The sequence below is a fragment of the Monodon monoceros genome, unplaced genomic scaffold, assembly GCF_005190385.1.
Source record: "Monodon monoceros isolate NGI ecotype Baffin Bay Population unplaced genomic scaffold, NGI_Narwhal_1 Super_Scaffold_21, whole genome shotgun sequence".
Taxonomy (NCBI): domain Eukaryota; kingdom Metazoa; phylum Chordata; class Mammalia; order Artiodactyla; family Monodontidae; genus Monodon; species Monodon monoceros.
In genome coordinates this window covers 162,099,172-162,213,747 of record NW_021703778.1, presented here as the reverse complement: position 1 = coordinate 162,213,747, position 114,576 = coordinate 162,099,172, and the positions used below count along the sequence as shown (strand labels likewise).

Below are 114,576 nucleotides of genomic sequence, written 5' to 3'. Positions count from 1 at the left end.
TATATATATATATATATATATATATATATATATATATAGTTTTTAACGTCTTTATTGGAGTATAATTGCTTTACAATGTTGTGTTAGTTTCTTCTGTATAACAAAGTGAATCAGCTATACGTATACATATATCCCCATAAGCGTCTCCGAGAACCAATATTTTTAAAGGTCATTATATGTTTAACATAAGCATGACAATGAAGGCAGAAACCTTGAAGGATGGGATTAAGTCATCTAAATACATAAAAATGAAAACTGTGTGTTTCCAAAAATGTTGTGAACAAAATTAAAAGGCAAAAGACAAACTGAGGAAACTATTTGCAACATAAATGGCAATGGAGAAATATCCTCACTATGGAAATAAAGATGGGAAAAGAAAGAGAAATTGAGCATGAAATTGATGCTCCTAAGGGTTCTAGCAGAGGTTGCTGCTTGTCCTCTGATGTCCATTCTCTGCTTTCAGAGTAAGTGAACTCCAGATTTTTAGGTAAGTAGGTTCATGATCTCTCAGAACATAGACTACATCTCCCAGCATCCCTTGCAGCTAGGTGTAGCTGTCAATTTCTGTCCTGCCTCCTGAATTGTGGGTGTGGTTGTGGTGTGCCATTTTGGACTAGGTAGAGGAAGGTCTAGAGACTGCCAAGCAACAAGATGGAAGGAGCTTGAATCTCTGGTACCTTAAAGAGACAGCTGCCATACTAGTTAGCCCTAACCACCAACCAACAGAACGTAGTGTGAGAACATATATCATTTCGCCATCAAACATAACTGTTGAGCTATTACTATTAAAAGAAGAAACCACAAACCACCACTCTTCAAAACCCCAAACCAAAAACCACATGAAAAAGAAAGGCTGGCTCTAACTTTGGGGGACTCTGGTTATCAGGGAGGAAGAGAAACAGTGGGGGTTCGGGGAGGGGCTGGAGAAAATGTAGTCAGACACATGGGGAAAAACAAGGTAACAGTCATGGACACAAGAGAGAAGATGAGTCATCAATGGGCAAACACTTCAAAGAGACAAAGGAACAGTTAGAATGGAGTAAAGGGCATTGTATTTGGCCATGAGATCACTAGGAAACTTAGGGAGCACCATCTTGGGTGACTGGTGGGGACATCGTGAGATTTCAGAGGGTTAAAGCGGGACTAGGTGGTAACTGACACATACTCACTGAGAGACCTGATGGAGGGAGGAGGACAGTGGAAGCCGCTAGGGCATCAGGACAACAATTTCCCGCCTTCTAGGGTGGGAGGACCTGTGGAGTGGAGCTTCTGCCTGATACCGTTCTTCGGCGTTGGCTGCCATTTTAGTTTTCGGATTGCTTTGGGCCAAGTTTGGACAATATAAGAAGTGAAAAGCTTTATTAGTACTGAGGAAGTAGAAAGAGAAGGTAATGATGGAAGGGCCCAGGGAGTTCTGGAGTGTTCCTGAGGAACTAAGACGAAGGGCGGGAACCAGCCTTGTAAATCAGGCGTAGCAAGGCTTGGCCAGCTGGAGGCAATGAGGGCTCCAGAACCAGATAGGCTCGGTTTGGGCTTCAATCTGGACTGTTTATTGTCGGTGTGGCTCTGATCTCTCTGGGTCTGTTTCTCTCTGCCAAATGGAGAGTTTCCTCTTTGACAGAGTTATTGTGGGGGGTCAAAGGAGAGAGTGTGTGTAGACACCAGCACAACCGTAGACAGTTCATAGTCCCCTTTCGCGTTTTGCATTCACTCCTAGAAAGGCACTACAATGTAGTTATTTTTGGACAGTGAAAAAATTTAATATTAATCGTCAAAAATTTATTTAATATTAATCGTCAAAATCTATCATTAAAGGTCGAATTTTGTGAATTTTCCCATCAATTTGAAGCATTACCTTTTTTAAAAAAAATAGCCCATCTGTCTTCCAACCCACGGCATTGTGAGCAAACTGAGTTTCATTGGAGCCAGGAAAGTCCCATTCAGCCGGTGATAACCTCTTACGTTTATATTGCAATTTCGCTTTGCACAGTGGCAGTATCATAGCCAACGAGGTTTATCGGAGGCGCGATTACTGCTGATTGAAAACTTTTCCCTCTACTACAGTTTACACGTCATAAGTCGTTCTTTAGTTGTGTTGTATTTGATTCTGATGCTGGGAGAAGAGGCAGAGGTTGGGATCCTTATTTTGCAACTAAAAACCAAAAAACAAACAAAAAACACTTAGGAAGGGAAGTGCTGAGAAACTAACCAGACTCACTTGGTAGTTCATGCTCACAAATCGCATTTTCTTTTTTAAAACAGAGTTGCTAAATCGGGAATGCGATTAAAACGTGCATTTTGATGTTAGGACAGTTGACAAAGCCTCTCACCCAGTCTTTGTGGAGAAGTTGGGGAAATGTGATCTGAGTGGAGTGGGTGGCACCCTGAATTAGACAATCAGCAGTGGCCCCAAAATGTTGAAGAAAGAAGTGGATCAGTGCCAACCTGGACCAAGTGCTTCACTCCAGCGCCTGTCCAAGTAAATTTTTTATTGATAACTCTGATAAAGTCACAGAAGTCAAGGTCAACATACCTGTAGTTGTTAAAGCTGGGAGTGATACTTAATACTTTAGATTGGAGAATTCATCTTGAAAAAGATCTTGTGCAATGAACAAAAATTTAATAGGGATGCATGCAAAACCTGTTCTCCCTTCAAAAGAATTTGCAACCCAACCGTGGGATGGAGGAGATGGTGTTAAGCAGCCTGTGGACTCCAAGTTGCTTCATTGGTGCAAGTTCAGTGCAAACCAAGAACTGATGCAGCCCAGGGAGGAGGAGACAGACCAGGCTGCCACAGGGTCACGAGACACAAGGGTCACGTGACACCGGCGGGGCAGGGTTGGGGTTTGCGTTGTTCAACCTGGGGAAGAGGATACCAGCCGGGTCAAGGGGTAGAACTGTTTTCACGAAAAGGCAGTTGGTTGCGTAGAAGAGGGACTAGCCCGTGGCTGCTGAGGGGAGAATTAGAATCCATGGAAGGTAGTTCCACATAGGGAAGCAGGTTTGGATTCAATACATGACAGAACTTTTCCAGCAATTTGACCTGCTCAACAGTGAGTGGGGCTGTTTCGTCCGTGGAAGTGGATCATTTACCAGTTATTAAAGATATTTGGGACAGGAGTGTGTAGGGGTGGGAATTCAGACACAGTGACAATCACGAGGATAACTAACTTTTATTTCATTCCCACAGCTACCCTGAGAGGTAAATAGCATCTCCATTTTGCAGGTGAGGAAACTGAGATGCCTAGAGGTTAAGTGACTTGTCCAAGGTCACCCAACAGGTAAGTGGCAAAATCAAGACTCAGAATTTTATTGGAACTCTTATTCTCTCCCCTCTTCCAACCCTACAGTTTTAAGGTGGGAGCAATCTCTGGTCTAAGATGGGTCTCTGGACAGTTTTGCTTTCAAGGCTCTCCATTTGCTCATGTAGAGAACAGTCATACTGATTTCCTCTCCCTCCTTATCCTTCAGAAGGGTTGATAGTATAAGTGAAGTAATGGACTAAGTCATTTAAAACTCTTCCTAGGGACTTCCCTGATGGCACAGTAGTTAAGACTGTGCTCCCAATGCAGGGGGCCTGGGTTCGATCCCCAGTTGGGGAACTAGATCCCACATGCATGCCACAACTAAGAGTGCCCATGCTACAACTAAGGAGCCCACGAGCTGCAACTAAGACCCGGCACAACCAAATAAATAATAAATAAATATTTTTTTAAAACAACAAAAAAAAACCCTCTTCTTTACCCCACCAAAGAGCTCTACAAAAATAGAGTATATTATTAAATTAAATTAACCTCATATTTTGAATAGATACAAAATATGGTACATGGTACACAATTCAAATTATAGTAAAAGGTGAGCAGGGAAGGGCTAATTCTCCTCTCACATCTCTTCCCCAGCCGCCTACCCAATTTCCTTCCTAGGAGGCAAACAATGCTAACAGCTTCTCCTGTATCCTTCTGGAGAGGTCTTCTCTATACACATGCAAGCAAGAACTTGTGTATATACATTATTCTCAAACGGTGGCATGCTTTACACACAGTTCTACAACTTACTGTTACACTTATTAATGTACTAGTTTGATCGATGTGAAATTGCCGATATTCTACAATTTTGACCTACAAAATTTATTGCAAGTCTTTCAATACCAGCCCATAAGGAACTCCTTCAGTCTTTTTCTTTTTTAAAATAAAGTGTAACATACATAAGACTTCACAAATCTTAAGTGTACACACCCCTGTGGAACCAGCATCCAGATGAATAATTAGAATATTACCAGCACCCAGAAGGTCCTTTGTGCCCCCTCCCAGTCACTACCTCATTTTGACTTCTATATCAAAGGTGTCATCCAGTATGTACTCTTATACGTCCACTGTTTTGTATTGGTTGCACAATAGTCTATTTTTGGAAGTCCCTTACTTTAACCCTATCGATGCCTAATTGATGGATGATAAGGCTCTTTATACTCTTTTTGCTATTCCAAGCAATGGGAGCAAGCAATAACCTTGTAAATATAATATATTTTTAAAGTATTTTTTATGGGAAATGTACAACACATATAAAGTAAATAGAATAGTATAATGGACACTCAGCTTCAACAACTATCAACAGTTTGCCTTTCTCGTTGAATGTATTTTCATAAGTAGGATTCCGTTTACTTACCAAAAAAAAAATGCCCTTTAAGAAGGCTAAATATGCAGACTTTGGAGGCTCAGCAGAATCAGTGAATAGCTGTGTGACCATGGGGAAGTTACCTAACCTCTCTTAACCCCCTCCAATACAATTGAGGTAATAATTCCTACTGCACAGAGTTATCATGAGGAGAAAGGACCTCACCAGTGCTTTCCCAGCTGGAGGTAGGGCTGTGTTGTGGAGCCCAAGGGAAGGTGCAGGTGGGGAAGCAGGGGCCTGGACTACTGCCAATCCATTTTCATCTTTTAAAGAATAGTGTCTTTGGTAAGCTTTCATTTGATAAAAAGGGATCTAATGCTTTAAAAAAAGGAAAAGAAAGAAAGAAAAAGAAATAGTGTGAAACCACCAATACAACAAATATAAAGGACTTACCAAAGAGCTTTTGTTATTATTATTTATCCATCATTCTGGTTTCCCTGACTGTCCTTTTGTCTTTTCAAATCACCTTGTTACTTGTTAAAATCACTTTCAAGCCAAGGGACATTTTTTTTTTCAATTAAAAATGTTTGTCCAGCTTTATTGAGATATCATTGACATATAACATTGTGTAAGTTTAAGGTGTACAACATGTTGATTCGGTCCATGGACAATTCTTAAAGCAAGAACAGGCCCCCGAGAATCAGGGCCTGAGGGCGGGCCTGGGAGAGTGTCCTCCCCAAGGTTTGCATTGCACAAGCTGACGTCCTGAATAAGTGTCAGCCAATTTCCATCCTCCTCCTCTTTCCCATCCCCTCAGGCTCCCCACCCCTTCTTCTGGAAAATCGTGAGTCTCCTGCCGCTTACCCCAAGCCTCTGCTTCATTGGGTCTGGTTTCCCAATAAATCAAAAGACTCTAGTCCCTGTCGCTGTGTTTGTCATGAGTTCAAGTTCTTCCTCTCCCAGAGGGGAATAACTTTCATGGGTGTCCCAATGCCACGACCAAGTGCAGATGCTCTGGATCCCCACCCCCGCCTCAGCCACGACCGCCCAGCCTGGGGACCTCCTCCCCGGGTGGGAAGTAAAGGGTCAACAGGTCCTCCCAGCCGCCCCACCCCCCCACCCCACCCTCCTGCACTTGCCCGCCAATCGCCTCCCGTAGAGATGCTGGGAGCCCGAGTGTGGCCGCGCTGCCGCCCGGGAAAGGGCTCTCCTCCCAGCACTGAGCACTTAGTCCTGGCAGACGCCCCAAGATTGTCGTGAGGCGTCTAGCCAGTTGGTGAGTGCTGTAATCTGAACCAGCTGTGTCCAGACTGAGGCCCCATTTGCATTGTTTAACATACTTAGAAAATGAAGTGTTCATTTTTAACATTCCTCCTCCAATTGGTTTAATGCTGAATTACTGAAGAGGGCTAAGCAAAACCAGGTGCTTTCTCTGTCAGCTCTCCAGTGGCTCGGAGGACCCAGGCTCTCCCCTTGTCCTCTCCTCGCCTCGCTCGTCCCCCCTGGAATAAAAGTATCGGCGAGCCCCACAGGCCCAGAGGAGGCCGAAGTTCAGGAACTGCTCCGAGGGTCCCGCGCTGAGAGCTCTCCATCTTTTCCCCCTTGCTTCTCCTGCCCACGCATCTTGGACATGCCAGGATTTAAAAGGTACGTTCTCTGCTCCGGACTTTTTCCTCCAGGGTCTGGAAACCTTACTGAAAACCCGATGGGTGGAAAATGGCTATGGCCGTGATTCAGGCTGTGTCAGGATGTTGGAAAAGGCATTAGCTAGTGATGCAATGATATTGTTAATTGTAAAAAGCTGCGCCTCTGTAATTTCCATCTTGAAGCCTTCTTTTGGGAGTGGGTATTTTATAAGACAGTTTCAGAAGCCAGCATCCGACAGAGGTCGACAAAAATCTCAGAGCCTGATTCTTTCTTTCTTTTCTGAAAGGGCAGCAAATTTGTGTGCCGTTTAAATTATTTTTTAAGTTGTTTTTTTTTTTAATTTGAGAGATCAATTACTAGTTCACTAGCAATTATTTTGCTGCATCGGCTGTTGGACAAGCGAACGGGCTAGCTGCACATCCCGGGGCTGGATTTGCTCTATGTCTGTGTGGGATTCTCAAAGGGCATGCGACCCAGAAGTCTCGAGCCAATGAAAAGTGGGGACTGCAGACAGAAATGCATGTAAGCAAACATTTTGATATTCCTTAAGGAAATTGAAGTTCCAGTCAAGTGATCGTTAAAGCTTAAAGAATTTTATCTAGATTACATCTGCAGTTTTTATCCAGCGCACTCTTGAAAACGTAGCTGCTTTAGACAAAGTGTGTGTGTGTGCGTGCGTGCGTGTGTGTGTGTGTGTGTGTGTGTGTGTGCTGAAAACGAAGCTGTAATCCTGTCATCCTGGATCGGGGACCAGCACTTCTTGAACAGACAGCCCTGAGATTCAGTTGGTCCCCCACCTCCATCCCCACGTCCACCCCCGCCCAGCTTTCCTCCCCTTGAGGATGGAGCCCAAAATAGGTGGACCCACCTGCTTTTGAAAGTTCCTGGGACCAGTTATGAACATCAAAGGATCCCCAAAATTCTTATAGTTAATTAATTTTGGAGTTTTCTAGAGTTTTTCATGACAAAGTGCAGCTATGGGTGACGCTGTGAGAGCAGCAATGCTTGGATGTTATGTCATTTTTGGGAAACCGTCTCAGTTAAGCCTGGAGCTTACTTGGCCCCCAGGCCCCAGCTGTGGCCCTTGCAGGAGGCCGGGCTTGAGATGGGCTTTCTCAGGGGAGACCTGTCCCTAGCCAAAGAGGATTGCCCTCTAGCCAAAGGGAGTAGGGGAGGTGGGGTAGGGGGAGAAATGGGTTAGCATGCCTTTTCCACTAGGTCTTGAAGTCCACTGCGTTGTCAGCCTGTCCTGTCTCCAACAAAAACGAGACAGGGTTTTATAACCAACCGAAAGGAAACTTCATGTGAAGAAACAGGAAAACGTTGAAATTCATAATATACAGCCTGGAAAATAAATTTGTTATTGTTCTTTCATTCCTTCCAGATATAAATCTGGCTGTTGTGAATATCAAAAAGCCCTGGGATTTGGCTCTGCACTTTATAAGGTCAGAGCTGTCTCCAGTGTTCTAGAATCTGGCTCACACAGGCACTCAGATGAAAGGAAAACTTGTGGGCTTCCAGGGTCTTTATTCTTTGGATTGAGGACTAGATGAAGGAAGTGGGCTTGCCTCTCCCAACACCACATTAGAGTCCTGTTTCCTCTGGATGTCACCTTAATTCTGGGGCCCTCCAAGTACCCCAGCGTCGCTGATTCATATGAGCCTTCTGTCATGGATTGAGTGAGTTTTGCAGTCTATTGAACGCTCTTTTTCTGAAGGGAGGGATTGTCAAGTGAAGGTATACATTGACAGTAACAGGTCACTAAATCCAACCAGGTGCCAGGTCCACTGAATTACTGAAGAAGCCTTTGAGATCACCTCCTCCAGGAAGCCTTCCCTGACCTTCCATTCCCTACCCACAGCCTGGCTCTCCTGGCACTCAGTGGGCATTTCTATCAGTGCCCTAACCGAAGGGTATAGACATTGTTGGTTCACGTGGCTCCCCCACCAGCTCTCCAGGGCAGCATCTGGGTCATAGTTTTGTAGTATTTTCTGCCTACCTAGGGTCCCTGCTCACAGCTAGTAACTACTCAGATAAACCCCTGTTGAACTCAATAATAACAGCACCAAATAAAGCTCTGTATTTGCATAGATTTTTTAACCACCTTAACAATTTTCAAGTGTCCAGTTCGTAGGGTTAAGTACATTCACAATGTTGCTCAGTCAACCTCCAGAACTCTTTTCATCTTGAAAAATTGAAATCCTATACCCATAAACACCTCCCTAATCCCTCCTCCTCCTGCCCCTGACACCCACCATTCTGCTTTCTGTCTATAATTTTGATTGCTGTCAGTCCTTCATATAAGTGGAATCAAACAGTATCTGTCTTTTTGTGGCTGGCTTATTTCACTTAGCATAATGTCCTCAGGGTTCATCCATGTTGTAGCACTTGTCAGAGTTGCTTTCCTTTTTAAGGCTGAATAGTATTCCATTGCATGTATATAACACATTGTTTATTCATTTGTTGATGGACACTTGGGTTGCTTCCACCCTTTGGCTATTGTGAATAATGCTGCTATGAGCATGGGTGTACAAATATCTCTTTGAGACCTTGTTTTCAATTCTTTTGTATATATACCTAGAAGTGGGATTGCTGGATCATATAGTAGTTCCATTTTTAATTTTTTGAGGAACCTCCAGACTGTTTTCCATAGTGGCTGCACCAACGTACATTCCCACCAACAGTGCACAAGGGTTCCAGTTTCTCCACACCCTCACCAGCTTTTGGCTTTTTTGGTTGTAGCCATCCTGTTGGATGTGAGGTGGTATTGATTTTTTATCTTTAAAGCTAATTGGCGACCACGATTTTGTTGGATAGCAGCTTGTGAATGATGAAGAGTAGAAATCGCAGGTTCAGGGCTTGGTGGCTTATGCAGAAACACAGTTTATTGACACCTCCTCCTAAGTGTCAGCTGTGCTCCTTCTTGGGGCTGCCCAGGTCCCCGCGTCCTCTCCTCCATCAGGGTCTGTGTGAGGTGCACTCTGGGAGCACGTGCGTTCCTTCCCCCTGACACCTCTGTTCCGTGGAGCTCACGTGCTTCACGTTTGTACTTTCCTTTCCTCTCATCATCCGAGGGCACGACGGCTTCTTCACACTGTGGTCATTTCAGAATGAAGACATTCAAAACTCAGGCGGGTCCCCTGTGTCAGGAGTAAAGGCCAAGCAGCTGGTGAATACATTGTTAATACCATGGCGGTGGGCGTTAGATTTGTTCTTTGGAGCAGCAAGACCCTTTATTTATAAAAATGCCACCGAACCCATTATCCCAACATATGAAACCAGTGGAGGGGGCACGGTTCTGTTTGGGGTGGTTGGGGCATCTGGAGTTTCCCTGGCCTCTCTGGAGCATCGCCCCCCATCCCCCTGCCCAAAGACAAGCACAAGGTGAAGTCATCATTGTAAACACACAGGCAGCGTGAGAGGCACGTGTTACCCCAGACCTGGGTCCTGGGAGCATCCTGAGCATTTATATTGACTTCTTGCTCCTCCACAGGATACTCACTGTGACCATTCTGGCTCTCTGTCTTCCAAGTCCTGGGAATGCACAGGTAAGACTTTTATTTTGTTACTTATCAGGAAGTGTGTTAAAAACCAGGGCGAGGGTGTCCAGCCACGCAGTGTGTTGTTTACCTAAACCGAGCTCTTCATTGTACAGAGATTAAAGCTGGGGCTCAGGGAAGTTGAGACTTGCCCCCCGTGACATAGTATATAAGTGGCAGGGCTGGACCTCGGTGTCCTGGTTCTCAATCCAAGACTCTTATAATCAGATCATGCTGCCTCATTTGGTGGGGCTGGGGGCCTTGACTTAGTGTAAGTGTTAAAAAGTCAAGCGTGTTCTAGTGTTTCTGGGCAGTGGTGCCCCTTGGGTGCCTGCGTGTGGCCCACGTGGGTGTGTGTGGCCGACATGCAGTTGTGAGTCATCTCAGCGCCCAACCCGTGAGGACCCACCTCTGGCCCGGACCCCTGGGAGGAGTGTGTAGGGGGAGCTTGGGCTCCTGGGTGGCTGTGCAGAGAAGCCTGCACCATCCCTGACTTTACAAAGTGACAGTTGTGTCAGCCCTTGAGAAATGTGGACAGATCCTTCCTGAGGAGCTCAGGGCAGCCCCTCTGCATCTCTAGCTCAGAAATGAGAGAAGCCCCACCTCTGAGCAGGGCTGAGGGGCCATGTAGTCAAATGGAAATGCACTCATTTGCATGAACATATAGAAGACATTACAAAGTCACCAACGCAGCCTCTCTAACAGTGGGTTACAGCTCAACAGTTCAGAGCCCTGAAATGGAACCAACAAAAATCTCACTAAGTAGACTGATGGTCTCCCAGACTTTCAGGGTATAGGAGGGAAATCTTAGAATTTCAATTCATATTTATTTTGATCACACCCTTTAAATGTTTTTTCCCTTCATATTAAGAATTTTGAAATATATTTCATTGGAGGTGGAAAGAATCTTGGGAAGAGCACCAAAGACTTTTAGACCTTGGAAGGACCTTGGCGTCCTCTGATCTAGCTCTGTGGTGACAGTTAACATCTAGATCCAGAGACGGCGCGGGTTATGGTATAGCGTTTATTGCACTATAGGCACTTTACATGCACTAACAATTTAATCCTTACAACCACTCAGAAGTAAGTAGTATCCTCTCCATTTTACAGATGAGGAAACTGAGGCGTAGAAAAGTTATGCAGTGAATAGGGGCTAGAGTGAGAATTTGAAGCCAGGCAGTGGGCTTGAACCCACACCTGCACTTAGTTGGTGAGCCAGGGCTGCAACTCGAGTCTCTTGGTTTCCTGAACTTTATGGCACCACCTCCTGGCTCATCCGCTCCATTTCTTTGGCCCCAAGGCCCTAAGGTGCCTGAACCCACTCCCAGGAATGCAGGCTAAATCTATCATCTCTACAAACCAGCGCATAGCTCAGGGAAGTTGAACCCCATAAACCGTAGGGAAGGCCAGGGAAGGGACCCCCATGGGCAAAACCACACCTCCTTGACTTATTCCTATAACATGTCAGCTCTAGGGGTGATTGTTGATCCCATGATATTTTTCTAAATGCATGAAGTTGTAACTCAAGTTGTAAGTGAAGCCTGCAGCCCTCAGGGACTTTTGAGACCTGGCGGTCTCTGGAAGCATCTCATCTTTGTGTAATTGTCTTCCTGAGGTTAAAATGGAAGAACTTCCCCAATTCTATTTTTCTTAAAAAACTGACTACATCACTGTGCGGATTTATTTTACACACAGACCTCGTAATCGGGTCGAGGATTTCGTAGGGGGCGCTGCAAAGGGGTTAAATAGCACCCAAGGAAGGAGAGTGGTTGCCCTTAAAAGCAGTCCTATCCTCTCTCAGAAAGGGCTGAGCACAGGGCAAGCCTCACTGGGCAGATCAGATGCGATTAGTATTGCTCTTCATGACCAGAGCAGGGAGAAGTCCCCATAACCATCTGCTAAAAATGGGCGTTCTGAAGCAATGATGCAGGGGCTTAAAAAGTAATGCTAAAGTGTAAAATGATTGTAAGAAAATACCCAAAAAAGGGACAAATAGAGGTTATAACACAGATGTTGGTATTATAAATGCCTTGTTTCTTTACCCATTTTCCATACCTCCTGTGATGCAGTTAGAATACTTTTATAGTGAAAGAAAAAAAAAAAAAAAGGTAAGTAAGCAGAATGACCTCTCCTGTTTCTCTCTCTCCCTTCCTGCAGCAACAATGCACTAACGGCTTTGACCTGGACCGCTCATCAGGACAGTGTTTAGGTAGGAGGCCACTGAAGATCCTTCTCTGGGTGGGGTGCAGGGACAGCCCAATCACAGGGCCATTTCTGTCTCAGCCGTCACTCAGTATTGTCAAATCTGTATCAGCCTTGCCCATGGAAGAAAACAGTGCCACGGGATGGTTGAAATCAACGACACCCTTCCATTGATCACCTTCTTTGTGCCTGGCACTGGGTAAGCCCTGCGACAGGGCAAAGATGAGGAAGAATTTATCCCCAGCCTCAAGGAGCTCTCCATCTGTATCAGTTTCCTAGGGCTGCCTTTACAAATGGCCACAAGCCTTAGTGGCTTAAACAACACAAATATATGATCTCACAGGTGCACAGGTCAAAAGCCCGATGGGAGTTCTACCAGGCTAACACTGAGGTGATGGCAGGGCGGTGTTCTTTTCTGGAGGCTTGAGGGAAGAATCCACTTTCTTGCTCATGCATATTGTTGGCAGAATTCAGTTTCTGTTTTTTAAAAATTGAGATGTAATTGACATACAACATTGTGTAAGTTTAAGGTGTGCAATGTGTTGACTTGATACACTTGTATATTACAATGTGATGACCACCGTAGCTTAGCTCACACCTCCCTCACATCACATAATTACCATTTCTTTTTTGTGATGAGAACATTCAGGATTTACTCTCTTAGCATTTTTCAAGTGTGCAATACAGTGTTGTTCATTATAATCGCAATACTGTGCATTATTTCCTTCCAGTTAGAAGTTAGCTTCTAACTGGAAGTTTGTACCCTTACATCTCCCCCATTTCCCCCACCCCCCAGCCCCTGAATACCACCATTCTATTCTCTATTTCTGTAAGTTTGGCTTTTTGGATTCCACACATAAGTGACATCATGTAGCATTTGTCTTTCTCTGTCTGCCTTACTTCATGTAGCATAATGCCCTCAAGGTCCTTCCATGTTGCTGCAAATGGCAGGTTTTCCTTCTTTCTCATGGCTGAGTAATATTCATATGATTACTATTATTATATCACTCATATGATGATAATATTAATAATATCACATCTATCTATCTATTATCTATCTATCCATCCATCCCAAATCTTTATCCACTGATGCACATTTAGGTTGTTTCCATATTTTGGCTGTTGTGAATAGTGCTTCAATCAGCATGGCAGTACAGATATCCCTTCAAGATTCTGTTTTCATTTCCTTTGGATATATACCCAGAAGTGGAATTGCTGGATCATATGGTATTTCTAGATTTAATTTTTGGAGGGACCTCCACACTGTCTTGCATAGTGGCTGCATGGATTTACATTCCCACAGAATTCAGTTTCTTGTGGTTGTAGGACTGAGGCCCCTGGTTCCTTGCTGGCTGTCGGCTGAAGGCCTTTCGCAGTTTCTAGAGGCCACCCTCTTCCTTGGCTCGTGGCCCCCTCCTCCGTCTTCAAAGCCAGCAAGTTAAGTCCCTCACATGTTTCTGTTGCCTCATTTCTCTGGCCAGTCCTTCTGCCTCTTCTTCTACTTCTAAGGATTTGTGTGATTTCACTGGGCCCACTCAGATAATCCTAGAGAATTCCCCCATCTCAAGCTCTTCTTTTTTTTTTTTTAAGATTATTATTTTTAAGAGAACCCTTTTTTAAAAAATTTTATTTATATTTGGCTGTGTTGGGTCTTTGTTGCAGCCCACCAGCTTTCTCTAGTTGTGGCTACTCTTTGTTGCAGTGCACGGGCTTCTCACTGCTGTGGCTTCTCGTTGTGGAGCACGGGCTCTAGGCGCGCGGGCTTCAGTAGATGTGGCATGCAGGCTCATAGTGTGGCTCACGGGCTCTAGAGCACAGGCTCTGTAGTTGTGGCGCACGGGCTTAGTTGCTCCATGGCAGGTGGGATCTTCCCAGACCAGGGCTCGAACCCGTGCCCCCTGCATTGGCAGGCGGATTCTTAACCACTGTGCCACCAGGGAAGTCCCCATCTCAAGGTCTTCTGATTAGCAACTTTAATTCCATTCCATCCATACCTAATCCCCCTTTGCCATGTAACCTAATGTAGCCACAGGTTCCAAGGAAGAGGACAGACATTTTGGGGCTGTTCTCCTAGCGCTCCATCTAGTGGGAGAGGTAGGTCTAGATGGAGTAAACTGTACAGGGTAGAATAAAGTCACTGTCAAGATGAGGTAAAAGCAATCAGTCCTGCAGAAGTAGGGGAGAGAGTGATGCCTTACGTCTGAGGTCAATAAAGAAAGCCTTCACGGGGCTTCCCTGGTGGCGCAGTGGTTGAGAGTCGGCCTGCCGATGCAGGGGACGCGGGTTCGTGCCCCGGTCCTGGAGGATCCCGCGTGCCGCGTGGGCCGTGGCCGCTGGGCCTGTGCGTCCGAAGCCTGTGCTCCACAGCGGGAGAGGCCACAGCAGTGAGAGGCCCACGTATCGCACAAAAAAAAAAAAAAAAAAAGAAAGCCTTCACGGAGGTCACATTTGAATTGGGTATTGAAGGATGAATAGGATCCTGAGAAATAACATCCCAGGTAGTAGGAACAGCATAAGCAAAGACCAGGGCATTGAAAAGACATTCAGAGTATAGACTAGTTTGTTGTGGATGGAGCATAGAGTATAGAAAAGGAATAAGGCTCTCCTCTCGGGGATATATTTACCTTTTTAATGATATTTGATTTAGGCCAAATCATTTGTAGTCTCTGAGCTTAGTTAGCGTTGAAAAGAATGATGGGTGGTGGGGAAGAAGTCTTGCCTTGGAAGCTCTAGGCTCATACTTTGACTTAAGGTGAAGGGAGTTGAGAATGTGCCAAGGGATGCAGAGAGGGACGGCAGCCGTCTTTTGTGGCCCTCCAGTTTTAATGACACTTTCAGGCTTACAATTAGAAAATGGGACTCCACGCTTCCCTTTCCCGAGGCGGGAGTTGGCACAAGTCTCTCAGATGAGGTGGCTGGAGTGAGCGGTCAGGGTTCAGGCCTCTCTCTCCCAGACTCCAGCCCCACATGGAGCAGACCCCAAGGCTGGTGGGAAGCCCCGGTGCGGGGGGTCAGGGCAGCTGCTCATGCTGGCGCCTCAGTTCAGGCCTCCCCTGTCCCTGGCCCCGCAAGGCTGATTTTCTAGAGAACCTACCCCCCTGCCACTCCCACACCCCGCTCTAGACACAACAAGCAGAGCATCAGCCTGGCTGGAAACGGGCCCTGTTTGTTGGCACGGTGTGAGCCGAGTCTCAAGTAAGTCTCTGCTTTCCTAATAAGAAACTAGCTCTCGGCCAAGCCTTGTCTTTCTGGATGCAGTGGACTCTTTCTCCCCGCCCAGCTGTTATTTGGAGTAGAAGTGGGTACAATTATTAGGTCCATCCCAGGGTTTCCCGAGTGTCATATGGACACAAAAGAATACCTGAGATGTTTTTAGGTGGTACATCCACAGGTAAACAATCTTTATTTTAATAGTTATATATTTATTTTTACTTACCTTCTATTTTTGATCATTGATAGAGTTTTTTTTCATTTGCTGTCGTGCCGTAAGATGAAAAAAATATGTTTACTTGGGTTTTCTTTTTCTTTCTTTTTTTTTTTTTTATGTGGTCCATTTTTAAAGTCTTTATTGAATTTGTTACAATATTGCTTCTGTTTTATGTTTTGGTTTTTGGGCCCCAAGGCCTGTGGGATCTTAGCTCCCTGACCAGGGATGCAAACCCACACCCCCTGCATTGGAAGACGATGTCTTAACCACCGGACCGTCAGGGAAGTCCCCACTTGGGGTTTCAATGTGGGTTCATTTAAGAGAAAAGTATTAAGCATGTGACGGTACAGGTTTTGGTAGCTGTGACCCAGGCATCCTGATGACGGTATTTGATGGCTGACGTTTGGGTGACACTTGTCAGTTTGATTCAATTCAGCCGATATTGGGGCAGTAGCTGCCAGGCCCAGCCCTACGTGTTCGGGAGCAGGTGCTGGTGAAGAATGTCCTGGGGTCCTTTGCGGCGTTCCTGGTACAGAGCTCTGCTGTGGCTCAGCGTGGCCGAGGGGCCACTAACGCCTGTGCTTTCTGTGGCCCTTGCAGATATCGACGAGTGCCGGACCATCCCCGAGGCCTGCCGAGGAGACATGATGTGTGTTAACCAAAACGGCGGGTACTTATGCATCCCCCGAACAAACCCAGTGTATCGAGGGCCCTACTCCAACCCCTACTCCAACCCCTACTCAGGTCCGTACCCAGCAGCTGCACCCCCGCTGTCAGCTCCAAACTACCCCACGATTTCGAGGCCTCTCATGTGTCGCCTTGGATACCAGATGGATGAAGGCAACCAGTGTGTAGGTGAGTAGCCCGGCGTCCTAGGCTTCCTCTCCATTGGTGAAGGCATCGTCCTAGTCTAGCAGGTCAACCCCAAGTGGGAAGTCAGTTCCCATGCAATGAACCAGTGAAACAACCTACGTGGTACACGGTTCTTTCACTCTTAGCAGCCTGTGTCTCTGGGTACCCTCCCACCTAGGGAGGAGTTTAGTGTGCTGTCTTATTGATAGTCCCCCAGAAAGCCAATTTGTTTTTTCTTTATTTTCATCTATCATCTATGTATCTATCTATCTATCTATCGATCTATCTACCTATCATCTATCATCAATCTGTCATCTATTTCTATCTATGTCTATCTGTCTGTCAATCATTCATCTATGTATCTGTCTGTCTGCCTTTAGATCATATCTATCATCTATCTGTTTGGAGACCAAGGTCATGTTTTCTCTCCTCGATAACAAATATGTCTGGTCAGATGCAGTAAGTGAATCCCAGAGAGAAGATCTAGAAACGACCAGCTTTCTAGGGTCTTCAGCATTACTCACCCTCGAATGGAACGTTTGCTCCTGAAACAAAAGAAGCCTTGAGGGCCAAGGCCAACTGTTCTGGAAAGAAAGTGGGGTCCTTGGGTGGGGACCAGGGTTCTTTTGACCAAAAGGAGCCTCGCTGATGGGAGCTCATAGCAAGAGTGGACCTTGGGGAGGAAGGAGACGCCATATGCCATGATGTCCCCAGGCTGTTGGCAAGTGGTATGACAGGTGCCCTGGTATGCACTGGTGCTCTGTTGGCCAGTGTGGCCTTGGTGGAGGTTTACCTGGGATCCTCCCTTGTTGCTTCAGCTTTGGTTGGACCAAAACTTTGCAACTGTCTCCAGCTTTGGGAGATGGTCTAGAGTGACGATGGCTCCAAAGTTTTTTGATCATGCACCCCATCTGCAAAATCTTTCCGAGCCTGGACCCTTACTACATGCATGTTTATAAATTACATGCATATCCAGTTATTCTAATATGGTTGGAGGAGTGTAAAGTATATGTAAGAAATAGAAAAATTTAAAGGATGCGATCAAAATAAACCTGAATTGAAATTCTGATATTTCCTTCCTATACCCTGAAAGTTTGGTAGACCATCAGTCTACTTAGTGAGATTTTTGTTGGTCCCATTTCAGGGCTCTGAAGTGTTGAGCTGTAACCCACTGTTAGAAAGGCTGTGTTGGTGATTTTGTAATGTCTTCTATATGTTCATGCAAATGAGTGCATTTCCATTTGACTACATGGAAATAATATGCAAACAAGTGTCTTTCAGAGCTAAAAGGGAAAATTGGATACACCTTAACTAAACTTCTCTATTCTTCCTGGTCTCAAGGGGTGTGTGTGTGTGTATGTGGGGGGGGGCGGGGAGCTGGCCGAGGGTCACTTTGAACATAGATAAGTGTTCACAGGAAAGAGCAGACTGAATCAAGCCGTGGACTGAAGCACTGGTGGGGAAGATAGTAACATACTTCCTTAGAACCAGTAGAACAATAGGCCGCTGTAACTGGCAGGGACTTTAACAGTCTTTAACTGCAGCCTCTTCCTTTTATAAAAAAGGGAGTGTGGACTCCACCAAGTTAGGTAATTACGGGAGTCCAGCTCTCCTGACAACCAGCCTACGTTTTCCTAACTCGCCCATGTGACCTCTCTCGTTCGGTAGAAGAGAAATGATCCCGAAGCAAATGCAGAGAAAGAGAGGTTGGGGGTGGGGTGATGCTCTTCCACGATGTCCTGTGGGGCTGGATAAGCTGAGTGACCATGTGCACGTCTTGAAGTGAGGAAGCGGGTGGAGTGACCCGCCGAGTCACTCCAGGGTTTCGGGAGGGGCTTCCGGTGGCTGTAGGGCTCCCTGATGTCTTGGGCAGTCCTGCAGGCCCCTTTTGGGGAACGGCCTGGAATGGCCACAGGGCTCTCTGAAGCACCCCCCTCCCTCCCACAGCCCTCTTTCCAGGATCCCAGTGCCCTCGAGAATAAGACGCGGCTGGGAACACTGTTTATCTCCTGGTCCCTGTGACGTCATGCACTTTTTTACAGGCCCCCAACCTGTCACACGGGAGATGTGGAGTCTTCATAATGGCCCTTTTGTAAGGAGAATACGATCCAGGAACCCTAGGAGGACTGGCACCCGGCCCGTCCACTTCCAGAAAGTTCAGCCTTATGCATTCATAAGTCCCGGGTTCCTTCCAACCTCCCTTCACCCCACCCTGCCTTTTCTGGTTTACACAGGTCCTTCTGGGCATTATGAGAGGGGAAGTCATGGGGAGGGGGCCCCAGAAGGACGGGAACAGGGATGAGAGAGGCGGGCCTGGGAACAGGCCACAGGGAAGCAGGACTCAGAGACGGGGGGAGAGGGGGGAGGAACCAAAGGAACCGAGAGGGGGACATTGTTGAAAGGAGAAGCAGGTGATTTGGGTCATCACTGCCAGAGAAGGAGTGTCCCTGTTTCCCAGAGTGTAGGTCTGATCCTGGGGAGGAAGCTGGAGTAAGCAGCTCCAGTGTGATGGGGAGAATTGGGAAACGCTTCTAAAACTTCGGTGTTCTGCGAGGGGAGGACCACATCTCCAGAGGGCCTTCTTCTCCTCTTCCTCTTTAATGTAGAAAATAATCAACGACAGTGATGATGGCAGTAGTAGGAATAAAACCAAACATGTAGTGCTGCGTGCCAGGATCTTTACCTGAATGAACATGTTGAATCCTCACCACAACCCCTGCGGTAGGACTATTGTTGTTCCTGTTGGCCCTGAAGCACAGAGAGGTTAAGAATCTGTCCAAAGTCACACAGCAAATGAGGGCCGAGCCAGGACTTGAACCCATTCGGGCTCTGGATGAGGAAACTGAGGCTCAGCGAGGTAAAAGTTTGTTCAAGCCTCTCAAGAGTCAGTCCTGGAGCCATGATGAAAAACTAGGGCCTTCTCTTACCTTGTTTTTTTTGTAAATAAATTTTTGTTCTGTAAAACTTTGAACCTAGATAAAAGCAGAGAGATCATTATGAACACTTGTCTACTTTTCACCCAGTTTGGTCATTCTCAACACAGACCCACTCTCATTTCTTCTTTACTCTGACCCAGTGGATCAATTTAAAGCAAATCTCAGGCATCAAATCATTTTATCCTTAAATACTTCAGAATGTATCTCTAAGAGATAAAGCTTCTTTAAAAAATCATAGTCACAGTACCATTATCAAACCTACAAAATCAACAATAATTCCTTTTTATCATTAAATATCTGGGTGGGATTCAACTTTCCTTGGTCATTTCGTAAATGTCCCCTTTCTATTGTTTTCTTTTAGAATCAGATCCAAACAAGGTCTACAGATTGCATTTGGTTAACTATCTCTTAATCTTCTTTGTCTCCCTTACCACGTATTTGTTGAAGAGGCTGAGTCGTTTGTCCTGTAGAATTTCCTACATTTGGGATGTTGCTGCTTGTGTTGTCGGGCTGGTATTTAACGTATTCCTTCAACCCCTCTATTTTTCCATAAACTGGTAATAGTTAAATCTAGAGACTGATCCACTTGAAGTTTAAAGTTGGGGGCCAACTGTTTCCTACGTAGTGCCCTTGCTCTTTCGTCCTTTCCATGCCCTGGTTTCTTCCCATAAACTGTAAGTAAGTCTGCCTTAAAAAAGCAAGCGGACACTTTTCACTGAGGCTTTACTCTTTCTGGGTTTTGGACCCACTTTCAAGGCAGCAAATTCCTGCCTTGTCCCCTGCCTCTGCAGGCTGGGCCGGGCCAGGCTCAGAGCCCGGGTCCCTTGAAGCCCTGAGCTTCCTTGTTGACCTCTCTGTTTGGTGTTCCACTTGGGAGGTGACTAGACCCTGCTCTTTCTGTAACAAAATTTGGCCTCAGATTTGAGTCCACAAGCCCCAAGATGTAAATCTGGATCACTCAGGACCTTTGCAGGCAGAGTGATGCAGGCAGTAATCCAAGAATTACAGTTCAGGAACCAAGAAAGTTTTTGTCATCAAGAAAACTGGCATCTTGGCTTGTGGGTGCTCAGCACCAGGGCAACTTCCATGAGGGTGGTGGACTCATGGCTGGTTAGACTGTGTCCCCCAGATGCTGGCCCCTTGGGAGATCCGGTGGTCAGCATCTCAGAGGACGGAGAGCCAGATAGACATGGTTACTGGCAAAGAGGAAAGGGCTGTTGCAGGAAAGGCAGGGTGCTGTGGAGTTAACAGTGTTGGTGCTGAAGACTCAGGGAGGGGTGAGCTGAGCGATTGGGCCCCTGGTATTTGAACCCCCATTAAGGAACCTTTCTATCATCATACTGCCTCTGAGAATAGGACCTTTGGCTAGGGTCCCTGAATGTTGATGCCACTTGTTTACGCGTATTTGTCCCGTTTGGGGCTCAACTCGTCACCACTCTGGGTGGACATTCTTTGTTCTGGCTTTGCAAATCAGCTTGGCTCAGTGTCAAATCTAGGGACTCCACCAATAACTGATGCTCGTGAAATGTTTCACAACTGAGAAAGCAGTCTTTTACTAGAGCCGCGCTACCCCAGGGACTGAAGGAATTCCTCTGGTCATTTGTGAAGTTACAAGCAATATCTTTATACTCCCTCCTGGCCTGGGGTTTTCTCATTGATCAAAGCGCCTGAGCGGGCAGAGAGGAACACAAATGGATCCTTTTGGAAGATGAATGGCATTGGCCTGAGGCTTTCTCTTGAGTTATTTTTCCTGAAAGCCAGCCAATGTGTATTCAGTCACTGTTTATAGAGCACCTCTTTGGTGCCAGGCTCTGGCTTAGGCACGGAGGGGGCAGGGAGTCTGGGCGCAGCCGTGGGGCTGTCTTCAGAGCTTACCATCAAGGAAGGGAGATTAGTCACGGAACAAGCAGCTGAACTACCAGGTGGCCTCTGATTGATTCCTGAGAAGTTCGAAGAAAAGGCAGAGATGGGAAGGCTGTGTGTGCTGGAGTGGAGAGGGCTGGAACTGGGAAGCCAGCCAGGCCTTGATTCTCACCTTGGTTTGGCCACTTCCTGGCTGTGAGACTGGAGCCTCAGTTTCCTCATCTGTAAAATGGGTACAACGATGCCTACCTCACAGATAACTTGTGAAAATATCTTGCCCGGTGTCTGCACGGAGTATCACGTGGTAAGTGTTAATTGAGAAAGATCCTAGGGTCTTGAGATAACCTGTAGAGAGTCATCGAGTCTGAAAATGTATTGAGGGCCTAGTTCTTGAAAACTTTTAAAATGACCTAAAACCGAGCGTGGTACTCACCCACCTTGCAGACCTTGCTGGGCTTTGCCCAGTTCAGTGCTTAATGAGACTTCAGTCAGATGCTTCGAGATGCCGGCAAAGGCTAGGTTTATTTAATTGTGGAACAAAACAATTAACCACCCAGCAGGTAAGACAAAGGGCAAGAGTGCTTGGATGGGGCAGCCGCCTGCAGGCTTTTCTTCTTACTTTTTTAACACAGGTTTGAAACCAAGTCCTCTGGATGAGACCGGAAAGAGAGCACAGGAAGCAGAAACCACTCGGTTCTTTAGCTGCTAAAGGCATCAGGACCAGGCAGGCCTGGTGAGGAGGGGGACCCAGGATTGAGGTGGGACACAGTCAGGTTTGCTCAGATGTCCTTGTGAACTGGGCCTCAGCAAGCCTGTTCACATGCGGCCCCCCCACTCAGGTTGTCCCATCTTGCTTCAGGTCTCTCCCGCTCATTGGCTGGGACGGTGAGCAAGCAGCTCAGCCTCTCTGAACCTCAGTTTTTCCATCTGTAAATAGGGATGACAGCATTAACTATTAGTGTAGGATATTTGGGAGAATTCAATGAGATAGTGCATGTGCCTGGTCTAGTATGGAGGCTGGCTCTCAGTAAGGGTTAATAACAGTTAGTTGTTACAATGTTATTTTTACTGTGTCAGATCTCATCATTCCGTGATGAATTCTCCTACTCCAAACCCCTAGTCCTGTTATTCTGTTATTGTTTATTCTTTCCTCTGGGAATCAGACTTAAGAATGCAAGGCTTTTAGGGGGTTGAGGGTTGAATTCTCGCCACTTTCAGTGTCAGGGGTTGGGGTTACTTGTGCTTCCAAGGAGAATGCAGCAGAGAAGGGGCTCCAGGAGGTTGTTCACAGCAGCTCTTCTTAGACATGAATGTGCCCCTGAGTCACCTGGGGAAATGCAGAATCTGACTCTGCAGGTCTGGTCTGGGGCCCGAGGTTCTGCCTTTTGCAGAAGCTCCTGGATGATGTGATCCTGCTGGTCCAGGAAGGCTCTTGTCCATCTGTCTACTCTTAGATAGGCCTGCATTTAAAGAAAGGTAGAAACTTTATTTTTTAAATGAAATTCCCATATTATATGAATCTGTTAGAAGAATGTATTACTTTTGTTTAAAAACAAAAACAAAAAATCCAAAAGAAATGTTTTTAAAGCCTAAATTGAAGCAGAATGCTGTAGTGGTAAAGACAGGACATCAGTAAGAGCTGAACTCTGATCCCAGAGCAGCTGTGTGCCATTAAGAAAGTCACTTGGCTTCTCTGGCCTACGGTTTATTATCTGTAAAAAGAAGGGATTAGGGGTCTTAATATGGGGTCTGTGGATGGAATTTAGGGGATCCATTCTCATCTTTTTTCTCTACTAACTTCTAATGAAATTTAGTATTATTTTTCTTTATAGAGGCAGTAAGCCACAGGACTCTTAGCAATACCTGTGGCAGTATTAACAAGAGAAACACAGATATTTATACATCACATTACAACTGTACCAGTTATTCTGACATATTTTGAAGTTTTTGATGTATTTTGAAATATTATTTTGAAGTATTCTCACTTACCGTTACTTGAAAATTGTAGGAGATATTAGACCTGCTGTCCAGTCTTGTCATTTCTAATTTTTGTCACTGATAAAGAAGCGTGTATATTACTATACATATTACACATATGTTTAAAAAATATTTTGATAACTGTCTTTCAGTGTAATTGGGTTCTTTCATAATCCTGTGAATTTAATGTATGCAATTAAAAACATTATTCTGAGAAAGGGTCCATGGCTTCATCAGTCTGCAAAACGCATTCCCTGGACCAGATGATTTCTTCAATTCCCAGTCCTTAGGAAAGATAATGTTTGTGTCCAGACAGCCTGGGTTTTCTGTTAACTCGCTCTCACCTGGATCACTCGTGATGTGGTCCTTCTCTACTCGTGTGTTCCAACCAGCCCACACACTTGGTGACATCTTCTACTAGGACCGTGTCAGTCCTCCATTTATGAGGAAGCCCGAACCACCCACAGTTGGAGCCACCCACGGGGACTGGCCCCGGCCTGCGGTGAGGTCCAGGGCACTGGCCAGCCTCCGCGCTGTGTGGAAACCCACTGTGGGGCACGCCCGGCCCTGGGTGCCTTTGTGTGTGGAATAGGCGCTTCCCCACTGCCTAGCGTGGCAGTTTTCTCAATGAACCACAACTTTTTCTTGGCTCTCACCTTATGTTCCTTGGTCTGGTCGTGTTCCTTTTCAATATGTTCCATTCTGGGATTAGCCAGTTGTATGTGAAGAGCAAGTGTGGGGATCGCAGGAGGATGGAGAAGCGGGAACTTTGAGCAGCAGCACGATCCAGCTTTGCTTTGGATGGTCCCAGTGAAAGCGGGTGTTAAGGCCAGATCTCCAGAGAGCCCCTGCTGGAGGGCCATTGCAGCCCGTTCAGCCGCGTGTGCTTGAAATTAGCGGGAGGTGCATGTTTCTCAAAGAGGCGCAGTGATTCTGAGTGTGTGGGAAGGTGTCTGTACCCCCTCCTTTGTCGTCAATACTGGTTGTAGATTTCTTTTCAAAGATCCTTTTGACCAAGGCGGGTGAGCACACCACTGGAAAACTTGAGAGCAGAACTGCTCGCGTAGGTTCTGCGCCCGCCTTGGCAGCTTCTGCGGGAGCTCTGCGTGGCTCTGCTCTGCGTGTGTGCATGGCGTCTGCGGCTCCTGCCCCCACCCCAGCGTGATGCAAGAAACAGTGATTTGGGAGCTCTCTGTGCTATTAGGAAAGGATTAAATGAAATAAAGAAGTACAAATACCATATGAAAGCAAAGTGTTAGTGTTGTGGAGAGTGTGTGCATGCGTACTGATCGAAAACCATATGAAACTGATCGGTATGGTCAGTTTCAAAATCAGTATGAAACTGATTAAAACCATAAATTAGGAATCGTATTTAATGTTGCCAACAACAGCCTCAAGCAAATATCATCTGGGAGGCCCAAGTTATATCTGCTGTTACCCAAAGAAAGGGGATCTTTTATTCTCAAAGGCCTGGAAGGAGTCGGTGACTAGGCCAGGGAGTGGTGGACGGCAGTTGGATGCGTGGGGAGAGTGTGGGCTCTCGATTCAGAGATGCTGGGGTTCGAGCCCCACCCCCGCACAGGTGCCTGGCTCCGAGCGGTAAACCCTTTGAGTGGCCTATCTACCAGATGGGATGATAGTACTTGCTTTTAGCAAAGGATGTGCTGAGTGTCTGACAGTCCTGTCTGCAACCGCTAGGCAATAGCTGCTGTCACTCTCCCTACCCCTTCCCGGAGGGGCAGCAACTCTGTTGCGTCATATCTTGCCAATCCCTGCCCAGCCACGGGGGCAGACGGGGCAGGTGCTTGCTGGCAGCTTATCCCAGGTGGGGAGGTTTGAGGAGGGAGAGGGAAAGGGGAGGAATTCCCTGGCGGTCCAGTGGTTAGGACTCTGTCCTGCCACTGCAGGGGGCACGGGTTCGATCCCTGGTCAGGGAACTAAGATTCCGCATGCCAAGCAGTGTGGCCAAAAAAAAAAAAAAAGAAGGCGAGGGAAAGTCACCGCCTTTGGGTTTGCGACCACATGCTGATTCTTCTCCCAGGCTCCACTCAGCCAGAGGGCCTGCCTTTGAGCTGTTCTCTGGGGCCCTCTTACCCCTGGGGGTGCCTAGGAGGCAGATGGGTACATTCATTCTCTTCCTTTGGCTGCCAGCCTCTCTGGACACATGGACACGCAGACAGACAGAAAGACAGACTCCAGGCCACGCTGGCCGAGCAGGCAGTGACTGGGAAGTGCTGGTGGCCTCGTCTGACCCGTCATCAGAGACACCCCTGAGTCAGATGACCCCCGAGCAGTCTGGCTGGTCTCCCACTTGGAGGCAGAAAGGCCGCGGCTTCCTGGCATCCCCCAGGTGTGTGACAGTGGGCAGGCAGGTGCCCACGTGCTCTCACCAGGGCGTGGGTGTTGGGAGTTGGGACTGTGGCGGGAGGGTTCCTTGGACGCAGCCACTGCGCCAGCATCCACTGTTTATCCTCAGCATCTGGCAGCGTGAATTCTCAGTAAGCTATTGACAACTAATGAATGAATGAGTGAAGGGATGAATGGAAGGAGAGTGTGGGCACCGTTCAACTCAGGCGAGTGGGGGTACCTTCACTCACTTCCATACTCGGTCTCTCATCACCCCTCAAAGCCCACCCCCCGACCGGCCCCCACTGTGCTGGGTGCCGAGGGAGGACCAAGATAACCAAGCTTGTCTCTGTTCCTTGAACGCCAGGGCCGTGGTTACTGTGTGTGCCCCCGCACCCGGCATGCTTCCTTGGACCACCGGCACTCAGTGGGCGTTGAACTGAATTGAATTTACGCTGTAGCTGAGGGGCTGATGGGAAAAGATGCTTGTGAACAACCATCTGTTCAGACTGATTTACAAAGAGACCTACCTCCACCATCCTTTCCGCTTTGGGCTGTGCCACAGGGGAAATCTGTGGAAGGCTGTGTTCTTTCCACCTTGGACCTGGGACTTTTGTTTCTCTGCCATGGGAGGGATTGGCTCTCAGGGATCCGCCTCCAGCCAGGGTCAGCTCCTCGCAAAACTCCAAGGGGCTCCATTCAATTGTATGACATGCTGTTGGCATCCCCTGGAGCCCAGCAAGCAGCAGGAGGCTCCTGTTTGTCTTGGAAACAGAGGTGCATGCTTGGGGAAGGGTCCCCGGGCCATCTCCTTGGGGGCTGGCAGGGAAAGGACATTCACAGGATTCCTTCCCTCCAGAGGGACTCAGACATCAGACTGGATGTTAAGGACTGACCTCCCATTCCCCTCGGCTTGTCGGAGCCGGGCCAGAGGGGAGATGGGGACAGCCAGCCCTGGGCCCTGCCCCAGGCAGCCAACATCCACAGGCTCCAGGGGACGCGGGCGGGTCGGGGCTGGGAGGCGATGAGGCGTGGGGGACTTGTCAGTGTGAACTGACTTTCCTTCAAGCTAAAACATTTGCAGAAACCCAGCCAGAGTTGATTTATGAGCCCCACATATTTCACAGGTCTTAACGCATCCCCCAGGAATCAATGAGGTCAGACAGAACAGACTTTGCATCCGGAATCAGTATGAAATTGGCATCTTCAACAGTTCCCATGGGAAGCAAGGGATAATAATTTAAGGGAGATTATATTAAATATTGCAAAGACACAAAAAACCTGGACTCTGCTTCATTCCCGTTGGGGAGAAAGACAAGTCATCTGTTTTCTGCATCTGAGCTGGGTGAGGGGTGGCCGTTTCTGCTGAAGCCACTGTGACCAAAATGAAACATGATGGGAGGGGGGCGCTAGGGCGGGCGATGAACTCAGAGCCAACTTAGCAGTGACCACAGCATCCTGTACTGTGTCCTCTGCTACGTGCTCTGTAACAGTGATAAATAGACATTTGTGATTATTTATTTAATGTCTCTCTGTCCAGCAGGAACTTTCTGTCTCGTTCACTGTTGTATTTTTAGCACCTGATAAGCATTTGTTGAACAAGCAGAAAAGCGGCATGCGGTGAACTGTATGTAGTGTGTAAATGAGTGAGAGAAGCAGCTTGCACCTCAGGTACAGTTGTCCACACTGCTTAATCTATTATCATTAATGGACTTCATTCGTTTATCATTTCCATGCTGGGGTCTGTGCTGTTCACACAAAGATAAATCAGGCATCATCACTACCTTCGGGAATTCACAGTCTCTTGCCAGGAGTTGAGGTAGGTTGGTAGGACGTAGGGAGCCCAACACATACATAGTTATAGCCCAAGGTCATGGGACAGCAGCCAAAGCAGGTACGAGGCTCTCTGTTGGCCCTGGCTGGAGTGATCACAGAATCCTTCCATAAGGACAGGTGTTACACATCTGTGCATCCATTTGATTATACACGTATTCACTGAGCACGTCTCTGTGTCAGACACTGCCAAGTGCTGGGAGGGGATCTAAAGATGAATAAGAGTTGGTCCCTGCCTTCAGGATCTCACAGCTGAGCAGATGTGAGTGGGAGTTGGGGAAGGGTGGGTGCCCGTAACTCATCAGTGTCTTTACATGAGCCGGAGTGTGAGGGGTGGTGAGAGCAGTATGGCTGGGTGCTGTAGGGGTGCCCGCAAGGGATAGGGATTCTGCTCTGGCAATGGATATGATGGCCTCTAAGTCGATGTTTGGAGGCTTGAGTAGAATTTTCATGTGGGAGATGGTGAAGGGCTTTCTGGGTTGAGGGAACAGCCTGGGCAAAGACATGGAGGCCAGAAGCTTCACGGCACATTGAGGACTGCTGGTGAGGACCAGCCTTGGTCGTGAGCCCATTGGTCACCTGCCCATTTACGACAGCCAGTGTACGGCTGCAGCATGGACATGGGGTGGGGTCGGGGCAGCCATAGAGTGAGAGATGAGGCTAAGGAACTTGGCAGGAGCTTGGCATGGCCTTGAATGCCATGCCAATCTCTTGGACTCTGTTCTGTAAACACTGGTTTTTAAGTGGTATCTTGACATCTGTTTGAAGAAGATTCCTGGTTTAGGAGCCCAGGAATTAAATCACAACTGGGGTCATGATTTAATCTCATCACTGCAACAAACTCAGTGGGGGGGTCGCGGCTCCTTTTCCCTCTCTTTCGGGGCTCCATTTCCCCATCTATACAAGAGGGGCCGAACCACAGTCTCCAAGGCTCCCTGCAGCCCTGACCACTCAGGATGTGGACATGCTTGTGACTACTAGGTGAGGGTACATTCCGGAGGCAGGTAGATTCTAGAGATAGTATCTTTTCACTGGAGGCAGTGATTTTGCATTAAGTCTAAACTAATGATTGGGCCGCCTCTAAGGATATCGCCTCCATGCTCTGTAAGAGTCCTGCTTGGAGCCTTCTTTTAAGCTTGAGGCAGAGATGAGCCCTTTTTTGAGTCCCTCCAGGAAAGGGGCATCAGTGGATGGTGATGAAATTAGCTCTGACTGTGATGATAGCACATGGCCTGGTCCTGTAAGAAATCTGGCGTTGCCTTTATAACACCTGGAGAGAATTTGCAAGCAGCCGGAGCAAAACACAAATTCCTTGCAAAGCCAAGAATCTTCTTAGATTGACCAATGGGCTAAGAATGTAAGAGTTCCACAATCAGACCTTTCTGGGAAATCCCGCACCTCAGACCTTCTAAAAAGACCCTTTTTAAAGGATCGTCTCAATCTCATTTAGCTCTAGAGAGCAGAAGCTGGCCCAGGACCAGGTGGTGCTGGCCTGTGGTCTGATGGCTACTCACTGTGGGAAGCTGGATCCTATAGCTACATCCTTAAGGGACTCCCTTAATTATAATAATTCCCACTTGAACATTGCCTCTCGCTTTTCCAAATGCTTTCGCATCTACTGAATTCTCAGACAGCCCAATAGGCAGGCTCAGGATCGTTTTCCCCATTTTAGAGAATACTTGGAAGGGCTCTGTGACTGTCCCAATATCCCACAGTTTATCCGTGGGAGAGGTCGACCAGAGTGTAAACTTGCTGACTTTCAGACCCTCCTCCTCCCGTAAGATGGGCCAGATGCTCTTTACTGATCACAGGCTACACTGGCCTCCTTTGTCTTCTCAAACAGAGCATCCCCACCCCAGGGCCTTTGCACTTTCAAGTCCCTCTGTTTGGAACTCTCTCTGGTTCATTCTCCTCTTTCAGGCTTCAGCTCAGTAGATGATACCTTCTTAAAGAGCCTGTCCCTGACCAACCTGTCCAAAGTCACCCTGCAATCATTCTCCGTCACAGCTCGTATCATTATTACTTGTCCCAAACTTGAGAGTGTGTAAAATCATCTGGAGGGCTTCAAACACAGATTGCTGGCTCCCACCCGCAGAATTTCTGATTCAGTAGGTCTGGGGTGAGGCCTGGGCTTTCAAGTGATGCTAATCCTTCTGGTCTGGGACCTTACTTTGAGAACCACTGATTGATGGCTATCTTTTTTTTTTTTTTTTTTTTTTTGTGGTATGCGGGCCTCTCACTGTTGTGGCCTCTCCCGTTGCGGAGCACAGCCTCCGGATGCATAGGCTCAGCGGCCATGGCTCACGGGCCCAGCCACTCCGCGGCATGTGGGATCCTTCCAGACCGGAGCACGAATCCGTGTCCCCCGCCTCGGCAGGCGGACTCTCAACCACTGCGCCACCAGGGAAGCCCAATGACTTTTAATTAAATAGTTTTATTGAGGCATAATTGACATGTAACATTATATTAGTTTCAGGTGTACAGTATAATGATTCAATGTATATGTCGTATCCCCACAATAAGTCTAGTTAACATCCATCACCATACATAGTTAAAAAAAATTTTTTCTTGTGATGAGAACTTTTAAGATCTACTCTCAACAACCTTCAAACATGAAATACAGTATTATTAACTACAGTCACCATGAGGTATGTTACATCCCTATGACTTATTTATTTTATAACTGGGTATTGGTACCTTTTGACTCACTTCACCCATTTTGTCCACCCCTACCCCCTGCCTCTGGCAACCACCAATCTGTTCTCTGTATCTATGAGCTTTTTTTCCCTTAAGAGTCCACATATAAGTGAGGTCTGAGGAACTGGTCTTTCTCTGACTTATTTCATTTAGCATAATGCCCTCAAGGTCCATCCACGTTGTAGCAAATAGAAAGATTCCCCCCCCCCCGCTTTTTTAAAATTTTATTTATTTGTTTTATTTATTTATTTTTGGCTGCGTTGGGTCCTCGTTGCTGGGCACGGGCTTTCTTTTAGTTGCGGCGAGCGGGGGCTACTCTTCATTGAAGTGCGCAGGCTTCTCATTGCGGTGGCTTCTCTTGTTGCGGAGCATGGGCTCTAGGCGTGGGGGCTTCAGTAACTGTGGCACGTGAGCTCAGTAGTCGTGGCTCACGGGTCTAGAGAGCAGGCTTAGTAGTTGTGGCACACGGACTTCGTTGCTCCGCGGAATGTGGGATCTTCCTGAACCAGGGCTCAAACCCGTGTCCCCTGCACTGGCAGGTGGATTCTTAGCCACTGGGGAAGCCCAAGATTTCCCTTTTTTATGGCTGAATAATATTCTATATTATGTATACGCCACCTTTTCTTTATCCATTCATCCACAGGTGGACATGTGGGTTGTTTCCATATCTTGGCTGTACTTATTTGTTTATTGTCTATTCCACCTCCTATCTTGTTTCTGCTCTATCCCTAGTGCCTGGTCCATCATTTGTATTTGTCAAATGAGTATTGACTGAAGACTCAGTCGGACTCCTTGCTTTATAGTCATCCCACACCTAAGAAGGAAGGTCAAACATTGACAGAAACCCTGGGAGCTATCTGGTCTGATCTCTCCTCCCCGTTACCTTTTTCTTTAACTTTTTTCACACTCAAGTTTTTTCTAAGGGTCATTATTTTTTTTTTTTGAAGTATAGTTGATGTGCAAAATTACATGTTACAGGCGTACAGCACAGTGATTCCCAACTTTAAAGGTTTACTCCATTTATAATTATTATAAAATATTGGCTATATTCCCTGTGTTGTACAATATATTTTTATAGTTTATTTTATACTTAATAGTTTGTACCCCTTGATCCCCTATCCCTATCTTGCCCTCGCCCTTCCCTCTCCCCACTGGTAACCACTAGTTTACTCTTTATCTCTGTGTGTCTGTTTCTCTTTTTGTTATGTTCACTAGTTTGTTGTTCTAAGGGTCATTATTAAATTTATGTATAGATTTCATGGACGATTTTTATAAAATTCCAATGAATTGCGCTGTCTGGGTTCAAGGAGGGTTGTCCAAAATCCAACCAAGCCATAGGGCATCCGGCCAAGTGTGGCTCCCTGAGTCTGCCATGTCTCTGTGTTGTACTTAAACCTTGATACTCACCTCCCCTGTCAGCAGGTGGGGAAGAGCCCACACATCCTCACTCTTCCCCCTTTGACAAATTACAGGCGAGCTAGCTGCGATTGGGGTGGGAGGGAGAATATAGGTTGGGACTATGACTCAGGGTTTTCCCTTTGTGACGAGCAGATTGGCACTAAGGGAAGAAACCTTGATCTTGGGCTTGTCAGCACTTTGTTCAAACAAACTGCAACCCAGCCCAGATGCCACAGCTGTAAACCTCTTGGGAACTTTCTGGGTAAATGAATTAGAATTTTATGACTGGCTTGCGTAGAACGCTTCTCCTAACTCCCAAAGTGGTGCTTTCAGAACCCTCAAGTGTCTGACGCCTCTCCTATCCTGAGGTTTCAAAGAACAAAATTGAGATTTTGCCAGACTGGAATTGGGGTTTTTTTTTTTCCACTAGTGCATTTTATTTTATTTTATTTTTAACATCTTTATTGGAGTCTAATTGCTTTACAATGGTGTGTTAGTTTCTGCTTTACAACAAAGTGAATCAGCTATACGTATACATATATCCCCGTATCCCCTCCCTCTTGCGTCTCCCTCCCACCCTCCCTACCCCACCCCTCTAGGTGGTCACAAAGCACCGAGCTGAGCTCCCTGTGCTATGCGGCTGCTTCCCACTAGCTATCTATGTTACATTTGGAATTGGGTTTTAAATGTAAAATTTGATCTTCCCTGTCTAAGGAGAGTTGAAGATGAGGTCTGAGGTGTTTATGGATCCTCCCAAGGTAGCACTGTGGCTGGGGGAGTGCTGAGGGTGGGCTAGGGCCAGCTTCGTCCTTTAGTTGGGGGCAGGGCTCCTTTGAGGACCCAAGGGAAATGGAGTGTGTGTGTGTGTGTGTGTGTGTGTGTGTGTGTGTGTGTATCCCCGGGATGGAGGGTTGCCAACTCTTTTGGAGACCACCACATGGCTGCCCTGGAATAAGTATTGTGGGGACAACTAACTCTGCCCAAGAGAGTCAAGGAAGTCTACCCAGAGACGACACGGTCATAGTTGAGTTGGGAATCTGGAGACCAGGGATGGGAAATAATCTGTCCAGTGTCACCTTGCCTGTCATTTGCAGAGCTGGGATAAAGCCCAAAGTCACAGGACTCCTAATCCCAGGAAACTGTGTTGTGCTGTGGAAAGAGACTGCATTTGGAAGCTGAGTGCCCTTGAACAGGTCCCTTCTTCTCCGTGGGCCTCACAGAGGAGCATGATCTGTAGGATTAGTTAGGTGCACTCACTCATTGTGGGGATAACAAATGAACAACACAGGATCTCAGGCAGACAATGGCGGGAGCTCTGATTCTGGTGCCCGCGTTAACTTTTATATTCTAAGCAGTATGGTCAGGCTAGTGTTTGTCGGGATAAGGTGAGTCAGGGCATTAAATTGAACTGTCTTTCTAAAGTAGGCTCATTGCATCGGCCTCAGTTCCTTTCACTAGAGTTTGGTTTCACAAGAATTCTGCCCCAACCCAGCTGCATGGGCAGGCCAAGCCAAATCTACTTTGTAAGTCATACAGCTCTGTTCTTTCCACGTTCAAGCTCCATAAAGAGTTGTAAATGGAACAAATGTGGCTGTTAGCATGATCTCCCTCTGAAGGTGAAAAAATAATTAAAAGGAGACAGGAGACCCTGGTGGACGAATCACAGAAGGGTTAATAAAATAGAAAGCAATTAAGACAGTAGGAGATAGTGTGACTTGGCTTTTAGCTCTCGTGAGGAGGACAGGATCGCCAGGATCGCGTTCCAGGGCAGCCTTCTGACCATGAGGAAGAATGTGTGTGGTTCCAGAGTTGAGCCCAGCGAGCCACAGCCACGCTAAGAACCCTGAGACCAGGTGGGGGAGGGAGGAGGGCAAGCCGGTGACGTCCCTCTGGGAGGCTGGGGACAGTCTCCAGGGTGGGAGGTGTTCAGGGCCAGGGCGAAGCACACAGAAAGTCCGAGTGTACTCGGGTTGCCATAACAAGTACCACAGACTAGGGAGCTAGGACAACAGACATCTATTTTCTCACAGTTCCAAAGACTGGAAGTCCAAGATCAAGGTGTAGGCAGAGTTGGATCCTGCTGAGGGCCTCAAGGGAGGGGTCTGTTCTAGGCTTCTCTCCTTGGCTTATAAAAAGTCACCTTCATATCGTCTTCCTTCTATGTGTATCTCTGTGTCCAAACTCCCCCATCTTATGAGGATGCCAGTCACATTGGGTTAAGATCCACCCTAATGACTTCAGTTTAACTTAATCACTTTTAAAGGCCCTATCTTCAAAGGCAGTCACATTCTGAGGTACTGGGGGTTAAAACGTCAACATATGAATTTTAAGGGACACAATCTGACTTCAACATATGAATTTTGGGGGGACACAATTCAGCCCAAAACACAAGACACAGTCCCTTTTCCTCCGGGAGGGGGACCCATGTGACATGAGAAGCCACTGGGAATGCCATTTTTTGCTCTTATCCTTAATGACCCAGGCCTTAGGTGATTTCCCCTAGGAAGCCTTCTTAGATCTTTACCACCCCGCCCAAGCCCATTGGACTCCCTCCCCACCTCCCCTTGAGTTCTCCAAACACTTAGCTGGTACCTCTATTGGGGCATTTATCATCATCTACCTTAGACTTAATGAGAAATGTGTCTATGCTCCTGACTTATTGAAGCCACATGTCTTAGGCATCTTTGTGTCTCTCTCATATCCCCTGCCTCCTGTCTTGCATATAGAGCAGGTTTGATAATATTTGTTGGCTTGTTGACGGGCCGGCTGTCCAAGAAAGTTGGGTAATAAGTGCTGGATAAACAGGAAGATGCAGCTATTAATAAAACAGCAACGTGCCTTTCCTTAGAGTCTTGGCACTCGCAAAGTCGAGCTCCTGGATTTATAAAGAAAAGAAGCTCCTTCCACCCTTCTAACCTTGTTTGACCTAAAGGGTCAACGGAAGACTCTGCCAACTGGGTGCTCAGTGTTCTTAAACCCCCAGAGTTCAAAGACGATGACTTCTCTGGCCAGTCTTGAAGAAACTCTTCAATCATTTCTTGAATAATGGCATTCTTTTGGCCCGGCTCTATGGATACTCCGCCTTCCACCCCCAGTCCAGTGACCTTCTGTCCCCTTGTTTCTTGGCTGAACGTCTGGGTCTGCTGTAGAGAGCAGAAGCAGTTTCATCAGAGCGAGGGTCCTTCCCACGAATGCAGAGCCACACAGCCCAGAAAGCCTGACTGTGCGGAAACAGCTGGGTTTTGGCAGGCTGATTTTGAAGAACAATGCTAATAATTGAAAATCACTTTGTTTCAGAATGGTGTATGCAGGATGAGGAATGTACTGTTAGATAAGGCAGGTCACCCATCTTGTTAAGAGAAGACTTATTTGAGGATTTGCTCTGAAATCCCTACCTTTACTTTCCCTCACCTCCTACCTTTACTTTCTTCTAGTAGAGCTTCCCACCTGGTCCCTGGGAGGTAGGTGTGCCTGGGGATTGGTCCCTTCAGCTCTTGGGATGGTTGGCAAGGGCTTGGGATGCTTGAGTCCTTGGGCCAGTTGCCTTTGCTTTCTCCATTGTGCCTTACACACTTCTAGAATTTTCTGTGTGTGCCCCCAAATGGAAAAGGTTGGGGAGGACTGCTTTAGACTGATGTATTCTGCAGAGATTTCTAGGATCACAGAGCAGGTTTCTCAATATTTACCTTTTAAAAGGAAACACATTCACTTATTACTCTTGGTGCTCTGGCTTTGGACAAAATGAATGCCAATATTAGGACTCTGTGGTTCAGTAAAGTTGTAGGGAAATTTGATTACATTCAATGTATTAATCATCTGGACTCTCGTGGTTGCAAGTAACAGAAACCCAGCTCAGAGTTGCTTAAGCAAAAAAATAAATAAAACAACAACAACACAAACCCAACTGCATGACCACATAATTTATTTTTTCATAACTGAGAAGTCCACGAGTAGAATGAGCCCTGGATGACTGGATCATATCATACGGACTTGGTTTTGTTCTCTCTCCGTCTCCTGTCTCCAATACAAAGGCTTCTTCATTCTCAGGGCAGGCTCTCTCAAGAGGTAGCCCCTGGCAGCTGCAGGCTTTTCTCTGACCAGGTTAGCAACACAGAGAGATTGCCTCAATCTTTAGAGCTCTTTTAAAAGGATAAAGTCAGACTCTGTTAGCTAGTTTGGGTCACATGCCCATTCCTAAACTCATCACTGTGACCAGAAACATGTGGGGTTTTGATTTACCAAACCTGCATCACAGGTCCAATGCCGGAGCCAGTAGTGGATGTAAAGCTATCTGGAACACACTTTCCACACTAAAGGTGAGGAAAGATGGTTTCTCAAAGGAAAATCGGAATGCTATTACCTCCTGAAGGGAGTTTGGATGTTGAGTGGGCAAGAGCTATACCTGGCATTCCGGCTTCCACGTGGAAACAGAGGAAATGGAAGGACTCTAGTTTGTTCTGAGCCAACAGTGACAGATAATGGAGAATGTGCTCTCCAGCTGATTCAGTGTCCTTCATACATGCAGTCTTCTGGGGCACTGGGGGATGGTCACCAGTAAAGAAGGCAGGGGCCCGGAACTGTTATTTATGCTACCCATCTGTCCTCATGTAGGCAGCTATCCACACTGTCCCTCAGAGACAGCGAACTCTCTTGTTCATTAAAAATTGTCAGGGAGATAATACCATGAAGCCTCTTTATAGAAATATCAGGCTGTTATAATTCTTTGAGTCAAGAAGAAATGCCTAGTACCTCACTTGAATCACTTGTGCTATTGTCTTTCTTATCCTGCCCTTAGGAAAAACAAAAAATAAAAAAAAACAAAGAATGGTAGATTAGTACTGTGTATAGCCATCATCGTCATCGTCATCTTCACCATCCCACCTCAAAGCACCTGTGTGTCTCTGATTCCATTTTTATTTTAATGGCGGTGATACGTTAATTGGTCATGTACGGTAACTGCCAACACTCACATGTGCAGAGCTGTTGGTCATTCTTTTATCTCCTGGCCCCTTATCATAGTAAATCTTGGCAATGGCCTTGGTTTTCTTATCTATAAAATGAGGATAATACCTATCTCATAAGTTTTTCCGTGAGGATTAAAAGAATATATATAAAGCACGTGATGTTAAAATAAGTAAGTTGCATAGCTATATGTAGCCATATGTTCCCTAAGACATGCTTCATGACAGTAATTACCTTCTGCCCTTAAAGAAAAGCCCCCACTGGTCACTTACAAAGTGCGGAGAGCTTCTAAGAACTTTTGAACTGGAATGATGGCCCAGGGATGCACCACTGCTCCATGACCAAGAAAGAAAATCTGAAGAAATTGAATAATGCTTTTCTGGAAAAGGACCATAGTTATGCTCGGGGCATAGTACTGAGATGTCAGAAATAGACTAGAATATTCCCTCCGAGTGTTTAATGGAGAAGCATCCATAGGAAGACCTCAGGGCCAGGGCCAGGATATCTGGACATGATTCCAGTTCTGCCCTTCACTAGCTGTGTGACCTTGAATATGTGTCTTAAACTCTCTGAATCTCAGTTTTCTCTTCTGTAAAATGGGGATAACAATTCCTGACCTGCCTACCTCACAGCATTATTAGTGATGCAGTACAGCCTTTAATACCTATAAAATCTGCAGAATTGTTTCCAGAGCATTAAAATAACTTGCTCCATTATATTTATCAGAATGCAGTGTACTTGTTGTCATGCTGTCTCAGTAAACCGTGAACTAAACTGGGAAAGGACTTATGCAATATTTTATATACACACAAAATTATATGTAACATATGTAAGCCAGATGTTTATTAACTATGCATATGGGAGAACCTAGCACCCAACCTAAGAACCTGTGGGCTTCTCCACCATCACACCTTGTATCTCCTTTCAAGGTCTTCTGAGACTTGCTTACTTCATTCAATGTTATATTTCTAAGATTCCCATCCATGTTGTTGTGTGTAGCTGCAGTTTATTTTTTGCTTCTGTATACTTTTCCACAATGAGACTCTACTGTATCACAGTTTATTAATTAATTCTTTCATTAGAAGACATTTGGGTTGTTCTTAGTTTTCTGTTATTACAAAGGATGATACTATGAACATTCTTCTGAGCGCTATACACCTGTGCTGTAAGGTATGGAAATTTCAACTTTACAAACCAATGCTTTGTTGTTTCCCAAAATAGTTATACTGGTTTACACACTAAGCAGTGATTAAGATTTTCTCTTGCTCTTCAGTCTCACCAACACTTGGTATTGATAGACTTCTTAATTTTTTGCCAATCCAGTAGTTGTAAAATGGTAGTTTTTGTGTTCTTAATTGCATTTCCCAGGTTACTAATGAGGATAATCATATTTTAATATATTTATTGGCCACGTGTGTTTCCTCTTTTGTGAAATTGTCTGATCGTATCTTTTGCCTGTTTTCCTATTGAATTTTCTTTCCTTTTTGTACTTGTGATTTGTAGAAATTTCTTTATATATCTAGATACTAATCCTTTTCAATTGTATGGGTTGCAAATATCTTCTCCCAATTTATGGCTTATCTTTTCAATATCTTCATGGTGTTTTTTGAGCTACAGACATTCCCAATTTTAATGTAGTTGAATGTTTTTGTGGAGGCTTGCTTGAAAAATCCTTCGCTACCCTAAGATCATAAATATGTTTTCTTATATTGTCTTTTAAAAGTTTTAAGACTTTGCTTTTCACATATAACTCTTGAATCTATTTGGAATTTATTAGTGTATATGGTGAAAAGTATAGATCCAGTTTCACTTTTCTCCATATGGATAATCACCTACCCTAACACCCTTTATTGAGTAGCTCCTCCCCTTCCCATTGCTCTGTAATGTCCCCTCATTTACTTATCAAGTGTCTACACCTGTGTTGTATCTGTGTTCTTGCTACTCTCTTCCATTGTTAGTTTTTGCACCAATACTACTCAGTGTTTATTATTATAGCTCATTAATAAGTCTTCCTATCTAATAAGACAGACTCCTTTTACTTTCTTTTTCAGGAGTGTCTTGGCTATTCTTGGGCCAAGTGCCTTAAAAAAAAAATTGTTGAAGCCTCATTCTATTGAAAATGGGCACTGTTGTTCATGGGGCCTATAAATTGTTAATGTGGCTACACTGAGAACACAGGTTTTGCTTCCATCACTGTAATATTATTGCAATGGTGACAGTGAGACATGTAACTTTTTTTTTTTTTAAAGAAAAAACTTGTTGAAATTTTGGTTGCAATTCAGTGAGGTTTTAGATAAATTTGAAGAGAACCGACATCTTCATTTTATTGAATCTTTTTATCCATGGACATTAAATCTCTTCCCTTTTTACACATCTTTGTCTAGATTCATTCCTAGGAAGTGTGTATATATGTGTGTATATATATATATATTTTTTGCTATCTTTATGATATCTTTAAAAATTCAGTGTTTCTTTTGTTGCTAGTATATAGAAACACAACTTATTTTAATACATTGAGCTTATATCTAGATAGCTTGTGAAATTCTCATATTCTTTCCAATACTTTGTAGAGTCTTTTGGGTGATTCTGACAAACACACTGTCTGTGAATAATGAGAATTTTGTTTCTTTTCTTCTCTAATTTTTATACCTTTTAGTTATTTTTCATGTCTTATAGCACTGGCTGGTACCTTTAGAAATATGTTGAATATAGGTGTTGACAGTGGAATCCTTGTCTCTTTCCTGGTGGTAAAAATACTGTGTCTAGTGTTTCCTCACTAAGAATGAGTTTTGCTGAGTTTTCTTTTTTTTTTTAATAATTAATGGGTATTGAATTTTATCAAATGCTTTTTTACAACTATGAGATAATTATAGGCTTTAAAATCTGCTTTTTTGGGGAATTACAATGATGGATTTTCTTATTAAACCACCTTTCATTCATTCCTAGTATAACCGACTTAGTCATGATATAGTATAATTTGTTTAAAGTAAACTGCTGGATTTGTTTGGCTCATATTTTGTTTAAGATTTTTTTCATCACTGTCTATATATTAAAATGACATGTCACTTTTCTTTTTTAAAATTACTCTTGCTGGGTTTGGTATCAACATATTAGCTTGATACAGTGAGATATTCTTCCTTTTCTATTCTCTGGAAGGCTAGAATTATCTATTTCATGGAAAGTTTATTGTAATCTTTCTGTAAGATCATTGAGGTCTGATTTTGTGTGTGTGTGTGTGTGTGTGTGTGTGTGTGTGTGTGTGTGAGAGAGAGAGAGAGAGAGACAGACAGAGAGAGAGAGAGAAGATTTTTAGCTACTGATATAATTTCTTTAACAGTTATGGACTGTTAGGACTTTTTACTCCTTCTTAAGTCAGTTTTGCAAAGTTATATTTTTCTTGGAATTTGTCCATTTAAGTTTTCAAATTAATTTGCATGAGCTTTTTCATAGCATTCTTTGCATTATCTTTTAAATCTCTACTGAATCTGTAGTTCTATTGCTATTCTCATTCCTAATATTTTTGTGCCCTTTAAAAATATGCTAAAGTCATATCTATTTTATTAGTCATTTCGAAGAACCAGTTTTTGGCTTTGTTGATCTATATTTTTTTTACTTTTTGCTTTTTATTTCATTAATTTCTGCTCTTATCTTTATTACCTTCTTTCTAATTTTGTTTTCCTTTGGATTTCTTTGTTCCTTTTCTAATTTCTTATGCTGGATGCTTAGCTCATTAATTTTAAACCTTTCTTCTTTCCTAATATTTAAGACTATATATTTTTCTTTGTGTTTTGCAAATTTGGATATGTAGTGTTTTCATTGCTATTAAGTTCTAAGGATTTTCTGATTTATTGTGACCACTTCTTGTGGTCCATGATTTATTTAGTGATGAGTTTTTAAATTTTACATATTTATGGCGGTTTATCTTTTTTGTTGTTGTTGATTTCTACTTAATTGCATTGTCGTCAGGGAATATGATTTGTGTGTTACTGATTCTGTGAAATTTGTCTGGAACATGATTTATTCACTTTGTATCCACAATACCTAGCATAATGCCAAGAATGTGGAAGTTGTTTGGTAAATGCCGATCTAATGAATGACAGATGAATCAATGTCTAGTGACCAGGCATTAGAGGAATTATCTCTTTATCCTCAGCCAAGATGTCCAATCCTGCCAGCTACATCTTATTCCAAAATACGCTTGCAAATGCACACTAGGAATATAATGGCCCGCCAAAATTGTCTTCTATCCTGCTCACACCCTTCCTCCTTTGGCCTCAGAAGCAGACACTGAGTGGCTGGGTGAGAGGTTGCTTGCAAAACTGATAGTGTGAGACTATCAGACCCAGTCTTAAGTGTAATAGAATTAGATAATTGCTTTGCACGTATTTCTGGAGAAAAGCATTTCTTCTATAATGGTAATAGTTTAAAATATGTGTAAGGTGGCATTTCCTCCAAAGGAAACTCCTATCTCATTGAGTCCCTGAAAGTAGTTAGGCATGATACCCCCATTTAAAAAAAAGGGAAAACTGACATAAACCTAGTTAGTGGTGAAGCTGGCATATGAAGGAGAAAATAATTAATTAATAGCTTCTCTGTCTTTTCCTAAGCCCCTGAGAAAGGCCTTTTGAAGATGCCTATTCAACAGGTCTTGAAAGAGGTCCGAAGGGAAATATGAGAACATCCTTATTTCAGGGTAAATCTCAGGAAAGATGGCAATGTTTATACATTACACGAGCATTCGTATATTGTAACAATATTTGCATCATATTATGATAATGTTCATATGCTCTAACAATAGTCATGCATGATAATAATGTTTATATATTGTAATAGACACTTGACATGGGGCCAAACAGAAAGTAGAAGATATAACTCAGTTGTGCTCACCAAGAGCATCAGATAAGAAGCCCTTCCCCATTCAGGCTACTCTCTTACCCTACGTTTTCTCCCTACTTTGTAATAGTCTGTTCTACAAGGTCATGTCCTCATTTTGTATGCTGAGTCAAATTGTGAGCAGCTCCTGGCCACGTTTATGTCTTTTCCTCTTGCGTCCTCCAGAGGGCCTCTGCAGCCCTGCATAGGTAAGAGGTATAGACAGTGAGTGATGAGAGTAGGAAACTCGTCTGGAGCAGAGAGGACCCAGATTTATCAACCTTTCCAGATGGAGGGGACCTCAGACCTTGTTTTTCAGAGGAGGAAACAGGCTGAGAAGAACTTGCCTTGGGGCCATCATTGAGCTAGTGGGAAGTTCTGGACTGGGACCTGGCTTTGAATTCCTAGTTTTTTCTCTTCTTTTAGGAGGTGGGCTTCCTTCCTTCTCCCATCCCTCTCCTCCCCTTCTTCTTCCTCCTACTTTCTGACATGAAGCTGGAGCAATCAACCTTGACTGAGGGCCATTTCTGTGTCGGGCACTGATTTACAGGTTTAACTTACATAGGAGCCTCACAAAACCCCTTGAGTAATGTACCATCACTAGATCCTTTTACAAATGAGGAAACCAAGGCTTTTAGGGGCTAACAAATAAACAAAAAACAAGAAAAAGACTTGTTTAAAATCACACAGCTACAGGGAGATCAGCTCGGTGGTTTGTGACCACCTAGAGAGGTGGGATAGGGAGGGTGGGAGGGTGGGAGGGTGGGAGGGAGGGAGACGCAAGAGGGAAGAGATATGGGAACATATGTATATGTATAACTGATTCACTTTGTTATAAAGCAGAAACTAGCACACCATTGTAAAGCAATTATACTCCAATAAAGATGTTAAAAAAAAAAATCACACAGCTAAAAAACTGGGGGTGGCAGGATTTGAAACAGGTCTGACTCCAAAGCCCATATTCTCACCAACCTCTGTTGTCCTTTGCACCTAGTTCACAGAAGTATGAGATGCCCCGCATCGTAGTCCAGACCTCTTTATTCCTGCTTCCCTACTTCCCTCCCCATCTCTCTATGCCTTCATCTTTCTCCCCCTCCATGCTTGTTCTCCTGATTCTCTACTCCCATCCAGGGACACTCAAGTCTTAATTCCGTTGTGGAGAAGGGAGCTGCAAAGGGGATGCGAGCTGTTTGGGCAGAGGGTTAAGCTCCTCAGAAGCACAGGGTGCTGCCACATGCGTATTCTCTGGGATTTTATTTCAGATCACAGGTCAAGTGTGTCTTCAGGTAGGAAAAATTGATAAAATTTAGAACGGAATTCAATGAATATGCTTTGATTTACAGATATTACCTTTATTGGGGTAAAAATACATAACATGAAATTCACCATCTTAACCATTTTTAAGTGTATAGTTGAATGGTGTTAAGTATATTCATATTGTTGTGAAACAGAACGCCAGAACTTTTTCATCTTGCAAATCTAGAACTCTATACCCATTAAACACTAACTCCCTTTTTCCCGCTCCCCTCAACCCCTGGTAACCACCATTCTGCCTTCTGTTATCTATGAATTAGACTACATTTAGATACTTCATATAAGTGGAATCATCAATAGGTGTGTTTTCGTGACTGGCTTATTTCACTTAGTATGTCTTCAAGGGTCTTTCATGTTGTGGCACGTGTCAGAACTTCTTTCCTTTTAAATGCTGAATAATATTCCATTGTATGTGTAGACTACATTTTGTTTATTCATTCATCCATCAATGGACAGTAGGGTTGCTTCCACTTCTTGGATACTATGAATAATGCTGTAACCACCCACCCATAATGACTACCCATAATGTGTCCTGACCCACCCATACTGACTACCAGGATACACTTAGGGAAGACCCCAAACCAGGGGAGAGTGGGATTATGGAAGCCTAATGAAGAAAGTCTTTAAAGAAGAAGGGAGAGGGTGACTGCACCAAATGCTGCTGAGAAGTAACAAAGGATAAAGACTAAACCATTGGATTTGACCTTGTGGAAATCATTGGTGACCTTGACCAGAGAGGCTTTAGTAAAATCAAAAGGATGGAAGTCTGATTGGAGCAGGTTAAAGAGAGAGTGGGAGGTCTGGAGGCAGAGCAGCGACTGTAGACAACTACTTCCAGGAAGTCTGTGGCAGAGGGACCCAGAAAAATGCGGCGGTTATGGGGAGAGTTACATTGGGCCATTTGTTTTCATTATTTTTTGTTAGCACTTCCTCCACTACTGCTACTAACTCTTATCAAAAAACCTGATTAAGACTGCAGTTGAAGAAAACCCACAGAACGGGAGAAAATATTTGCAAACAAAGTGACCAACAGGGGTTAATCTCCAAAATATACAAACATCTCATGCAGCTCAATATCCAAAAAACAAACAACGCAATCAAAAAATGGGCAGAAGATCTAAATAGACATTTCTCCAAAGAAGACATACAGATGGCTGAGAGGCACATAAAAAGATGCTCAACATCACTAATTATTAGAGAAATTCAAATCAAAACTACAGTGAGGTATCACCTCACAGAAGTTAGAATGACCATCATCAAAAAATCTACAAACAATAAATGCTGGAGACGGCATGGAGAAAAGGGAACCCTCCTACACTGTTGGTGGGAATGTAAATTGGTACAGCCACTATGGAGAAAGTATGGAGGTTCCTTAAAAAACTAAAAATAAAGCTACCATATGATCCAGGAATCCCACTCCTGGGCATATATCAGGAAAAACCATAATTTGAAAGGATATATGCACCCTGATGTTAATTGCAGCAGTATTTATAATAGCCAGGACATGGAAACAACCTAAATGTCTATCAATGGAGGAATGGATAAAGAAGATGTGGTACATGTGTACAATGGAATATTACTCAGCTGTAAAAAAGAATGAAATAATGCAGCGACATGGATGGACCTAAGATTGTCATACTGAGTGAAGGAAGTCAGACAAAGACAAATATCATATGATATTGTTTATATGTGGAATCTTAAAAAAATGGTACAAATGAACCTACTTACAAAACAGAAATTGAGTCACAGATGTAGAAAACAAATGTATGGTTACTAAGGGGGAAAGTTGGCGGGAGGGATAAACTGGGAGATTGGGATTGACATAGACACACTACTATATATAAAATAGATAACTAATAAGAACCTACTATATAGCACAGGGAAGTCTACTCAATACTCTGTAATGGCCTATATGGGAAAAGAATCTATAAAAGAGAGGAGATATATATATATATGTATAACTCATTCACTTTGCTGTACAGTGGAAACTAACAACATTGTAAATCAACTATATTCCAATTTAAAAAAAAAAAAAAAAAGAACCCAACTGAGCAGACTCTTGACCCAACAATTTAGCATCAGAAATTAAATTTTTTTTGGCGGGCGGTGGGGGGGCTTAGCTTATTGTGGCTTTAAAAAAAATATGTACATTAAAATTTTCTGATCAAAGCTAACTCAGCTCATCAAGACATAAAACTTGATGCTAATTGCTGCAGAACTGCAAAGGGCTAGGACTTTTGTGGGGGTTGACTAAGAACCAATACAAGTTCCCACATGCAGGAGAGGATGACTGGATTTATCTTTCCCTCTCTCCTCCTTTGCCGTCCTCATCATCTCTTCATTTTTTTCTTTTCTTTTCCCCTTTCCTGTTCTTTCTGCTCCCCTTCTCTTCTTCTTCCTCCAGCATCCTTAGTTTGGCACATGATCCTTTTACAAATGGGCTCCTATTCCTCCTTCCCTCCCCTTCACTCACCCACATATGTCTGCTTGTGTTAACTGCTGTTGGGTCCCTGAATGTGCTATGCCTCTCATGCCTCAGTGCCTTTGCACATGCCATTCCCAACCTACTTGTTTTGGCTAACTCCTACTCATTTGTATTAGGGTGCAAGCTAAGCTACTATAGCAAAGAGACCTTCAACACACTGGTTTAGATAGGAGAGAATTAAAATTCTCTCTCATGGTACAGTCCAGAGGCAGGTGGTTCAGGGATGGTAGGGTGGCTAGACCAAACTCAATGTGTGGCTTTCACCTCTGGATCCAAGATAGCTGCTCCAGCTCTCACCATCACACCTACATCCCAGCCAGAGGGAGGAGAGAAGTGACAAGGGAACCACACAGTCATTCTTTTAAAGCATGACCCAGAAGTTGTAACACATTATTTTTACTTACATCCCACTGGCCAGAATTTAGTCACGTAGCCAGCCACACTTCACTGTAAGGGAAGCTGAAAAATTCACTCTTTCGTTGGGAGAATGGATATTGGAGGGCAATTTCCAATTGTGGCAGCTCTGCCACATCATCTGTCTAGATTCACCCAAATATCTTCTATTCCAGAAAGCCTCTTCTTCCTGGAAGTGCCCTCATTCTTTTCTCCGGGTCTGGTCCCTTATCTGTTGCCTGCTAGACTGTAAACAAACATGGCCCATATGTCATTTATCTTTGAATCCCTAATACCTACCGCAGTGTTGACTCCCAGTGAATGGGCGTGGTGTAAATGAATCCTGAATAGCTGTGTTATTTGGCCCTGGGATTTGGGCGCTGTGCTCTTCATGGTGGGAGGGAGAGCTAGATTGGTCGGTAGGTCAGCTAGTTGGCGGGCCCCGCATGTAGCTCCTTCACCTCCCTGCCGTCTGACCTAGAGAAATCCAGATGTCTGCTAGTGACCACAGGGTGGGGGATGGAAGAGGGCAGCCCCTACTCCATCAGCTAGATGAACTTGCAATCCTGAAAAGTGTTTGATCAGTTCAAATATTTATTTTAGGTTTAAGTGATACAATCCAACTCTCACCAAGTCCAAAGAGTGGTGGGGAGCATGTGTGGCTCTTTCAGTCCTGTGCCGTTTGGGGTGGGGCCCTCACTTCCAGACTCTCAGGACATGTGGCCCCCTCAGCCAGCAGACAGTATCCCTCAGACTCTCTCTCTCTCTGGCATCCTCTCCCCTACCTTCAGGGTCCCTACCTGCTTTTCCCCTCTTCCTCCCATCCCCTGGAGTTTCACCTCCTCTTCAGTTGTAGCCTCAGCAGTTATTCTCTGATGTGCTGAGGCCATCGGCTAGTGATGAGGAGCAGGGAGCTTTGGACCATAGAGGGTGGGGGGGCAGGAGAGGAGACCAGCAGAGGGGGCTGGTCTCAGGATGCAGTATCTATATTCTTTTTTTTTTTTTGACCATTTTATTTTATTTTTAACATCTTTATTGGAGTATAATTGGTTTACAATGTTGTGTTAGTTTCTGCTGTATAAGAAGGTGAATCAGCTATATGTATACATATATGCCAATATCTCCTCCCTCTTATGTCGGCCTCCCACCCCTCTAGGTGGTCACAAAGCACCGAGCTGATCTCCCTGTGCTATGCGGCTGCTTCCCACTAGCTATCGATTTTACATTTGGTAGTGTATATATGTCCATGCCACTCTCTCACTTTGTCCCAGCTTACACTTCCCCCTCCCTGTGTCCTCAAGTCCATTCTCTACGTCTGTGTCTTTATTCCTGTCCTGCCCCTAGGTTCTTCAGAACCATTTTTTTTTGTTTTTAGATTCCATATATATGTGTTAGCATATGGTATCTGTGTTTCTCTTTCTGACTTCCTTCACTCCTCTGTATGACAGACTATATTCCATTGACAGTAATATTCCATTGCATATATGTGCCACATCTTCTTTATCCATTCATCTGTCGATGGACACTTAGGTTGCTTCCATGTTCTGGCTATTGTAAATAGAGCTGCAGTGAACATTGTGGTACATGACTCTTTTTGAATTATGGTTTTCTCAGGGTATATGCCCAGTAGTGGGATTGCTGGGTCATGTGGTAATTCTATTTTTAGTTTTTTAAGGAACCTCCATACTTTTCTCCATAGTGACTGTATGAATTTACATTCCCACCAACAGTGCAAGAGGGTTCCCTTTTCTCCACACCCTCTCCAGCATTTATTGTTTGTAGATTTTTTGATGATGGCCATTCTGACCTGTGTGAGGTGATACCTCATTGTAGTTTTGATTTGTATTTCTCTAATGATTAGTGATGCTGAGCATCCTTTCATGTGTTTGTTGGCAATCTGTGTATCTTCTTTGGAAAAATGTCGATTTAGATCTTCTGCCCATTTTTGGATTGGGTTGTTTGTTTTCTGGATATTGAGCTGCTTATATATTTTGGAGATTAATCCTTTGTCAGTTGCTTCATTTGCAAATATTTTCTCCCATTCTGAGGGCTGTCTTTTTGTCTTGTTTATGGTTTCCTTTGCTGGGCAAAAGCTTTGGAGTTTCATTAGGTCCCATTTGTTTGTTTTTGTTTTTATTTCCATTTCTCTAGGAGGTGGGTCAAAAGGATCTTGCTGTGATTTATGCCATAGAGTGTTCTGCCTATGTTTTCCTCTAAGAATTTTATAGTGTCTCGTCTTACATTTAGGGCTTTAATCCATTTTGGGTTTATTTTTGTGTATGGTGTTAGGAAGTGTTCTAATTTCATTCTTTCATATGTAGCTGTCCAGTTTTCCCAGCACCACTTATTGAAGAGGCTGTCTTTTCTCTATTGTATATTCTTGCCTCCTTTATAAAAAATAAAGTGACCATATGTGCGTGGGTTTATCTCTGGGCTTTCTATCCTGTTCCATTGATCTATATTTCTGTTTTTGTGCCAGACCCATACTGTCTTGATTACTGTAGCTTTGTAGTATAGTCTGAAGTCCGGGAGCCTGATTCCTCCAGATCCATTTTTCTTTCTCAAGATTGCTTTGGATATTCGGGGCCGTTTGTATTTCCACACAAATTGTGAAATTTTTTGTTCTAGTTCTGTGAAAAACGCCATTTGTAGTTTGATAGGGATTGCATTGAATCTGTAGATTGCTTTGGGTAGTATAGTCATTGTCACAATGTTGATTCTTCCAATCCAAGAACATGGTATATCTCTCCACCTATTTATATCATCTTTAATTTCTTTCATCAGTGTCTTACAGTTTTCTGCATATAGGTCTGTTGTCTCCTTAGGTAGGTTTATTCCTAGGTATTTTATTCTTTTTGTTGCAGTGGTAAATGGAAGTGTTTCCTAATTTCTCTTTCAGATTTTTCATCATTAGTGTAGAGGAATGCAAGAGATTTCTGTGCATTAATTTTGTATCCTGCTACTTTACCAAAACCATTGATTAGCTGTAGTAGTTTTCTGGTAGCATTTTTAGGATTCTCTATGTACAGTATCATGTCATCTGCAAATGGTGACAGCTTTACTTCTTCTTTTCTGATTTGGATTCCTTTTATTTCGTTTTCTTCTCTTATTGCTGTGGCTAAAACTTCCAAAACTGTGTTGAATAATAGTGGTGAGAGTGGACAACCTTGTCTTGTTCCTGATCTTAGAGGAAATGGTTTCAGTTTTTTTTAAAAAAATAAATTTATTTATTTACTTTTGGGTGTGTTGGGTCTTCGTTTCTGTGCGAGGGCTTTCTCCAGTTGCAGCGAGGGGGGGCCACTCTTCATCATGGTGTGCGGGCCTCTCACTGTCGTGGCCTCTCTTGTTGTGGAGCACAGGCTCCAGACACACAGGCGCCGTAGTTGTGGCTCATGGGCCTAGTTGCTCCATGGCATGTGGGATCTTCCCAAACCAGGGCCTGAACCTGTGTCCCCCGCGCTGGCAGGCAGACTCTCAACCACTGCGCCACCAGGGAAGCCCTGGTTTCAGTTTTTCACCATTGAGAACAATGTTGGCTGTGGGCTTGTCATATATGGCCTTTATTATGTTGAGGTAAGTTCCCTCTATGCATACTTTCTGGAGGGTTTTTTTTTTATCATAAATAGGTGTTGAATTTTGTCTAAAGCTTCTTCTGCATCTATTGAGATGATCATATGGTTTTTCTCTTTCAATTTGTTAATATGGTCTATCACATTGATTGATTTGCATATATTGAAGAATCCTTGCATTCCTGGGATAAACCCCACTTGATCATGGTGTATGATCCTTTTAATGTGTTGTTGGATTCTGTTTGCTAGTATTTTGTTGAGGATTTTTGCATCTATGTTCATCAGTGATATTGGCCTGTATTCTTTGTGACATCTTTGTCTGGTTTTGGTATCAGGGTGGTGGTGGCCTCACAGAATGAGTTTGGGAGTGTTCCTCCCTCTGCTATATTTTGGAAGAGTTTGAGAAGGATAGCTGTTAGCTCTTTTCTAAATATTTGATAGAATTCACCTGTGAAGCCATCTGGTCCTGGGCTTTTGTTTGTTGGAAGATTTTTAATCACAGTTTCAATTTTGATGCTTGTGATTGGTCTGTTTATATTTTCTGTTTCTTCCTGGTTCAGTCTCGGAAGGTTGTGCTTTTCTAAGAATTTGTCCATTTCTTCCAGGTTGTCCATTTTATTGGCATAGAGTTGCTTGTAGTAATCTCTAATGATCCTTCGTATTTCTGCAGTGCCAGTTACTACTTCCCCTTTTTCATTTCTAATTCTATTGATTTGAGCCTTCTCCCTCTTTTTCTTGATGAGTCTAGCTAATGGTTTATCAATTTTGTTTATCTTCTCAAAGAACCAGCTTTTAGTTTTATTGATCTTTGCTCTTCTTTCCTTCATTTCTTTTTCATTTATTTTTCATCTGATCTTTATGATTTCTTTCCTTCTGCTAACTTTGGGGGGTTTTTTGTTCTTCTTTCTCTAATTGCTTTAGGTGTCAGGCTAGGTTGTTTATCTGAGATGCTTCTGTTTCTTGAAGTAGGATTGTATTGCTATAAAATTCCCTCTTAGAACTGCTTTTGCTGCATCCCATAGGTTTTGGTTCGTCATGTTTGCATTGGCATTTGTTTCTAGGTATTTTTTGATTTCCTCTTTGACTTCTTAAGTGATCTCTTGGTTCTTTAGTAGTGTATTGTTTAGCCTCCATGTATATGTGTTTTTTACAGATTTTTTCCTGTAATTGATATCTAGTCTCATAGTGTTGTGGTTGGAAAAGATACTTGATACAATTCAATTTTCTTAAATTTACCAAGGCTTGATTTGTGACCCAAGATATGATCTATCCTGGAGAATGTTCCATGAGCACTTGACACGAAAGTGTATTCTGTTGTTTTTGGATGGAATGTCCTATAAATATCAATTTTGTCCATCATGTTTAATATGTCATTTATAGCTTGTGTTTCCTTATTTATTTTCATTTTGGATGATCTGCCCATTGGTGAAAGTGGGGTGTTAAAGTCCCCTACTATGACTGTGTTACTGTTGATTTTCCCCTTTAATGGCTGTTAGCATTTGCCTTATGTATTGAGGTGCTCCTATGTTGGGTGCATAAATATTTACAATTGTTATATCTTCTTCTTGGGTTGATCCCTTGATCATTATGTAGTGTCCTTCTTTGTCTCTTGTAATAGTCTTTATTTTAAAGTCTATTTTGTCTGATGTGAGAATTGCTGCTCCATCTTTCTTTTGATTTCCATTTGCATGGAGTATCTTTTTCCATCCCCTCACTTTCAGTCTGTATCTGTCTCTAGGTCTGAAGTGGGTCTCTTGTAGGCAGCATATATATGGGTCTTGTTTTTGTATCCATTCAGCCAGTCTATGTCTTCTGGTTGGGACATTTAATCCGTTTACATTTAAGGTAATTATCGATATGTATGTTCCTATTACCATTTTCTTAATTGTTTTGGGTTGGTTATTGTAGGTCTTTTCCTTCTCTTGTGTATCCTGCCTAGAGAATTTCTTTTAGCATTTGTTGTAAAGCTGGTTTGGTGGTGCTGAATTCTCTCAGCTTTTGCTTGTCTGTAAAGGTTTTAATTTCTCTGTTGAATCTGAATGAGATCCTTGCTGGGTAGAGTAATCTTGGTTGTAGGTTTTTCCCTTTCATCACTTTAAATATTTCCTGCCACTCCCTTCTGGCTTGCAGAGTTTTTGCTGAGAGATCAATTGTTAACCTTATGGGAATTCCCTTGTATGCTATTTGTTGTTTTTCCCTTGCTGCTTTTAATATTTTTTCTTTGTATTTAATTTTTGATAGTTTGATTAATATGTGTCTTGGCGTGTTTCTCCTTGGATTTATCCTGTATGGGACTTTCTGTGCTTCCTGGACTTGATTAGCTATTTTGTTTCCCATATTAGGGAAATTTTCAACTATAATCTCTTCAAATATTTTCTCGGGTCCTTTCTCTCTCTCTTCTCCTTCTCTGACCCCTATAATTCGAATTTTGGTGCATTTAATGTTGTCCCAGAGGTCTCTAAGACTGTCCTCAATTCTTTTCATTCTTTTTTCTTTAATCTGCTCTGCGGTAGTTATTGCCACTATTTTATCTTCCAGGTCACTTATCCGTTCTTCTGCCTCAGTTATTCTGCTATTGATTTCTTCTAGAGAATTTTTAATTTCATTTATTGTGTTGTTCATCATTGTTTGCTCTTTAATTCTTCTAGGTCCTTGTTAAACATTTCTTGTGTTTTCTCCATTCTATTTCCAAGATTTTGATTCATCTTTACTATCATTACTCTGTATTATTTTTCATGTAGACTGCCCATTTCCTCTTCATTTGTTTGGTCTGGTGGGTTTTTACCTTGCTCCTTCATCTGCTGTGTCTTTCTCTGTCTTCTCATTTTGCTTAACTTACTGTGTTTGGAATCTCCTTTTTGCAGGCTGTATGTTTGTAGTTCCCATTGTTTTTGGTGTCTTCCCCCAGTGGGTAAGGTTGGTTCAGTGGGTTGTGTAGGCTTCCTGGTGGAGGGGGCTGGTGCCTGTATTCTGGTGGATGAGGCTGGATCTTGTCTTTCTGGTAGGCAGGACCATGTCCAGTGGTGTGTTTGGGGTGTGTGTGACCTAATTATGATTTTAGGCAGCTTCTCTGCTAATGGGTGGGGCTGTGTTTCTCTCTTGCTACTTGTTTGGCATAGGGTGTCTAGCACTACAGCTTGCTGGTCATTGAGTGGAGATGGGTCTTAGCGTTTAGACGGAGATCTCTGGGATAGCTTTTGCTGTTTGATATTACATGGAGCTGGGAGGTCTCTGGTGGACCAATGTCCTGAACTTGGCTCTCCCACCTCAGAGGCACAGGCCTGACACCCAGCCAGATCACCAAGGCTCTGCCCGCCACACGGCTCAGAAGAAAAGGGAGAATAAAAGAAAGAAAGAAGGAAAAAATAAAGAAATAAAAATAAAATGCAGTTATTAAAATAAAATATTCAAAACTATTAAAAATAAAAATAATTAAGAAGTAATTTAAAAAAGAAAATTAAAAAAAGAAAGAAGAGAGCAACCAAACCAAAAAACAAATCCACTGATGATAACAAGTGGTAAAAACTATAGTAAAAACAAAAACAAATTAAGAAACGGACAGACAGAACCCTAGGAAAACTGGTAAAGCACAGCTATACAGCTTCACACAAAGAAGCATACACATACGCGCTCACAAAAAGAGAAGAAGGAAAAAATATATATATATCTATACATAAAATGAAGAGAGCAACCAAATCAATAAACAAATCTACCAATGATAATAAACTCTAAATACTAAACTAAAATAAACATAAAACCAGAAACAAATTAGGTGCAGAAAGCAAACCCCAAGTCTACAGTTGCTCCCAAAGGGCACCTCCTCAATTTGGGATGATTCGTTGTCTATTCATGTATTCCACAGATGCAGGGTACATCAAGTTGACTATGGAGATTTAATCTGCTGGTCCTGAGGCTGCTGGGAGAGATTTCCCGTTGTCTTCTTTTTTCACACAGCTCCTGGGGTTCAGTTTTGGATTTGGACCCCCCGCTGCGTGTAGGTTGCCTGAGGGCATCTGTTCTGGCTCAGACAGGACGGAGTTAAAGGAGCCACTGATTCGGGGGCTCTGGCTCACTCAGGCCGGGGGGAGGGAGGGGTACAGATGCGGGGCGAGCCTGCGGCGGCAGACGCCGGCAGGACATTGCACCAGTCTGAGGCGCGCCGTGCGTTCTCCCCGGGGAAGTTGTCCCTGGATCCCAGGACCCTGGCAGTGGCAGGCTGCACAGACTCCCGGGAGGGGAGGTGTGGACAGTGACCTGTGCTCGCACACAGGCTTCCTGGTGGCGGCAGCAGCAGCTTTAGCATCTCATGCCCGTCCGCGCTGATAGCCGCGGCTTGTGCCCGTCTCTGGAGCTCGTTTAGGCGGTGCTCTGAATCCCCTCTCCTCGCGCACTCTGAAGAAATGGCCTCTTGTCTCTTCGGCAGCTCCAGACTTTTTCCCAGACTCCCTCCCAGCTAACTGTGGCGCACTAACCCTTTCAGGCTGTGTTCACGCAGCCAACCCCAGTCCTCTCCCTAGGATCTGACCTCCGAAGCCCAAGCCTTGGCTTCCAGCCCCCGCCCGCCCCAGCGGGTGAGCAGACAAGCCTCTTGGGCTGGTGAGTGCAGGTCGGCACCGATCCTCTGTGTGGGAATCTCTCCACTTTTCCCTCCGCACCCCCGTGGCTGCGCTCTCCTCCGCGGCTCTAAAGCTTCCCCACATCCCACCCCTCCCCTGTCTCCGCCCGTGAAGGGGCTTCCTCATGTGTGGAAACCTTTCCTCCTTTACAGCTCCCTCCCACTGGTGCAGGTCCCGTCCCTATTCTTTTGTCTCTGTTTTTTCTTTTCTCTTTTCCCTACCCAGGTACGTGGGGAGTTTCTTGCCTTTTGGGAAGTCTGAGGTCTTCTGCCAGCGTTCAGTAGGTGTTCTGTAGGAGTTGCTCCACATGTAGATGTATTTCTGATGTATTTGTGGGGAGGAAGGTGATCTCCATGTCTTATTCCTCCGCCACCTTGAAGTCCTCTCGAAATATTTATATTCTTAATCACCTGCTTGCCTGCTGCTTGTAACTTGTTATGTTGAAAGAGCCATCTGTCACTCCCCTCCCTTGTCCTAGGGTTCCAGGAATGGGTGTATGTGAAGGAAGTGTTCCCCTATGTCACTGTCCACGGTCAAGACCTGGCCTCACCTCCCAGATGTGGGACACTCGCTGTTATGTGTTCCCATAGCCCTCTGCAGTGCTCTCCACACTGGTTTCTGTTCACCGCCTGCCTTCCCCACTAGCCTGCAAGTCCTAGGAGGGCAGGTGATGGTGGCCCCATTTCAGAGGCAGGGAAGCAAATGCAGGCCAGTGACATATACATGGGTGCCCTGGTTAGTTAGTGATGGAGTCAGAAGTGGTAGCAGGGTCTCTGACCCCGGTGTGGGGAGGAGAACACGTGCAGATTCCATTCTCGTGCTCTGAGAGGGACTGGCAGGGAGTGTTTGCTGCTGACGACAGGCTGATTGATTCCTTGGGGTGAATTTGCATACCCTGGTAATCTCACAGCCTGCACCAGGCCAAGGGTTTGGTCCTGAGCCTGCAAAATGGATTGGTCTGGTTGTGCCCTAAGGGGTCCTGCTGGTGCCCATTTTCAGGCCAGGAAAAGGTGTGTCTTTTCTTTCCTCTGATGTTCCTCCCTCCTGTGATTGTTGAGAATAAACTTCTTCCTCGTCTGAGTCGTACGGCTCTTTATGAGGAAGGAGGAAACATAACTCACTCCATCAGGCCAAGCACATGGCGTGTCAAAGCCTCTGGAGGTTGAGGACACTCTCAAATCAACCCTGGGCGAAGACCGGGACAGGGATGAGGCCCCGGGCACTAGAGGTGGGGGCCTGGGGCTCTGCTGGGCAGGCACTGTTCCCAGATATCCTCCAACCCATGGCGTGAGACATGGGGCCACCGAAGAGGTGGTTGGCCCAACTGGCTTCCTCTCCTGTCCTGTGGTGTAACTGACTTCCCCCTCTTGCCTTCAGAAAAGTCCAAGGACAAAGTATCTTCATTTCCAGTATCATTCACGTCCATGCTCTCCATCACACCAGGCGCTATGTTACGTGCTTAGGACACAAATGTGAATGAGACCCATTTCTCGTTTTCCGGGAACTCGCGGTTTGGTGGAGGGAAATGGAGCCCTGCACAGCTAATTCTGTCATACAGTGTGAAATGCTATAAAACAAGATGTGTTTAATTAGCACATGTGTGAGTATAAAAGTAGGCTTGACGTGCTCTGTTGCCGAGGTGTAAAAAGAAAGCTGTGTGGTTTCTAAGGAGGGGAGTGAAGTGTTGAGCAGTGGGGCCCCATGATCGTTTCCATGTCTTGGATCATTCTGGAGGTTGTGTTTCACTTGCTTCCAGCGGGAGAGGCTGGAGGCCGGCAGACTAGTACAGAGTTATTCCAACCGTTTAGAGAAAAGACAGCAAGGCCTTGGAATATTGGGGGGTAAGGGATGGAAAGAAAGAATTTGCAAAATTTCCAGGAGGTGAATTGTGTGAGAGTAGGGTTTGCGGGGAAGGACTTAAGGATGGCTGAGCTTTCTAGCCCCAGGTTCAGGACAACGGTGACACCGTGAACTGTGACAGCATCAGGAGAGAAGGGTATGGGGGAGGAATATGCTCAGAGGGAATGGGGAGCCAGAGCCTATGGGGAGATGCGGTGGAGATGACGCGATTTAAGAGCTATAGTATTTATAGACTGCGTTCCTGAACAAGGGATGGTCTGTATTGAAGGAAAAACGTTGCCTTTGCTCCTAATTGGAATCTTTTGCACTTTTTGTCATCACTTTGGGGGCCAGTATTGCCAAGAACTTAGTTAAGATTCAGGGAACTGAGTTAACTCTTAGGCAATCGAAACACCACCAGCAAACTGAAAGGAGGAGAAACTTCTGAAGGTACACAGTGCTCTGGGCCCAGCCACTGCAGGTGGACATGAGTAATGGCTGAGTCTGTGGCCCCAGGAAAGCATTTTTTAGACTGTGGTTTAGGCTGTGCTGAGAACTTCTTGAATAAGACTCTAAAAATCACAATACTATTGTAACCAGCAGGTTTGATCTTAGAGAATAATCTGGTTAGGGATTGCCAGCTTGATTTTTGAACACTTAATTCCCTCCTAGACTCTCCTGAACAGCTTCTTAAACTCTGAGTAAGTTGCAAGGATACAGAGCCAAACATCGCCCACAATAATCCAGCACCTTGCCTCTCGAAGTGTGGTTCCTGGGCCAGCAGACTTGGAACTTAGAAATGCAGAATTGACCAAATTAGTGCCTGCATTTCAACAAGATCCCCACTGATTCATATGCACATTAAAGTTTAAGAAGTACTGGTCTGGCACAGCAAGTTCCAGATATGGTTTTACATTGGAATCATTTAGGTAACTTTAAACAGCTTTCCAAGCCTCCACCCTAGACTTTCTGATTTAGCCCAGTGATTCTCTTGTGTAGCTAGGTTTGGGAACCACTGACTTGTATAGTTTCAAAAATCCTTCTCTGTTGATGGGCAAACGGCAGGACTTTTGGTAAATGACAGTCTAGTTTGAGCTCCATGTTTGTCTGGTTTATAATCACAGTAATGGCTAAAGCCTCATGCCCTTTAAAAAAATACCATGTCGGGCTTCCCTGGTGGTGCAGTGGTTGAGAGTCCTCCTGCCGATGCAGGGGACACGGGTTCGTGACACGGGTTCGTGCCCCGGTCCGGGAGGATCCCACATGCCGCGCAGCGGCTGGGCCCGTGAGCCAGGGCCACTGAGCCTGCGCGTCCGGAGCCTGTGCTCCGCAACGGGAGAGGCCACAGCAGTGAGAGGCCTGCGTACCGCAAAAAAAAAAAAAAAAAAAAATACCATGTCTACACTGGCAATAAGCAGCCTTGTCCCCTTACTCTCAGGACAATTTGATGCATGATGCTCAAGAAGGAACACATATGTCACTAACCCCTCGCTCCCACCTCACCCCTGGAACTGCAGTAACAATTCATACGTTGTCAAAAGTTGAATGAGCAAAAACCTTTAAAAAAAAAAAAAATGTTGAATGAGCTTAGCCAATTCCCTGCCCAGTTTGAAATCAGCTAAAGCCAGCTGATGTTTACCAAGCACTCCGGATGAAAATAATTACCCAAGAACCAAACAATGTGACCCCCATTAGCTTCATGCTTTGTTTCTGTAGAAGGCACGGCTAGAAGGGCCTTTCAGAGCTCTCCTCCAAGTTCTCGCTTTATGGATAGAAAAATAGAACCCATGCAGAGGTTGGAAGCTACAGTCCAGCTGGTTTCATCCAGAAGGAGAGGATTTTTAGTTGTTTGGAAAATGGATCACATATTTGTTGCCTAATTAGAGGCACAAAACGAGCAAGCTTTGTATTCTAAGCTTGATATCAAGGATTGGGAAAAATGCTGTAAACACAGAAAAATCTGGCTCCTAATGACTGCCCAGGACCTATAAGACACATGGAATGCAGATGTCCTGGGAATTCAACAAGCAAGTTCTCAAATGCTGAGCTCTTTAATTAAGCAGGTGTTTGGGAAGTCTGTCCTGTCTGTGTAGCTTCCAGCCTTCACTGAGGTCGTCTTGATGAAAATTGGCCCCCATCCAGCCCAGCAGCAGGCCTAAAACTGGCTTCAATTGGAGGCGTTGGAATGTGCCTTGTTATTTTCTTCTTTCTTATCAAGCCCCATTAGCTTGAGCGAGGAAGGAACAAAAACGGGCTGGGAAAACATGTTGTTTCACTGGGTAAAAATTTACTACCAAGGAAGTGATTCGGCGGTGTCCAAAAAAGGACTCGCGGAGGACTTTGGAAAGGTTCAGTCTTCCGAACGTTTTTCGACAGTTTCTCCCCGTGTCACCCAATGAGAATATTTCCCTTTGGCTGATGGCCGTCCTCACTCAAGAACGGAGACATTCAGCCGAGGGTGTGTACACAGGCTCACAAAGTCAGCCCTGCCTTATTGACAGTATTGGAGAAGAGAAGATACAGGAGGAGGGAAGAATCGTGGTGTTAAGGTTGATCGCGTTTGGCTGTGGAATTCAGGAAGACACACGTACGCTTAGGCTTTCGGACGTCTACAGTTACAGAATCATAGCTGGATTTATAGATGCCAAAGTGCGTAGGTGGAGCCTGAGACCCCACAAAGGAATGTACTCTCCTCTTTTCACCTCTTGTCTCAATCTCCGGTCACATGTCCTGGGCTCTGGGGGGAGAAGGCTCTAACTGTGTTGGAACCGTAGAACTAACCATGTCTCACAGCCCACTGAGTGCTGTCATCATGGTGTCTTCTGAATCCCAGGACAAAGCCTGCAGCAGGCAGAAACCAAGCTTCCCCTATCTTTCTCAGCTGTTAGAAACAGCACCTCACTGGGGAAGGGAACTATAATTTCCTGGGCACCTCCTATGCGCCAGGCAATGGTGATGGGACCTGCGAACATGCTGATTTGTGAACTCTCATGGCAGCCTAGGAGGCAGGCTGCTGCAGCTCTATTTTGCAGAGCATCTGAGCATCCCTGAGATCAATCAACTTGTCAGTAATATTCAGTTATTAAGTGCAGGAGCCTGGATTCACACCCAGCTCTGCCTGCCTCTCAAAGTTCTTATTTTTTTTTACCCAGTAGCCCTTTCTGGGGAAGTCGCAGCCCTTTGGTCTTTTTTTCTCTTAAGCTTTAGTGCTGGCAGAATGGCTTAGGAAATGTTCTCCTTGTGGGCATGGGGGAACCATTAGTTTTTGTTTTGTTTTGCTTTGTTTTACCGTTTTTAAAGGATATTTATTTCAATGAGAATTTGTGTTATGAAAACAGTTTAACTATTTTCCCTTGAACTTTTAGGAATGCTGAAATGTAAGTGCGTGTAGGTATATAATATGTACATTCAAATATGATAAGTAGCTGGCATACATATGCATATTATTTGTATTCCAACATATTCATGCATATTTATAGCAGTATGTTGTCCATTATACCTGCCAGTAGAGATTTTTATACAACAACCTGTGAGATGACCCTAAGACCATACGTGGAGCCATTAGTTTTACGGGGGACAGAAAAATGGGCTGTGTGCTGAGAGCTAACCCACCCCCGAGGAAGGACATATAATAGGCATGAACCAATAGCACGATAGTCACGATGCCCTGTGAGAACTCCGTCTGATAAGAGAGAGGGGGGACCTGCCAATCACCACTTGCCTCCATCACAGAACTCCTGCTCCAAGGGCTAAACCTTCTAGCAGATTTGTAGGCTGTGGCCTTTTCTCATGCTGTCCCTTAAGTCAGCCTGGAAAGTGGCAGTAGGGGTGGGGGGAGTGGTGGTGGTGGTGGTATGAGTTGGGAGATTGGGATGGACATGTATACACTAATATGTATAAAATAGATAACTAATAAGAACCTGCTGTATAAAAAAATAAATAAAATTTAAAAATTTTTAAAAGATTGTAATTTTATTTGTTTTTTACTGTAGTTGATTTACAATGTTGTGTCCATCTCTGCTGTACAGCAAAGTGACTCAGTTATACACATATAGACATTCCTTTTTTAAAATTTTCTTTTCCGTTATGGTTTATCACAGGATGTTGAATATAGTTCCCAGTGCTATGCAGTAGGACCTTGTTGTTTATCCATCCTATATATACTAGTCTGCATCTGCTAACCCCACACTCCTGGTCCTTCCCTCCCCCACCCCCCTTCCCCTTGGCAACCACAAGTCTGTTCTCTATGTCTGTGAGTCTGTTTCTGTTTTGTAGGTAGGTTCATTAGTGCCATAGTTTAGATTTCACATATAAGTGACACCATATGGTATTTGTCTTTCTCTTTCTGACTTCACTTAGTATGATAATCTGTAGTTGCATCCCTGTTGCTGCAAATGGCATTATTTCATTCTTTTTTATGGCTGAGTAGTATTCCATTGTATACATGTACCACAGCTTTACCCATTCATCTGTCGATGGACATTTAGGTTGTTTCCATGTTTTAGCTATTGTGAATAGTGCTGCTATGAACATAGGGGTGCATGTGTCTTTTTGAATTATAGTTTGGTCTGGGTATATGCCCAGGAGTGGGATTGCTGGGTCATATGCTAATTCTATTTTTAGTTTTCTGAGGAACATCCACACTGTTCTCCATAGTGGCTGCACCAACTTACCTTGCCATCAACAGTGCAGGAGGGTTCCCTTTTCTCCACACCCTCTCCAGCATTTGTTATTTGTAGACTTTTTAATGATGGCCATTCTGATCCCTGTGAGGTGGTACCATATTGTAGTTTTGATTTGCATTTCTCTAATAATTAGTGATGTTGAGCATCTTTTCATGTGCCTACTGGCCATCTGTATGTCTTCTTTGGAGAAATGTCTATTAAGGTCTCAGCCTGGAAGATTCTGTTCCTTTTGTTGTTCCAGTTTGTTGGGCAGGTGTATTCTGAAGTCTGAACCCAGTTCCTCCATCTGGCACCTCTGTGAGATCTTGACTGGACTGGAAGGCTGTTCTTCACTCACACTGCCTTAGCACACCTGCTGGGGACATGGGACACAGCTATCGGTATGACATCCTAAATGAATATCCCTGCCGTACAGGCTGCTGTCCCAAGGCCGGAAGCTCACTTCTGCCTTCTGGAAGGGCGTCAAGGAAATGAGGTTGACTGCTTTGAGGACTTTCCTACGAGAGCAGTTGTTGTTTGAGATTGAGAGTGTAATTGAAGGCCACCCTGGGGATGTCTGAAGGAAGGGGTGACAGCTCAGAGCTGCGTGGGGCAGCAGAGCTGTGCTGCTCAACATGGAGGAGGATTTTTTCCTGGGTAGGCACAGTGCTGGGCTTTGATCTGGTTTTGGAGATGTCAGTGAGCACTTTCCTTCAGTTGCCAGGGTGCTGGTCGCCTGGACGGTGGGGGGATGTTGTCCCAGCTGGGGAGAGATGAGCCATGGCTGCTGTGCTGGAATCCTCGAAGGGCCCAGGCAGCTGCCCAGGGCCACAGCCCCCTGGAGGGACCCTCTGCTTCCGCGAACCATACAGCTAGAGGGACTGCACTCGACACCAGCTCTCCCAGTGGCCTAGAAATTTAGGAGGACACACACGCACACACAGTAGAACATAAAGAATTAATAAGTGAATGAGTACATGAATGATTGAATGAACCCAGCATTCTTTTCTCTTAAGGGACGTTTCCTAAACATCCCACAGAAAAGGAAAGGAGCAACAGGCATGGTTTGCGTCCAAGGATAATGACACTTACTCAGGTTGCCGTAACTTGTACTTTTCCACTGATGCAGAAAAGGCCCCTTTGCCAAAGAATGTCCTTGGAGTGTTCGACGTACTTTTCCTTCTGTTATTTAAGTCAAATGTATTTAATGTAAGCAATTTAGCTGTGAGCTGGAATGTGTGATGAGTCTTTTAGCCTCGTGTGGAACCCACAGCATGAACTTCCCCAGTTTCAGCCCCACAGGTGTGCAAGCTGATGGGGGTTTTCTGTGGGGTGGTGGTTTTCAAAGTCCAGGCACTTGTCAGCAAGTTGGCTGGGAAAAGCTTGTCTGGGGGCTCAGAGGCCTTAAAGTTTGTTGCCCATGTGTTCATTCATTCATTCATTCACCAAATAGTTATTAAACATTTACTATGGACCCAGGTTAAACCAGGTTTGTTTTTAATTTTTAATTTTTGTCTGTGTTGGGTCTTTGTTGCTGCGCGTGGGGGAGCACGCTAGTTTTTGTTGCTGCTAGTTGTGGCGAGCGGGGACTACTCTTCGTTGCGGTGCGCGGGCTTCTCATTGCAGTGACTTCTCGTTGCAGAGCATGGGCTCTAGGCGCACGGACTTCAGTAGTTGTGGCACGCGGGCTTCAGTAGTTGCAGCTCACGGGCTCTAGAGCACAGGCTCAGTAGTTGTGGCTCGTGGGCTTAGCTGCTCCGCGGCATGTGGGATCTTCCCAGACCAGGGCTTGAACTCGTGTCCCCTGCATTGGCAGGAGGATTCTTAACGACTGCGCCACCAGGGAAGCCCCAGGTATGTTTTGAGGCTATAAAGATGGGACATACATCCACCAAAGACTCCAAACTTATTGAGTTCTCAAAATATATTTATGTTGACAATCCAGTGTCAGTTGATTGATTCAACCCATTCAATCATTCAATCAATCAATTCAAGGAGTTTTTTGAATGTACATCAACAGAAATGTGGTATAACCGAGTTAATTCTTTAACTCAGTAAAAGTGGTGGAGTTTTGTTGTTGTTGTTTTTTTAAACTTTAGAGATTTTGTTTCTGGATTTGAATAGTTTGCACGTGCCTGTGTGTGCACATGTGCACACACATTTAGACCTCACATGCCCTTCTGAGCCCAGTCTAGTCCCCTCCTGAGCGTTTGGTTCCTCTGTGCAGGGCTTTGGGGGCACGTTGTGTGCACCCAGTTTACACAAGCACAGAGCCTCGGGAACTTGCTATCACCAAGTCTCTCTAACAGCTCTGTTGCCCCTTAAGTCTCCCTCACCCTGCGTTCCACTTGAAGCAGGAAAAAGAGCACAAATTCCTAAGGCAATGTTGTCCCCAGGGTACAATTGCCATCTATCACTTCCCGCTGAAAAAATGTAAATATGTGCTGGCCAATAGTGGTGTTGTTTATTATCACAGGCTTCGATATGGATTTGAGTAGGAGCGGCTGCTGGCCGAGCATTATTGGCCGGTTCCCCTGGGAGGCTTTGCTGGGTGGGCAGACCTGGGGCTGGAAGCGAGGCCCAGGGCAAAGGCAGGAGCTCTTGCAGCTGAGAACGGCGGCGGGTCTTTGCCACCGAGGCTGCACGTCGTCACGTGTCAGGGTGGAGCTGCTGCCACCCTGGAAGCGGGTTCTTGGAGGTGGTCCATGTTTCGCGGGCTGGAGCCTGGTTCCACACGATGCCCAGACACCTGGTCATTGAGGGTGGGATGGGAACGGACCAGTGTCATTGGTGTTGACCAGTGATGCAGATGGTGGTGGATTGTGGTGGTGTCGGTTGGAGCCTGGAGACCATCGCTTACCTGGCTGAACGTCTCACTGGACCAGCTGTGCTTGCTTCCTGAGTGCACACCTGTGCTACCCAAGGAGCTTACACTTTGGAATCCTAGGTGCCCCCCAAGCCCCACCACAGTCTGCCATCTGTGAGGTCAAGAGGCAGACAATTTTCCAGGTGGGGCAGGAAAAGGTAGCAAAAGCTCAGCCCTCTCTCCTCTGCTTGACCTGCCTGGGCCACGCAGTGTGACCTCTGTCACTCCTGCACAGAGGGGATTGGGAGGCAGGCAGGTGGGGAAGCCTGGACTTGGCTCTGGCCTTGGTGATTCAGCATGTTCAGCTCCGTTTTCCCATCTGTAAGTGGGGGTCACCAGCTCACCGCATGGAGCGATTGTGAGAAAAAATGAGGAGCCGGGCACACTGCGCAGGCTCAGTGAAGTGCAGTTTTAAAGTTATTTCCGATGGTCCGTTCTGGAGAGGCGGGGAGAAGGGGTAGATGAGCAAACCCTGCCTGTAGTGAGGAGGGGGCAAAAGGCAGGAGCCCTAAAGTGCAGGCAGGTGAGGGCAGGAGTGATGAGGAGAGGTGGGGCCTGGCCAGGCGGATCCAGGGCCCTGGGTGAATCCCTTCATAGCCAAAGGTCTAGGGGGTCTTGTCCTTTAGGTCAAAGTAAGAGCATGGTGTCAGGAGGACCGCTTATAGGGTTGAGCACTCTTTCTAGAGTGCAGTGTGGGGAGAAAGGGAAGAAGGATTCGTTTCAGGTGAAACAGTTCTGAGTGCTGTGTACAACAGATGAGAAATGTGGCCATGTAAACAACTTGGTCTCTGTGCTCTGAGCTCCCAGTTAAGGAAACGGGACCGACTGGCTTGGACATAAGTACCTGCACACTGGCAGACAGATGGGGACGCAGCAGCTTGGAGAAACCCAATGTAAGCAGAGGGCAGCAAGAGATCAGCCCTCGGAGCTCTGGCGTGGAAGGAAGACTGGAGGGCTCTGGGAAGCTTCATGAAGGAACAGGAGCTCTACGTTGAAAGATTTTTGGGCATGGATGCAATCAAGTGACTTGACTACAAGATTCCGCTGGCGAGGGACGTTTCTTTTTCTGTTATGTTCTCAGTGGTGTTTATCATAGCTCTTTGCACACAGCAGGTACACAACAGACCGGTTTAATATGTGAATGGGTGAGCCTAATACAAAATGCCTTTCTAAACCAAGTAATGGTTGAACTTGCTTTCAGAGAATGATGGGCTAGGATGGCAGAAAAGTGCTTAAGGATGTGTGTTCTCTTTTTGGCCATTTCCCTTGTGGATTTCCAGGGAGCAGATTAGCTCTGCCCCCTCCGAAAAGGTCAGGGTCTCCTAGTGGTACCTGTTAGGGAGGTGCTTCCGTCTCCTTAGATATAACCCAGGGACATTATCAACTGCCTCCCAGCCAGACAAGCAAGCAGCTGGCACCTCTAGTGGCTGCAGGGCTTTAAACATGTAAGTGACATTCTTTGGAATATGTCTGTGTTACAGATGTGGACGAGTGTGCAACGGATTCCCATCAGTGCAACCCTACCCAGATTTGCATCAACACAGAAGGAGGGTATACCTGCTCCTGCACTGACGGCTATTGGCTGCTCGAAGGCCAGTGCTTAGGTAACAGCTCTGTGGGCTACACAGAAACTCTTGAGAGTTAATGCTTGCGTCGGGTATCGTGAAATGTGGGCATGGCTGGTGGTCTAAGGGCAGCGGGCTTTTCTTTGGGGGTGGGGGAGGCAGAAGGCTGTTGAGCTTACGCATAGTCCCACCCTTTAAAATCAGTTGCCACCATCACCGCATCACTGCATGTCGTCATCAGAGTTTTTGAATGTAGTTTTTAAGGGTTCACGTTTGATTCTACCTAGACCTTCTTTCTGCCTTTAGGAAGTTGATAACCAAGGCAGGAAGTGATAGAGGTGAGGGTTGTTCTGTCCCAATTAGAAATCATACCAAGAGAAGGGAATTCTTGCTTAGTCACAGAAATGTCCCAAGTCTCAAATGTGGATCAGTGGATTCTGGTCTAATATCATCTCCTCCTAATACCCCATCACAGCCCCTACCCCTCGCCCACCCCACTAGCTGTGGTCTTTTTTTAAGGAGTCAGTCAGCACCAATTGAGAATTTTGTCCCTTGCGGTTGGCATCAGCTATATGATCTCTCTGTTTATTTTTACTGGAGGGCTGTTTTCCTTTCTTCTCCTCTAGTTTTTGGTTTAGCCAAGTGAATGAATTCATAGCAATCTCTGGCTGTCACTTCAGTTTCTCTTTGTAGGGTGAGATTTCTTTGCTGTTTTCTTGGAAAAGCCCTACTAGTTTAAATCCTCTACGACACTATTCTGTCTCCCAGAAGTCAGTCCTGGAGGAGCTGAGAAACAAATCCAAACAACATCGTGGAAACAAACAAACAACAAGGTTCTTCTTTCCAGGTCCTTCTTGATTGAGACTGAGCTGAGGTCTCCTCTAGAGCCCTGTGCAAAGCATTCTGGGGTCTGACAAGCCAGCCTAGGCTTGACTCGGTTCCCCTTTCCAGGCACCAAACAGCTGGCTGCTCATGGGCATGTGTAAATATGATGATTGCTTTGCATTTTAACCAACCTCAGCTATTATGGAAAATTTGATGCCACTGACTTGAGCATAAGCAGACCCGTGTGAGTTATTTGTATGGGAAGTCAGTATGTATAATTTCAGAGCTGGAAGGGGTGTTAGATGTTATGTCATGCAACTTCTATAGAGTTGGAAACTGAGACTCAAAGAAGAGCAACGTGTTGGACAAAGTTTAGAGTGAGTTGGTCTAAAATCTGTCTCCTGTTTCTCAGTACAGTTTTTTCCACCACAAGAAGGTGCTAGAGAGAACCAGGTGACCAGGACATACAGGCCAGATTACAGAGACCTTGGGGCCAGGAAACCTCTCCCCATCTGAGTGGGGGCAGTAATTGGGACATTCCTCTACCGGGGTGGGGGGGTTGTTCTCTTCCACAGAGCATGAAGCTTTGGGAGGGATGCTCCTGGAGGCCTGACGTGGTGCCGCATGCATGGCCTGCTTACACTTTACATCCGAAGTGAAGACCTTTCCTCAATATGGGCTAAACTCATGCCTTCTCTCAGCCAAACTCTTCTTTCTCTTTCAAAATGCAAATTCCATAGGCGTCCACCACACCCTCTGTGCGACTTTGGAGGCATTGCTTTTGTAGAAAAATAAGGGGCTGGGAATCGCCTTTCTTCCAAGGTACCCCTAGGCAGAAGATGCCCTCTTTTCCCCCTGCTGCCTCCCTGGCTTGGGGACGTGCCCAACTGCACCCACATAGGAGGTCAGGATCAGCAACTGCACAAGTCAATGTGCTTTATAAGCAGGAGCTGCATGGCACTTGGTGGGCAGTGGGGTGAGCCAGGTTAGAAGTAGCTGTGACTCAGAGATGAAACAGAATGACAAGGGCAGGGCATGGTTCCTGAGGAGGGCTGAACAATGAGTAAGGTGGAGATGGGGTCCTTTTTGGCAGTAGGTGGTAGAAACCAGGCTCAGAGACAAGTTCTGAGCTGGCCTTCGGAGCCCTTGGTGGACCCTGGTTCCAAAGGAAGTGGTGTACCAGAGGGGGAACGTTTAGGGGGAGGTGAGGATGAAATAAGGACCAGTTATAGCTATAGTCAGGTGAGACTCGGTCCCCACCTGGAGGCTTCATTCGAAACACCCTATCCTGCAGGAGTGAATTCTCCAGCTGTCAGCCCGTCAGCCCATCAGCTTGGGGTATTAAGAAGTGCTTTCCCAATGACGTCAGCCTCCCTGTTGACTGGTACATGTCAGCCTGGCTCTGCTAAAAGGAACCATTCACCCACATAGCTGCTTGCTCAGGAAAGGCCAATCATGGCTTGCAAGAGGTGTGTTTATCCAGAGTTTTATGTCCACTCTGCTACAAGGAGGAGATCCAAGGCCAACTCCGGCATCCTGTGTTCCTGGATTCATAGGTCTCAAGACCACAGTGCTACCCAGCTTGACCTGGCCTACACTCACTCTTGTTCCTGACAGCTGGACATATTCATCATTAGTGGAGCTGGCAAAGAGCCTACAGGAGCCAGGCTATGGATACCCCTTACACTTTAAGCCAACTTGTCCCTTTCCAGGGCAATGACACGTTTAAGTAGGATCTTAGGGTGACTCTTGGTGTTGGATAAACCTTAGCGTTAAATCTTAGATTTGCTTAAAATCTTAGAGGCCATCTTGACCAATGTTCCACTAAGCAGAAATTTCTTCTACAACTTTCAATATAGGTTCAGGTGTTCATAGCACTGAGATGGGTCAGGGAGGATGGTAGAGAGATTGAGCCCGGAATCCAGAGGGTGTCACCATCCCTGACACTTCGTAGGTGCTGTTGTTGTGTTAGTTCCGCTGTGCTTCCCTTTGTGATGCTGATCCAGAAGAGACAGGCAGTAATGATGCTGGGGTGGCATCGGTGATTGAGAAGAAAACATATCTTACCTTGCTTGCAATTCTGTTTCCAGACATTGATGAATGTCGCTACGGCTACTGCCAGCAGCTGTGTGCGAATGTTCCTGGATCTTATTCCTGTACGTGCAACCCTGGTTTCACCCTCAACGAGGATGGAAGGTCTTGCCAAGGTATGTGATGTGAATGACAACTTGAACACAATGTGAAACCCTAGATGCTGTCTTCTTCAGAGTCTGGCAGTTTATGTTGGTGGGAAACACTGTTGTTAAAGTGTATTTCCACTCATTGTCACTGCCTGCCCATCCCATTGTTTACGGAAACCTGAGATCCTAACTGAGGTTGTGTGAAACATGTCAGAATGTCCTCTGAGTACTGCTGAAATTAGAACCACAGTCATCCACCAGCTGGGAGCTTATGATTTCATGGATTTGCTTCTCTCTATGTATCTGCTATCCACAAGTAGCCTTGCCAGCTTTTTTGGCCAACCTGAAATGTTCTCACATGTCCTATAGCCTGAGTTCAATTCCTGAGGCCCAAAGAGAGATGAGGAAAGAGGGCTTCTGATTCTGGATGAATTGTGAAATATTCAGGTACGCTCTATGCGGGGTTTTCACGGGCGACTTTGATGCCTCTCCGTACAGTTTCCCCTCACCCGTGTTAGGAGGGCCTGTTATTTAGCAGAGCGTCCGGAGGTGGTGGTCACTTCCCCTACAACCCAGCATTCCCCGCAGTAACAGAATGAAAGAAACAAAGGCATTTTCTGACTTTCACATGATCGCTTCAAATACTGATAAGTAAGAAAAACAAGTTCCAGGCCTATTGCCTCCATCTGAAGGCTTCTTCTGCTCAGGAAGTGAGTGGGGGACTTAAGACCCAAGAATTAGTGCAAGTCCTGCCTGGCCTCAAGCTCCCCGCCCCCAGCCCGCTGCCCAGGCCTCCAGGCCCTGGCAGCTGCCCCATCCAGGGTGGAGGCAGCGCCAGAGACTCAGAATGAGGTCTTTGTTTGGAGCCTGTCACCAGGTTTTGCAGGATCCATTTCCTTGTCACACCATTCGAGGTCTGGCTGGCAGGCTCCTGGCCAGCTACTTGGAGGATATTATGTCTCCATTAGTTTAATCGTATCTAAATCATTGGGTAAACAGGAAGGCATCAGCGTTAAAGAGTTGGATCCTGGATTCTTTCTAAGTCTCTCTTCCAAAGTTGGTTCTGATGCTTGTTCCAAGAAGTCTCGACTGTGTTCCTCTCGCCAGGAGAACTCATTTTCTTTTGAGAGCAGAGCCTGGGCTGGGAGGTTGAGGGAGCTGATAGAGCAGGGAGCAGGCGCCTGGCTCCTTTGCTGCTGTGATAAGCGGCTTAGAGCAGATGCAGGCTTCTCTGTGCCAGGGCTGGATGCTCGAGTTGCCAGCCCAGGTTTTCCCCCAGCGCCCACTAAGGAACAGCCACGCACAGAAGAGCCAAAAGGCCCATGTGTCCTTCAGGGACCGGCCTTTGACGAGGAACAGTTAACATACCTCGCAGTGCCAAGTCCAGCAGTGGGATTAAGCAGCAGGCCCGGCATCCAGGCCTGGACACTGGGCACTTGGCCACTGGGATATTGCATCAGCAGGGCCCGCGGCAACACAGGATGTTACATACTCTGGCGAGCTTTTGTATTCCTAACACCTCAAGCAAGGAAGAGTGCTTTGCCCTCCCTCTTCAAAGCATTGTCACGTTTGTTCATTTCACTGAACTCCAACAATAACCTTATGAGGTAGGCAGGGAAGATGAGGAAATCGAGGATCAGAAAGGTTAAGCAACTTGGCCAGAGTCACATAGCTCTGAGATGAGTGTAGAACCAAGGATCCAGCTTTCCTGTCCAGCAAGTCGGAGTGGGATGCGGTCTTCTCCCAAAGGACTCCAAAGGGCATTTGGGCATGTGTGCATGCCAGGGCTGGCAGGAGAGGGCAGCCAGGGCCCCAGGGGGCAGAAGCGCAAGCAGCTGAGAGCTGTGAGAGGGTGGGCCGTAAGCTCATTCACCTTGCATGGCCAGCATCCGGCCGGAAGCCGAGGACTGCAGCCCTTAATGCTCATTAGTGCTGTTCTGCCTGAACTTGCACTCGACAGCGTGCTACCACGACAGTTTCCTGGCCTCCTGGGTGGACAGCCTCTAGACTCCCATTGGGCACCAGTGGAGACTGGTATCTCACTGGACCCTCCATGCATGGCCATCTGTTTTTTCTTTCCGCTCTGAAAGTTTCAAAGATGCCAGGAAGCAGGAGCTGTGTGGGCATGGGATTGCCCTCTTCTTTAAGAAAAACTTCTCAAGCCACTTACCTTTTAGCTCTGAAAGCCCTCAAATCTCTGTTAAGAGTCTCCAGAGGTTAACCTGGACTTTGAAGGGGATAGAAATTCTCTCAGCTGGAACTTTGGTCATTGCCCTATGGAGCGTGGCAGCAGGACGGGGGAGCTCAGAACGGGTCAGCTGATGCCATTGTACACAGGGGCTCCCTCCTTCCCTCCCCCTTCTCCGAGCTGTGCGGAATGAATCTTGGGCATTGTGGAAAGACCCCTGACTTATGTCCCAGCTTCAACTGTGCCCTTGTTAGCTTGGGGACTTGGGCACATCTCTCAACCTCAAAACAGAGGTAAACATCTTTGTTGACGTATAATTGACGTAAAATGAACTGCACTATTAAAGGTACATGATTTCATGCACTTTGACTTATGTATACCCCCACGAAACTATCACCACCTCAAGATAATGAATAATTCCATCACTCCTTAAAGTTTCCTTGTGCACCTTTTTGGTCTTCTCCTTATTCTACTGAACTTGTAACATGGGGTGATGGTCCTGAAACAGGGCTGTAAGTACCCTGTGAGTGTGAGATCCTTTCGTAATAATCAGTGACATTATTTCTGTCTAACTGTCTTAGTCAGCTCAGGCTGCCATGACAAAATACCATAAACTGGGTGGCTTAAACAACAGAAATTTATTTTCTCACGAGGAGGAGGCTGAAAGTCCAAGGGTAAGGTGCCAGCATGGTTGGGTGCTTGTGAGGCTTCTCTTCCTGGCTTGTAGGTGGCCGCCTTCTCCCTATGTCTCACATGGCAGAAAGAACAAGAGCAAGCTCTCTGGTGCTTCTTTTTTAGAAGGGCACTAATCCCATCATGAGGGCCCCACCCTATGAGTTCATTTAACCTAAATTACCTCCTAAAGGTCCCATCTCCAAATATCATCACATTTGGGGGTGAGGGTTTCAGCATATGAATTTTGGAGGGGACACAATTCAGTCCACAGCAATAATGAATAGAGTTATTATTTAAATTGTCATGATTATTTACCTCTTTACCTGAAACTTCAAAGTCAATGGAGGTGAGGGAAGAGCTAATTGGAGATGAATTCAGTTGGTGATGGGAAACAGCAGATGTTGCCTAGAAATTCCCGTTGGTGAGCCTTGGAGAGTGGACTTCCTAGGAGGTGTATACGTGTACATGTGTATACATGTATATGATATGTATACATGCCATTTCCACCCTTCCCAGCTTGCAACCCCAGAAGGGACGTATGAATGGAGGCCCTGGTTCTTCAGTGAACACTTTGGGGTCTGAGCTCTCCATCTGATTGGTCCTAGATGGAGATCCTTGGTGCCTGTGGATCTGGTCTCCTAGTGGTAGTAATTTTGTTGCTGGTGCATTTTACTGCCTAGTTAGTACAAATGTTCTGTTGTGGGAATGGTCAGTGATGTGCTTTGGTTTTCCACAGATGTGAACGAGTGTGCAACTGAGAACCCCTGCGTGCAAACCTGCGTCAACACCTATGGCTCTTTCATCTGCCGTTGCGACCCGGGATATGAACTTGAGGATGATGGAGTTCATTGCAGTGGTAATGGGCTTGGCGTTAGAGACTTCCACCTGTACTAGGGGCACAGGGGCGGGGGCTTTCTTCACAGGTGTTTCCTCTCATTTCCCAGACACATCTCCAGTTTGGGACATTTTCCAGTGCAGTGGGTCACAACCACACAAAACAGAGATGAGTCACTTCCCGAAAGGTGGAGTGCAGTCCCATGTCCTTGTCATTTGACCCTTAGTGCAAAAATCAGTGGAGCTACTTTTTAGGGTCTGACATGACGTTGAAGAGGAAAAGGAGTTGCCTAATATTGCATGTTGGGTTGAGTTATCTGTCCTCACCCAGCACTGAGTCAAGTCTTGGGGATCGTGCAGATACTACTAATAGAATCATAGCAGAAATAAGAGCAAGTCTCACAGGGTAGGGTTGGGAGGGGGAGTGTTGAATGAATGAGACTGTGTATGTAAACTATTAAAATCTCTACAATCAGTGCCTAGCTCCAGGCCTGGCACACTGCGAGCATGCAATAACTAGTTTGCAAATCAACTAATGAACGATTGGACGTTGAATGAGCAAAATCTTAATTTGTTGTGAAAACATAGATGGCTCAGTTGACCTCTCGCAAATTCCTTCCAAGCCCAAGAAGCTATGACTCTGCCCAAGCTAGCGTATGGACACTATTATAACTTTCTTAGAAACGTGTAAACTCTTGTAAACTCCTTGAGAATAGAGACAGCATCTTACTCATACTTGTTCCTGTAGCATCCTGCACAGAGCCATATACAGCTCATCTTTTGCTTAATGTTTCCTTCTTTTCTTTCTTGCCCTATTTTTTTGTAAGTGTTGAATTAAACTCTATTCCATCCACTTTTAGTATCATCAGCAATTGTAAATGAGCACAGTACAAATTAATGATGCTTCCCTGTATTTTTCACAATGAGTGGGCCATACCCGAGGGTGTGAAAATCTTTTTGTCCTCCAGAGTGGAAAGTTTCCTAATCCTGGGTTTCATGAATGGGGCTTGTGTAATAGCTTCACTTAGGACTGGAGTGTTCTAGGGACAGAATTCTCTGAAACAAATGAACACTTCTCCCCAGGGCCAGGAAAGCCAGAGCTTCAAGTAGGCAGTTACAGAGAGCCTTAGTCGATTAAATGTCAGTCCCAGAAACAGCCATAAAATACCCTCAGTCATGAAAAGCTACTTTCTTCCTAGATTTCACCGCCCGCCCCCTTCCTCCTGCCATGGCACTCCTTTGGGGAATCTGGGCCAAGGAACTAAAAGGTGGAAAGTTTAGCATTATGAGATGGGAATATTCGTTTTTGGAGAATTGTCTGCCCATCCACAGATGGTTATTGGGCACCTGCGCAGGAGGTATGGGAGAGCGACTGTGGAGTCAGACGGAGCCAAGTTCAAAGTCTGGTTCTCCTGTTTAGTACTTTCCTGGCCAAGTCACTTCCTGAGCCTCAGTTTCCCCATTTGTTACAAAACAAACCAACAAACAAACACCTTCACAGGGTGCTCATAAAGATTAAATGAGCTGTAGTAACTAAGTGTCATTATGTGTTAACTTACTTTCTCTAAGTGTAGGTGTAAGGGACTTTACGCTTTTCAAGAAGCCATCCGTGGTGGTCTGGCAAAGATTTTCAGTTGACTCACTTTAACCAAAATGGCCATCTTCTGCACGTTCACCACGATGCCCACTTTCTTGTCCACTGCGGCCTTTAGGGCTGGCCCAAGAGTAGGCAGGGATGTTTTCAGGGAGTTTGCTGTCTGTCCCCTCCTACTTACTGCCTTTCTGTGCTGCTTGTTTCGCCCCTAGGAACTGTTACCTTCACTGTGTTATCCCAGCTGGTGGGGCCCCTCCATGCAGCCCCAGACCCTTCCTAGCCGTGTCCCTTAGAGATTTACTAAGTGAGCTGACCCTGGAAACCATGGTGGGTTCTCATGTGATTGCGTGAAAATGGCCTCATGTGGGCTCCCTGCCAGAACCAGCCTTGTATTTCAGCTTTTGTATTTCAAGTGGAGGATGGAGCCACAGCCCTTAGTAAAGTCTGGGGATTTTGACCGAGATAAACTGAGCGGGTCTGTTAGGTGGAGGTGGGTGCTACCCTCTCCATCTGCACTGGGGCTAGCCCCGCTCAGGGGATTTCCCAACCCTAGGACTCCCCAGATCCACCAGTTTCAAGTCCTGAGCATGATTTACATTTAGGGAGACATTATGGCACTGTGCTGACGAGTGTAAGATCTGGAGGGCCGCTGGCTGGGTTCAAATCCCAGCTTTCCTGCTTACTCAGTATCAGGAAATTTAGTTAAGTTACCTAACTTCTGTGAGTCTCCATTTTCTCTCTGTAAGGTGTGGTTAGTAATTGCACCTCCTTCTAGGACCGAGGTGAGGATTAAATAAAATGAGGCATGTAAAGCATCTAAGCCAGGGCTTGGTACATAGCGAGCTCTCAGGAAATGACAGCTTTTACCACTGCTTCTACTAAAGGTATGAATGGAATCTACAAGTTTAAGGGAAATAAGCAGGACACTCTGTTAGGTTGTCTGGGACCAAGACCAGACTCTCTGAGGCTCCCGGGGAGCTGGAGGCGGGCAGGACAGAGCAGATCTGACTCACTGAGTGTGAGTTTGTTTTTTTTTTACCATCTTTATTGGAGTATAATTGCTTTACAATGTTGTGTTAGTTTCTGCTTTATAACAAAGTGAATCAGCTATACATATATCCCCATATCTCTTCCCTCTTGCGTCTCCCTCCCACCCTCCCTATCATTTAAATTTTCAAATCAGCCTCCTGATTCTGCTGGCTCATAACCTGTCGCCCAAAGGCCCCTGGGAGAAAAGGGAAGGAGTTTTTCCCTCTCGAATGTGAGAGACGTCAGGCACGTAACACCTGGAATTATCAGATGGTGGAGAAGGAGCCTCACAGTGCGCTGACACCCTCTCTGGGTGATTCCAGAGAGCAATCCGAGGACACATCACATGGGGAAAACAGAGAAAGCAAGTTTTCGGGAAACAACAAATGAAAGAAAAACATGTTTTCTTTGGCGTACTTATCGCATGAGGCTCAAATGGGGGCTCTGTTGCCAAACGCTGTGTGTGATGAAGAGTTGGCTTTTCTGGAACGCCTGCTTCTGCATCAGCGGCCACAGTGTAAAAGTTCTATGGCTCCCCCTTCACGTCCCCACCTCTGCGGCTGGAGAGTTGGCCCAGCGCCAGGTCCCACGTCCCAGGGATCACCTGAGGCAGGAGGGCCACTCCATGCCCCTGCAGTTTTCTCTTTCAAGGAGGTTTTTGGACACAATGAAGTTGTTTTTGTTTGGTTGGTTTTTTGTTTGCTTGTTTTTTAAATGTAATTTCTTTTTTTTTTTTAACCCCGCATTTGTTTATTTATTTATTTTTGCCTGTGTTCGGTCTTCGTTTCTGTGCGAGGGCTTTCTATAGTTGTGGCAAGTGGGGGCCACTCTTCATCGCGGTGCGTGGTCCTCTCACTATCCCGGCCTCTCTTGTTGCGGAGCACAGGCTCCAGACGCGCAGGCTCAGCAGTTGTGGCGCACGGACCTAGTTGTTCCGCGACATGTGGGATCTTCCCAGACCAGGGCTTGAACCCGTGTCCCCTGCATTGGCAGGCAGATTCTCAACCACTGCGCCACCAGGGAAGCCCTGCTTGCTTTTTCTAAAAGACTTTTTTGATGTGGACCATTTCTAAAGTCTTTATTGAATTTGTTACAATATTGCTTCTGTTTTATGTTTTGGTTTTTTGGCCGGGAGGCATGTGGGATCTTAGCTCCCCGACCAGGGATCAAACCCTTACCCCCTGCATTGGAAGGTGAAGTCTTAACCACTGGACCACCAGGGAAGTCCCTGGAGTTTTAACATAATTCACACCCCCTGGCCTTCTGGAGATGTCCCTTTTAGTTGCGATTTTAGGACTAATATTGTTTCTCAACTTGCAGGAAATTAGAGGGGAGTTAGCTCTGGTAAAGTTGCCCTTTCAGAAGACTGGGACCAGTGAATGTTTTTAGGTCTGGGGGAAGAGCTCTGCACCCAGAAAACTCCAGCAGGCAAACAAATCTCCCCTCCAGAGGTGGAGGGTGGATTCACCTGTACAGCAAAAATGAGCCAGTGATGAGTAGATGACGTAGCTGAGCCAGAGGCAAAGGGTGTTAGAAGCTTGATGGAGACAGATTTCAGCTCCATGTAGGAGAGAATTTTCTAACAATTAGAGCTGTCCAGATATCAATGGGCAGCCTTGATAGGTAGTGAGCTCCCCGTCACCAGAAGTGTTCAAGAAGTGAATTAGCAACTTCTTGGCAGTAAAGCTATCCTATGTGCCAGGAGAGTGTGGAAGCTGGAATAAATAAAGCTGAAATAGCACTAAGCTCTCATCCCTGGTTAGTCTGTGATTATAAATAGCAGGTGTAACTTGTCTCTCCCAGATATGGACGAGTGCAGCTTCTCTGAGTTCCTCTGCCAACATGAGTGTGTGAACCAGCCTGGCACGTACTTCTGCTCCTGCCCAGCTGGCTACATCCTGCTGGATGACAACCGAAGCTGCCAGGGTAAGGCTGTTCAAAGGGACCTGGCTGTTCAGAGGGGAGGTGTGAGGTGGGGCTGGCTCAGGGGGGTCACCTGGATGTCTTCACCTGAGGAAGGTGGCAGAGGTGAGGGTGTGAGTGGGTGCTGGTGACTCCCAGAGTGGCAGGCTCTGGGCAGGATGCCAGGGTTGGTGCCTTCCTGCCCTGCAATCCATCCTTTGGCCTCGGAAAGGACAAGGCCACTCTCGCTTCTGGAATGAACTCTGGAGATACAGGTGGCTGGTCGTGCCTTCCCAGGCAGATCTCTGCGGCCCCTCTGGGGACTGCTCCAGACCCGACCAGGACATCTTATGGCCTGGCCCTGGTCCATGAGCAGGTTTTCTCATGGCCCCTGCAGGGAAGCCTGGTCAGCTTTTCTCTACTGACTTCCTAGAGAATGGATGCTGGGGATACCTCTCACCTCTAACTGCTGTGTCCCTCCAAGGGTCAGGACCCCAGGCTGTGAAAGGGGTGGGTCTCCTCCAGATTGGCTGTTTGAGATGATTTCCCTGCCATGCTCCACTCACTGGGGCAAGTGGAGAAGGCTGGTAGCTGAGCAACAGACTCATTTTCAGCTCCTTGAACCTGCCTAACCCAAACACTAAGCAAGAATTCTCCACACAGCAGTGCCGGGCAGTAGAAATATACTGTGAGCTACAAATGTGAGCCACATATGTAATTTAAAATGTCCCAGTAACATGTCCTAGTCACATTAAAGCAGTAAAAAGAAACAGGTAAGATTAATTTTAAGAACATATTTTATTTATGCAATATATCCAAAATATTACCATTCCACTATGTACTCAATATAAAAATTATTGATAAGATATTTTACATTCTTTGGTTTTACTAAGTCGTCGAAATCTGGTATATAGTTTCCACTCAACAGCACATCTCGGTTTGGACTAGCCACATTTCAAGGGCTCAGTGACCACGTGTGGCCAGTGGCTGCCTTATTGGCTAGCATAGCTCAATAGAAAGACCCAGGCAGCCCCCCCTCCCCATTCCCACCCATCTGGCCTGTGACCATCCTCTTGTCTACCGTGCATTTCAGACATCAATGAGTGTGAGCACAGAAACCACACGTGCATCCTGCAGCAGACTTGCTACAATTTGCAAGGGGGCTTCAAGTGCATTGACCCCATCCGCTGCGAGGAGCCTTATCTGCGGATCAGTGATAAGTAAGTCATGGCTTCCCCTGGGAAATGGGAACATGGTGAGGGGCCTGGTTCAGAAGGCTGCCAGTGTGGTGTAAAGGAGAGTGTACCTCCAGGTCATTGGGAGACCTGGCCTACTGCCTACTACACAACACACACACACACACACACACACACACACACACTGTTCTCTACCACTCCCCCACTCATGCCAGAGCTATATGAAGATTTTCTAGAAAGCTAACCAAAAGGAGGGGCAGGGTTCATGAACCTCCTTTTCTCTTTAGTGACTTTGTTCTGGATACACAGAGTCTTTTGGAGCTGGACTTCTCAAAGGTCACGTGCATAAGAACCACCCAGGATCTTGTTAGCAGGCAGATTCTGATTCTGTGGGCCTGGGGTGATGCGAGACTCAGCCTTGCAGACAAGCCCCCAGGTGAAATGGATGCTTCCAGTCTCCCTGGACCTTGCTGGGAGTAGTGAGGGGTTAGAGAGGTCACTAGAGAGTTCTCAATAACCGAGGGTACCTAGCTTGCTCTAATCAAGTTTTTGATGTCACAATAGTGATTTTTTAAATTAATTTATTTATTTTTGGTTGAGATGGGTTTTTGTTGCTGCGCGCGGGCTTTCTCCAGTGGCAGTGTGCGGACTTCTCATTGCGGTGGCTTCTCTTGTTGCAGAGCACGGGCTCTAGGCATGTGGGCTTCAGTAGTTGCAGCACACAAGCTCAGTAGCTGTGGCACGTGGGCTCAGTAGTTGTGGCTTGCAGGCTCTAGAACGCAGGCTCAGTAGTTGTGGCACAGGGGCTTAGTTGCTCCGCGGCCTGTGGGATCTTCCTGGACCAGGGATCAAACCTGCATTGGCAGGCGGATTCTTAACCACTGCACCACCAGGGAAGTCCCACAATAGTGATTTTACAAAGTCACCAGATGGCAAATATTAGAGTTGAGGAGAGAACTAAATTGAAGACAACCTCTACAAGGTGAATGCCCTAGGACAGTGTTTTTCTGCCCCTGGTGTATTAGGAATGCCTTTTCCTTCTCTTTAGCTCCTATTTAACCATCTGAGTTCCTCCTCAGCCCACGTGTGTGAGTGTGCACACACACACACACACACTCACATGCACACATGCAGAGATGTCTTCTGCCCTTCTCTCTTCCAGTCAAATGCCCTGAGCATCGCCCAGCCCTCCCACTGGAGATAAAGGGATGAATGGACATGCCTATCATTCATGCCCTCTAGGGATGCAGTTTCTAAGAGAAATCCACAGCTTACCAGTGTGCTTCCTGCTCTGATCAAAAGCTGGACAGAAGAGGACAAAGCAGGGACAGGCTGGTCCCTTAGAGACGTCTTCACTTGTTGCTAAGAGCTGTGCTTCTAAGTAGCCTTTAGAATAGGGTTCTTTGATTTCTGGTTCCAGGGCACTTTGCAGCAGAGCAGAGCTTCAGGCTGCCCTCAGCTCCCATTCCTGGTTCTCCCTGGGTTTCTCCAGGCCACTGTTGTCTGTGGTGGGGACCTGACCCGCAGTTTGCAGCACTGAGCTGGTGTTACTGGCGAGGTCCCCAACTAGCCACTGAGAACGCTGGGAGACTCCCTGTCTCCAGGCCCCATTCCAGTTTCACTCCAGCCACCCCCATCCAGTTCATTTCCTCGTTCAGGTGTCCTGCACTCCCGCCAACCTGAACAGGACCAGCTCTCACCTTCACCCATGCCGCAGAGTGTCCAGCCTTCTGGCTTCCATGCCCACATTTTCTGTCATATGCAAGGCATTCCTGCCATTGCCACACGGACAGATTTGCCCCATCTTTCAGATCTGAGCTCCAGTGTCACCCCTCCCAGCTGTCTGTGATCCTCTTCAGCTAGGAGCCATCTCTCCCTCCTTCAAGCTTCTTCTAGGAAACAGCTCTTTTCTGTGTGACACGTGACATTTTAATGCGACCATTTTGGCACCCGGGACATTTTGGCTTGGATATTTTGATGGAGCCTTAAAAAACAAAACTTTAAAAATTCTTTTTATACATTCACTTATGAAAGGTTAGTTGAGCGCCTGTTCTGTGCCACATCTGCTCCCAGGTGCTGTGGTGTTTGCTCTTATGCTAGTGGAGGAGAAGACAGTAAACAAATGGTCATATAATGAATCCATGATCATAGATGGTAACAGGGGCTGTGAATAGGAAGAACAGAAATTTACAAAATGAAAGAGTAGGCTGGACCTGGTCTAGCCTGGATAATCCGAAAGCCCCTCTGAGGAAATGACCCTTGGGCTGGAATGGAAAGGGGAGTCGATGTTAACAGAGGGTGGATGAGCAAAGGGAACAGTGTGCGCAAAGACTATGAGACAAGAGTGACCTTGATGTCTTCAGGGACTGGAAGAAACGGCAGCCTCATGAACGACATGGACAGTGACCCAAGAGGAGGTTAGAGAAACTGACAGAGACCAGACCCCACGGGGTTTTAGAGGCTAAAATGGGTGTTTCGTTTTTGTCCAAGTTGCGATGGGTGCCACTGTAGAACCTTGAAGCAGGATAGAGACGTTATTTGACTTACGTTCCACAAGGGGCACTCTGCCTGTGGCGTTATAGATTGGAGTGGGAGTACCCTCTACTCCATCACAGGAGGCTGTCACAGAGGTCCAGGTGAGACAGTGAGTGAGACAGTGCACTGATTGTGGAGATGGAGTGGTTGGATTTGGACTACATTTTAGAAGTAGAACTGATAGGTTTCGAAGATAGATTGGAAGTTAGGGAAAGTGACAGAAGCACAGCAAGGCTTACTCCCGGTTTTGGCCACCAAGGCATAGATCAACAGATGTTCTCATCTTGTTCTGCACTCTGACCCCCTAGGGAGAGTCTCAGGGATGAGGTGAGAGATGAGGGTGCTTAGGGATAAATCAAGGGGTGTCTATAACAGGCATACCTTGGTAATGACTCAACTTCATACTATGATAATGCTATTACTAGTGTTTCAAATTAGATGCTTTGTATTAGAAGTATTTGTGTCTGTGATTTATTTCACCTGTTAGAGAGTGAATTTAAGATCAGGATCTTATTTATTGTTGCAATAATGTCCTAACATCTTAAAGTCATGTCCTAATGCTGTATCTTATACACAGTGAGTTCTGAGTGCTTGTTTAGAGAAAGAAAATACTGAATTATATTCCACACAGACTGGGGTAAGTGCAATAGAAAATGTAGAGTGACCACTCAAGACGTGTCAGTCTAATGTACTTTCTCACTTTTAAAATTTCTCAATGAGTATGGATGGCTGGGGAAGTGAAAGGCTGTGCAGTACATTTTTCTGACTAAATATGTGACAAATGTGAAGTGCGTCAGAGGATGTCCCCAGTGTTCTGAAAACCAGACATCTCAGGTTTATGCTCTAGTAGCAAGAATAGCTGAGTGGCCAGAACAGGCCATTCTCTAGGAAACAGGGAGCTCACCTACATGCTGGAGAGCTTTTAGACCGGAGCCGGGAGTAGAGAGCCTCTACAGTTACAGCATTTGGATGGTGAAAATGGGGTGGCCTCCTTTTCAGTGTTTTAAGCGAGGAAGTAGGCACATCCAGCATCTGAAAAGGATTTCCTGAGTTCTCACATGATTTCCCTTTCCGACAGCCGCTGTATGTGTCCCGCTGAGAATCCTGGGTGCAGAGACCAGCCCTTCACCATCTTGTACCGGGATATGGACGTGGTGTCTGGACGCTCTGTTCCTGCTGACATCTTCCAAATGCAAGCAACGACCCGCTACCCTGGGGCTTATTACATTTTCCAGATCAAGTCTGGGAATGAGGGCAGAGAATTCTATATGCGGGTAAGAGGGGGTGCTGAGTATCACCATCTTCAACAAGGTGTTCTGTTGTCTAGCCTGGAACATGCTTCTAGAAATAGGCCAGAGCGCAGCCAGGAGGGGCAGGTGTAAAGGCAGGAGAGGGAAGTGGATGTGAGTCAGACTCCAATGTCCTGGCTCCTCTCACTTTCTGTGTGGTCTTGCGAAAGTTGCTTCTCCTCTGTGAGCCTCAGAACCCTCAACTGCCGTGAGAAATCAGGCCAAGATGCAATTGTAGGTCTCTTTCCTCCTGCAATTCTTCTTTTTTCTTTTTTTTAACCATTAAAAAAAAAATTGTAGTATAGTTAATTTACAATGTCGTGTTAGTTTCAGGTGTACAGCAAAGTGATTCAGTTATATTTATATAGCTATATCTGTATCTGTATCTATCTACATATGTATATTCTTCTTCAGATTCCTCCTGCAATCCTGTGGGAGAGGAATTCACATATCCATTTTTTCCATCCACTCATTTGACAAGTACTCATCAAGTACCTACTATGGCCTTCTAGAAACTAGAAGGACTTCTAGTGAACAAAACAGTCCTGAATCCCTGCCCTCGTGGCACATACATGGCAGTGAACTTAAAGGCATTCCTCACAGAAGTGGGCTGTAACCTGCGTTGTCCAACACAGTGGCCGCGTGGCTCTTTAAATTTAAACTAATGAAAATGAAGTAAAGTTAAAAATTAGGTTCTTCTGTTGCACTATCCACATTTCAAGGGCTCAGTAGCCACATGTGGCTGCTGTATTAACTCAGATATAGAATAATTCTGTCATCATAGAAAGTTCGATGGGACAGCACCAGATTATCCATATTGGGAAAAAAATTTAGAGCACACACCCTAAAATATATTTGCTTCTTTGTAAATTACATACACCCAATACTGTACCATTTCGATTATTGAGCTTCATCTCCTGCAACCTCTGGGGTGATCACTTGTCTTTACAGCCCCCTGGCTTAGAGCGATGTTTTTCACATTTCAGTGTGAATTTGGGTACTTGTTGAAAAAAGGAATTCCAGAGCGTCCTCTCTAGAGAATCTATTTCAGAAGATGGTGGCTAAGGCCTAGTGTATCAGTTTCCAGTGGCTGCTGTAACAGATTGCCATTAACTTGGTGGCTTAAGACAACAGAAATTTATTCTGGAAGCCAAAAGTCTGAAGTCATTTTCACTGCCCTGAAATCAAGATGTCAGCAGGGCCATGCTCCCTCTGGAGACTCCAGGGGAGAATCCATTCCTTATCTCTTCCAGTTTCTGGAGACTGCCAGCATTTCTTGGCTCGTGACCACATCACTCCAATCTCTGCATCCCTTGTCACATTGTGACAGAGCCTCCTCCTCTTCCGTGTGTATCAAATCTCCCTCTGTCTCTTAGAATTGACAGTGACTGGGTTGAGAGCCTATCCGGGTAATCCAGGATAATCTCCCCGTGACCAGATCCTTAACTTCATCATGTCTGCAAAGATCCCTTTTCCTTATAACATTTACAGGTTCCAGGGATTAAGACCTCATACTTTGGGGGGCCATGATTCAGCCTAGGAATCTGCATTACTAACGAATACAGTATGTGGTCTTCCAGGGTCCCTGTGGGGCGCTAGACTCAGAAGTTTACACACTTTCATGGGACACAGCCCACTGGCCTGTGAGGGAACCACATATCTGAGATCTTTCCCTGTCCTCTCCCCAGCCCCGGGGCAGAATCTTCCAGTCCTTGCCTCTGGTGCTGGGACTGTCGGAAAACAGAGAGGTCTCAGAAGCAGGATTAAAACAGATTAGAGAAGGCCCCAGGAGCTGGTATTGTGCCTGTTTCCTCACTAATACGTTTTTGGCAAGACCCTAACAGGGCTGGGTCATGTGTGATAACATACCTGCGGACCCAGCCTCTGTAGATCAGTGTAGTGAGGTCAAGGGCTTTGGAAGAAGATGGAATGAGTTGAGGATAGAGGAACTTCTCAAGATGAAAAAGATGAGCTGCGCCTCTGTCAGTCCTTTCTCCAAACCCGTAAGCCATAGCCACCCAGCACAGCCCACCTGCCTGAGCCTCTGGGGGCTTTCCACCCCCCCACCCCCCCCCCCCCCCCCCCCCCCGCCCCGGAGCATAAGCCTAGCCCACCAGGATTCTCTAATCTGGCCTCTGTCATTTGTACAGACACAGTGGGTCCCAATCACAGGGCACAGAGATGCCCCTCTTGGGGATTTAAAATACCATCACCCACATTACCTGCTTCCGGTTACCCTTCCACCCCCCCCTCCACCCCCCAGCAGAATAGAAGATCTGCAGGAAGTGGCCTTGTCTTGGCAAGATTTCACTCCCAGGTCACCACCTCCTAAAATTCCCTAGACCCCAATGTTCCCTGTGAGGCTGACTTGTAAGAGCTACACCGCAGTGGTGTGTGGTGGGGGAAGGGTGGGAAGAAGATTGTCTTCTTCTACAGGTGGAGTGAACACGTGGGAGGGCCCCTTCCTGGCAGCTTCCTCTAGTGCCTGGATTGTCACAGCGACCAGGGGACCCTTGAAACTCACAAAACTTTGAGCTGTATGTGGTTTGCTCTCTCTCTGAGAACATTGAGAAGGGCCCTAATTCTTTAGTATTTATTCAGATGAGGTTGTCAGGACACGAAGGGGGTGAGGGAACATAGACCTGCCCTGGGAATGGCTGAAGGAACTTAGGGATGGGGAGGTGGATCTTGGCTGGAAAGATCTCGAAGGCTGCCCCTGGGAAGAGAAAACAGGCTCGGTGCAGGGGCCCTGTGAAGCCACAGGGCATGGGGCCAGGAAGACAGACAGAAATCTGTTGGAGGAAGCAGGGCTTTCCCTTTCCAAGCTGTGCAAAGCTGCAGTGCCCTCCTCAGGAGGCCCCACGGAGTCATTCCAATGTCGGCTCTGGAGACAGGCGGACCTGCCTCGTTTGCATTCTATAACTTACCAACCGTATGACCTTGGGCAGGTTACCTAACTTCTCTGAGCCTCAGTTTCCTCATCTGTAAAGAGGGGATAATGACAGTATCTGCTTTAGGATTGGATGAGATCATCTACTTAGCACAGTGCCTGGAGCACAGAACGGCTGTTTTTATCAAACCAGCTGCTTTACGTGGAAACTTCAACTGCGCAGTCTCTCCTTCAGTGTAAAGTTCCACCCTGCACCCCTCCCCCCTCCCCCCTCCCCCCCCCCCTTCCCCCCCCCCACCCGCCAGCTTGGCCTCTGTACTGCCTTCCTCTTCCCCTCCCCACACCGACAGTGCTGCCCTGGCTCCTCCTCCAGGGTTTTGGGGATGCAGATGGTGGAATGGGAGTGGTTAGGAGGGATGGGGCCTTACTCGATTGTTGCCATTGTAGGCAGGCCTTCTTCCTCTCTCTGGGGCACAGCCCAAATGCTCTTGCTTTCATGGGATGCTTTGTGGGTTCTTTGGAGATTTCCCTGAGGACTTTGCACTGACCATTCCCAGATGTGGGCGAGGGCCTCTAGTTGGCCGCTTGTCACCGCAAACCTCTCTCAGAAAGTCTGTGTGTGTGTGTGTGTGTGTGTGTGTGTGTGTGTGTGTGTGTGTGTTGCCTCACGCTGGCGGGCAGACCTTACACGGGGCCTTCAGGACACCAACAGCCAGCTCCCCTGCAGCCCCGTCTCCTCCCCGTGGTGCAAGGCAGCTCCGGGGCTCTCTTCCCTAGACTTCTCCAGGGAAGTCTGATGCTGCTCTCTGCATCCTTTAATGTCAAGGGACCCGCAGTGAAAGCCCCTCTTGCTTGATTTTGGGGCTGGTAAGTGTGTTTAATACACTTCTATTGTATAACAACAGCAACAGGAACTACACAGACAGCGCTGGCAGCAGATCCTGTACGGGGCTGGACATTCTCCAAGTACTTTTCATGTATCACTCCTTTCATCTTCACCACAGTCCTGTGCTCTGGGGCCTGCTTGACTTTCCCGACTTTACAGATGAGAGCACTGAGGCACAGGGAGGCGAAGTGACTTGTGGAGATCTCACAGCTAGGAAGCCCCAGAGCAGGATTCGAACCCAGGCAGTCTACCACCAGTATCTGTACATACTCTCACATTTCTCTTTAGGATGCAGGGTATTTTCACCTACTTTCCTAGCTTTGGGGTCTCAGCCGAGATTGAGATAACCAGAAAAGTCTACCTTAACATCTGATCACAATAGAAAGTGTCCAATAAGCATTAGTTATGATTGTATCGATAGCATCGTTTCTGCTTCTGCCGCTACTGTTGTTAAGAGTTTGTGGGCTGCTGGGCCCTGGAGAGGTCAGAGATGCTCAAGGGACTGGAGCATCCTGTGAGGGGTGGGGCTTGATGGCTTTTCAGGCTCTGCCACCCTGAGAGTCACTGACTGTATTACGAGCACCTGGGAAGAGCTTCATTTCACACAGCAGGCAAGCCACATGCATACAAACCCACACATGCATGCACACGCGTGCACACACACACACACACACACAGGTATGCACAGCCACACCCACCAAATGCACACTCACTCATGCACGCACACACATGCACACACACTCACAAGCACACACTCACTTGTATGCATAGGTACAGGTATGCACACGTGCACACACACAGGAGCATATGCAGGCGCATGTCCCTTTCATGAGGCCCGTTGGCAATCTGTCTCACACTGAGCCCTGGACAGAGGACTGGTGATTGGCTTTGGCCAGGTGACTTAGGGACACAAGTAGGGCCAGAAGAAGGAGCACGGTCACAGGGTACAGGCTGTGGCCAAGTGCACGGGGATCACGTGGCCGGGCCAAGGGAAGCTGACTTGCCGTGGCCTGGCTGCTTGCCCCATGTCAGACAGTGCCATCCCGCGAGCTGACTCAGAACAGACCCGAGCGTGTGTAGGAGCAGGGCCACGGAAGACAGACAGCCAGACAGCGGGTGGGCTGTTTGCAAGCTACTCCCATGCGGGCAGCTTCACAGGCATTCAGTCACTCGCTCCTTCTTCTGTCATGGAGGTTAATTCAGCACCGCTGCAGGTGCAGCTCTGAGTCAGGCATTGAGAGTTTAGGGACAAACAGGATGTGACCTCTGCCCCCAGGAACCCACACTGTGGTAGGGAGGGGAAAACAACCAGGCAAACATTTACAACGCAAAGGAGTGATTCTCAACTAGAGTAAGTGCCGCGGGACGTCAGGAAATTGAGAGACACTTGAGACCTTATCGTACAGCTTAGTGGCTAGAAGCTTGATTTCTGGAGTCAGATGCTCTAGTACCATGTGCTAGTGTACTTAACCTACTTACTTTGTAGGGTTATGAGGATTAAATAAGGGATGTATGCAAGGTCATAACCAAATGCCTAGTATCAACCACCATCACTGTCACCGTCATCATTTTGTACCAGTGACCACCAAGTCCACCAACGACGAGAGCCTCTTGGGAGGCCTATTTCGTTAATGCCCTGGCTCTGCCCTAAAAGCCCAGTGAGGAGTGGAGATGTCGGTCCTTAGCTGTCTTGGCAGGCACTTGAGTCCTCTGTGTGCTTGTGGGCAGGCCTTTCTCAGGCTGCTGTAGATCTGACCCTGGTGGGGATCAGACTGTCTGAGCTCTAAGATTACTTCCAAATAGGAGAGGCAACGATGCTCTCACACTCTGGAGACATTTACAAGGACAGCCCAAAGGGACAACTGGGAAGTTTCCAGCTGTTCCATTCCCCGTCCCAGCCTCTGCAGCTCTCCCTCCAGAGGCCCGCCCTCAGCTCAGGGTCCTCAGCTCCTGGCCTTTGTTCATGCAGACAGTGAAAGCTGGTGAGGTATTTGTATATGTAAATGTCCTGGGCATTTCCCTGTTTGGCTGTACCCTCTGAAGTCCTGGCCCAGGGCTCCGAGGTTTTGCAAGAGTTGACAAGAATTGCTAGCAGTACTCTGCGTGAGAGGGTGTCAACTGCGCGGTTGCTGACGAGAATGGAGGGAGCTGATGCCAAGAGGAAATGGCGTGGCTGTAAAGCTGCTGATAGCCCAGGGGAGGTCCCACTACCTGGGTGACACCTGTCTGCCTGCCCCGCCCTTGTCCTACCTGTGGCAGCTCTTGGGGCTGTCCAGAACTTTATGGGGAGCCCTCCCTTCAAGGAGACAGATAAAATGCCTGGTGTGGCTTTAAACAAGCCAAGTTTCTTGATTTTGCAGAGCTTGTTGCTTTCGGTTTCTGGGCACAGCATTGGACCCTGCAGCTTGTAGGAAGGGATTATCCAGCATGTCCTGCTCCCTTATGCTATTTCCTTTCCAGGGACCCACTCTCTGGCCGTTACACTGACCCCCGCCCCAAGCATCTGTCCTTCAGGGCTGTGCTAGGAAGAAGTAAAGTACGCATCAGCCTTTTCTGATAATTGTTGTGCAGTAAAAAAGGGGCTTGGAGTCAGACAAAAGTGCCGGAATGGTATCCCTTGTCTCTGCCCCTGACTGGTCGAGTGACCCTAAGCAATGACTTAACTCACGGAGCCTCAGTTCACAAGGAACAGTGAAAAACAGAAATAATGAGACATACCTTTAGTATGGCAGTTAGGTTCCCCAGCCTGGGTCCTGTGCTTTTAGATGAGCACCTTTCAATTGTTAATGGGCCCATGAATCCCCTGCAGATTGTGTTAAGCTCCAGATTCTGGCTCAGTGGGGTCTTAGGGGGGCCTGAGATCCTGCATTTCTCATAAGCACCCTGATGGTGCCGCTGATGCTGGTCCAGGGACCACACTTTGAGTAGCCAGGACTCTCAGAGCTTTTATGGGGATTAAATAAGCACATATACATAAAAGTGGCCGGAAGAGCGCCTCACACATGGCGGAAGCTCAATTATGTCAGTCCTCTCTCCTTACCTCCTTGAAAGCTTCAGAAAAAGATTCAGAGGAGGAAAAAAGCTCACATGAAGTTATCAGGACCACAGCGATAGGGTCACAGAGTGGTGAAGCTGTAGGTGAGTGCAGAGTGTCCAGCTGGGACCCCCAGCAGGGGCTACGCTCAGAACCACCTGGAGGCTGGTAAACAAGTCACACTTCTCCAGGCATCATCGAAAAATCCACTGAAGCAGAAAATCCTAGAATTGGCCCCTGGAATTGTTAGTTTAAAAAGTGTCCCAGGTGCTTTGGAGCTGTTTACTTGGGAACTACTGATCTGGTACAAACCCTCGTTTTAGAGAGGAGGCACAGAGAAGTGAAGTGACAGCCCTGAGTCACGTAGTTAGTTCGGACAATTATTCATTCTTTCATTCGAGATACAGTCACTGAACACTGAACCACATGCTAGACACCGTGCTGGGTGCTGGGGGGTTCAGGGGTGGAAAACCTGCCCCCGGTCCTTGCTCTTACAGAGTTCACAGTCTAGTGTGGACCAAGTAAATAGAGTGGACGATGACACATGGTAACGAACACCTTCCTTCCTAGGCGAAGGAGAGGGTGCACTGGCAGGGGGTCATAGGGACCTGAATTAGATTGGGGAAAGCACAGAAGCTCCTCCGAGGAGGTGATATTTCAGGTGGGACCTGAAGGGACAGCAGGGAGAAGCCAGGTGGAGCGTGAATGAAGTCGGGGGAAGAGCCTGGCATCGAGGGATGGCTGTCTGCCAGCAGTGGGCAAAGAGGAGCGCCCCGATTGGGGCCACAGAGGCCGGCTGTGGCCAGACCACCTGGCCTTCCGCTTTGGTGACTGTCCCAGAGGCCACGTCTCCTGACGGACAGCTTTCCTCACCCTCTCTGCCATTGTTCAACAGCTTCTGGGGTCAAGCTCACCCTGGTTCCTTAAGCCAGTCAGACTTTCTCTAACTGGTATCCCCGGTTCCGTCCACAGCAAACAGGCCCCATCAGTGCCACCCTGGTGATGACACGCCCCATCAAAGGGCCCCGGGACATACAGCTGGACTTGGAAATGATCACCGTCAACACCGTCATCAACTTCAGAGGCAGCTCCGTGATCCGACTGCGGATATACGTGTCTCAGTACCCATTCTGAGCCCTGGGCTGGAGCATCTGACACTGCCTCTCAACAGCACCAAGGGACAGGAGAAGCGAAGGAACCAGAGGGAGAATGAGAGCGAGAAAGACGTGACGCCCTTCCTGCCGAATGTCTCCTGGGGAGTCAGCCCCGAGTCCCGACCACGCCTGTATTATTATAAACCCCGTCCCATCACTTTGAAGGACATGCTTCCCCAGTTGCTATGACACAGTTATCAAAAAGCATTATCATTGGCACCCTAACCTGAGATCGACGGTGATTTTTCAAGGCCTTCAGTTTATTTCCATATTTTTCAAAGAAAATAGATTAGGTTGGCTGGGGTCTGAGTCCACGTTCAAAAACTGTGAACCGCTTCCTCTCACCTCCTCCAGGCCTTCTTTCTATCTCTCGCTGATTGCTTCTTTGCCAAGGCCCAAAATGCTCCTGGGGATGCTGGGTGTAGCTAGCTTGCTTCTTGCATGTACAGAGAAGGCTATGGCAAGAAATCACAGCAGGATCTAAGGGTTTTTAAAGAGTCTATTTCAAAGCCATGTCTGGTATTTTCAGCCATAAAAGAAGTTTTAGTTGTCCTTAAATCTGTATAACTGTTTAATCCTTTCTTGTTCATTTGAGTATTTTTTTTTTTTTAATCCACGGTAGAATTCCTTCAAAAGGCCTTAAGGCACGTGTTATGTTCTGTCTTCCCAAACCCAGTCTCCTCTCCATTTTAGCCCAACGTTTTCTTTGAGGACCCCTTCATCATGCTTTCTTTAGAATTTTTACACAACTGGGTTGGAAGGCAGAGGTCTCCAAACTGATTAAATATTTGAAGAGATCTTGTGTTTGGTTCATTGTGACATCGTAGATGATTGAGCATTTGGGGTTGGTTCTCGTTCTCTTTAGTTTATTGTGTACTGGCTTGAAAAGCTCTCTGGAGAGTGAGATCATCATTAACAACATGATAAGGAGTGAGGGTGGGGAGAGAAATGGTGGTGGAGGAGGGAGGGGAGAGCATCAAGCCTGAATCTTATTCCGTTCAATTGGAAGGCAACAAACAATCCCCCTTGATGTAGATTATTTCCAGGTACTTTTCCAGAATAGGAATGTATCAAGTTACTTTAAATCAGTGGCCCTCATCCCTGACTGCGTTGTAGATAACCAGTGGAGCTTTCTAGAAGAAAACCTGACTTCCTGGGCCTCACCCCCAGAGATTCTGATTTAGTCAGTCTTAGGTAGGGCCCAGGCATGGGGAATCTTAAAACCTTTAATAAATAGGTGGAGTTGAGAGCTCATTGCATAAAGAGAGGGAGACAAATGTGGCCCAAGCCCTGGTGACCTTGCCCTCAACATCTTTTCTTACTTGTAGGGTTCATTTTTCTTTTCCTGGTCAGGGACCTGAATTCCCTTCAATCTTGGCACCCCAGGCAGGGACAAAGAGAGTCAACAGTGCAAATCACAGATGGGAGAACAGGTGGGGACAGCTACCTTTGTGTCCCATCCCAGGAGTCAACCCTGTTACCGAGTCCAAGCTCGTACTGCTTGCTGCACGACAGGCCAATAAATTGAGCAACTAATTGTTGAGGCAAGGAATAGCAGCTTTATTTGGAAAGCCAGCAGACCGAGAAGACGGGGGCCTCATGTCGCAAAGAACCATTTTGTCTGAGTTAGACCTCAGGCTTCTTTTATACTAAAAGGGGAAGGAGTAAAGTCAAACATTTCCTGGTTCCGGTCAGCCTGCAGAGGGGATATGTTCATTCTTCCTTCCTAAAACAAAGCTCTTCCAAACCATTCCCCACTGTGCCCTCTCCGTCAGGTTCAAGTGATATTAACAGTAGCACCAGCAACAAATCAACAACACACCGCCCCAGTTTCATAGCTCAGAAGAGAAAGGACAATTTCCTACAGACTTGCCAGTGTGCGGACCCAGCTCCACAGAGCAGAGAGCACTGGTGGCCCTGAGCCCTGGGCTCCCCCTGGGTGGGTGTGGAGTTAGAATGCTGAAGGCTGATGTGAGCCACTCCGAATGACTGACTCAGGCTCAACACAGCTCGAGGGTAAGGTTTCCTTTAACTTCTGAAAAAGAAGGAGGGGCAGCCTTGTCTTGGTGATTTGAGGGCCCATGGGTTTCAGAGGTGCCACATTTGGAACCAAGACCTGAGTCTCTAGGACTTGCATTTTATTTGTTCATGTCAAGACGTGGCTTCCTACTTCTAAGAAAAAGGGCACAGAAAGACTCATAAAAGCAGCCTCAAAGGACTTCTTGGCCTGCAGCTTGTTCTTTCCAAACATAGTCTGAGTTCAGTGTAAATGAATCAGAAGCATGTGGGATCAATTTACCTTAAAATACCCTAAACTGAAAACTTAAGGGAAAAATGCCCTGGGGCTAAGCGTGTATGTACTGTAGGGCCAAACCCCAGACATTTGGGAAACAGTTACAGAGGCTCCCAGAACCCGAAAAGCTGTTGCCTTCGGCCACCCCTTGGGAGAAGTTGGGTGTTATTATTTTCACAAGACTGGGGAGAAGCCTGCTCTTCAAATCTCAGCATTGTGCCCCCTCCGCGGGAGTCTGCTGGGGCTGGCTGTCCCCTTGGACCCTGAGGTATCAGGCCGTTCCACACCTGTCCCCCCTCATCAGCGTTGCCCCATCTCCGAGCTGGGCTGAGAGCTTGTCACATGAACCCCGCTCCGTTCTGTTCCATCAGGGCTGGAAGAATGAAGGACTCTGTGGTGGAAGAGGTGCCAGATTAAGAGCTGGGACACCTGCAAAAGTTCTTGTGTTACCACCTAAGCTTCTGGGTTCAATGTGGATGAAACCTTCCATTCAGCTGCCTTTAATTCTAAAGTTTTGTGATTTCTTGAAATGTACTTTGGGGATGACAGCCAGCATTTCCATTAAACTGCAATTTGAGAGTTTCACAGCCATTTGCCAATCATAACACTTTCTAACTGGCACAGAATCCACCTACCTGTAGCCTCTCAGGCCTGGAAAACGTACTTCGAAATTTTCTTAGGTAACTGCCTTGGCCCTTGGGGTGTTATTTTCCCAGATGGTGAAAACATTTCAGCAGGTCTGATTACCTCATTTTCGGTGGTTTCAATGTATTCTTGTGGACTGAGTGTTTACTGTAATATGTACAAACTCTTCATCTGGGTGAGCCAAGAGGGTCACCCAGAGAGAGATGACGCGATAAAGGAGCAACTATTCTTTTCTCTCCTCTCAGCGCATGAAATCCTGTTTGTAGAAGGTTTTCTTTGTAAGAGGAGAACACACTTTGGTTAAGCACCTACCCACCCCACTTTGGTTGGGCCAGTTTCTGGATTCAGAGAGATGAACAAGATAGATACAAGCCCCTGATAAGATATTTATCTAAGGGTTTATGCAGCTTCTGAGACAGAGCTGGAATACAGTGTGGTGGGTGCATTTTAGCAGTGTGAACAAAATGATTTTGGTTAGATTTTCATAATTATTGACATGTCTATTTCATACAACAAAAATTCTTATGAACATCCTCAGAAACATGTTTGAAATTTAGAATAAGATGTCTCTGCTTAGGCTTACTAAATACACTGAAAGGAAACACAAGATCAATGTTAGCTAAAAATTTTCTTTCTTTTGGATACTGTTTGTATGTACCTTGAAATGCAATGTTTTAATCTCTATGGAAAAAGAAAAGCAAACTTTTAGTAAAGCTCTTCATTATTTTGAAATTGGCCAATGCTCATCGACTATCATAGAGATACACAGATTGTTCTTTCTTGTTGATATTTTTGTTCTCAATTTTCTTAGTGCCTTTACTTAGCAGATGGCTGAAAGCTTCATTAGAATCCCTAACATAAGTAACTAAGAGATGTTTTTTAAAAAAATAATCAAGAAGTTTCAGGACAAAAAGGAGTGCACTGAGGCAAGATTTATCACTTTGGTAGGTTTTTTTTTGCCGGGGGTGGGGAGGCGGGGGAAGTGACAGCATCCAGTTAGAATCTTTGACTTGCTAATGCTTCCTAGTACTGAATCTTCACCAGCATCCATCAGTGAAACAGACCATTAGGGTAAGAAAATAGGTGTCAACACAGATCGATTATATTGTCATTGTTGGTGTTCTCTCAAAGAGGTAATGACATGTTGACAGGCAGTGACTAGCAACACTTTTTTCAGGAATTTGGAGTATTCTTGAGCAATAATGTAAGATGAATGTAGGAGTAAACTGTGCATGAATGCAAACACCAAGGTCCTTATGATACCTATTTATCAAGATTTGATGTTTTTAATTTAATGCTGATTTAGGGCTACCAGAGAGTCATTGGATAGCTGGATGCCACTTGAAAGTAGTTTTTGTTTGGGGAGGATTGTTTTGGTTTCTGCGTAGGCTCTCTTCCAATTCTTGCTCTCCTACTTTCTACTGAGAATGCATTTGATGTTGCAGAACTGGCTTCTATCACAAGGTAGCTACTAGACTTCAAACACATGCCTTGAGTTCTTCTGAGCTTTAATGTACCATCCACTTATAATTTGTCCATAAAGAGGAGCATGGATTGCTCTTATATTTGTTAATGTCCTCCATCCTCTGCTCTTAAAAATTTTACCAAAAAAAAAAAAAACGTTATTGCGACCAAGCTGTGGGATTCGCAAATAACTTAGCTCTTTAGTGATTCTGTAGTCTTACAATTTTGTGTTGTCTTATTTTGTTTCATTTTCTTCCAGTTCCACTTTAAAAAAGACCCCCACAGAGATGTCCACCCCAAGCTTGGCATTTCCACGCAGCATTTTCCCAGTCTTTCGGAAAAGCAGATATGTGGGCCAATAACACTGCTGCAAAGGCAGCATTTTTAAGTGCAAAGGCACTATTGAAATCATAATTGACTTTTTTCAGTAAAACCGGGGTTAGTCAAGAGGATCCTTTCAGCTCGGAATCTATGCACACTGGGGGAGAGCTAGGCCCTCTTGCTTCCTGCTTTTGTTGTTGGAACTTTCAATGTATGGCCCTCAGTACAACTTTTAAAACTCCACTTTCCATCATAAAAGCCAGGACTTTTCTCAAGTAGGTGGTGAAGAGCTCCCAGGTGTACTGCAAGAATTTTGTGACAATAAGGCAAGTGGAAAAGGAGCTGGTTGCCTCATTTGGAGCAGCTGTAGAGAAGGGGCAGGCTCTGGAAGGAAAGGATGTTGCTTCCTCCAGCTAATACTGAGCCAGTACTCTGCTGATACTCAGCTAATAAATACTCTGCTCTTCACACTCATTCCCTCCAGCTGCAAGCTTCCATCTTGGGAGATTGCCTCAAGGCTACTCTGGTTCTTAATTTTCACCAGATTTCACTTAGCCCCACTCCATTCCTTTGCTGATTCCTCAGCAACCTGCTGAAGGCTGAGGTGGGAAAGAAGAGGACGAGGATAGAGATGGAGCTTCTCTTGTTCCTCCTCGGGAATGTGAACTCCGTTTCCTTGCTTTACTTCTGAGTAAGCTTGTGGGCTTGGGGTTAGGAGCCTCCTTCATTCTCCTCCTCTTCCTCCTCTCATTTCTTCCCTTTATTCTCTCTCTTCTTTCCTTTTCTGCACTGTCCCCTGACCCCTACTGCCTGATCTCCATCCCAAAGTTGCAAGTTGGTGGTCGGGTCCTGTCCAGTGAAAGCACAGCTGGGTCTGAGGGGCAAAGTACAAGACTATGGATGCATTTTGATTTCTCCCTCCACCTCCTCTGCTCTTCTTTCCCAAGCACACAGAACCTCTCCCCAGTCTCCAGAACACCCCTTCCTGAGCAAAGACACGACTTCCCTTTTCTCATTTTTCTCCTGTCATCCCTGCTCAAAAAAGAAAGAATCTTTACCCCTTGATCTGACGCTGGGTCTTCCCTGAGGCTGTTCTTCCTGAGGACTCAGTCTGAGTCCCTTCTGACCTCCAGCCTCTCCTTTCCAGGCTCGGCTTCCTTCATTCCAACACCCCTTCGTCAGGAGCCAGGCTACCCCCACTCATTACCAGAAATGCACTTTAAAAAATCTTTCCATTACTCTCTGTCCCTAGTCCATCGTGGCATCTAGCAGCTTGACGTGGTGCCTATAGTCTTCGTGTAATCTGGAGCAGAGTCTGGGGAAAACTGGAGTCCGTTTAAACTCAGGACCGTGCACGGTCTCTAAAGACCAGGGCTTCTCTGCCAGTAACAAATCACCCTTAACTTTCTTTGTAAAATGTAGGCTAGCACTTTTCCTAAATTCACAGATTATAGAATTATTCATCCAAACTATTCCCTAATAGAACATACTGTGGTTTTATGGACAGTAACCTTTACGCAGATCCACCTATATCTTTGCTACCTTCACCCGTACACCCCTTTTTCACAGTGAATTGGGATTTAGCTGCGACTTAAAGGATGACCGTGAAGTCCTCAAGCATAGGAAGGAAAGGACACTGAGAAGACCAATGTGGTTGGAGCAGAGGATTCAAGGGTGTGTGTATGGCAGGGAAGAATGGAATTCTTTACATTATTGATGGCCCTGTTCATCTAAATGAGTTTGTACTTTATTGTAGAGACCAGAATTTCACAGAACACTAGCCCAGCGAGATGCGAACCAGTGCTCCAAGACCGAAGAGTTCGCTTGTTTACTAGATTGGGGAATCTGAATTGTGAGTCCCTTTTTGAAAGATTCACAATTGATATTAGAAAATTAAAGCCTCTGAGAAGTCCTACAATGAAAAGGAAACCTGGTTAATTTTTGTATATAGGTGAATCAAACTCATTTGGAAGGGAAATGTTTTTTTCCCCAGAACAACTATCAACATCTCCAGTAATAATTTTCCTTAGAGTTTGGGAATTTCTACTGTCTGCTATGGGGGGAACTATGGTAGGGTTTGTATTTTATTTTGTTTTGCTTTTCTTTGTTTTTTTTTTTTTTTTTTTTTTTTTTTTTTTGCGGTACGCGGGCCTCTCACTGTTGTGGCCTCTCCCGTTGCGGAGCACAGGCTCCGGACGCGCAGGCCCAGAAGCCACGGCTCACGGGCCCAGCCGCTCCGCGGCATGTGGGATCTTCCCGGACCGGGGAACGAACCCGTGTCCCGTGCATCGGCAGGCGGACTCTCAACCACTGCACCACCAGGGAAGCCCCTGCTTTGCTTTTTAATTAGGAAAGGGACATTGTCTTATTTTTAGGAAGATCTCTTTGGAAGTGGTATATGGAGATGGGAGAAATGGGAGTCAAGCAGAATACTGCAGGTTGTTCACATAAAAGATCATTACCTCTAAGTTGATCTTTCTGAAGAGAAGGCTGACTAGTTCCTTGCTTAAAAGTCTTTACTGACCCCCAGCCCCGCCTCTGCCCATGGGGTAAAGTTCAAACTCCTGAACGTGACTGACAAAGCCTTCTATGTTCTGGTTCTTGCCTTCTTCTCCAGTTCCATCTCCAATCACTTTCCCCTCCTTCATAACAAATTCTCAAACAAACAACACCCCTCTCCCCTAACCTGAAAGGCTTATATATTCCCTTCAGCTGCTCCTGCTAGAACTCCTCTCATTGGCAGCGCTTCTCTTCGTCCATTTGCCAGATGCCTCTTCGCCTGTCAGTATTCCCCTCAGAGGTCAGCTCCTCTCTGAGCTTTCCAGACCCATCCCTGAAAACCTGCAACCACACTGCCAACTCCGCCCTCTAGTCCTGTGTAGAAAGAAACACTCCTGTTACCTGTGTTCCTGTGGTTGTGATTACCTTGCAGAGTTCTAAACTGGAAACTCCTTCAAGACACCATTTACACGTTGCTTATCACTATAGGCTTAAGGGCTAGCATAGCACCTGGCACAAAGTAGGGGGTCAGGGTCATTCAAGTGCATATGACGATGGGAACTGACAAGAGAAAATGGAGAGAAGGGGAAAGAGTCAGGAGAACTGTAGTAGACGGAACCAATAGGTCTTGCTGATTTACTGGGTGTGGAGGCTTACGGAGCTAAGGCACACCCTGAACCAAGCCGAGAAATACCTCAGGAGGAGGGGTTTGGGAAGTAGGGGAAGATGAACTCCATTTTAAACTTGCTCTGTTATTTTTAGTTTTGTGTGGAGGTATAATTTACATACAGGAAAGTGCATAGGTCTTAATTGCACAGTTAGATAGCCTTAGACAGGTAGAATCTGCTGGCTTTGAGGTGGCTGTAACACATCCAGGTGGAGGTATTCTGAGCATGGTCAGAAGCATGTGTTGGAGGAGAGAGTTTGACGCTAGAGACTGAGTTCTGGGGTCCTTTGAGAAGTGGTCCCGGGGATGCAGATGAGGTGGCTCCTTGAGGATGAGAGACCCAAGGATCCATTTTTTGATCTAAAAGACCAAATACACTCATGAAAGCAGTCATCCACTCCCTGAGAGTCCGTCAATTGCTTCCTGAGTGAGTGACGAGGCTCCTATTCCCAGTAATTATGGTCAGTACGTACCATACCTGAGGAAAGAATGCTAAGATAAACAAAAATGACTCATGGACCAATATCAAAACTGAAAATTACATTAACCATGCCATCTGCTAGCTTCCGAAACAGCAGAGTCATTTCCTTATTAACCCATTAGGCAAATAAATGTTCTTGGCTGGAGGTTAGCATTCATTTCCCCCTAAAGTATACTGCATTTAATTAAATGTATAGGAAAAATTCTATTGGCCTTAGGAGTTATGGTGATGTGGTGGGAATATCTCTAGTCTGGAAGTCTAGACATCTTTGGTTCTTTTTCCAGCTCTCTCTGGACAAAGAGAGAACTTTTCTAGGTCTCTCTTGACCTAGGGCAAGACACTTGGCCTCTCTGAGCCTCAGATTTTCCTTGTAACCTGAAAAAATATTAACCCTGAACCCTGTATTCACTTGACTCCTCAACAAATATTTTTCAAGTTTCTACTCTGTTCTTGGATTTGACCTGCTTAAGAATCCCTGCTCAAACAGTTCTTTGCTCTGGCCTCTGGCCAGATAGCCATCACTCTCAATTCGAAAGTATGCCTGTGTTCTTTACACTAGAGGATGAAAAAGTGAGGTATGCACAACTCAGGTTCTTTACAGGAATTTTGTTCTGGCTCAGACAACTGGGTATAATAGTGTCAATCTGGGGAGGCAGAGGGAACACTGGGATTGGAGTTGAATAGACCTGGGTTTGGGTCCCAGTTCTGCCCCTTATGAGTCTGTGACCTGGAATAAGTTGCCTGGGTTCTCTGAGCCTTACTTTCCTCATCTGTGAAATGGGGTTAATGATACTCACCTCCTTGTTGTTTTGGGAAATAAGATGATGTATGTGGAAATGCTTGGTGATTTTCTTCCCTATTATCCTAGCAAGCAGCAGTTGCCCCATGCCTTTCTTCACCTCAAATATTCCAAGTATCCAAGCCATTCACCGGAGCAACGACTCAGTTTTTGAACAGTTCTTGGAACTTGAAGGACCAAGGTGGCCTCACTTCTCTCAGCATACTCTTAGCAGTTTCCTTCTCATTTCACTTCATTTCATTTCAACTTGAAATCAGGTCCATTTCATCTCAACTTTGTACGAAGTGGGAATGTGGTTTCCAGCAACATTTTCACTCTTCCAATACACTGTTGATGTCCTAAGGAGGTCATTTTAATTGGATTTTATTGATAATGCCTCCATATAGACCATGACAACCGAAAGGATCTAGAAATCATGTCATGAGGTCCAATTGCCTTATAATGAATATTCCGAGGCTGAGAATAGGGAATTGACTTACTCCAGGTAACCTGGCGGTAGATTGACATATAGGTCTCCTGATTCCTGGTCTAGTAGTTCTCTTTCCCCTAAACCACAGAATCTTTCCAATCCTGAGCTATTTAAACTGTTTGTATCTCAAGTGATCTGAAAGCTATTTGCTTAATCCATAAGGGTTCTCCTTGCCCTTCTGTGCTGAAGGACATTCACTAATTTAGACCACTGTCATGTCCTTTCATGGGAATTCAGTAAGGTAAACTGTGGCACAATGAGGGACAGCAAAAACCACAAGGAGACCACAAGTATGTGGCAACTCAAATTAGAGTTGAGACAGAATATGCATTATCGGAAAAAAAGACTTCAGGGCCCTTGGGTTGAAAATGGACTGTGACCTCTTTAGTCCACAGAACACTGATACAGAGAGAGAAGCAATAAGGGTTCCCACATGGTGCTCTCATCTTTGAAATTGATCAGGGTCATGAGCAAGCCACCATGATATGGACAGCTCTGGGTGACAGTGGAGGCAATTTTGGTGACACTGTATGAGGCCTCCCATGCACATCTCTTCCTCCCTCCCTTTCTCCTTTTCTTTCTTCTCCAAACTTGAGCACTTTTTTTTTTTTTAAAGAAGATGTTGGGGGTAGGAGTTTATTAATTAATTAATTAATTTTGCTGTGTTGGGTCTTTGTTTCTGTGCAAGGGCTTTCTCTAGTTGTGGCAAGCGGGGGCCACTCTTCATCGCGGTGCGCTGGCCTCTCACTATCGCGGCCTCTCTTGTTGCGGAGCACAGGCTCCAGACGCGCAGGCTCAGTAGTTGTGGCTCACGAGCCTAGTTGCTCCGCAGCATGTGGGATCTTCCCAGACCGGGCCTCGAACCTGTGTCCCCTGCATTAGCAGGCAGACTCTCAACCACTGCGCCACCAGGGAAGCCCTATCTTGAGCACTTTTAATATACCAGGTCTTACATTAGTTCCTTAACCCTGCTTTCTTTTTCCTTGGTCTCCCTTTAGAAACTCGTCTGTCTTTCTTATTCATCTCCCCACCTTTTTTCCTCTTCCTCTTTCTCTTCCACTTGTTTCCCCCTCTTCCAGGTGTCTTTCTTTCATCGATAACCCGGAAGTCAGCTGTGGTCTCCTGGTACATGAGATCCAGAAAATATTGCTTTGAGCTCCTCATTCCATGCCCTGAAGAATTCCAAAGCCTTTCCAGATTTCTGAACACTCTCATGGGAGATGGTCACCTCTGACTTCAAACTCTGAACTTCTCTGAATTTACTTGGTTCATAGGCCATTTCACCACCAACACGGTCCCCCGACCCCCAGTCCCTTGCCAGTTGATTCTGACATGAAACTCTGATTTTTACGCAAAAAATGATGAAACAACACTGTAGTGGATTGAACAGTGTCCCCCGCAAATTCATACCCGTCCAGAACATCAGAGTTGGCCTTATTTGGAAATAAGGGTCTTTGCACATATAATCTATCAAATTAAGATGAGGTCACAATGGAGTAGGGTGAGCCCCAAATCCAATGACTAACGTCCTTATAAGAAGAGGAGAGGACATATCAAAGACATACAGAGAGAAAAAGACCACGTGAATATGGAGGCAGAAGTGTAGTGATGTAGCTATAAGCCAAGGAATGTCAAGGATTTCCAGGAGCCACCAGAAGCTGGGAGAGAGGCAAGGAAGGGTTCTTCCCTAGAGCCTCAGATGGAGCATGGTCCTGCTGAAACCTTGATTTGGGAATTCTAGCCTCCAGACTTGGGAGAGAATAAATTTCTGTTGTTTTAAGCCACCAGTTTGTGGTACTTTGTTACAACAGTCCTAGGAAACTAATACAAACACTGTTTTCATTTGTGTGTGGAGTCAAAATTTACTGAGGATTTGAGAGTGGGGGGTGGGCCAGAGAGTAATTTACATTTCAGCTCTCCATCCCTGCTGTTTCAGTAGGTCCTCTGCCACCCCCCATTCTTCCTCTTCCATTCAACTTGCTTTGTCCCTGCTTCCCATGAAGTCCACAAACTCCAGATTCATCTGGCTCTAGGATGCAAAATGCCTCCTCTCAAACTCAGCTCCCAGCTCACCATTCAGGCCAAAACCCCTCCAGATACTCAGCTGCACAAAATACTTTGCAGGGACTAGTGGTCCCTCTTAAAAGGGAAAGGTGGGTTTTAAAAACGATTTCTGTCCCCCTTTCAGAAGACATGTTCCTGCTTTACTTCCATCCTTCTGCCTGCCAGACACAATGGGATAGGTTGTTGGCCTTAACCGTAACCCTCACCCCACCCTTTAGAATGTCAGGATGTAGATGGTGGAAGCTGAGAGGGATGTGTTTGTCTGTCAGTCAGTGGATGCTGCCCTGGGCACTTCGGGGAGATACTAAAAGAATACAAGCCTGCCCTGAAGAACACTCCGGAAGACCACCCTTGGCTTCTCTTCTTTAAAAGCTTTGTTCAGCTTGTTTGATCTCTCCCATCTTCTAATAGTAATCTCTTGCATTCTATTTCCTCCTCACAATATTTCCTCTTCTCCTATGTACCTGTAGGAGCTTTTAAATGTTCTGTCACCCTTATTATTCTATTTTTTTATGCTTGTAAATTTCTAAGACCCATGAGGTGGTTGTTCTTTCCAATTTTTATAGGATATACAGGAAACTTAAGTCTAGAGGTAAAGTAAATTGCCCAAGGTCATCTGTGTTTAAGTGACAGAGCTTGCCCCAAACTGTACACTGGTGCCCTTCCTGCAAGTGTCATGGACTTCCTTCGAGTGGTTGTGAACTGCAGCCTTTAGTCTAATCCACTTAATTCAGACTAGCCATCTTCTTGTTGGAGCAAGAGCTCTGGATACGTCCGCTTGATTCCCTTTAGACACCACTTTGTGTTTTAAGAACTGGTTTCTAGCCTGATTTTAAATTAGGTTTATTAGTTGGTTTGAAGAACTCTGTATTTTGACTCGGGCTTCAGAGAAATAGTTTTACTAGGTTACACGAATATTTTGAAACTCAGTCCTTACTTATTTTTCAATTCAATAAAAGTTTGCCCAAACAAAGCATTCCACAGGCGAAACTTGTGCCAGATCCCAGATGTTTAACACGTTTGCTTCAGATATTGGAGTTCATGGCCTCTTATAGCTGTTAAACCAAAAAATGTAAGACCATGGAAAGGATTTTTAATGTCTAGGAGTGCTGCAAGGTCAGGCTGGATTCTGGTCAATGGCAGCAATTCAACAACCATTTTGACCACAGATTCTTCGATTTTTCGTGTGTGTGTGTGTGTGTGTGTGTAATTTAAAAAACAATCCAAGCAGACAGTTCAATGAGGGGGAGGATGAACTCTTTAGGTTTGATTCAATTCCACTTCATTTTGGTTGATCTATGCCGAAATGTTAAAAAAAATTAAAAGTTCCTTTTCTGATCCTACTATTGACCCTCTACTTTGTAATCACTCACCTGGCTCTGCCATTCAATCAACCAACCATTTACTGGTGAGTCTTGGGGTTCAGAATGATGTAATACTAATACTAGCCAGTGTCTACTGGGCACTGACTGTGCCAATCATGATGCTGTTTTCTGTGCATGTGTTATATCATTTAATCCTCACATCTTCACTACTGCCCTATTACCACCTTGGTCCCAGCGACCCATCTCCCTCACCTCTATTCTAGCTCATCAGCTAGCATTTTCTCTGCTTCCACCTTTCCTCCTGCTCTCTACGGTCTATTCTCAACCCAGCAGCTGATCTATATAAATGTTAAATCAGTTCATGTCATTCCTCTATTCCAAATCCTCCAGTGGCTTCTCAGTCTATTCAGAGTAAAAGCAAATGTCTTTACAATGGCCCACACTATCTCCTTTACCCCGAATCCCACCCCACATTCCTCTGTCCCCAGTTTCTACTCTTCTTCCTCTCTTCTCTCACCCAGCCCCTCTGGCCCTCTCACTGTTCTGAGAGAACAGTGAGAAATGCAAACATGCCTTTCTTCTGTATGGCTTACATATTATATTACATCTATTAAGGTAGGAAAGTGGGAGATGATTTGTTTCAAACAATTTAGTGATCTGTTGGGATAAAAGAAAAATCCAAAGCCCACAATAATTCATTTTTTTCAACAATCTTTAACTGTAGGAAATTTGACCAAAGACAGATTTCCCTTACAAATTAAAAATCAAGGTTAGTGAGGCAAAGCATTTTTATCCCAATGGAATATACTTATTATTGTTGGGAGGTTGTTCATTTTCACCTACTGTACAACGTTAAGTAGGGATTTTTATGTTATGGGCATCTAATGCTTACAATTAACTTAATGAACCATTGGATAAACAACGATACCCAAAAGCTAAGGTTCTTTTGAATAATTGGAAAATGAATCATTTTGTCAAATGTGTTTCAGACAATTCAGAACATACTTTCTGAAGCAATAAACCTTTAAAATAATTTTAGTCATGTTGATGGATTTTCAAAATGAAGTATTGACCACTTTCTTGCCTCAGTAGCCAGACTATGCTATGTGTAAAGTTTTACTTGATGGTGGTTCAGAATTATCATTTTAAACCTTGGTGCTACACCTTGCTATATTATAGTACAGTGTGTAGGTCTGTTTGTCCATACACTGAATGGCCCCGGGCAACTGTGCTTCTTGAGTCCCTGCGTCTTCTTTGTGAAGTTCTACGTGGGTGATTAGGAAGGGAAAAAGGAGTCACAAATGGGCAATTTGCATCCTGAGACTTTTGTGGGAGCCTTAGCTGTGTTGATGCTTTAAATGGAGAAGTAAGGTTATGTGCTAATTATAAGTGAAAGGGCCTTAGATCATTTTAATAACCTCTTTCTTCACCATCGCCTCCATCTTTGATGCTTCTGCAACAGCATCCAGCAGCTGCAGAGCATTGGCTACTTTTAGAACTTGAGATCAGAGACACTGACACATTATCTGGACCAGAGGGAGCATAACCAAAGAGAGGATGGAGGGATGGTGGACAAAAGTTCCATTCACTTCACTTTTTTTTTTTTTTTTTTTTTTTGCGGTACGCGGGCCTCTCACTGTTGTGGCCTCTCCCGTTGCGGAGCACAGGCTCCAGACGTGCAGGCTCAGCGGCCATGGCTCATGTGCTCAGTCGCTCCGCGGCATGTGGGATCTTCCTGGACCGGGGCACAAACCCGTGTCCTCTGCATCGGCAGGCGGACTCTCAACCACTGCGCCACGAGGGAAGCCCTCACATCTTGTTTATAGGAAGTTTTGTTCACAACACTGAAATTGTCATTCAGCCCAGGATCAACTCAACGTGCCAATGAAAATATTTATCTATATACTCCGCTGTTGTGGTCTTAATCATATTAATTTACATTTAAATAGTATTTTGGGGCTTCCCTGGTGGCGCAGTGGTTGAGAGTCCAGCTGCCGATGAAGGGGACACGGGTTCGTGCCCCGGTCCGGGAGGACCCCACATGCCGCGGAGTGGCTGGGCCCGTGAGCCTTGGCCACTGGGCCTGCGCGTCCGGAGCCTGTGTTCCGCAGTGGGAGGGGCCACAACAGTGAGAGGCCCGCGTACCGCAAAAAAAAATAGTATTTTGAAATGTACAAAATGCGTATATATTTTTTTCTTTTGTTCATCAAGTATTTGTTCAGTATCTATACCACTGTCCTATGCCTTATGGTAGACATTAGGCGTGCAAAGATGAGTATGGCCCCATCCCTCCTCGTTTTCTTATTTTGATCCTCATAATGACCCCAAGAGTTTGCTAGGGCAAAGATTATTTTTATCCCCACTTTATAGAAAAGAGATTGAGGCTCAGAGAGGCCCTTGCACTGTCACAAAAAAGGGTTAAAGCCAGAATTTAAACTCAGATTTTCTGTCTCTAAAGACCATTTTTTTTTCCGTGTCATAAACAAAATACTAAGAGGTGAGCACTTAAAGCAAATGAAAATGTATGCAAATCACAATGGGATGAAAATGCCAAAGACCCAGTTTCAAAGAATCTTACAGGGACCTAGTTTTTGGAGAACTCATATCAAGTCTCTTGTGTTTAAGGGTCAGAAACTAAACATGCATTAATTTAGGCAAAGGATGCCATTTATGGGTTTATACCTGATGTGGCTTATGTACTAGTACAAGGGAAAAACAGGGTGCATCCTCCCTCAGGACTGAATGGAACCAAGAAGTCTAATGCCTTTGGAAGCATATCAACTTCACTCTCTTTTATTATATATTGACTTCTTCCTAGGAGACATGGCCACCGAAGTGTCTTCTTGCTAAAAAGAAGGCTAACTGTTCTTTCCTGGCTATAGTTTGAAAAAAAAGATTCTAGAGAAAGAGTGTGATTGACACCGCTCAGGTGAGAGGCCTTCTCATGAGCAATCAACTAATTAGGGGAGTGAAATCATGGGAAGATATAGTAGCTTCTCCTAGGAGTTCAAGTTTGGAGTGGAAGGAGGTGTGGTTCCCGTGATCAGACCCTGAATAGATGTCTACTCTGGACATCCTAAACTCTGGACATCCTAATCCACAAAGTTGTTGTTTTTCCAGAACTATCCTATTCAATTTTGGGAAATGAAATATTTGCTGAACTCCATCACAATGTTGTGCTGTGTTTAAAGGGCTCAGCACAATGTCAAAAGTGATGAGCAGGAAAACTTCAGGTAGAAAAGTTGAGTCCTCATTACTTTTAGCCAGTCCAGGAAGTGAAGAAGGAAGGAGGAATCTGGAGATGGTCCAGAGCAGTGAAAGGAAACTAATGAAGGATGGGGAGATAGCGACTAAGAAGGGCTAAGCAAGGGCTTCCCTGGTGGTGCAGTGGTTAAGAATCCGTCTGCCAATGCAGGGTACACAGGTTCAAGCCCTGGTCTGGGAAGATGCCATGTGCCATGGAGCAACTAAGCCCATGCTCCACAACTACTGAGCCGGTGCTCTAGAGCCTGCGAGCCACAACTACTGAAGCCCGTGTGCCTAGAGCCCACGCTCCACAACAAGAGAATCCAATGCAATGAGAAGCCCATGCACTGCAACAAAGAGTAGCCCCTGTTCGCTGCAACTAGAGAAAGCCCGCGTGCAGCAAAGGCCCAAAGCAGCCATAAATAAATTAATTAAATAAGTTAAAAAAAAAAGAAAGAAAGAAAGAGGAAGGTCTAATTGTTCCTGGCAGCCATTCTATAAACATGAGGGAACTAGATTTAGGATGATGTTCACATAATCTAGAACAGACAAAAGGGAAGAAAAACAGTCAATAATAAATGATTGAATTGTTGAATCAATCTGAAATTGAATTGTTGAATCAATCTGTTGAAACCTGATCTACCTTTGGGCTTCCTTTTAGGTTAGACATATCAATTACCTATTGCTGTGTAACAAACCTTCCCCAAACTTAGTGATTTAAAACAACATGTTATCATTATTTAGTTCACGAATCTGCAATGTCAGCTGGGCTCAGTGGGGAAGGCTTGTCTCTGCTCTATGAGGTATCAGCTGGAGCAGCTCAACTAGGGGCTGGAGAATCCACTTCTAGATGGCTCACCACATAGCTGGAGAGTTGGTGCTGGCTCAGTCAATGTGAGAGTCATGGCCCTTGTCATGTGGACCTCTCCACAAACTGCTTGGGCTTCCTCAAATCATGGTGGCTGCATTCCAAGAGTAAGCGAACAGAGAGAACCAAGCAGAAATTGTATTGCTTTTATGACCTAGCCTTGGATGGCATATTCTGTTATCTCCACATTCTGTCATCTCCACAGTAGTCTCTTGGTCAGTCAGTCACTATGGTTACCCTAGACACAGGGGAGAGGACATAGATCCCAACCTTGATGAGAGGAATTACGAGCATGATTCAAGCCACCACGCCAGCTAATACGTTTCCTTATGACTATTCAAGTTGGGTTTTCTGTTATTAATGGCAGAAAACCTTATTGATAGAATTAGTGTCATCTCAGCTGTGGGCAGCAGAATGTCTTATATTAACCACTCTCAATCACAATACCAATTGTAATATGTTTACTAATAATTAGTTACTAGTAATTTAATACTTAGGTTTTGAAACTAATTTTTTTTTGCAAAGCAGAGCAGAATCAGGCTTACCACTATAATAGTGTAAGAGTCATTTATTTTAATTCTAGTAGACTTCTCTGAATGGGTGATAAGAGGATGGCATCAGAGCAAGGATATAGTTCATGGGAGCATTACTGCAGGTTGAGAGCTACTGGCCTAGATGCCTCTTTGAGGCATCTCCTTCTGAGATTTGGAAGGAGACTTGGAGTTTGTGTACTAAAGGGTCAAATTCATTTCCTTCTCTGCATATGCTGTAGCTAAGCCAGTGAGGTTAAAGACTTGGGGTCACATTTGATATTCTCTTTCTAATTCCGACGATCTTTTTGTGGGCAAAGGAAGGAATAAAGGAATTCTTCTTGATCATCTGTATTGTTCTACCCCACAATGAACTCTGATAAAACAAGTCATTTTTAAGTGTCCACTGTGTTCATACCACTCTGCTAGGCGTTGCAGATATAATGATCATAAGATGTGGTTCTCTAGAAACCTAGAAAATAAATAGAAGGCAATTGGAGAGCATCAGGAGGCTATATAAAATTAAGGGCTAAACCTGGAGCTCAGAGACCTGGTAGGGGCTGAGGGGTGTTGGGCTGTTTCAGGTCCTGACCTTTCTGAGGTCCACTTGTTCAGATCCTGAGGTCCTATATGTTTCCATTGTTCCCTTACCAGGATAGGGCTGGGACTAGGATCCCATCCACTTTCAGTTGAATGAATTTGAGTGGATTTCTATTACTTATAACCATCAGAGCTTTGTCTAGAACAAGTCAAGTATTTATAGATGAGGTGGTAATTTCCATGGGCCTTGAGGAATGGTTTGGGTTTATGTGAAAACAACTACGCCTGGGCTTCACAGTTTACCAATCAAGCCTGTGATTTCATAAAATAAGCTTGACTTTTAGCATCACACACAACCTTGGGTTTAATCCTGGCTCCTTGATCACTTCTTTGTGATCTTGGAAAGGTTACTTATCTGTAAAGTTTAGATATCTTCTCTGCAGGGTTTTTGCAAGAATTTTAAAAAGCGTATGTATATGAACCATTAACACAGTGCTTGGCACATGGTAAGTCAATGAAGAATGGCAGCTATTATCATTCCAAACATATTTGGATGGGAGATGAGAAGTAATTTTCAACCTTGTTTCCAGTAACGTAAAGTGGTTTTGATTGAGTCATTTTGTATTTCTTGACATTTTTAAAGTGACTTTCTATGTTTAGGGGGGTGTGAGCCTGTGTGCACATGTGTTTGTTTGGCGAGGGCACTGTTTATCTCCTGTTTCCCCCTTCCTTTTGAAGTTGTAGTCACTCTGATTTTGGACTAGTTATTGTTATTAATCAGACAGGCAGTATGTAATGAACAGGGGCGATGAGTTGGTCAGACTGCCAAGCAAGTTCATGTTTTGCAGGAAACGCCAAGTTGTTTCCTGAGGGGATGTTTTTCAGGAATGGAAGGGTATGCTTCACCGGCCTTCACAGGCCCTGTCCTGTCCCCTGAGTGCTGTCACCTCGCGGAGTGATAGGATAGCTCTTTAAAAGCCAGTGCACGGAGATGCTGTCCAGCTGTGCTGGAAGTGCGCTTGCATTGTTGTTGTTTCTCCTTCTGGTAAATGAAACCCACATCAAGTAGGAAATGGATTGCTGACCTCCCACATTTCCTCAAAAAATATCCCAACATTTTCAGTCCCATCATAAACTAGCAGGGTGGGAGAGGCTAGTGAAAGGCAGGGAGTAGTGGGGAAGGAAGAAATGTCTGAAAAAAATGGGATTGTAAAGTGTTTTGAGACTCCCCCCCACATTACTAATTCGTATAAAGACTAATGCATATTTCAAACTAACAGATTAAGAAGCAATTATCGTAAAAATATGGTTCCTCTGCCAACCGCGTTTATTCATGAAGTCTCCTTATGGACTTGGAGCGGATTTAAAGAGAGGGGAAGAAAGTCTTGGCATTCTAAGCTGCCTGGGGATTTTGCTGAGTGTATGAGTTTTCCTAAAACTCTGATGAAAGCAAAATTCACAAATGATAGGTTTCCAATTTTATTTCAAATAATGATTTTCAGTTGCATTTGTAAACAACCATTAATATTCAGAAGTAGCCTTCTGAAGAGTTAAAAATCTTTCTCTCCTCTGCTGTGGCAAATATTTAGATTTTACATCTAACCAGAAGAACAGAAAAAGTCAAACAGGATTTTACTGAGGCTGGGAAACTGAATCCTCTGACTTACCATTGGTCCAGTTGGTGACCCCACGTGACTTGGGAGGGGAATCCTGGGCATGCTGGTCTGGAACTCTGGGGCCACAGTGGGGTAAGAGCACGTCCTCCACCCCATCCCAGAAAATCATGGCTGGAGGGTATGTCAGGCAATTATTGCTGTGTAACAAATAGTCCCCAGATGCCATAATATAAAATGACAATCATCTATTATTTCTCACCTGTCTGCTTGTCAGCTAGGGATTAGCTCCTCTAGTCTGGGCTTATCTGGGATGCTCTGTGTCCCTCATCCTCCTTGGACCAGGTGGCTGGCCCAGGCAAAATCTTCTCACAGCATTGGCAGAAGCACAAGAAGGCAAGCAGAAACATCTGAGGCCTCTTTAGGCCTAGGCTCAGAACTTGAACACTATTCCATCTCATTTTATTGGTCAAAGCAAGCGACATGGCTGAACTTATAATCAAGGGGTAGGGAAATATATTCCACTCCTTGAGTGGAAGGAACTTCAAAGTCATGGCAAAGAGTATGGATACAGTGAGGGCTGAAGCCAGTACTGTAATCTACTACAGAGAAGAAGGCCTGTGTCTCTGACTGTACACTTGGTGAGTGGAATCACACAGCTTATCTGCAACGGTGACAGACCACTCTGTTCTGTGGTATTGATGATGGCGATCATAACTTGATGCTATCAATCAATCAATATTCCTCCTAACTCTTCTAATTTTGGTTCTATATCCCTCCCCAGACAACCTTCTGATTATCATTTAGCTTCCTGTATGGCTGTTTCTGCAGGGTGTAGTATTTTCACCTTTAGATACAAATGTCTGGGACCTAGAATAATTCTATTTCTTGTGTTATTTTAATAGACAGGCCCTATTAATATTAATAGGCCCTATTGTCTAGTTCACCCTCTAGTGAGCCTGGCTGAGTCTTCTTCTTTAACAGTTTAACTTAGTAAGCTGCAGGGGAAGAGAAACAAGTTTCTGAGCTTGAAAAGCTGAAAGTCAGTTTCCATACTATGATAAATTCACACTATGTAACCAGTGGGCAAGTAACCACCTTTTTGGGGAGCCCTCTACCATGGTGTAATTTTTTGCCCAGATTTCCGTAGTTCCTACATATAACCCCAGCACTTTGCCTTTAATAATGGAAGGAAAGAAAGGTCCAATTCACATAATCCTCCTGTTGGGCAGCCAAGCACATGCATGGTGAACCAGAGGGCTTCAATCAGGGGAGCACACCACTAGATATTATTGATATAGGAATAAGATCTCACAGAATTATGGGAGAAACTGGGAAGTAAAGGAGAAAAAAGGAAAAAAACTCATCCCGCCACAGATAGCCCCTAGTTTATTCAACTATGTGTCCTGTAGATTAATATACGGTCTCCTTGGTAAGATATTCAAGAGCCTTCAGAGCCTATCTTTGTATTCCTATCTTCCATCACTCCTTAGTACATACTCTGAGTAACACTGAACTTCCTGAGGCTCACAGGGAAACCCTTCAGAGCGCATGAAAGTGACTGACAAGGGCCGATAAAGATGATGAAGATGTGATGGTGACGCCATGCTTGTTTTCCTGTCAAGATGTCAGCATTTGGATCGGGTGGCCATCAGAGAGAGAGAAAAGAGCTGTGTATCCATAAGGATTTTTCGTTATCCATTTGGGACAAACTTAAAGTCTCTATGACCTTAATACTTTCTCTGATCAATTTTCGTGTTTCATGTTTCCCATGCAATGCCTAGAGCAGAAGAAGATGTTTTCTAGCGTTTTGTGTAATCTCTATGTCATCATTTACGGCAATGTTAATCAAGGTAAGTAAAGCTAGCTGTTGGGGAAAAAATGCCCCAGTATTAGTAGTTTACACAAAAAAGTTTGTTTTTCACTCACAACACAATCCAATCAAGATTAATGTGTGGTGGGTGGAGTCAATCAGAAACCAGGACGTCTTCCATCTGGTTGCATTCTTAGCTTTAGCAATGGTTAACAATGGTTTAGCAATGGTCCAAGGTGGTCAAGGGATGGGAAGAGGGAGAGAGACTCCAAGTTTTTCATTGCATAGGGCCAGGAGTGAAACTCTACTCATGCTCACATTCCACTCATGAGAAACCGGTCACACAGCTTTACCTAGATACAAGGGGAAGGGACAGTGTAGTTTAGCTTTGAGGCCAGAAGAAGGAATTAAGATTTGGTGGGCATCCATGACTCTGTTGAAATGTCACTTTCTCTCTGAGCAAGTGCTTGATATACTACAGGCACTCAAAAATTTTGTTGAACAAGTGAATAAATGAATGACTATGTATAGGCTTCTGCTGTTCTGTTTTTCTAAGGCAGAAAATGAGAAGGCAATCATTTGGAGGGAAGCCGAAATCCGTATGCCACACCCACTGTGTTCATATGACCATATATATTTGTAAAATTATTTCACAAGCACTCTAGGAATTCGTATTCTTTTTTTTTTTTTTTTTTGCGGTATGCGGGCCTCTCACTGTTGTGGCCTCTCCCGTTGCGGAGCACAGGCTCCGGACGCACAGGCTCAGCCGGCCATGGCTCACGGGCCCAGCCGCTCCGCGGCATGTGGGATCTTCCCGGACCGGGGCACGAACCCGTGTCCCCTGCATCGGCAGGCGGACTCTCAACCACTGTGCCACCAGGGAAGCCCGAATTCGTATTCTTTTAAAGATTTGTTTTCGTTCATTCAACAAATATTTGAGTGCTGCTACATGTCAGGGGCTATCGTATGTGTTCAGAGAACAGGTGGAAGTCCTAATTCCTGTTTATTGGTAACTCACATGGAATGAGTTTAATAGAAAGAGGGAAAAAAAGCCAATAATCACAGTTACTGAGTAGGTGCCATGATGGAGATATCGGTGGATTATGGCAGGAATGCTGAGGAAGGGCACCTCATTCACTTTCGGCTGGGTGTTGTGGAGTTTCATCTTCCAGAAGAGGTGATACTGCAGCTGAATGAACATGGACTTGCCAGTTGATACACATAAAATGGAGGTAAAGAGAACAGTAGTGCAAATTTGGCACCTTTGGGAATTGCAATTAATTCAGAAGGTCAAAAATGTGTGGTGGTGGGTAGTTGCACGGGAGGCTGGAGAGGTAGGGCTGGATAAGTCACAAAGCATTTACAAACTGTACTAAATGAAGGAAGAATGAAAAGGGATTTAGGACAGGGATTAAGTGATTTGTCTCCATCAAATGAAATAATACACACAGCAAAATCTAAGCAGCAGTGTTACCCACATCAACCCAAATTTCTTTTTCTCCTTAGATCTGCCTCAAATAATGACATTAAACATTAAAAACACTAATGTTTAACATTAAAAAACAAACAATAAACAAACAAAAACCCACTCAGAATGTTGCAACAACCATCATTCTATGGGACGAGGGAACACAAGGGCACAAAGAAAGGTGTACAATATCCTCCATTCGTATCAATGTAGCCTTTCCTCTGAAAGTGGAACAGGAAGGAGGGACGTTTCGAAGAAAACCAAGGAAGTGGTTTCATTGTTTTCAAAGAACTATATCTGTCAGCAGAGTAGATTCTTCTAAGAAGCCTTTTTATTTTTAAATATTTATTTATTTATTTATGGGCTCCTTTTTGTCTGGATTCTTTTTTTTTAATATAAATTTATTTATTTATTTTTGGCTGCGTTGGGTCTTTGTTGCTGCGCGCGTGCTTTCTCTAGTTGCCGCCAGCAGGGACTACTCTTCATCGCGGTGCCGGTGCCGTGGGCTTCTCATCGCGGTGGCTTCTCTTTGTTGCGGAGCACGGGCTCAACGTGCGCGCGCTTCAGTAGTTGTAGCTCACGGGCTTATTTGCTCCGCGGCATGCGGGATCTTCCTGGACCAGGGCTTGAACCCGTGTCCCCTGCATTGGCAGGCGGATTCTTAACCACTGCTCCACCAGGGAAGTCCAAGAAGCCTTTTTAGATGGAAGAAAATTAGGAACAATTTGGGAAGCTCTTGTTTGGGGACTTCTGCATCAGTGAGGAGGTTGTTAAGGCTGTTCAGTCAGGGAACCAAGCACCCAGTCCAGTTCAATAAGGACTATTGAGCGTTCATTCACTCTGTTCATCCAGCACATCCGAGTGACACTTTTGTGCCCTACACCATGATGTCAGGTGCTGCAGGGAGTGAAAGATAGGTAAAGGTCCTTGCCCTGGAGAAATAATACAGGAATCTAGAGGTTTCTAACCAAGGATGTGCTGTACTTAAGGGTCAAATGAGAGAGAGAGAAAGTATATGTATGTGTGTGTGTTTGTGTGTAACAGGGAAGAGCCAAATCGGACTACATGTTGGATCTGTTTCTTTTACTTTTACCTTTGCTTTCCGCTGCTTTTGTTCACTAAAAGGATACTGTCTATACATAATGGCCTGCCTAGGGGAACCCTGCCCCTCTGCCTGAGGCAAACATCCGGACCCTGTACACCTTTGGATGGCTACACTAAAGAAGAAATTAACACATCCCCTCCCCCAGGCTGGCCATTCCAGGGGATATTTGCAAACCTTATGGCCCTTTTACTTTACTTCCTCATCTCCTTCCCCTCTCTGTGCTTTAAAAGAAACTGGCATCCAAACCCCAGTAAGATGGTTATTTTGAGACTTTAGACTGCCATCTTCTCGGTCTGCGGGCTTTCCGAATAAAGTCGTATTCCTTGTCTCAACAGCTAATCTCCGATTTATTGGCCTGTCGTGTGGCGAACAGAGTGAGCTTGGACTCGGTAACATATATATATATATATCACAGAGTCATTTGACCCTTAAATAAGTACATTATCTACATACTTTATATAATATATATTTTTAAAGCCTTGGAGTCTTAAGTCCAGAGTCAATGTTGATTCTATACTTGGGTAACCACTGTTTGTTTGAGCCTCAATATTTTCAACTGTAAAATGAGGATAATAACAACTACATCACAATTGTGAGGCTTAAATGAGGTGACTCATGTGAAAGCTTTGTGTAAACAGTACAGAACTTTGCAAACATCTGTAATAGAGTGAAAAATTATTGAAGGTGAATATACTAGGACTTAAAGCAGTGTTTATCAAAGTGTGTTAGTTGAAACATTAAGGCCCCAGGATGGTAACTGGCATTTCTCAAGAAGAGAGTTGTATGGTCTCGAGGAGAGGCAAAAACTTTACCCTCTTAGGGGTTCTGACTGGAACTGAGAATTAAATTGACATAGATTAACAGCAGCAACGCATAAAGATTTTTTACATGTACATGGGAGCACCCACAAGTCAATGAAGACCAAAGAAGCAGTTAGAGCCGAACACATACTAAGTTGGACAAAGTAGTAAGTAGTGAAAATGGGACAAAACAAAGGGGCTTGGGCTAGGGCAGTTAATAGTGGAGAAGTGGCTGTGAAGATAAGGGTTAGTTTAACAAAGTTTGTTTGTATAGATTTCCCTCATCCTTGACTCTCATCTCTGGTGATAAGACTGTTTCTTTCCTCAGGGTAGCGGGAGGACATCGTTCACTTGGGAGTTCCATCTCCTGCTTTTGGGAAGAAAAAGGAAGATCAGAGGTCCTTCTTCCATCTGATTCTCAAGTGCCTTTAGCTGAAAATAATCTTTATGCCAAAGTGGCATATTTTGGGGTGGCATATTCTGTCACTCCTCAGGTCCAGTAAATTTGAGAAATTCAGGATGATACAAAGTAAAACACAGTTCTTAGGCCTTGAATGCCTTGTCAACTCAAGGAGTAACTATATTGTGCCTCTTTCCCCAGATTAATTTGTTCTCGGGATCTAGGCCTCCTCTCCACCCCACAATCATCCCAACCCTCACTCCAGCATCTAGGGCCTGGAGATTAACAGAACCCATTTTGGGAAAGACTACTCTCCAGGAAGAAAGTTATCACCTTCAATTTACAATCCAGCAGCCTCTCCAAAGCTCAGCCATTCATCAACAGATAGCCTAAGAATTCACTCAACAGTTTTCCAAGTACAGTGTTGAGATTTCCAGCAAGGAAGGCAAAAAAGGGCCAGTCAACTCCTTGCCAAGGGTGCC

At 45.5% G+C, this 114,576-nt stretch overlaps 1 protein-coding gene and 2 non-coding genes across 11 annotated transcripts; all 3 read left to right on the top strand.

The window, feature by feature from the left end:
- The first annotated feature begins 1,978 nt into the window (after positions 1-1,978).
- On the top strand, positions 1,979-2,118 carry LOC114905378. Its single transcript, XR_003796209.1, has one exon. It is a non-coding gene; the product is annotated as a U4 spliceosomal RNA (small nuclear RNA).
- A 3,608-nt stretch (positions 2,119-5,726) lies between these two features.
- Positions 5,727-89,481, top strand: FBLN5 (fibulin 5). 9 transcript variants are annotated; one of them, XM_029237882.1, is made up of 12 exons: positions 5,832-5,887; positions 6,051-6,780; positions 9,752-9,806; positions 11,955-12,006; positions 16,027-16,281; positions 64,390-64,512; positions 67,389-67,505; positions 71,078-71,197; positions 75,602-75,724; positions 76,794-76,920; positions 80,510-80,705; positions 88,503-89,405. In XM_029237882.1, exons 2-12 carry the CDS (start codon positions 6,725-6,727, stop codon positions 88,662-88,664), a joined length of 1,386 nt encoding a protein of 461 aa, XP_029093715.1. In that variant the 5' UTR covers positions 5,832-5,887; positions 6,051-6,724; the 3' UTR covers positions 88,665-89,405. The 9 variants fall into 9 exon arrangements, with proteins under 9 accessions (XP_029093720.1, XP_029093715.1, XP_029093717.1 ...); XM_029237884.1 differs by having other exon boundaries at positions 5,851-6,258; positions 6,605-6,780; positions 88,503-89,340; XM_029237886.1 differs by lacking the exon at positions 5,832-5,887 and adding an exon at positions 7,643-7,937 and having other exon boundaries at positions 6,764-6,780; positions 88,503-89,340.
- LOC114905414 lies at positions 38,392-38,526 on the top strand. The gene has a single exon (XR_003796240.1). It is a non-coding gene; the product is annotated as a small nucleolar RNA SNORA1 (small nucleolar RNA).
- Positions 89,482-114,576: the final 25,095 nt, after the last annotated feature.

What these genes read in the sequence shown, in the direction of transcription:
- FBLN5 (XM_029237883.1), top strand. Translation starts at nt 6,725, where the DNA reads ATGCGACCCAGAAGTCTCGAGCCAATGAAAAGTGGGGACTGCAGACAG. An exon ending in TGAAGGCAACCAGTGTGTAG is followed by an intron (nt 16,282 to 64,389) that starts GTGAGTAGCCCG and finishes TCTGTGTTACAG; the next exon opens with ATGTGGACGAGTGTGCAACG. An exon ending in TGATGGAGTTCATTGCAGTG is followed by an intron (nt 71,198 to 75,601) that starts GTAATGGGCTTG and finishes TGTCTCTCCCAG; the next exon opens with ATATGGACGAGTGCAGCTTC.